Genomic DNA, 104,717 nt, shown 5'->3' with positions numbered 1-104,717 from the left:
ATGAGAAGTCTGTCTGGCAACTATGTCATGAAGAGTGGTTGAAGGACTTGGTGTTAGACCAGATAAGAGAAGACCACTGGAGAACATGGAAGCTGTCTTCATACTTCAGGTGCTATTAGGGCAAAATTGGGGTCTGATTTTGGAGTATCTAAGGCAATTTTTTTTTTTTTTTTAACAATTAGAGATGTTCATAGTAGCTGAGTCAAAAACTAGTGAGAGCCCCTCATTAAAGGTATATGCAAAGCTGAAAGATAGCCTGTTTAATGATGAAAACGGATAGTTGGGTGACAGTGCCTCCAAGTTCCCTTTCATTTCACATTTCTGTTATTTCAGGTTTGTGTTTTTTGGACCATGATATGAGGACCCCTGGGATTTGTGGTAATGTGCAAAGGCATATACCTGGGACATTTTCCTGGGTCACCAGTTTTACTGGAAGATTTTGGAAGACATTTTTATGTTAAGAGAAATACACATACATTACCAAAATTTTTTTAAATTTATGAGAGTAAGGGATTTCAATGCAGGAGATGCATGCAAGAGACATGGGTTTGATCTCTAGATCAGGAAGATCCCCTGGAGTAGGAAATGGCAAACCACTCCAGTATTCTTGCCTGGAGAATCCCACAGACAGAGGAGTCTGGCAGGCTACAGTCCATGGGGTTGCAGAGAATCAGACGTGACTGAGCTACTGACTGACTAAAGGGGCTTCGAGAAATGTCTACTTGAAGTAGCCCTGTTGTATATTTGCTTTCTCCTTGCTATTAGAAGTATGTTTGTGGAAATGTTTGAAAACCTGTATTCTAGTGACCATACTCTGAGAGCAAGAGCAAGACCCAGAATAATTCTGAAGGCTCCACACAAATTAAGTGAAAAGGAAAAAAAAGTGTGTGTGGGGGGGTGTCCATTAGAGACACTAACGTAGGTAGGCTCTCTGGCTAAAAAAGGGCATCAACAGAAAATGGTACCTAGGCCATGGGCAAGATTCATGCAGAAAACCCCATAGGGACCAGAGAAGGGGTTCATATTTGTTCCTGGCTTGATTCTATGTTTTGTTTGTTTCCCCTAGAAATTGGTCCATAATGTGCATAACCACATCACCAATGACAAGAGATTCAATGGGTCTGAAAGGTATGATCCTCTTGAGGGAAAAGATCATAAGGAACTTTGCCAAGGAGAGGGAAGCAGAGGGGGGCTGCTCCAATATAATAGCTAGGCTAGGGCTTCCACCTCACCATTCCCTTTGCGTCGTGTCTTAGGCCATGGAGGGCTTTCCCATAAAGTTGATTAGTGCTAGGAATCTCTGTCTAGCTTTTAAAATGCTGACTGTCTTATTTACTTTCTTCTCTTGTGGCAGCATCAAATCCTCTTGGAATATTTCCGTAGTGAAGTTCCTTCTGGAAAAGCTCAAGCAAGAGCTGGTAACAAGTCCCCACAATTACACTGACAAGGAGCTGAAAGGTGAGAAAGTCCGAGTTAACTTGCACCCCAGCCTTTCTTCATCCCCTGTTCCTGACCAGAGAAGAGGCCTATGGAGATTTCTGATTTAGGTGGCTTTGAAAATAGTGGACTTAAAAAATTGGTTTGGGCTATTTTTTCACCTAGGATTGTCTTTTTATTCCCCTACTCAGTCTGAAATGAAAATGGGAGAAGGAAGGGGCTAGAACACCATCATGCATGATGCTTATACAGAGCCCGAGTCTCGGGTGTTATGAAAAGGAGGTTAGAATCCAGGCCTCCCCTTTTGTCCCTACATACCACATCCTGGGTTTCCTACTTCTTGTGCTCTTCTATTATTTGTCTGTAGCATTAAGAAGGTGTCTGCTGAAAAAGTACTTGTGATCTGCTGTCAGCCGGGTAGAATGGGGTAGGTTTGACTGCGGTTGGGGGAGGGGAGTTGCAGAAGCATCAGAATTGTCTTTTTAGAGATGCAGAGGGGCAGAGAGAGCTACACCAGAGAGGAATGAATAGATGCTGATGGGTATGCCCAGAAAGCCCATCGTGTAAAAGTGGTTCTCCCCTCTTCCATCTGGTAGTGTTACGGCAAAAATAAAAGGGGCTGAGGACCCTTGCTTTCTGCTGCCTCCCTTCTCCCTCCCCACCAGGAGCCTGTGTAGCCTACTTCCTTACTAAGAGGCGTGAGTATCGCAACTCCTTAAACCCCTTTAAAGGCCTGAAGGAGAAAGAGGAGAAGAAACTTCGAAGTCGCAGATACCGGGTAGGTTTCTAGGCTTTCCTTTCAGAAAAGATGCTAAACTCTAAACCCTAATAAGCCACAGTGGGAGGGTGTGGCCTCTGAGAACAGGATTGAGTGGAGGAGAAGGAAGACAGGAGCCAATTCTAAGATCTGATTTGGGTTCTCTTGAGAACTTAGTTCTCTCAGGCACAGATTTTTCACAGCTTTCCTCCTACCCAAACCCTTTCCCCAAACCTAATGCGTGGTGTGTTGCTCTTCCTAATCTCTGTCCTGGGCTCCTACCTTAGCTTTTTGCCAACCGATCCAGCATCATGAGGCATTTTGGCCCTGAGGACCAACGTCTATGGAAGGATGTGACAGAGGAGCTGATGTCAGATGAAGAGGACAGTCTTAATGAGCCAGGTGTCTGGGTGGCCCGGCCTCCCCGTTTCCGGGCCCAGCGCCTCACGCAGCTCTGCTACCACCTGGATGCCAACTCTAAGCATGGCACCAAAGCCAACCGTGTATATGGGCCTCCCTCAGACCGTTTGCCTTCTGCTGAGGCTCAGCTTCTTCCACCGGAACTTTATAATCCTAATTTCCAAGAAGAGGAGGATGAGGGAGGTGATGAGAATGGCCCCGTCTCCCCATCTTTTGACCAAGCCCACAAAACCTGCTGTCCTGACTTGAACTCATTCATTGAAATCAAGGTGGAAAAGGATGAGTGAGATCTAAAAGCAAGAATAACTCTGGCATCTGCCACTCCCCATGTTCCTGAAAGGGGTGGCCACAGGGCTTCCCAAAATAACGAGATGCCTTCTACAGTCTGAAGAAGCAAACCCGCCTCTCTTAACACAGTTTCCGCTGGAAGTGGAAGCTAGCAGCTCTGGTGGGATAAAAGGATTTATTTTCATGGGGGAAAAAACACCCCCGACTGTGAATGGCAAGCCCGAAAATGCTTATTTACCTAAGCATAAACAGTGCCTCGGAGGAGCCTAGGATGAGAAAAGGAGGAGTATGGGTCAAAGAAACAGGCCTTCTTGACATGTGCCCTGGTCTCTGAGTTGTTTTTTTCTGCTAGTTTCACTCAAAGCTCTGGGGAAGAGGCCCTGGTGGTAGTTTCGACTTCCCCCATTGCTGGTCTGGCTCTGCAGTGCAAGCAGCGCAGCACCGGGCCAGGGTAATACTCCCACCTGGTGGACAGTTTCAGTCATGGACTCGATGCTTCTGAGCAGAGCACAAGCTCCGCACCTATTTGGAGTTGGGATCTAGAAGTAATAGCTATTGTTTATTCAATTATATAAGGAAGCATTTATTATTCCTGACTTACACATGAGGAAATTAAGGCTTAAAGAATTCCCCTGTCTCACCAGCAGCTTCTTTCCCACCATGTGACCTAGCAGTATATGCGATCATAAGTACCATAACTATATGGTAGTTATCTCTTAGTTCTGTCAGCCAAACTGTATTTTGAGGAAGGTGTATGTGTGTTTGTGTATGCATAAGCACAAATTCAGAACATACACACACACACACAGAATGTGTGCATTTTTGGATAGACTGAGAAGTAAACATAGCTTTCTCTTTGTTCAGTCAGTCGTATAACATATTGACTGCTTACTAGGTGTCAGGTACTGTGCTAGGTGCTCTGGATACTCTGTTGAACAGGCTAGATGCTGAGCAGAAGTTTTATCATCTAGTCAGGAAACCAGGCATTTAAGTAGGCAATGAAATGAACTGTGATAAGTGTGATGAGGGGGGCGTGTATGCGCCATGGCTGTGTACCACAGGGGCAGCTAACTTGCTCTGGTGGCCTGGAAAGGCTTCTCAGAGAAGTGCTTAGACGGATGCTTGGAAGAGGAGGAGGAGTTAACTAGGAAGGAAGAGGAGGCAGAGAGAGTGTTCCAACCCTAGGGAAAACAACAAGTACAGAAGTCCAGAGGCAAGAGAGAGAGCACAGACAGCGTGCAGTTCTGCTGCAGAACCATTTGGGGAGGGGATGATGCCGAGAGAAGAGGCTGGAGGGGTAAGACAGACTCTGTAAAATATATTTTTTGGCTATGCCACGGGGCTTACAGGATTTTAACCTCCCCCGACCAGGGATGGAAACTGGGCCCTCAGCAGTGAGAGCATGGAGTCTTAACCACTGTCAGTGAACTCCCTCGTTGACAAGTTTTTAACAGGGAAATAAGATGATCAGTTTTGTGTTTCTGAAGAATCACTTCACTTCAGTGTATATGATGGATGGGAAGGAGAGAAAGCCTAGGTAGGGAGACACTTGCAGTGGTCCAGGAGAGAAAAGATGGTGGTCTGAGATATAGGACATATACATATAGTAGTGATGAGGGAAGGACAGATTTGAAAGCTATTTCAGAAGCAGAATTGATAGATGGTGATAGGATTCAGTTGGATTTGAGGTTAAGGGAGAAGGACGTAAGGTTGATGTTCAGGTTTCTGGCGTAAGTAGCTAAGTGGTTAAAAAAAGATGGTATCATTCACTCAGGAAATGCTGGAGGAGCCAGTTTTGGGAGGCAGGGAAGGTGAGGTCAGTTTAGAGTGTTGTGTGCCTTTGAGACAACCAAGTAAAGATGCTAGTCGTCAGCTGAGTCCAAGAAGGTCTCGGCTAGAGTGATGGATTTGGGAATCACCAGTGTATATAGAGCTTAATTAAGGGGATGGACAATAGGGCCTGTGGAGCTCCTAGCTCCAGTTCAGACTATGGAGTGTCTACTCCAAGGTCATGAGCACTGCTGGAGCATACCCTGTCAGCACGCCACGCCCTCCCCTCATCTGGGTCTGCTTTCTGTTATCCCCTGAAAACACAGGTTGTTGATCCCAACTCTGCCCATTGCTGCACCACCAACTCCTGGATGGGGCTCCTTAAATGGCATCAAAACTTTTCATAAGACTTGCTCTCCCATTCTAACCCCAGAGGAGCGAAGTTCCCAAATATTGGAGGATGTAAGTAATTGGAAGGAAGAATCCAGGCTCTCCTTCCCCATGTGGAGACAGGAGAGGAGGGAGAACCTTATGGTTGATCCTGAAGACGTAGCTCACAGCAGGTTCTGGATGCAACCTGATAGCTCCCTTACTAATGCTTTCCTTCTCTCTGCTTCCAGTCGGAGAGTAAACTCTCCTCTGGATCAGAGAAAAGCTGTAGGCCCGACCTGGGAAACACGCTGATTCTCAGGGGAGATGAGGTCAGGGAGACAATACAGCTAGGACAAAGAAGCCTAATAGTTTGTGCCAAATTGATTTCCCCAAAGATATTAACCTCCTTTCTTTCTCCATTCCCTAAGGCTACACTAAGATTATAAAAGGTGTTCAAAATGTTGAGATGAAAATATATGCATGATTTGTTTGCATATCATTTTCATACTAATTTACTACCTAAATACAAAGGAGTCATTTCTTTCTCAGTTCCCCTCCCCCACGCCCCATGTGCTAGTCTGGGCAAAATCAGTTGGCTGATATTTAATTAGGTGTATTCAGCTTCAGCCATGGCTTCCTCTTTTCCTTATTCTCGATCCTCCAAGAACAGCTTCTTTTCCACCTTGATCACTTTCACTTGCTATCGCCTCTAAATAAATTTTTCTTTCTTCTTCCCCTTAGGTTAGTACTTACTCTTGATCACCAGTCTCCTGTGGGTCAACCAAGGGTGTTTGCTAACCTCAAACCAGGCCTTCTATCCCCAGTCACTTGCTATATTTGCTAAAAATCTCATTTCCCAACACCAGGGGGTGTCTATCTATCCTTCTATCAGTCCTACCCCGAAGGTAGAGATTAGTCTCCAGCCTTTTCTTCTCCTTTTTCACACACTAAAGCTCCCTCCCACACATTACAGAGTTCTAGGTTCAGAGAGTTGTCTTTTTATCTCAGCTTATCTGTTTTTCTCTCATTCTCCCTGGATTTGCGCGAATTTGTCACCTTCTAGGTCTATCCAGCCTTCGATCCCCACACCACTCACGACCCCCTTCGGTCGTTCTCTCCTCTCCACACCTGTCTTCCACCACCTCTCTATAAAAGCTTCCTCGCTTTCCTGGGCTCTTACGCGTCCGCGTCTCTGAACCTCTCTCTGTGTCTGCCTTTCTTCCCTCCCTCTGTCTCATGACAGTACTTCTGCATCACTCCCTGCTGATCTCTCCCACAGTGCCCACACGAGGAACAAAGTCACGGTGTTTGCGCAGAACAAGCCTCGCGTCGCCCGGTCTCGCATCGCGACATTCCACCGTGCCCCTCCGCGCATTCCAACTGCGAACAAAGAGTTCCCCTCCCCTCCCCCACTTTTTCCTGTCCTAATTCTTAAGTGATAGAGTAGCAACTGTCTAAACTGCCCCCGCCCTCCTTTCGCCTCCAGTCAGCGGATCTCCAGCTCCGGGACACTTAGCACCAGCACCCGCCCCCCACCCCTCTTCGGTGCACTGGATTCCGGCGCCGACACCCCTGTTCCTCTCGCGCTCGGCGCTCCGCCCTCCAGGAAAGTAGATCCGGCCAGGCAGACAAAAGTTTGGGAGAGAAGTTGAGTCGGTGCTGAGTGTGAGCGAGGGGGGCGGGGGCCGGGGAGAGTGGGGGCTGCCGGGCGAGTCTACGCGTGAACAGATAGACCTGCGGACGGGACAGCTGCGGCCGTAGGCCCTTCTAGCCCCGCTTAACCCCTGATGCGCGGGGGGACGAAACCCCTCTCGCTGGGGGATGCTGCGGGATTCTTGGCGCCGGGCATCCGGACCGCCCGCTAAACCCCTGTGCCTATCCTGTGCCCCTCGGGAACCGGAGTCCGGCCGCAGGGAAAGAGAAGCGGCCGCCGAGACGCTGCAGGGTGCCGGGCGGGGAGGGGGCTGGACGCCCCAGACCCGAGGGCATGGAGCGTTTAGGGGAGAAAGCCAGTCGCCTGCTGGAGAAGTTAAGACTCTCGGACTCCGGCAGCGCGAAGTTCGGCCGCAGAAAGGGTGAATCTAGCCGGTCTGGGTCTGATGGGACCCCCGGGCCGGGCAAGGGGCGCCTGAGTGGACTGGGGGGACCAAGGAAATCAGGGCCCCGTGGAGCTGCTGGGGGACCTGGGGATGAGCCGTTGGAGCCAGCCCGGGAGCAAGGCCCCTTGGACGCTGAGCGGAACCCGCGCGGCTCCTTTGAGGTGCCGCGCTACGAAGGCTCCTTCCCGGGGGGACCGCCTCCCTCCCGGGCCTTGCCTCTACCTCAGTCGTTGCCCCCCGACTTTCGGCTGGAGACCACGGCCCCAGCCCTAAGCCCCCGCTCCAGTTTCGCCAGTAGCTCAGCCAGCGACGCGAGCAAGCCGTCCAGTCCCCGGGGCAGTCTGCTGCTGGACGGGGCGGGGGCTGGTGGAGCCGGAGGTAGCCGACCCTGCAGCAACCGTACCAGCGGCATCAGCATGGGCTACGACCAGCGCCACGGCAGCCCCCTGCCTGCCGGGCCATGCCTGTTTGGCCCACCCCTGGCCGGGGTTCCGGCGGGCTATTCCTCTGGAGGGGTGCCGTCCGCCTACCCCGAGCTCCACGCTGCCCTGGACCGACTGTGCGCTCATCGGCCCGCGGGGTTCGGCTGCCAGGAAAGTCGCCACTCGTATCCCCCGGCCCTGGGCAGCCCGGGAGCTCTAGCCGGGGCCGGAGTGGGAGCGACAGGGCCCTTGGAGAGAAGAGGGGCGCAACCCGGACGACACTCGGTGACTGGCTACGGGGACTGCGCCGCGGGCGCCCGATACCAGGATGAACTAACAGCGTTGCTGCGCCTGACGGTGGGCACAGGTGGGCGAGAAGCCGGCGTCCGCGGAGAATCCGCGGGGATTGAGACGCCGGGTCTCGAGGAGCCGCCGGGTGCGTTTGTTCCAGAGGCCGCCCGGGCCCGGATACGGGAGCCAGAGTCCAGAGAGGACTACTTTGGTGAGTGAGAGAGGTGGTTTGGGTCGGGAAAGCACCGGTCGTCTCATTCGGCTGCCCGTTTCCCCGACGGCTGACGCTGGGAAGTCGGAGGCAGAGACGCGGGGCTAGGGAAGAAGCAAGAGGAATTTCCCATACCCAGTGGGTTTCAGATGGACCACGGGCATCTTATTCCTGTTAAATTCACCGCTCCCCCTCCCCACCTCCGCCCCCATGATCTCGTGAATCCCAGTTCCTCAGGCTTTAGAGCCTGGGTATTTTCGCGGTAGGAGGCCTTGTGGGGGGTGGGGGGCAAATGAGGCGGTGAGAGCATACCCCCTCGACGGCCGTGCCCCTGCAGGCTCCTGCGCGCCGCGCCCCCACCCGGGCCCAGGCTCCGCCCGCAGGAATTCGGGGAATGCGCGGGTGGGGGGGCGGGGCGGGCGGGCAGCGTGCGTGCCGACTCCTGCCCGGGCGCTCCAGGTGCCCGCGGGCGGGGCCGGCCGCGCTACGCCGGGCGGAGGTGGGGTGCAGGGGGTGGGGGAGCTGCTTCCTAACACGCGCGGAGCTCTGGCCGCTGTCGGGGAAATGGAGCCTGGGGGGGAGGAAGAAAGCGCTGGACGGAAAGCAGGGACCCTGCTGCTGGCTGGCCCCAGTCCTGCTGGCTGCGTGCGTGCGTGGGCATTTAAGTCCAGACCCAGTGGAGTCAGCTTCTATTTTTCCCATCCTCCGGAAGTCAGGGCAGAAGCCTTGGCCACCGGGACGGCATCACCCCTGGATGGCCCTGGATGGATGACGACCGTGTGTAACTGCCAGAAATAACCTGGCCATCAGTTTTGGTCAGAACCTGCTCAGAATCCATACTTTTCTGTTGCTCAAGAAACCTGGTCTCTACCTCTCTTCCGACGCAGTTAACTTCAAGAAATATTAACTATTGTACGTCTCAGCTACCGGAGGGTATTGCGGTCTTGAATGATCTTTTAGCCAAGACCCACAGACACCACTTCACTATATTAAAAAATGCTGATCTGGTTGCGATAGGAAGTACAGAAAGAAGCGGAGGGCTCACACCTAGGTCTGTGAGCCTGTTCAGTGTTCCCAGCGTCTTCTCACCTTTCTCACCATCCATGTTCCTGCGGTAGACCCCAAGCTCTAGAACTCTGGCTGGAAATGTAAATAGGGAGAGAAACTCAGCCAGGGAAGGAAGACTGGGAGGAGGTTCAGAAGCAGCAGGGGCTAAAGGCTGAAAGGGCCCTGCGTAGTTCAACTCTAATCATTCCCTATTTGCCTCCACCTGAGAAAGCCCAGAGCAGATAATCCTTTAGTCAAGGGAGCCTAGGTGACAGGATCCTTTTAGCAGTTTCCTTTTGAGGCCAGGAGACCCGCTGATGGGTGGACAGAAGTCTTCTCAGCTAAGCCATCAGAACCAAAAGGAGGAAAGTTGCTGGGAGAGAGTACTGGAGAAATGGCAGGAAGAACTTAGACGTGCATGTGCTAGGTTAGAGGTGGTGAGGCGGACGTGCCTGAGTAGTTGGCTCTCATCTTCCCATAATGTCCAAGGCTTCCCCCAAAAGTGGCTCTAACAGGGACCCCTGGCACTGGGGCAGAGAGCTCCCCTCCCTGCGGAGGGTGGTTGGGGAGGGGCCTCTCTCCCTAGGGGACAGATTGCCTCCTCTTGACAGAACCCCCAACCTAACTCTACCCTCCCACTCCTGCGCCTAGTAGGGGCCCTCTTCCTTGGCTCCAGCCTTGCCCAGCTGCCAGAGGGTGGGTGGGAGCAGGGCAGGCCTGGGCCCATCAGTCGCTGCAGCTGCTGCACGGGCTCCCAAGCCCCTGGGCGAAGACTGGGATGGGCCCCAACAGGCAAGGAGTGTGGCAGTGTGCCGAGGGGGAGAGGTGGGGCGGGGTGAGGGGTGAGGCGGGCCGGTTGGGATCTGCTCCCCAAAGACAAGCCCTGGCCCTCACTCATGGGCCTGGAATTGGGGAGTGGAAGGAGGGAAGAACACACCCAGGAAAGGCGGGTGCCAGAGCCTGGTGTTATGTATCTTAGGGGAGATGTTGGGGAAGAGCAGTTCGGCTTTGCTTCTTCTATTATAGAAGATGACAGGGAGGCATTAGGGGTTCTGCCACCCTTCCCCCCTCTTCCTCTGCAACCCTCAGTCCTTGGAACACACCCTGCATTCTCAGCAGCCACCTACCCAGAGGAGTCACACTCACGCGGTCCTGTCTGCACAGGGCCCTCTGCTGAGCCACATCCTTCTCACCATCTTTGGAGGCTTAGAGGTATGGAGCAGAGCTCTTTCTGTAACTGAACAGCAGTTCATTTTGCAGATGGGGAAACTGAGGTCCTGGAGACGCTATTTGGGCCTGGCCTCCTTTCGCTAGGACATTTTTTTCCAGGCTGCTGCTGGGCCCTTATGAACTTGCATCTCTGTCCACACAGTGCCCCAGGGATCAGACCTTGCCTGTTTAGTCTTTTCTCCCCAACAGAAACCAGCATCTGAAAGCCGGGGACCTTTGACTTTCTCCAGTTTTCCACAGTGTTGGGCACAGTGTTTTTGCTTGGTGCTGAATGGATGTTCAGATAATGTCTGTTGATTAATCAGTCAACAAGAGTAAGTCTGTCCAGCCAAGCCCTGGCTGCATCCCATTTACTCGTTCTTCCCAGAATGGAGCCCATCAAACGGAGCTTGTGGCTGGTGGTCTTCTGCCATCAGGAAAGATGGCGACTGCCTGGGTTTGAGCTGGGGGAGTGGGATGTGATGCTGACAAGCTGTTCTCTCCTCTCAGGCACGTGTATCAAGTGCAACAAAGGCATCTACGGGCAGAGCAACGCCTGTCAGGCTTTGGACAGCCTCTATCACACCCAGTGCTTTGTCTGCTGCTCCTGTGGTGAGTGCAGCCCCCAGACAGACCTTCTGGACGAGGCCCGAGGCCTCAAGCACGGACACACGCATGAGTGCCCAGGGAAAGCAGAATTGTGCCTCTCTATTTGCTGGTCTGGCCTTCGCCGTCTCTCCTGCTTCCCCTGGTCTGTGCGCTACCTGGCTCTCCCGTCGCACGCCGGGTCAGCTTTCTAGCCAGAGTCAGCCCTCCCTCTCTTTGGCCTGTTTCCTTTGCTCTGTTCCTCCTTTCTTCTGCCTTCCTGCTTGCCCAGGCTGGACTCCCTCCCAGCCCTCTGGCCTCTCCTTGGTGGGGCTTGGTCTTGGGCAGCCGAGTTGCCTGGGGCGACAGTGAAAGACTGGAATGTGGGAAGGGTGGGGTGGGCTGGGGGAGTGGGGAGCTGTGGGGGGCGGAGGGGGGGTTTTCTCTTGGCTGGTCAGAGTTCAGCCACCTCGCTGGAGTGCAGGCCACCGGGCCATGCCAAGCTGATGACATCACGCTCCAGGAATGCCCGCTGCTGTTAGCTCAGGAGGCCCGCCTGGAGGGGGGTGCTCCCAGTGGCTTCAGCTCCCCAGCCCTTCCCTCACCTCCCTCATTACCACCCCCCAACCCCCGCCCTTACCCACTCTGATTCCTTTGCTGAACCTTTTAATCTCCTATCTCTGCCTGTCTGACTCCAGCACTCAGCTTTTCTTTCCGCGCCACTCCCAGCCTCTGCCTGGCTCCCTTTAGGTTCATCTGTCTGTCTGTCCTTCTGTTTATAGAGCCTCTTCTGGGAATGTCTGTTTCCCTCCTTCTACTCCCTTGTGTCTCACAAGTTTCTAAATCAACTTTTCTGAACCACTGGGGAGAGCTGGAAGTGGAGATTTTGATGAGAGGAGGGCAGATATGGGCAACTTGCCCATTCTCCGCCCTCGTCTCATTGCTCCTGATCCTTGATAACTGAGACACCCTGGGGCAGTTCCTGGGTGTCAGTTTCGTGGGGAATCGTCCTGCTTCGTCTGCTTGCAGAAGATCCTGAGCTGCTTCTGACCCCAGAGACTCTGGGTCCCTCTAAAATTGGGGAAACAGAACAGTCTAATGTGGCAGGAAAGGGGACCAACTTTGCTCCCAAACAAATCACTTTGTCCCCAGTGGTGGTTCCAGTATGTCCTGGCCTCCATGGAGCTTATCCCGGGGAGCAGAGAGGGCTCAGAGGAGAGCAGGAGGCTCCTAGGTTGAAAGGTCCCAGAGGGCAGAGTCCATGACAGTGTGATTGCGTTTGAACACATTGTGTGGCATTTGCTCAGAGCCCCTGAACCTTGTCCCCAACCTATGGTGGGCTTCGCTCTCCCAGGTGGCTCCCCGAGCAAGCCCAGACACTGGAGAAGAAGGCACTCATGTAAAGCAGGGGCGTAGAAAACTGGTGAGGAGGCGGGAGCTGGAGAAGTAGTGAGCAAAGGAGAGGGGAATTGGCAGGAATGAGACCAAAGCAAATGGGAATTGCATCAGATGGAGTATTTGTGTGGGGAAGTGGGGCAGACAGCAGTTAGGAGGACAAGCACTAAAGTCCAGGTTTAAGTGAATCATGAAACATCAGAGAGCAGTGACCCCGCCATGGGGATGCCCAGTGCCTGGACCCCGGAGAGACTGCAGCGTCTTCTCTGCTGCTTCCAGGGCGAACTTTGCGCTGCAAGGCTTTCTACAGCGTCAATGGCTCTGTGTACTGTGAGGAAGACTATCTGGTGAGTGAGAGGTCTCCTGGGTCTGGAATTGGTTCCCATGCCTGCTGGGGTTCCACTCCTCAGGTTGTTCTCAGCCTGTAATGTCCTCCCTTGGTCTTCTCTTCCCAGTTTTCAGGGTTTCAGGAGGCAGCTGAGAAATGCTGTGTCTGTGGTCACTTGATTTTGGAGAAGGTAAGCAAAGTGTCTTCAGCTGGGCTGCTGGGCTGAGGGGCGGAATCAGGAACTAAATGGATCCTGAGAAAAAGCGGGGGGAGAAGCACATCAGCAATCACTTGCATCCCGTTCTTTGCCCAAACAACTGTTTATAGTGGCTTCTCTTTGCTTGTGGGATCAAGTCTGGACTGCTCAGCCTGCCATCTAGCCCCTCCCTAACTCTGCAGGCACAGCCCTGCCCTCCGCCTGAGCCTGGAGTGTGGGGTCCTGAGTCTTAATCCCCTTTCTGCTCCTGGCTGAGATCAGCTGAAGCTCAGTTTTCTTTTCTGAAGGAGGAGTTGGTTTGGCTTGGTGGTTCCCCGCCCTGGCAGCCTAGTAGATCACCTGGGAAGAAGAGAAGAAAATACCAGGGCTGGGTCATCACCAGAGACTGTGGTGAATCCTTCTGGGTGGGACCCAGGCACGGATGGGCTTAAAAAACCTCCCTGTGTGATCCTGATATGCAGCCAAGGCTGAGAAACACTGGTCTGGATGCTCCCTAAGACATTTTTCAGGGTTTCTGCATCCATTTTTTAAGACTGCTTGGTCCTCCTGGATTACGCAGCGGAGGGAGGAGAGCAGGGACTCGGATGAGGTTAGGGGGAGCAGCAGTCATCAGTAGCTAAAGAGCAGAGACTGATTCTCCGCCCACCCCATGAACCAGATCCTCCAGGCAATGGGAAAGTCCTACCACCCCGGCTGCTTTCGATGCATCGTTTGCAACAAATGCCTGGACGGCATCCCCTTTACCGTGGACTTCTCCAACCAGGTGTACTGTGTCACCGACTACCACAAGTGAGTCCGCCCCACGGGGTGTGGTGTGGAACCAGGCTCAGGGAGCCCCCCACCTCGGCTCATCTCTGTCCTCTCCCTTACAGAAGCTACGCTCCTAAGTGCGCAGCCTGTGGCCAGCCCATCCTCCCCTCAGAGGTCAGTGTGTCTGGGTTCTCCTGCAGGGCAGCCAGGGCTGCCGCCTCTGGGGAGGGACGGGGAACAGGCTGCCTGGCCTCCCATGGGAGGCGGTGGTGCTGAGGAATGCACTCCTCGAAGATTCCCGTGTGACTCTGCTCTCTGGGTCATCACCCTGACCCCAACATCCGGGCCTGGACTTGTCCAACAGCCTCGCTGGGCCCAGGCTTCATCTCTTTTCTCCCAGTCCAGAGAAGGAGACTTTCTCTGAAGTCAAGGTCACCAGCTCCCAGATGTAGGGGCCGGGAAAAGGTGGGAAGAATTCTCAGGGCTGCTAGGAAGGGGTCAGACATGATTTTCACTGTGTGTGCCTCGGGAAAGATGCCAAAAGCCTGTGAGGACCCAGACCCTGCAGAATCTCCTTGTCCCCAGCTTAGCTTACTTACACTGCATTCCCCTTTCCGCTCTGTAAGGCCTGAGCCCCCAGACAGAAGGGAGGCTCCAAGAGGGGACATTGCCCTTCTGGAGGTGGCGCCAAGAACAGGGTGGGGGAAAATTCCCAGAGGGTTTGCAAAAGCCATCTCAAAGCTACCAAAGGATGATGTCCATGGTGGTCCAGTGGTTAAGAATCTGAGCTTCCACTGCAAGGGGCTCAGGTGCAATAGATCCCTGGTCGGAGAAGTTCGATGTGCCCAGCAGTGCAGCCAAAAAAGAAAAAAGCTACAGCTGGAGGCAGAGAGGATCTGGAGGCCTCTGTGTGATCTTTCGTTTGGAGGGGGCCAGATGGGGAGGGTGAAGCTGGGGTTGTCAAGCTGCTTTCATGCCCACGGGGGTGTGCATTCTTTCAGGGCTGTGAGGACATCGTGAGGGTGATATCCATGGACCGAGATTATCACTTTGAATGCTACCACTGCGAGGTCAGTGTTGGGGGCCGGGGCACCCAGAGCTGGAATGGGGCTGGGGGAGTGAAGTCTGAAAACTGCTGTTGTCTGTAGGAGAGGTATAGGCCGTGGGAAACCAGGAAGGTGCTCTGACCCATCTCCAGTCTCTTTCTCACCCTTCAGCCACTCTCTCTGGGCCTGGTTCTTTAGTCCTTTGTAAATCAGGCATCACCAGAATCAAGACTCTTCAAACTAGGTACTCCTGGTAATAGCTGGAAATGGGATCCTGTCTCATTATTTCTGCTGTAGCAGCGACACCTGGTGTCCAGCTGAGGTATTGCCCCAGGTTTCTCTGGGTGCTCATCCCCTCCAACCCCACCTGCTTTCTTCCAGTCACTGGGAGTTGAGTGCTGCACAAGGCAGACTCCCCAGATGTCCAGCGTGCCCGGGCTGAGCTGAACTAGTGTCTTTCTTTCCTAGGACTGCCGGATGCAGCTGAGTGATGAGGAAGGCTGCTGCTGCTTCCCTCTAGATGGGCACTTGCTCTGCCACGGCTGTCACATGCAGAGGCTCAGTGCCCGGCAGCCCCCTGCCAATTATATCTGAGATGTTGTCACTGCTGCTGCCAACACCACCACTGACAAATTCCTCTGGCCAGTGGGCCCCTCTGAGGCCGGCCAAGGCAAGAAAGGCACTGCAGGCCTGGCAGGAGAGCCCCCTAGGGAGGGCCCCAACGGCCAGAGACCCAAAGATCAAGACATTCCAAATGGGGGAGTTCCCTAGTGGTCCAGTGGCTAAGACTCGCAGGGAGCCTGGGTTCGAGCCCTGGCCAGGGAACTAGATCCCACATGCCACAGCTGAAGATCCTGCGTGCTGCAACTAAAGGTCCCACGTGCCACAGTGATGATCAAAGATCACGTGTGCCCAGTTAAGACCTGGCACAGCCAAACATAATTCTTTTCTTAGAAAAAAAGACATTCCAAATGGATGTGGAGGAGGAGCCTCTAGTTGCCATGGTAGGGGTGACTGGCCTTCTCCCTGTGTACAGACTGCTGTAGCATGTGACAGGCACATACAGGTGGGTTCCAATACTTGCTAAAGGTCTGATTCTGGTCTGTATGTCTAGTATGCATTTGTAGGCACACACACACTCTCTCCTTAGTGACTGTTACACTTGGTTCATTAGCAGTAGCTCAGCTCTCTGGACCTGCTGCCTTTCAGAGGGAACCAGTATTATCCACTGCAGATCCCAAGCTCTGAGGTTCTGGGAGCCAGAGAGGCAAAACTCTTGGTTCTAATGTTTGGCTAGACCTCTTAAAACCAGTTCACTGAAAGTTTACTTAAAGTTCACTTCTCTTATTGACCAGGTTGCCAAAAACTGAGTTCCCTTTTGGGTATTTTTATAGCCATTTAGTTGTTCTGTTCTTGGGTATTTCTGATTTAATATCTTTTCATCTAAGAGTACTCTTGAGTTATCAGCAACAAAAATTTATCAGATTTGCAGCACTTTGTAAATGATTGGATTGCTTCTTACCTTTGTGGATAATATCTTTTTCTGTGTTAACCTACTTTTCAAACATTAAACAAATTTGTTTTTTAATTTTTTGACCACACCATGTGGCATGTGGGATTAGTTCCCCCACCAGGGATCAAACCCGTGCCCCCTGCATTGGAAGCTCAGAGTCTTAACCACTGGACCACCAGGGACATCCCAAACATTTTTTTTAAGTATAAAGTTTCCAGCAATAAATATAATTGGTACAAACATTTTGTGCATCATTTTTTGTGCTTCTTAATCCAATATTCTTTTCCAACTTAGATGCCTTGAAAAATACAACTCAATGTGATTTTGATGCCTAGGTCTGTCTGCTACATTCGTTCTATTAAAAGGCCAATCAATGTATTCTCAACAAACAAGCATGTGGCCTATTCAGTTGACTAACAAAGGTTGTACAGACAACAGCAATAGAAAGTGAAAGGGTGAAGGAAGATGCTGCTTTTCTTTGCAATTTATACTTGCCTCCTGGGCCTTCATAAGCTTAGGTGACTTTCCCCAGTACCAGCAGTTTGTAAGTTAGGGGACCAGCATTCACATTTGGTGTTTTCACCTGACTCTAGAGTCTGCGTGTCTAACTGCTGCACATGCTGTGTTATTTACTGGTCAAATAATAGTTGGTTGCTCTGGGTTATGACAAAGTAAGGGGACATATCAGATATTTCTCAACTTCATATTAAAATGGCCCCAATTGCATTTGTAAGGGAGTTCTTTAGAACAGCACGTGAAACTAATGACAATAGTGGTGGAATCAAGCACTCTCTAGAGAGGTTGATAAATAAGATGAAAAACCTGCTGATGGCTATGATTTCTGACCTACCCAGAACAAGAAGACAGAGGGCTAATAGCAACAGTACAAAGTGTTTTTCCACAGGCAAAACAAATGTTTACCAGACTAAATACAAAATCCTGTACTAACTCAGGTTTCCACATTTGGTTCCTGAGGTAACAAAACAGTCGCTGGTTGCACTTTGGCAAATTAGATGGTGTTTACTTACTTTTTTTAAAGCATAAACTTCTTGTCAGATTGATTTTTAAAACTACATGCAATCAAAATAATATAGTAAATTGTTTTGTTCCATAGTTTAAAAATTTATACCAGTTGGCATTTGTAGAGAGAAACTTTTGTCATCAGTGACTGGTATTAAATATTTTTTATTAATAAGTTTTATTCTTTAGTTTGGTCCAATATTGTTGACTGTGCAAGTTTCCTTTTTCAAATGCATTTTTTGTGGCAATATATATGATCAGCTTTCACAGTTATTCAGTGAAGGCTTGCAAAGACATATCAATTTTGTAAAAATTAAAGCTTAATAAATATACATGAAAGCTATTTTATAAGTCATAAAAAAGTGAGAGTGAATCTGCTCAATTCTTTTGAAATGCTGCAGATTTGATAAATATTTGAGGCTCTAGGCAAATTGGTTTTAGGCAAATTAATCTGATAACCTTTGATCCTTAGTCTTCATCCTGTGTCAGTTTCATATTGGAAATAACTCATATTTAGGGATGATTCTGATGACTTTGCCAGCCAACCTGGAAATTGCATAATAGAGGCCTCTGAGTGAGTGGAAGAGATTCACACCAGAGTGCCAGAAACGGAGGAAAGGCACTTTGTTTTTGGTGGGATAAATGTTCTAAAATTACTTGTTCTACAGCTGGGATTGGGCTTTCCTGGTGGCTCAGATGGTAAAGAATCTACCTGTAATGTGGGTCGAGACCTAGGTTTGGTCCCTGGGTTGGGAAGATCCCCTGGAGGAGGGCATGGCAACCCTCTCCAGTATTGCCTGGAGAATTCCATGGACAGAGGAACCTGGCAGGCTACAGTCCATGGGGTCGCAAAGAGTCAGACACGACTTAAGCGACGAAGCGCACCGCACAGCTGGGATTGCTTCTTCTTTACTATTGTCATTAAATAAGTGAATACAAAGGTTCTGTGACGGGGAAAATTTCTCATCAGGCTACTCCAGGCCTGGGAAATCCAGACAAGCATGTGTAGCCTTACCTCCATCCCTTCCGTTTTTTGTTTTTTTTTTTTAATTGGAGGATAATTGCTTTACAATATTGTGTTGGTTTCTGCCATACATAGATATGAATCACCATAGGTATAATACATACGTCCCCTCCTTGAGCCTCCCTCCCACCTCTCACCCCATCCCTCCCCTCTAGGTTGTCACAGAGCACCAGGTTTGAATTCCTCCTTCAGTTCATTTACTCTTGGGAATCTTGACCTCCATCACTGACTGGCTGATTCCTTTCCAGGTCTGCGCTTACCTGTCCTAGCCCTGTTTGCGGGAGTCCCCAAGACTCTGTCTTTGCCACAGGAACCACTTTCTCCCTCCTTTCTGAGGAAAAACAAGTGGTAAGGTCTGATGAAAACGGGCCCAGGGAAGGCAGACCATGGCATAAGAGCAGCCCCAGCAGCCCCATGGCATCACTGGCAAGCTCCAAGCATAGCCCACATGTCAAGAGCTTCCCTTCTTCCTGTTCACGGGGAGATGGCTCATCTTTAGTAGTTCTGCTTGCTATTTCCTGTTGGCACTGAAAGGTTCATGGAATGCCGCCAAGAATACAGCAACAGGTGGGCCTTGTTTGGCCAATCCACCACCTGATTTTTATCAACAGCCACTAGGCCTGAGATGCGGAGAGGAGAAAAGGAAGAATTATGAATCCATTTTGTGTTTCTTTAGATGACAGTCATGGACAGGGGTCAGGCTTTCACAGCATGCTTGAGCTATGTGCTCTGGCTGGCCAACCCTGTTTGCTACAGGCCTAAATGTGGTTTGTGAATAAGGTAGCTCTGGGGAGGTTCTCTGCCTGACTCTTTACAGACTTGACTGCTTCCCCCTTCCACCTGGAGCGCTCAAGGCCACGGAAATGGTAAGGCTCCGTTTATCTCTTGATTACGTCCTCAGTCAAGGTGGACCTAATAGCTGTTTCTGGGTACAGAAAGCTAGTTGGATGAGGTTCCTGAGACTATACCTATATGGAAGGGAACAAAAAGAGGGGAAGGAGACTTACAGGACTGAGAGAGAAGAACTGGGAAAAAGTAGTGAGCTAAAGTATTTTTATAGATGGGGAAACAGTGGAAACAGTGTCAGACTTTATTTCTTTGGGCTCCAAAATCACTGCAGATGGTGATTGCAGCCATGAAATTAAAAGACGCTTACTCCTTGGAAGGAAAGTTATGACCAACCTAGACAGCATATTAAAAAGCAGAGACATTACTTTGCCTACAAAGGTCCGTCTAGTCAAGGCTATGGTTTTTCCAGTGGTCATGTATGGATGTGAGAGTTGGACTGTGAAGAAAGCTGAGTGCCAAAAAATTGATGCTCTGGAACTGTGGTGTTGGAAAAGACTCTTGAGTGTCCCTTGGACTGCAAGGAGATCCAACCAGTCCATCCTAAAGGAGATCAGTCCTGGGTGTTCATTGGAAGGACTGATGCTGAAGCTGAAACTCCAACACTTTGGCCACCTGATGCGAAGAGCTGACTCATTTGAAAAGACCCTGATGCTGGAAAAGATTGAGGGCAGGAGGAGAAGGGGACGACAGAGGATGAGATGGTTGGATGGCATCACTGACTCGATGGACATGAGTTTGAGTAAACTCTGGGAGTTGGTGATGGACAGGGCGGTCTGGCGTGCTGCAATTCATGGGGTCGCAAAGAGTCAGACATGACTGAGCGACTGAAATGAACTGAAAGCATTTTTATTTTGTGTTTTTTTTTTTTTTAGAAGGACCCATACCCCAGAGCTGACCTGGGGCATTCAGGAACCTAAAGGCGAGACACTACAAGAAGGACAAGAGTGTAATCAATCTGAGTTCTCTCCATCTCCTTGCAGCAAAGAAAACCTAAGACTGAGCCTCTGCTGTGCCAACTGCTTGTCTAGGGCCCTTGGTGTCCACACTTGGCCCTGGTTGGGAAGGAGGTCCTAAGGTTTGACCTGGGAAATCTGAGCAGACTGTTCCTGGGATGCGTAGATTCAGTTCAGTTCAGTTCAATCACTCAGTCGTGTCCAACTCTTCATGACCCCATGGACCGCAGCACACTAGTCTTCCCTGTCCATCCCCAACTCTCAGAGCTTGCTCAAACTCATGTCCATCACGTTGGTGATGCCATCCAACTATCTCATCCTCTGTCATCCCCTCTTTCTTCCTTCAATCTTTCCCAGCATCAGGGTATTTTCTAATGAGTCAGCTCTTCATATCAGGTGTCCAAAGTACTGGAGCTTCAGCTTCAGCATCAGCATCAGTCCTGCTGATGAATATTCAGGATTGACTTCCTTTAGAATTGATTGATTTGATCTCCTTGCAGTCCAAGGGACTCTCAGGAGTCTTCTCCAACACCACAGTTCAAAAGCATCAATTCTTCAGCGCTTAGCCTTCTTTATGGTCCAACTCTCACATCCATACATGACTACTGGAAAAATCACAGCTTTGACTAGGCAGACCTTTGTCAGCAAAGTAATGTCTCTGCATTTTAATATGCTTTCTAGGTTGGTAATAGCTTTTCTTTCAAGGAGCAAGTATCTTTTAATTTCATGGCTGCAGTCAACATCAGCAGTGATTTTGGAGCCCAAGAAAATAAAGTCTCCCTGTTTTCATTGTTTCCCCATCTATTTGCCATGAAGTGGTGGGACTGGATGCCATGATCTTTGTTTTTTGAATGCTGAGTTTTAAGCCAACTATTTCACCCTCCTCTTTCACATTCATCAAAAGACTCTTTAGTTCCTCTTCGCTTTCTGCCATAAGGGTGGTGTCATCTGCGTATCTCCATATCTGATATCTCTCCCAGTAATCTTGATTCCAACTTGTGCTTCATCCAGCCCAGCATTTTGCATGATGTACTCTGCATATAAATTAAATAAGCAGGGTGACAATATACAGCCTTGATGTACTTCTTTCCCAATTTGGAACCAGTCTGTTGTTCCATGTCTAATTCTAACTGTTGCTTTTTGACCTGCCTACAGATTTTTCCGGAGGCAGGTAAGGTGGTCTGGTATTCCCATCTCTTTAAGAATTTTCCACAGTTTGTTGTGATCCACACAGATAAACGCTTTAGTGTAGTCAATGAAGCAGATGTTTTTATGCTGCTGCTGCTGCTAAGTCTCTTCAGTCGTGTCCGACTCTTAGCGACTCCATGGACTGCAGCCCACCAGCCTCCTCCGTCCATGGGATTCTCCAGGCAAGAGTACTGGAGTGGGTTGCCATAATTCTTTTTTTCTATGATCCAACAGATGTTGGCAATTTGATCTCTGGTTCCTCTTCCTTTTCAAAATCCAGCTTGAACATCTGGAAGTTCTCCGTTCAAGTACCACTGAAGCCTTGCTTGGAGGATTTTGAACGTTACTTTGCTAGCGTGTGACATAAGTGCAATTGTACCGTAGTGTGAACATTCTTTGGCATTGTCTTTGAGACTGGAATGAAACTGAACTTTTCCAGTTCTATGGGCACTGCTGAGTTTTCCAAATTTAATGGTATATTGAGGGCAGCACTTTCACAGCATTATCTTTATGATTTGAAAAAGCTCAGCTGGAAATCTATCACCTCCACTAGCTTGCTTTGTTCGTAGTGATGCTTCCTAAGGCCCACTTTACTCTGCACTCCAGGATGTCTGGCTCTAGGTGAGTGATCATACCATCGTGGTTATCTGGGTCCTTGAGATCTTTTTTTTTTTTTTAAGATCTTTTTTGTATAGTTTTTCTGTGTATTCTTGCCACCTCTTCTTAATATCTTCTGCTTCTCTTAGGTCCATATCGTTTCTGTCCTTTATTGTGCCCATCTTTGCATGAAATGTTCCCTTGGTATTTCTAATTTTCTGAAGAGATCTCTAGTCTTTCCCATTCTATTGTTTCCTCTATTTCTTTGCATTGATCACTTAGGAAGGCTTTCTTATCTCTCCTTGCTATTCTTTGGAACTCTGCATTCAGATGGATACATCCTTCCTTTTCTCCTTTGCCTTTCACGTCTCTTCTTTTTTCAGCTATTTGTAAGGCCTTCTCAGAAAACCATTTTGCCTTTTTCCATTTCTTTTTGGGGATGGTTTTGGTTACTGCTTCCTGTACAGGTCCTCTGGCTATCAGATCTCATCCCTTGACTCTATTGTCACTTCCACTGTATGGTTGTAAGGGATTTGATTTAGGTCATACCCGAACGGTCTAGGGGCTTGCCTGGTGGCTCATCTGGTAAAGAATCCACCTGCAATTGGAAGACCTGGGTTTGATCCCTGGGTTGGGAAGATCCCTTGGGAAAGGGAATGGATACCCACTCCAGTATTCTGGCCTGGAGAATTCCATGGACTGTATATCCATGGGGTCACAAAGAGTCAGACACAACTGAGCAACTTTCACTTTCACTTCACTTTTTCACCCAATGGCCTAGTGGTTCTCCCTACTTTCTTCAGTTTAAGTCTGAATTTGGTGATAAGGAACCACAGTTAGCTCCCAGTCTTGTTTTTGATGACTGTGTAGAGATTAGACCAGTCTAACTATGATGGGCAGGAAGTCATCAGAGGCAAATTCTGTCCACCATGGGTATGACTTCATCTCATCTTAGAAAGGATAGTGTTGACCCATATAAAGGGAACCAAGGTGCTACCGAAGCAGGGAGAGATGCGTTGGGAGGAACATCTACTAAAAGGTATTGGTTAGATTTGTATCCGAGAGTGTTAGAGCCAAGTGAGGTGTGAGTTCAGAGATAACCCCATCACCTCATTTTACTGAGTGAAGATATAGAAACTCTTGAGTGATGATGGAACTTACCCAAGGTCACAAAGCTGGAAAATGACTTTCTAACTTTTGAAGATTAGTAAAAGGCTTATTTCCCCTCTTCCCTCCCCCTCCTCACAGGGACTCCCAGGGCATAAGTAAACTGTAAATGAGACAAGCACTTCATTATGATAGATAATTAGGACAAGTTTTAGTGGGAAAGCCAGGGAACACAAGAGACAATATGAAAATGTTGTGTTCTTTCTAGTGCTTTTTTGTTAATTAGAATTAGCAATCACCAAAGTACCTTTAAGAGCACATTAGGAGAAGGCAAATGGAGAAGGCAGTGGCACCCCACTCCAGTACTCTTGCCTGGAAAATCCCATGGACGGAGGAGGCTGGTGGGCTGCAGGCCATGGGGTCGCTAAGAGTCGGACACGACTGAGTGACTTCCCTTTCACTTTTCACTTTCATGCATTGGAGAAGGAAATGGCAACCCACTCCAGTGTTCTTGCCTGGAGAATCCCAGGGACAGAGGAGTCTGGTGGGCTGCCGTCTATGGGGTCGCACAGAGTTGGACACGACTGAAGCGATTTAGCAGCAGCAGCAGAAGAAGAAGCAAAAGAAATATACTGCAGGAGAGTCCTTGTCCTTGAGGAGGTCACAGTCTAGCCGGGGAGATAAATACACACATAAAATGCGGTGAGAAGATTACAAACAACATGTCAACAACTGCAAAGAAATTGAGTGTTACAAATAAGAGACCTAATGCACAGGGTACTGATGACAGTGGTGAGACTGGTCTGGCCTGAAGTGTCGATCAGAAGGTAGCAACCCAGAGGCTAAGTCCTGCCCCCAAGTGCCTTGAATTTGGCGCATTGGGAGTTATTTTTTATAGTATTAATTTGAATCCTAGTTGAAGAGCGAAAAAATGCTAATAAATGTAGAAAGAATGACAGAACTGGAAAAACAGCATTTTGTGAACTCTAGAAAAATTTTTGGTCTTAGCAAAGATTATTGAAGTGAAGTGAAAGTCGCTCAGTTGTGTCCAACTCTTTGAGACCCCATGGACTATACAGTTCATGGAATTCTCCAGGCCAGAATACTGGAGTGGGTCGCCATTCCCTCATCCAGGGGATCTTCCCAACCCAGGGATTGAACCCAGGTCTCCCGCATTGCAGGTGGATTCTTTACCAGCTGAGCCACTAGGGAAGCCGGCAAAGATTATTAATTAGTGTTAAAAACTATAGGTGAAATGACTGGAGACAACTGTACATTCATACAGTGCCAAGTAACACCATCAGTTTATAGTCTTGAAGCCAAAAATGTAAGCGTATGCTGGAGGGATCAGACTGTCATCACTTGTTTCCTGGAAACCGTCCTGGTATCACTAACCCATAGACTAGTTCTGGTGTGAGACAAATACATAGCCCAACATAGCATATATTCTCCCCACCCCAAAAGAAGTATTAGATATTACCTGCAGTTTACAGGAAATACTGGGAATAGAGAATGGACACTAGGAGGAAGCAACTGGACAGATCTAGGAGGTGAGGCATTCTGCAGGGCAACTTGCCTGCTCTCTTCAGCAAGTCAGTAGATATCTACTTTTAAGCCTAAACTGCTAGATTGAAGAGACTGAAGGTTCGCAATGGGTTTCCCAGGCTCAGCGGTAAAGTATCTGCCTGCAATGCAGGAGATGCAGGAGACTCGGGTTGGATCCCTGGGTCGGGAAGATCCCCTGGAGGAGGGCATGGCGACTCACTCCAGTATTCTTGCCTGGAGAATCCCATGGACAGAAGAGCCTAATGGGCTGTAGTCTATAGGGTTGCAGAGTCAGACACAACTGAAGTGACTGAGCACACACATGGAAGGCACACAATAGCAACACAACACATGGTCCTGGATTCCCTGTTGGTTTAAACAAATCGCTACAAAAGGTATTTGTGGTCAACTGGAAATGTTTTAATATGGACAGGGGATTACACGGGGTGAAAATGTCCTGAGATGGAAAGGTCAAAATCATTAATAAAATACCAGTTCCAAAACCACATGTGCAGGGTAATCACATTTTGCTTTTAAAATGTCTACATATCTATGAATAAAAAAGATCTGAAAGGATATGCAGTAAGGTGTTAATTGTGGTACTCTCTGAGAGGTGGGGAAATGTTTTGCTGTTGTTGGTCTACATTTTTCTATTTTTCTACAATGCATGTGTACTGCTTCTGTAATAACAATAAGCTGTTACGAATAAGATAACTGGTTGCCCGCATTCACAATTCAAGAGATTTCACATAAAAATCTGGATATTATATACAAAGAGCAGGGTTTCTAAGTTTTTTTGCACAATGAGACGATCTGTCACCCCTGGGCTTCCATTCCCACATGGCAACAACTGGCTGGAAGTGAATGAGGCTGCTCCTTTATCTGATGTATTCTCTCCTTGGCTTGTCACAGTACCCAGCACTCTTTGGATGGTGCACACTTTAATTACCTGCCTGGCTCCCACGGACTTTTGAGTCAGTAACCCTTGATTTGGAAGATCAAGGGCTCCCCGTCCATAGAGCCTCCCATTATTAATCATTTGAAAATACCAATAAATTAGTTTTGAAAAGCTGCCCAAGAAAAGTATGCTTTCCAGAAATATCTGTGCCTGGGTTTTTTATAAGGCAACCCAGTCATGAGAAACCCAGATGTAACTCTTAATCTACTTAGCTACTGTGGTTGAACACTATAAATTAGTTTGGCAAAATTTCTCTTTGGTAATGGAATATAGAAAGTATACCACATTGCTAACTTTCTCAAGGTTTTGCTTTTTTTTTTTTTTTCCATAACACCTTAATCATAGGAGGCATTTCAAAATTTACAGTGTATGTTCTTCCCAAGCATGAACCTCCAAATGCCCTTTGGTAGGTCTGTTTCTCCCACTGGTTCTGACACAATTTTTAAAGGAGAAAATCTCTTTCATATGCAGCTCAGTATGAGACAGTGTCATCATCAGTTTAAAACCCAGGGAAATACTTTATCAGCCTGGCACGTGTTTGCGCATTACAGCAGCACACTCGGTCGGTTATAACAAGAACTGAACACGTTGTGCCTCATGTCTAGCTTTTCAAAATGATAGGAGTCTTTTTCTGAATCAATTTCTTTTAACTGTCTCATATTCCTTTGGTAAAAATGGTTTCAATCTGTCCCATTTTTTGAGCCAAATTTCTCAGCTTTTCTTTGAGATCCAAAATTTCCTGTTGGGCCTTGTTTACATGCTAGTTTGCAATAGTGTTTCAGAGTAAAACCAGGCTCATTCCAGTCTGCATAACAAAAGTTTCCATGAACAGTCAGGCAACCCTTGAAGCCACAAGGGCTGGGTTTCAAATCCCCTTAGAAGGGTTAAACATTTGCAAAAATGGCACATTATGAACATTTGTTCTTAAATTTTCATTTGATGTCATAGGTTGATTACATATTTTCTTTATTCACTTGTTTTCTTCCTAAATCATGTACTTACAATGGGCATGAAATTTTCTAGCTTAATCATCAATAGTTGTGGCTCTGAATACCTTCATTTTCCAGTGAACACCCTTGAAAATAATTCTGAAATCTCTTGACCGCCTGTATAATTTTTTTTCTTGAAACTAGCTTCTGAGTCCATAATACCATAATACTCTTGTTACTTGTCTTCAGATACTTTCAAAGTGCTATGGCGTTTTTTTTTTTTTTTTGGCTGTGCTATGAGGCATGTGGAATGGTTCCCTGAACAGGATTGAACTCAGACCTCTGCACTCAAAGCGCCAAGTCCTAACCACTAGGCAATCAGGAACTCCCTAAAGTGGTATGGCTTGTAAAACATTCTTTTCTAAACAATTGCTCAGTTAAGCATGGTTCCATAATTCAATGGCTATTTTTAATGTCCTAGCTGTGAAACTGGTTATTTAAGCCCAAATTTTCAGTGGGAGAAAATATTCTACTCAAACCTTTCCATTAGTTTGATAAGTAGAATACTAACTGCTCACCCGAAATCTCTATCTTTGGAGTGTGGTTTTGTTTCTTGGCTACAGTATGGGAGGCAGTGTCCCTGCAATATTCTCAGCAAATCTCTACTCTGTAAGTCTAAACAATGCAGCAAAGGGATGGCCCAAGTCTGAAAGGTTAAGTAGACTTTTTCTCAGACTCCCATTTACATTTATTATCAAGTTAAAACACATTTTTTGAAAACTTGATCAAGAGCAGTGTCTTCAAGAAGGTAGAGCTACACTGGGAGCAGGAGTGATGCCTAATTTATCTTTCTCCACCACCCCCCTGACACCTTCCCCCTTCCCCCAGAGTCTAGCTCAAGAATACTTGAGTATGTTCTTGGCTTTATCATTAAAAAACATTTAAGAAGTGAGTGGTTGTTATTTTGCATATGGTATAGCAGAAGGTGAGATGAACACCATCATGAAGAGACAAGCCTACAGAGACCAAGCATTCCATGGAACAAACAAAACTATATAAGGTATTAGCACTGTGGAGGTGGTCAAAATTCATCCCTTCAACAAATAATGTAGGAATTCCCTAGTGGTCTGGTGGTTAGGACTCTGCTTATCCATCACAGTGGGCATGGGTTCGATCCCTGGTGGGGGAACTAAGATCCTGGAAGCCAAGCAGCCCCATCAAAAAAAAAAAAAAAAAAAAAGTGCCTCTGTGTGATGCTAAGTACCTTGGGGTCATGGAGGAAGCACCTCCTTAAATACAAACTCAAACAAATTAAGGCTTTAGAGGATCTAGAGTACTTTTCAACAATAATAAGACAGGAACTGAAAAAAAATGAATCATTGAGAAGAGCAACAACATGCACGAAACTCAAAATTAACTATGCTGAGTGAAAGAAGCCAGAGAAAAAAAGAGTACATCTTTGTTTCCATTTATGTAAAATTCTAGAAAGTGCAAACTAATCTATAGTGACAGAAAGGAGATAGGTGGTTGGGAGGGGCCAGAGAGAGGAATTATAAAAGGGCACAAGTAATCACTTAGGGAATGATGCTTTTGTTCACTATGTTGATTACCGTTGATGGTTTCACAGATGTATAGTTATGTCAAAACTTAATGAGTGGTACACTTTAAATATTGTGTGCCAAAATACCTCAATAAAGCTTTCTTTTTTTTTTTTTTTTTTTAAAGTCCATAATAAAGCGATAGAAAGGGAGCGAAAGAGAATGAATTCTAGGGCCTCTCTTGCAATTCTTTCTTCAAGGACACCAGATGATGTTGTTTGTAAGATTCTTTTTCAGTATCCTGCTGCAGGGGTTTTTCGTTTCTTTGCCTCAATACATGCACACAGCACACAGCATTTGGGATCTTAGTTTTCCCACCAGGGATCAAACCCATGCCCCTTGCAGTGGAAGCGTGGATCCTTAACCATTGGATGGCCAGGGAAGTCCTTCTGCAACAGTTTTAACTGCAAGGATGGTCTACAGGCTCAACATTTTTTTTTTTTTTTAGGCTCAACTTTCTTGTCTTACTATAAAGTTTTTCGCTTCACCTGATCTGGTCTCTTGGGCCCAGAATGCAGCTTGGACTCCCTGTCTCTGCCTCCACTTGCTGGGATGTTTCCTTCATTCTAAATGATCTAAATTTCCTCTCCTTTCAGCTAAGAGAAGATTCATTTCATAGTCTTCCCTCTCCATTCCTGCAGAAAGAATTCTGTACCTCCCTCAGGTTTCTCTGGTATTTATAATCTAAACTGCTCTTTTGACACCTTTTTGCTGCCATGTATTATTTGCTTTTCATGTGTATGTTTTATCTTCTGAACTAGATTATGAACTTCAGGGAAGGGACTGAGTCCTATTTTTCTTTGTGTCTCTCCCAAGACACTTAATAAGTGCTTAATAAGTGTCAATTTAAAAACACCTCACTTTGATAGTCTTTCCAAAGCTCTTTCTCAGCCATTATCTCATTTGATCATTACATCAACACTGTGAGATTGGATGAGCTAGAAATATGTTAGTTCCTCCTTTTGACAGATAAGGAACCTGAAACCCAAGGTCACAGTTTGTTAGAGACAGAGATGGAACAGATAACTGCATACGAAGATTTGATCCAGTTCACGACTTCCCATGGCTCTCCCCTCCCACCTCCTACCTCAAGAAAGGCCTCTATATCCTTCACTCCCTCACTCCTCCAGTACTTTAGAGCTACTTAGCCAAAGCTTTGTAGTACCATTTTAGAAATTTTGGCAAATAGGATACATGAAATTTCAGTAGATTTCTGATCAATTCTGAGTCACCAAAGCATCCTTGCTATTTTGTTCCAACTGCCATTTGTTAGGGACATTATGCCTGGTATTTAATGATGCTGCACTACAGAACTGAGGAAGCAGAAATGATTTTTAAAAGCCTTAGAAAATGACAGCACTTTAACATTAAGCACGAAAGGTGGCAGTTGACAAGATGACCAGGGACATAAAATTTTTGCACTGGATCACACTATTTCTCTATGTTTTGCTGCTAGCAGAATTCTCTAGTTGGTACTAAAAAAAAAGGTTAAACCTTGTGCCACCCAGCACACCAAGCCCTGAGAGTCCTTTCCCATCTCCCCACCTGCTTCTCTGATGCAAGAAATTTCATAATGTTGGTGCAATCTACTTAGCAATAAATATTTTTAAAATAATTCACCTAATGACTAGATTCCAGTTGACTTTGAAAAAGGGTGGAGGGTGGTTAAAACAGAGATATGGGGGTGGGGGGGGGGGAGAATTAGCCAGCCTGAGGTCAAACCCAGAGAGGATGGCAGGGGAATCATCCTCCTCTTCCCATCATTTCTCTCCCTACCACCTCCTACTGGGATCCCCCATTGACTGAAACCAGTCAGGGAATACGGATACTGAGTAGTCCTTACCTTCTACATAGGGTGTTGAAGAGCTGAAAGTGGATCTGAGGGGCAAATGGAAGACATCCAGCTCACTGGGATAAGGGTGGGCAAGTGACCCAAAAATGAGACAATGAGACATTCGGGAAAGTCTTGTGGATGTTTCTGGAAAATATTTTCATCTCAGACTGTTACAGGAAGAAGGCTCTTCCCCTTCCTTCCTGCTCAGGATGCTGTTGAGAGAATGGGATGTACTTCTTGAACTTCTGAAGCCACCTTTGGACCATTAGGGGATTGCAAAGAGAACTGCAAACAATCTTGAGATCAGGGAGCTACTAAAAAGTCTTGAAAAGTGAACGTGTTAGTCACTCGGTTGTGATGGACTCTTTGTGACCCCATGGACTGACTGTAGCCTGCCAGACTCCTCTTTTAAGGGGGTTTCCTAGGCAAGTAGGAGTGGGTTGCCATTCCCTTCTCCAGGGATCAAACCCAGGTCTTCTGCATTGCAGGTAGATTCTCTGCCAACTGAGGCACCAGGGAAGCCTAAGAAGTCTTAGGACCCCCCAGCTCCAGATTTCTGGTTAAGCAAACAATAAATGTCTGTGTAGTTTAAAAAAAGAAGACAGAGGTTTTGATGAAGGATGAGAAGTCAAGAAGAGAGCAGAGGAGGAAACTGGGGGAGGAAAACTGGAGAAGCCCACTCAAGAGACAGGGCTGGCAGCGCCTGAGCAAGGAGACTTGCAGATGGGCGGCATGTCTGGGACAGTTCAGAGGTCCCCGAGCTCAGGCTTACACTGCAATCAGCGACCTTGAATAAGCCAGTTAGCCTCTTTGCGCCTCAGTTTTCCCCCTCTGTAAAATGGGTATGATAGTGACTTCCTCGTAGGACACAAGAACTAAACGGGGCAGGGCAAGGCAAGTAAAACATTTAGCGTAGTCTGACTCATTGTGGGCCCTCAGTAAAAGCTGGCAATTATTACCATCTTCTCAACATTTTCCCTCAACGTGGGGGAGGTGCCTAGGAGAAAGGGCAAAGAAGTCGGCCTACGATGACTCCCTTTCCCAGTCCGGACTCCACACACCCAGTCCTCTGGCTGTTGGAGGACGAAGGGCGCGCGCCCAGCTGGAGGCGGAGCCTGCCGTTCCCGCCTCGAGCGTGGCGCCGCCCCTCCCTCCCACGCGGCCTCCTGGGCGTTTGGGGCCGGTTCCCCTCCCCCGACCTCCCGCGCTGTCTGCCCAGGCCTAGCTTCCCGCAGCCCCAGCGCCGGGCAGGATCGAGAGGTTTCGGAGCCCGGGCGCGGGCGGCGGTCCAGGGTTGCGGCCACCGCCGGCCCACCTGCCCGCCTCAGCCCCCTCGGCACTGCCTCGGGAGCTTCAGCTGCCCCTTGCTCTGCAGGTTTGCCCCGGAGGGTCGGCGGGCGGCGCTGCGGGGAGGAGGAGCGCTGGGAGAGTCAAGCCGGCCAGTCCCCGGTCTCCGACCGCCGAGACCGCCCTCGCCCTTGGGAATCCTTGGCTACCCAGACGGAAGGAAAGTAGGCGCCGGAGAGCCCGCTCCGCATTTTGATTCATCTCGGGCCCTGTAAGGGTCACATCTTGTGAAAATACCTGTAAAATCAATTTAACGTTCAGTGCAGCGTGTAAAGACAGCTCTAAGAATTTAAAAGACGCCTGAGTCAGAACATTTAAATGCTTGGGTCCTTGTAGCAGCGCTTTAACACGTCTGAGTGCAAAGGGTGGAGAATCGAGCCTGATTGCCGCCACCGTTCACGCCCTGTAACACTTTAAAAGGGTCAAGAAAAGCACCCTAAAAACCCCAAGTGGGCAGTTCCTCTAGGGAGGGAAGAACAGCTGACTTTTTTGAAATTTGGGTTGGTCCTCATTTCCGTGAGCGAAGGTTGCGCCTGCAGAATTTATTTACAGGCTTAGATCCTTGATAAACAGAATCGCTAAAACACTGAGCTTAACTAAGTAGTGGCTTTTGTTGACAAGTTGATTGTGTTATTAATTCTTAATGTCTCATCCAAGGCAGGAGTCGTTATCTCAGTTTTGCAGGTGGGAAAAAGTTGGGCACAAAAAAGCATTTCCCTTAAATTCACACAGAAGCTACTGGGCTAAGCTGCAAATTAAGTCTAAGTATTCTGACTCCTCAGCTGCGTCCCCCTCTAGACCATGTTACAAAACAAATGAGTAGTTACTTTGATGTTCCTCATAAAACCAGGAAGTAAACCAAATGTTCTGTGAACATGAAGTGTTAAATCATAATAACCTATGTCTGTTCTTTAAGAGTTTGATACCTTACAGAGAGGAGGGTTGGAGCAAAAAAAAGAGGGGAATAATGTCAAGGGGAAAGTTTTGTCTGCAGAGTCCAAACTGTGTCCATCTTTACCTCCTCTTTGTGTTGCTGGCACTGTTTTCAGCACACTCGGTGTTCTGACAAACCACTGCGGCCTCACGTGTCCAGGCCTCAGCCACATGAACACACCTTTGCGTTCCTCTCCTGGCACTGACCTCCCTGTCAGTCTTCCTGTCATGCTCTTTGCTCCAGGTGCTCTTTCCTAATGCTGTTATGTGAAAACCAGTTGTTTTCGTTCAAGTGTGGAATGATGTGTCACTCCTGAAGGATGTTTCTAGAGTTAATGATCAAAAACTACCAACAGATCTCAGATGAAAGGACAAGTTAAAGAAGCACAAGTAACTCTTGTGGAATTTGATAGCTGAGTTATTTGGAGGAAAAAAAAACACTGATTTCTCCCCTCTCCCCTTCCCCAGTTCACTCATAACTAGAAAGCAGCGGCTCACGTTTTAACCTTAGACATAATGGTAGGGGGGCAGGGGGGCATCCTTCTGTTTAGTGAATTGGAAAGTTTTCTTTCCCAAGGTCCTTTCTCTTCAGAGAGGACCCAGGATGTGTGATATAGTCTCTCCCTGTAAGAGGTGTTCCTCCTCCCCAGCTTGTAGACAACAGAAATTTGAACCAAATGTAGTTGTCTCTCTGGGGCAGCCAAGCCAGTTTATTTATCTTTTTGCTTTCTTTTACTCAGTTGGACAGATAAGAATCACCAGAAAAGCAGATGGCATCCGGGGATTTCTGCTCACCTGGAGAAGGGATGGAAGTACTACAACAAGGTAAAGGCAGCCGTTTGCAAGAGGTTTGGAGAATTATTATCCAGAGTGGTCTTTTTTTTTTTTTTTTTTTTAAAGTAAGTAATTATTTAATTTTGGCTGTGCTGGGGCTTCATTGCTGCATGTGGTCTTTCCCTAGTTGGGGTGCAAGGACTTCTCATTGCGGTGGCTTCTCTTGTTGCAGAACACAGGCTCTAGGGCATGCAGGCTTCAGTAGTTGTGGCACATGGCTTAGCTGCCCTGCGGCATGTGGAATCTTCCCAGACCAGGGATTGAACCCATGGCCACTGCATTGGCAGGCAAATTCTTAACCATTGGACCACCAGGGAAGTCCCCAAATGGTGTTTTCTAGGGTATTGTCTTCTATAATAAAAAGGGAAGATTCCTTGGTGGTTCAGTGGTTAGGACTTGGCACTTTCACTGCTGTGGCCCGTGTTCAACCCCTGGTTGGGGAACTAAGATGTCTCAAGGTGCGGCCAAAAAATAAAAAGGATTTATAATGTTCACCAGTATGGTTTCTCTCACAGAAGCCTAAGTTTCTAGGGAAACTAGAATCCTTGAAGATTCTTAAACATTCTCTTATTGAAAGACAGATTATGCAAATGCCTGTTCAGTACCTACTAGTGCAATAGACGAAAATTTCAAGATGTTCCCATGCTGTGTTAGCAAGCATATCCTGATGACAAGGTTGGCCAGTGAACTTTTGAAAGCTGTGTCTTTATTTATTTATTTATTTATTTTTGAGTTGTGAGTTAGGTTTTATTTGGGGCAAAATGAGGACTGCAGCCTGGGAGGCAGTATCTCAGATGCTCTGAGACACTGCTCCGGAAAGCTGTGTCTTTAATTTTCTTATATCTTATCCTCTAAAATCTCAGAATCCTTCCATATTTGAATTCTTTGCCTATTTCAGATGTTTTCTCTATCTTGAGTCCTTTGAAAATGGAAATCTTCTATATTTTGATAATTTCCATATTGATTTTTTAATGCTTTGGGAGAAAAAAAAGAAACTTTTAATGTTATAAAAGGACTTTGGTATGATGGTCCAAAGAATTAACATATGTTTGGTATGTGAAAGTAAAATAGAAGACCCCAGTAGAAAGCATGTGGGAAAACATGGGAAAAAAAAGCCCCTTGAACATATGGAATCTGGCTATGATAAACTTAGACAATATATTAAAAAGTAAAGACATCACTTTGCTGACAAAGGTCCATCTAGTCAAAGCTATGGTTTGTCCAGTCATGTATAGATGTGAGAGTTGGACCATAAAGAAGGCTGAGAGCCAACGAACTGATGCTTTCACTGGTGGGGCTAGAGAAGACTCTTGAGAATCCCTTGGACTGCATGGAGATCAAACCAATCAATCCTAAAGGAAATCAACCCTGAATATTCACTGGAAGGACTGTTGCTGAAGCTCCAATACTTTGGCCACCTGATGTGAAGAGCTGACTCAAAGGAAAAGGCCCTGATGCTGGGAAAGATTGAAGGCAAAAGGATCATGAGGTGGCAGAGAATGAGATGGTTAGATAGCATCACTGATTCAATGGACATGAATTTGAGCAAACTCTGGGAGATAGTGGAGGACAGAGGAGCCTGGCGTGCTGCAGTCCATGGAGTCATAAAGAGACATGACTTAGCAACTGAACAATAACCTGTCTTGCACTTTTTCTCATGCATGTACTGTGCTGCATCCACCTGGGGTACTCAGTCTATTTACAATAAGGAGAATTTGGTTAGTTAAATTTTTTATTTACTCTTAAGAATATACCCTCTCTCAGTCTTGCTTATGCGACCAGAGATCACATCCAAAGTTGGAACTGTACATGTGTTGTTTTTTTTCCATCCCCAAAAACTCTAGTTATTATGTGTGAATGAGGCATTTTAGGTACTGTGGTGAATCCTACCAAAGAGTCTCTTATTCTTGATTCTTTTTGCCTAATATTTTCCAACTGTATTTCCATTTTCTAGGATCTTAGATTTTTTTAAGGCTCATTCTCTAATTCTTGATTAACATCCTTGTATATAATATAAAGTGCTTGTTACTTTGAGAACTGCCTTTAGTTTATTTGTGGATTTTTAAATTCTTTACTTGTGCCACAAGGCTTGAGGGATCTTAGTTCCTTGACCAGGGATTGAACCCCAGGCCGTTGGCAGTGAAACTATGAAGTTCTAACCATTGGACCACCAGTGAATTCCCTATTTTTTTAAAAATTTCATTTGATTTAGAAAACTTCCCTACCAAAAACCTAAGGGTTTTTTTGGAAGTGAGTATTAAGCTGAGAGTTATGCTCAATTATGGGGACTTCCCAGGTGGCTCAGTGGTAAAGAATCTGCCTGCCAATGCAGAAGCCTCGGGAGATGCTGCTTTGAACTCGGGTTTGGGAGAATCCCCTGGAATAGGCAATGGCAACCCATTCCAGTATTCTTGCTTGGGAAATTCCATGGACAGGAGCCTGGTGGGTTATAGTCCATGAGGTTGCAAAGAATCCTCATGACTGAGCCTGAGTATGTCCACTGAACATGGACATGACTGAGCTACTGACCCTTGCCTTCCCATATCTTATGCTCAATTATATAAATTGAATCCATACTATTATCTTTGTTTTTTGATCCCTATGGGGGACGTCTCATTAAGTGTGCAGCAAACAGCTTCCTCCTTGTAACCTGAGTGAAGAGGACCTATTACAGAACCCACACTTCAGCCAACTGCTGCTGAGTCTCTCACAACACGTGGACGAGAGTGGTTTAAGCCTCACGCTGGCGAAGGAGCAGGCCCGGGTAAGGGGCCTGGGAGGAGGGCTGACTGGGAGGAAGGAAAAAATCTTCTGAGAGAGAGGGGCTCCCACCTGGGATTTTTTCGTTTTTCTAGGCGTGGAAGGACGTTCGACTGCATAAGACAACATGGTTAAGGTCTGAGATTTTACAGAGAGTCATTCAGGAGCTACTTGTGGACTACTATGTGAAGGCACAAGATACGGATTTAACTTCTGAGGACAGAAAGGTGAGGCAGGAAACATGAAGTAAGCGCTGGTACCAGCTGTAGGAATGACGAGGACAGCTATGGCTTCCTTTGATTCTATGGTATGGGGGAAATAGGAGTTTTGAGTCATGGGTATCAAGAAAGACAGGGACTGTAGTTATGGGGAAAGAGGTGAGTGTGTTGTCAGGGTTTTGAAAAGAAAGATTGACAGGAGAAAGCACTGGCAGCTAGAAAGTTATCTAAAGGGGATGACATGTTTGGGGTCTTTGAAGATATGTGAAGAACTGCTCATGAGGATGGAGGAGGTGGAATGGGAAAAATTTTATAGTAACTTCTTTTTGCTTTTTATTCTCTCTCCCAGTTTCATGAGACCCTTGAACAGCGGTTACTCGTGACCGAGCTGACACGGCTCTTAGGTCCCAGCCAGGAGAGGGAGGTGCCTCCACTGCTAGGGCTGGAGAAGGCGGACCTTTTGGAGCTCATGCCACCCTCAGAGGTTAGGGGTGGGGGGGGTACAGATATTGGGACCAAAGAAGGGAAATGGCTTAAATTCTCCCATGTATTGAAACATCTCATGGGTAAACTTTCTGTGAGAATGACACTTGTTCGTGGTGGTAGAATTTAAGTAAATAAGAAAGAAAAACATTACAAGGAAGAAAGTAAGAGCTGAAATACTAAATCTAGAAATAAATGCAGTATTATTATATACAACTTGACATACTGGGTTGGCCAAAAAGCTCATTTGGGTTTTTCCGTGAGATGTTGTGGAAAAGCCTGAACAAACTTTATGGCTAACCCAATAAATGGTATTACACATCCTGTGCATATATAGAATGTAATCTATTTTCACTCAATATGTTTTGGACTTTTTTTCAAGTATATGATTATTTTTCAAATTACTTTTGAAATTACTTTTGAAATATATTTTGGACTTTTTTTTTCAAGTATATGATTATTTTCAAATTACTGTAAACAAGATGATACCTTCTAAGGCACTCTTCTTTTTTTGTAATTGAAGTATAGTTGATTTATAATGTTGTGTTAGTTTCAGATATGTAGAAAAGTGATTCAGTTAAGCCTTATATCAATTCTTTCTCAGTCTTTTCCCTTAAGGGTTATTATAAAATACTGGAGTTCCCTGGGCCATAAGTAGGTCCTTGTTGGTAATGTATTTTATATATAGTAGTATGTATATGATAATCCCAAGATCCTAATTTATTCCTCTCCCCTTCCTAAAGCACTCTCTGCACAGTATCCAGGCATAGAGTTAGTGCTCAGTGTCCTTATTATATATCACCAGTTTTAATCACAGATGGATTTCATTGTATAGATGTAGCATAATTTGCTTGCCCTTATTGATGGATATTAATTTAAGGTTGTCTCCACATTTTTGCTGGTAGAAACCACAATGATAGGAACATACTAGTTCATATGTGTCTTTGTATGATTATTTCCCAAGTGTTAGTGCTTAAAGTGGGATCACCAGGTCACAGGCCACACACACAGAACACACTGGTACATACTGCCGAACTGCAGAGAGGCGCTTCCTGTGTCCTAGGTCCCCACATTTTCATCAGCATGGGATCTTGACAGCCATTGTGGCCTTTGCTAACATTAATCTCCCTGGTGACTTAAAATTAAATCTCCCTGATGACTCTCGATGCATGTTTTTTTGGTTATCATTGAGATTGTTATCATCACGTATTCATTGACTGGGTCTTCTGGGTTCCAGCTGTCTGTCTGCATCTCCCTCTTCTCTTCTGTGGCTGCAGGATTTTGTGTGGATGAGAGCCCGACTCCCACTGGAAGTGGAGGAGCAGCTCAAGAAGAAATGCTTCACTGTGCTCTGCTACCACAATCCCAGTTCAGGTGCATGCCGGCTGTGTCCTGTTCATGGCTGGCCTTCAGGGTTCCTGGTCTGCTCTTTTGAGAACAATGTTGAATTTTAGATTTGGGAAAGAAGCTGGGAAGCATTGGAAATGCTTACTTTTTTGCTCCCTTCCTGGTAGAATAAGAGTGAGGAATTTTGTGTGGATTCCCTTCGTTCGGCCAGGTGCGGAGTGGCAGTGTCCTCTTGCTACAGGGAAGGATGAGTTCTTCTCAAGAGAATCGCAATGAAATAGGGAGGAAAGTTCAGGCTAATAGGTGTCCACCTTGCCTTTGTTGTTTAGTTGCTAAGTCGTGTCCAACTCTTTGCAACCCCAAGGACTGTTGCCCACCAGGCTTCTCTGTCCACTTCCCAGGCAAGGATACTGGAGTGGGTTGCCATTTCCTTCTCCAGGGGACCTTACCCACCCAGGGATGGAACCCACATCTCCTGCATTGGCAGGCAGATTCTTTACCACTGAGCCACCAGGGAAGCCTCTTGTTTTATTTCTGTGGTTTAAGAATCAAGGGCCACATCTGAAATTCAGAGTAAGAATGAAAGTGAAGTCACTCAGTTGTGTGGGGCTGTTTGTGACCGCCAGGCTCCTCTGTCCATGGAATTCTTCAGGCAAGAATACCCTTCTCCAGGGGATCTTCCTGACCCAAGGATTGCAGGCAGATGGAGAGAACAATTATGAGAACTGGGTTGTTTTTATCAGGCCATCAGAAGAAAACCTGTAAGGAAGACAGAATCTGTAGGGCTGGATGTAGGAGAGGGGTACTGAGACATGGCTTTTAAAAGACAGGAGCAGTTAGGGTTTTCCCATCCAGCATGCTGTTTCTTTGCCCAGATTTGGACAGTGAAACCCTGAAAGCAGCAAAGGTGTGGAACCTCGCCGAGGTTCTGGCAGGTGAGAAGCAGCAGTGCCAGGCTGCCAAGAGCCAGCAGAAGGAGCAGATGGTGCTGCTGGAGAAGAAGAGTGCCACCTACTCCCAGGTCTGTCAGGGCAGTGGGGTGGCCTTCCTACTCTTTTACCCTGACCCCAGGGGCCCCTCGAGGGAAGCCAGGGATTTTTTTTGGTCATGCCGAGTGGCATATGGATCTTCCTCGACCAGGCATCGAACCCGTGCCCCCTGCAGTGGGAGCACAGAGTCTTAACCACTGGACTGTTAGGGAATTCCTAAGTCAGGGATTTCTGATCTGCCTTCTTTTCTGCTGTCTTTTGTGGCTGCCCTCTTCCTCCTGCCTCCTGGGGGCTCAGGTGCTACTGCGCTGCCTGGCCTTGCTGCAGAGGCTTCTTCAGGAGCACCGGTTGAAGACTCAGTCCGAGCTGGACCGCATCAATGCCCAGTACCTGGAGATCAAGTGCAGTGCCATGATCCTTAAGCTGCGGTGAGCTGTGACCCCTGTGGCTCTGAGAGACTCCATCTCACACCCCACCCCTCCAACCCTCTCCCTCAGCAGTTTCCTCTCTGCCTGACACCCTGTGGGGGTACAGTAAATGTCACATCGCACTGTTAGCCTCTGGATTACTCTAAAGCTGCCAACATTCTTGGGTCTTTCATTTTAAAGCCTTCTGAAATAGGTGCTTTACTGTGAGCTAAATTGCTCAGGAATTTGGAATGACTTTGCCTATCTTGTCACTGCTCAACCCATACGTTGACCACGGGCAGGTCCTATGTCCCATTCCTAAGTCTGCTGCTGTCCAGGATCCTCAGCTTGACATTTCTTTCCTCCCCTGGTCAGGATGGAAGAGCTAAAGATTTTGTCTGACACTTACACCACTGAAAAAGTGGAAGTTCATCGTCTCATTAGGTGAGAACTCCCAAAAGCCTGATACAGCTCTTCCACACACCCCACACCCTCCAGACTCATTCATTTTTGTGCCGTACCATTTTTGGGTACTTTTCTGAGGAGCCAGATCCTTACGTTGTATCTCCTGTGCCTGGGTTCTTAGGGACCGTTTGGAGGGGGCCATTCGCCTACAAGAGCAGGATATGGAGAAGTCCAGACAGGTCCTGAACACCTATGAGGTCCTCGGGGAGGAGTTTGACAAGCTGGTGAAAGAGTACACCCAACTCAAGCAGGCAACTGAGAACAGGCGCTGGACCCTCCAGGAGTTCAACAAGGCCTACCGCTGAGCGTGGGTGGGGCCGGGAGGCTTGGCCTCTGCAGAGGAACCGTCTCCTTGTCTTCCTGCTGAAAGGACCACCTCCACCAGAGGCCACCTTCACTCAAGGGCGTGTGGGGACACTTGTCCAAAACACTATAGTCCTTTAGGCACTCTTCTGGTTTTTCTTGTTTACTATGACTGAGTCTCTTCTAGAAAATGTAACCGATTTGTATCACTTTATGTACAGTGATTTGTGTCAGCCCTGTATCCTATTTGATTATCTCCTAAATAAAGTGATGATGTTATACCTTAGGCCTTTAATCATTTTCGTTTGGACAAAGATGGAATAAGAACATCAAAGTCTATATGGATAAGGAGGGAGAGTTGAGTGCATGCAGAGATGGCTCCATAATGCTTACTGGAAGGGTGAGGGCTAAAAGGGCCAGCCTGGCATGTGGGGTTTTAGAGGCTTCATCCTTAGACAGCAGAAGTGGACTAAAACTGGGCTTGCTCTTGAAGAATTAGTCTCCAGACTAGTACTAGACGCTCAAATGGATAGGGAACTATTCTGTCACTGTGGCTCTAAGTGGGGCAGGTATGATAAAGCTGCTGGGCACCCAGCTAGGTTACAGGAAGGGACAAGGCATTTGTGTTCTCGCTTCCCTCTGATGTGGTTTGAGGGTCACTTCTTTCTCTGAGAGCAGAGGGTGGGAGATTACCCTGAGGAACCAAGTTCCCTGGTCTGTTTAGCTTAGAAAAAGGCAGGGTCCCGACTGGTGGGGACTACAGGGGACCTCCCTGGTGGTCCAGTGGTTAAGACTCCATGCTTCCACTCTAAGAGGGGGTGGGTTCAATCCCTGGTGGGGGAACCCACTTCAAAAAAAAATCTGAACAGGAAATAAAGATGTCAGCTTTAAAAAACATGACGAGGTTGGGGGTTACTACAAGCAGAAGCCCAAGACCACCCTCATTTAGAAGGCCCTACTCAGCTTCTCAAACCACTTTCCGGGGAGACTGTCTCAAGACAGTCTTTTGCTAAGATCATATAATGATGGTTTTGGATTGATCATAGGTAAAATTAAGGTCACTGACTCAGCTTTAAGTTTTTCTGTAAATTGTGCTTACTTCCATTTATCTATAAATGCTGGCCCACACAAAATGAACAAGCAATTAGATTGTATGGTCAGGCCATTCAAGATAGCTGTTCTCTTGCTTTCTGAACCTCCCCTGCTTGACCAGTGCCTCCTGCACCTGCATCTGACTCACATGAACCTGCTCACCCCGTAGATCAGAAGGGCTCCGCCTGCTAGCTTATTTAAGAAAAACATCTGTCTTTCTAAGGTTGTTAACCTGAGGGGCTGGGAGGGATGTGGCCCAGCTACTGGTTTCCCTGGTAACTGATGAGCCAGCCTGACTTAATTCCCCCTATAAATGGTAATCTCCTCCTCCCCCAAGTAGTGAGGACTGCTGCCATGTCCGGCCTGCCCTCTGCCATTGCAGGGGTGGCGGCTGTCTCTCTAGCACCCTTGGCTGTGGATGTATAAAATTCCCTGTCCAAGAAGTCACTGATGTCTCTGTCACTGTCTCTGGGCTCTTTCTTTGGTTTCAAGGCTGGGTTACTATGAGGTTTGCAGGCTTGTGGGGTCAGCCCAATATAGATTAATGTAAAAACTAAAACAGGGGGACTTCCCTGGTGGTTCAGTGGCTAGGACTCTGTGCTCCCAATGCAGGGGGCCCGGGTTCAAACCCTGGTCAGGGAATAAGATCCCATGTGCTGTAACTAAGACCTCATGCAGTCAAATAAATAAATAAATAAATGTATATTTAAAAAAAAAAAAAAAAAAAACTAAAACAGTCCATATTGCTTAGTTATATGTATAAATTTTAGCCTGTTTCAGGGAAATGTTTTCAAACCTACAGAAAAGTTGAAAGAATAGTATGATAAGCACCAGGATACTCTTTATTCTTCAATTTTTATTTTTAAACTTTTAAAATGTTTTTATTTTTGGGTTGCTCCACGTGGCATGTGGGATCTTAGTTTGAACCTGTGCCCCCTCCATTGGAAACGCAGGGTCTTACCTGGACCACCAAGGAAGTTTCTTTCTTCAATCTTTAAGTTATAGTTGATTTACAATGTTGTGTTAGTTTCAAGTGTGCAGCAAAAAGTGATTCAGCCTTCCTGTTCATACAGTTGGTCCTTGTTTTTTTTATCTATTTTACACATATAGTAGTGTGTATCTGTTAATCCCAAACTCCTACCTCCCCCCCTTTCCCTTTGATAACCATATGACTGTTTTCTATATCTTTGAGTCTGTCTCTGTTTTGTAAATAAATTCATTTGGATCACTGTTTTAGATTTCACAAATAAGTGATATCATGATATTTGTCTTTCTCTTTCTAATTTACTTCACTTAGCATAATAATCTCTAGGTCCATCCATGTTGCTACAAATGTCATTTTTCGTTCATTTTTTTATGGCTGAGTAATATATGTATACATATATGTGTCACATCTTTATTCATTCATCTGTTGATAGACATTTATGTTGCTTCTACATGTTGGCTATTGTGAATAGAGCTCCTATGAACATTGGGGTACATGTATCTTTTCTTTTTTTTTTAAATTTATTTGACTGCACTGAACCTTAGTTGCGGCCCTCGAATTCTTAGTTGCGGCACATGGGATCTAGTTCCCTGACCAGGGATCGAACCCAGGCCCCCTGCATTGGGACTGTGGAGTCTTAGCTACTGGACCACCAGGGAAGTCCCAAGTGTATCTTTTTTAATTAGAGTTTTCATCTTTTCCAGATATATGCATAGGAATGGGATTGATGGATCATATGGTAACTCTATTCTTAGTTTTTAAAGGAATTTCCATACTCTTCTCCACAGTGGCTGGTATCAATCTACATTCCTACCAATAGCACAAGAAGTTTCCCTTTTCTCCACATCCTCTCCAGCATTTACTGTTTGTAGATTTTTTGATGATGGCCATTCTGACCATGTGAGATTATACTTCATTGTAGTTTTGATTTGTATTTCACTAATAATTAGCAATATTGAGCATCTTTTCATGGTACCAGGATACTCTTAACCTATATTCAACAATGACTAACATTTTGCTTTTCTTTCTCTCTTTCATCTCCTCCCTCCTCTCTTTTTACAGCGGTTTAGTTGCTAAGTTGTGTCTGACTTTTTGCAACCCCATGGACTGTAGCCCACCAGGCTCCTCTGTCCATGGGATTCTCAAGGCAAGAGTACTGGAGTAGGTTGTGGTTCCTTCTCCAGGGGATCTTCCCCACCCAGGGATTGAACCGGGGTCAACTGCATTTCAGGCAGGATTCTTTATCAACTGAGCTACCAGGGAAGCCCACTCTCTCTTTATAGATAGAGTTATGTAGACTTTTTTTTTTCCTGAGTCATTTTCTAATAGTTGCAGACATTCTGACATTTCATTCTGTAAACACTTAAGCAAGCAACTCCTAAACATAAGGGCACTCCCTGTATAACTAATAAAATAGTGGTCCAGTGGTTAAAATGCTGGACTTCCACTATAGGGGGCTTGGGTTCCATCCCTAGTTTGGGAATTAAGATCTTGAGCACTGCAGCCAAAAACTAGGGAAAAATCAATAATTTCATAATAGTTATTATTCAGGTCATATTCAGATTTCTCTAGTTTTTTTTTCTTGGTCTAGGTTCTAAGAAAGATTAATACATAACATTTGAATATTCAGTTCAGTTCAGTCGCTCGGTTGTGTCCAGCTCTTTGCAACCCCATGAACTGCAGCACGCCAGGCCGCCCTGTCCATCACCAACTCCCGGAGCCTACCCAAACTCATGTCCGTTGCGTCGGTGATGCCATCCAACCATCTCATCCTCTGTCATCCCCTTCTCCTCCTGCCCTCAATCTTTCCCAGCATCAGGGTCTTTTCAAATGAGTCAGCTCTTCGCATCAGGTGGCCAAAGTGTTGGAGTTTCAGCTTCAGCATCAGTCCTTCCAATGAACACCCAGGCCTGATCTCCTTTAGGATGGACTGGTTGGTTCTCCTTGCAGTCCAAGGGACTCTGAAGAGTCTTCTCCAATACCACAGTTCGAAAGCACCAATTCTTCAGCACTCAGCTTTCTTTATAGTCCAACTCTCACATCCATACATGACTACTGGAAAAACCATAGCCTTGACTAGATGGACCTTTGTTGGCAAAGTAATGTCTCTCCTTTTTAATATGCTGTCTAGGTTGGTCACAACTTTCCTTCCAAGGATTAAGCATCTTTTAATTTCATGGCTGCAGTCACCATCTGCAGTGATTTTGGAGCCTCAAAAGATAAGGTCAGCCACTGTTTCCACTGTTTCCCAATCTATTTGCCATAAAGTGATGGGACCAGATGCCATGATCTTAGTTTTCTGAATGTTGAGCTTTAAGCCAACTTTCTCATTCTCCTCTTTCACTTTCATCAAGAAGCTCTTTAGTTCTTCTTCACTTTCTGCCGTAAGGGTGGTGTCATCTGCATATCTGAGGTTATTGATATTTCTCCCGGCAATCTTGACTCCAGCTGTGCTTCTTCCAGCCCAGCGTTTCTCATGATGTACTCTGCATATAAGTTAAATAAGCAGGTGACAATATACAGCCTTGACATACTCCTTTTCCTATTTGGAACCAGTCTGTTGTTCCATGTCCAGTTCTAACTGTTTCTTCCTGACCTGCATACAGGTTTCTCAAGAGGCAGGTCAGGTGGTCTGGTATTCCCATCTCCAGCTACCTTTTGGAATGTCCCATTGTATATTTCCTGTGTTGGTGAAGTTGTTCCTTTCCTGTCCAATATAGTAGCCACTAGCCATAAGTAGCTATTTAAATTTAATTAAAATGAAATAAAATGAAACTTTCAGTAGGTTGGTGATTACTGTATTAGTGCAGACAGATAACATTTACATCATTGCAGAAAATTCTGTTGGACATAGTGCTATAAGCCTACATTTCCTGTAAACTGGAAGTAGGTCTTCAGGCTTTATTAGATTCACTTTAAGCATTCTTGCAAAGAATACTTAAGAGATGATATTACGTACTTCACATTACATCACCCTAGAGCCATATCAGGTCAGAATATCTCACTATTACTTATGCTGAGTTTGATTCTTGGTTAAGGTGGCAACTGCTGAATCTCATAGATAAAAGCACATTTTCCTTTTGTAGCTAGCATCTGGAAATGAATATCAATAATCTCAAAACAGTTCTTCCTGATAATTTACTATGGCATTCAATATTTCCTCATTTAATTAGGTGTTCATCTTGAACCATCCTAGATTTAGGTATTTGAAATAATAAGGATAATAATGAAAAAATAAATGGACCCTGTCCTCAATATTCATAACCTATAGACAATTATAGACACACAAAAAACACCTAAGGATATCAAGTAACAGAAAGTGCAAATAAATTTGTCACTAGAAACCAAGAGAATTGAATCAGGAATCATAAGGTAGAGCCGTGGTAAGGAAAGGCAGATTTGATTCAGATTTGTACAGGCAAGTTTGGGACAGAATTCTGGAAAAACTGACAAAGATGAAGACAAGGGAAGGAGTAGTATGTGAAGGCATGGAGTTAGGAAAGAGCAAATCACGTACCAAAGAAAGCCTTCTTTGTCATCTTAAGTGAATAAAATTCCAGAAACATGTCCCATGGCTTCAATCAAAATTCTGGAAAGCTGGTGTTGGAGAAATGTTTAGAAACCCAACCGCATGAGAAAGCAAAATGGCTTCTAAGGCAGTCGTTCCCAGCCTAAGCTCCCTAAATGGCATGGGGATGGACAGTTAGGTGTTTCTTCTGTTTCTAAAAGCCTAATGAAAACTGAACATTTGCCTGCCACAGTGCTGCATAAGCTACTTAAAAAAAATCTTCATAGGCTGAAAAAGAAATTCTGTGCTTTGAAAAAAATTTTTTAAAAATTAAAAACAAAAGTACACAGGGACTTCCCTGGTGGTCCAGTGGTTCAGAATCTGCCTTGCAGCAGAGGGGCGTGGGTTTGATTCCTGGTCTGGAAATCAAGATTCCCACATGCCCCAGAGCAGGTTTAGCTAAACCTGTGCACTATAACTACTGAGGCCTCAAGGATCTCACGTGCTGCAACTAAGACCTGACACAGCCAAATAAATAAATAAAAGAAGTGCACAGTGTAAAAGACTGAACCCCACACCCTCTAACACCCCCCCCCATTACTCCTATTCACCTCCTCAGAGCAACCAATTTGGTGCATATAGCACCAGACTTTTTTCTAAAAATATGCAAACAAGCGTACAGACTCATCAGCTCATATTATTGTTACAGTATGGCTGTATCATAATTTAACTTCCCTTCATGATGGATATTTAGATTGTTCCCAATTTGCTCTATTACAAAAATGTTTCACTGGATATCATTGCATATGTATCTAGCTCAAGCGCCTTTGCGTTTTTTGGTATTATAGTAAATCAGTATATTCATTCTAGCTATTTCATGAAAAAATGAATTAATTTCTGAGCTTATGAATGTAATTTGGTAGAAAAAGTTTTTCAAAACAGTTCCACGGTTTGAGGGACACAAAGTGGGAAAGGGGCATGAAGAGTGTTCAGTGCACCTGGAGGGAGCACTATGCGGTTGGTCTTGGCCCTTTCCTTCTTCACAGTGACTGAAGGTTAGTAGGCAGAAACTTCTCTATTGTGGAGGTGAAAGGGGAGGGCAAGTGGAGGAGCTGAGTGAGAGCTGAGGGTTAGCATCTTGGACCTGCTCTGAACCTCTCCCCCTCACACTTTTTGGAAAAGATTTGCCTTTACAGTCTCTCCTTCATTCTCCCACACCTCTGTCTCTCTTGACTTGCCTTTTACCACATCTGATCAAGAACCAAGTCATGCTGGGAATTCCCTGGGGGTCCAGTGGTTGGGACTTGCCACTTTCACTGCCGGGCCCAGGTTCCAGATCCCTGCAAGCCCCGAAGCCTGGCCAAAAACAAAAGAACCAAGACTTGTTGATTCTTCCTCCATAATGAGAGGCAAAGTAAGTCACCTCCAGAACATAGGCTTGCTCTCTGGAAGGAAACTAAGAGGTTCTTGGACAAGCAAAGTCTGTCCTCTCAAGGTCCTCAAGGAAGGGTGAATATCCAGGTCTCAAGGGAGTGACCTTGTCTCCATTCTCCCTCAGCCCCACACAAAGGGGAACCTGGTGTCCCCAAGGGGGGCCCTGCACCCCATAAACTCTATGCATAATACTCATTTTAAAGGAACTGGGCTAGGTTTTGTTAAAGGAACTGGCAGGTCTCCTTATATCTTGAGAAAGTGAAACTATAGGAGTCAACTTATCATGAATGAGGTTGCCAACCTGTAGAAAGAATTTACCCTAAAAAATCTTTTCTATTCAAAGTGGCCGAGGTCCAGCCACAAAGTGGCTAAGGCCTGGTCTCAGAAAAGTACAAGTGGAATGTAGAAAGACCTAAATGTACTATGCCTGCTGAAGAAAGAATATAAAGTGATCATAAATGATTAACCCAGAGTTTAGAAGAGAGTTATCCAAAGAACAAGACCAGGGCTCTCCAGAGATTCCAGACCACCCAGCAGGAGCCAGGCCCTGAACCAGAAGATCTCCCCAGAATCCTGCCACTTTGTGAGACCTGTCAGCATGCCTGACAGGCACCCTTCCCCTGCCCCCACCCCCACCCCAACTCAGGTCCTCATTCTGTGTCCCTGCAAATTGTCCCAACTCTTCCTCCTCTCATACAACACTGCCAGGCTAATTTTTATGATTCTGATTTGCTGTTCACAGATAGTTTGTGATTTTCGCATCATGTTGTCATTTCTCTGTTGAAACTATATCAGTTCACCCTACTGTGTACCAAACATAGCACACGTGGCTGAGCTGGGGATTCAAGCCCTCACGGTAAAAAAGAAAAAGCATGGGGAAAAAAAAAAGATAAGAACCAGCAAAAAAAAAAAAAACAACAAAAAAAACCACAAAAAAAAAAAAAAAAAAGCCCTCACGGTGCAGCTCGACTTTCCAGACTTTTCCCACCACACACATTTTCTACTCACCCTAAGCCGCCTCCCCAGTGGGCTTACTCACCCTTCCATGCTTTTCTGTGCTTGCTATGGTTCTATCTACCTGGCTGGTTCTATCTTCTGCTGGAAAAATCCTATCATTTTGGAGGCCCACCTCTAGTTCTGTTTCCCCATTATCATTCCAACTAGAAAAGGTCTCTGTGTCATTTTACATTCACTTCTTTAAGGTGCCTGTCGTCCAGGCCTTGAATTTCATCACCCCATTGGGCAGCATGTTTAAATCTTATCTACAACATCAGAGGGCCGCTGGTTGTAAAGCATGTGTTCTCAGTCTGTGGACTCCTTTACTCTATGATTTTTAAGGACACCAAAAGAGATTTTATTTATGTTAAGCTTTATGTATAGATATTTCTGATATTAAAAATTAAAACTGAGACACTATCATCAGTCTTTTCCTGAAGGATATCAGGAAAAATAAATTATTCGGTTTTACTTAAACACGGAGGTTTTTTCAATATAATTCTTTGCCGAGATGGAGTTAGGCAGTATCTGAGCTCTAGTTAGTCACAACTGCTTTGATATTTAAATATGATCTTGATTAGATCTCAGTTTTATAAAAGCAGAACTCAATCCCTAGTGGCAAACATAGAACTGAAAGTGCTCTATAAAAATTTTTTTTTCTTGAAGTATATGTTGTATTAATTTCAGGGATACACCACAGTGATATACATTCTTTTTCAGAGTCTTTTTCCTTGTAGATTATTACAAAATACTAATATTTTGTAATATTACAAAATAGTTCTCTGTACTATACAGTAGGTTCTTGTTGGTTATCTGTTTTATATATGGTAGTGTATATATGTTAATCCCAAAGTCCTAATTTATCCCCTCCCCTCTTCCCCACCATAAGTTTATTTTCATGTCTGGAGGTCTATTTCTGTTTTGTAAGTAAGTTCATCTATATGTTTTTTTAGATTCCATAAAAAATGATATCATACGATATTTGTCTTTTAAAAGAGCTTTATGAACATGTCACATGTAAGGAGGCAGCAGAAGAAGGCTTAAATGGTTTTCTAACATTCCTTGAAATTTTATTTTCCTCTTCCTACTACAGATAAAATGCCACTGAATAATATTAAGTAAATGAATTAAAAGCTTGTCTTTTTTTTTTTAAAGCCTGTCTTTTTAAAAAATATATATTTATTTGGCTGCACTGGGTCTTAGTTGTGGCATGTGCGATCTAGCTCCCTGACTAGAGATCAAACCCTGGTCCGCTGCATTGAGAGTGTGAGTCTTAGCCACTGGACCACCAGGGAGGCCCAAGCCTTAAGAATGGGAACTTTAAAAAAAAAAAAAAAAAAAAAGAATGGGAACTTTTTATTCAGAAAAAGTTGAAGATAATTGCTGGAAGTTTACTTGAATATTATTTTAAAAACTGAAGAAACTAATACAACATAGAGTGGTTTCAGTTGTCCTTGTTAGAGAAAAGCAAAGAAAAAATCCAAGTAAATTACATTTGGCTTTGAAATGTGGTTTGACATTTACATGCTGAGATGATGTGTCTGACAGTCCAGACATTCACAATATTTAAGAAGCTGAATATTTTCCCGATCAAAAAAGGTTTAAAAAACCAAGAAAACATGCACCCCAATGTTCATTACAGTACTGTTTACGATAGGCAAGACATGGAAGCAACCTAAATGCCCATCAACAGAGTAATGGATAAAGAAGATGTGGTACTTTCCAGTATCCAGTAATATTAAATGGAAATATTACTCAGCCATTAAGAAGAATGAAATAAATGAAACTATTACTTAGCCATTAAAAAGAATGAAATAATGCCATTTGCAGCAACTTGGGTGGACCTAGAGAGCATCATAATGAATGAAGTAAGCCAGAGAGAGAAGAAGGCTATCCTATGACATCCCTTACATGTGGAATCTAAAAAGAAATTATACAAATGAACTTGCTTACAAAACAGAAACAGACTTCCAGAAGGAGCTTATGGTTGCAGGGGTGGGGGTGGAGAGGATAAGGGGCAGGTATAGTTAGGGAGTTTGGGATGAACATGTACACACTGCTATATTTAAAATGGATGACCAACAAGGACCTACTGTATAGCACATGGAACTCTGCTCATTGTTATGTGGCAGCCTGGATGGGACGGGAATTCAGGGGAGAGTGGATACATGTATATATGGCTGAGTCTCTTCACTGTTCACTTGAAAGTATCACAACATTGTTAATTGGCTATACCTCAGTACAAATAAAAAGTTTTTTAAAAAATTAAAAATAAGTAAATAAAAATGAAAAAATTTTTTTAAATTTATTAATTCATTTAAAAAATAAGTCCAGAGCCAATTAAAAATGAATAATGCAATAAATGAGATAAAAAACACTCTGGAGGGAACCAACAGTAGAATAATGGAGGCAGAAGATAGGATAAGTGAGGTAGAAGATAAAATGGTGGAAATAAATGAAGCAGAGAGGAAAAAAGAAAAAAGAATCAAAAGAAATGAGGACAACCTCAGGGACCTCTGGGACAATGTGAAATGCCCCAACATTCGAATCATAGGAGTCCCAGAAGAAGAAGACAAGAAGAAAGGCCATGAGAAAATACTCGAGGAGATAATAGCTGAAAACGTCCCTAAAATGGGGAAGGAAATAGTCACACAAGTCCAAGAAACCCAGAGAGTCCCAAACAGGATAAACCCAAGGCGAAACACCCCAAGACACATATTAATCAAATTAACAAAGATCAAACACAAAGAACAAATATTAAAAGCAGCAAGGGAGAAACAACAAATAACACACAAAGGGATTCCCATAAGGATAACAGTTGACCTTTCAATAGAAACTCTTCAGGCCAGAAGGGAACGGCAGGACATACTTAAAGTAATGAAAGAGAATAACCTACAACCCAGATTACTGCACCCAGCAAGGATCTCATTCAGATATGAAGGAGAACTCAAAAGCTTTACAGACAAGCAAAAGTTGAGAGAATTCAGCACCACCAAACCAGCTCTTCAACAAATGCTAAAGGATCCTCTCTAGACAGGAAACACAGAAAGGCTGTATAAACACGAACCCAAAACAACAAAGCAAATGGCAACAGGACCATACTTCTCAATAATTACCTTAAATGTTAATGGGTTGAATGCCCCAACCAAAAGACAAAGACTGGCTGAATGGACACAAAAGCAAGACCCCTATATATGCTGTCTACAAGAGACCCACCTCAAAACAAGGGACACATACAAACTGAAAGTGAAGGGCTGGAAAAAAATATTTCACGCAAATGGAGACCAAAAGAAAGCAGGAGTCGCAATACTCATATTAGATAAAATAGACTTTAAAATAAAGGCTGTGAAAAGAGACAGAGAAGGACACTACATAATGATCAAAGGATCAATCCTAGAAGAAGATATAACAATTATAAATATATATGCACCCAACATAGGAGCACCGCAATATGTAAGGCAAATGCTAACAAGTATGAAAGGGGAAATTAACAATAACACAATAATAGTGGGAGACTTTAATACCCCACTCACACCTATGGATAGATCAACTAAACAGAAAATTAACAAGGAAACACAAACTTTAAATGACACAATGGACCAGCTAGACCTAATTGATATCTATAGGACATTTCACCCCAAAACAATCAATTTCACCTTTTTCTCAAGTGCACACAGAACCTTCTCCAGAATAGATCACATTCTGGGCCATAAATATAGCCTTGGTAAATTCAAAAAAATTGAAATCATTCCAGTCATCTTTTCTGACCACTATGCAGTAAGATTAGATCTCAATTACAGGAAAAAAACTATTTAAAATTCCAACATATGGAGGCTAAATAACACGCTTCTGAATAACCAACAAATCATAGAAGAAATAAAAAAAGAAATCAAAATATGTATAGAAACGAATGAAAATGTAAACACAACAACCCAAAACCTATGGGACACTGTAAAAGCAGTGCTAAAGGGAAGGTTCATAGCAATACAGGCTTACCTCAAGAAACAAGAAAAAAGTCAAATAAATAACCTAACTCTACACCTAAAGCAACTAGAAAAGGAAGAAATGAAGAACCCCAGGGTTAGTAGAAGGAAAGAAATCGTAAAATTAGGGCAGAAATAAATGCAAAAGAAACAAAAGAGACCATAGCAAAAATCAACAAAACTAAAAGCTGGTTCTTTGAAAAGGTAAATAAAATTGACAAACCATTAGCCAGACTCATCAATAAACAAAGGGAGAAGAACCAAATCAACAAAATTAAAAATGAAAATGGAGAGATCACAACAGACAACACTGAAATACAAAGGATCATAAGAGACTACTACCAGCAGCTCTATGCCAATAAAATGGACAACTTGGAAGAAATGGACAAATTCTTAGAAAAGTATAACTTTCCAAAACTGAACCAGGAAGAAATAGAAGATCTTAACAGACCCCTCACAAGCAAGGAAATCGAAACTGTAATCAGAAATCTTCCAGCAAACAAAAGCCCAGGACCAGATGGCTTCACAGCTGAGTTCTACCAAAAATTTAGAGAAGAGCTAACACCTATCTTACTCAAACTCTTCCAGAAAATTGCAGAAGAAGGTAAACTTCCAAACTCATTCTATGAGGCCACCATCACCCTAATACCAAAACCAGACAAAGATGTCACAAAAAAAGAAAACTACAGGCCAATTTCACTGATGAACATAGATGCAAAAATCCTTAACAAAATTCTAGCAAACAGAATCCAACAACATATTAAAAAGATCATACATCATGACCAAGTGGGCTTTATCCCAGGAATGCAAGGATTCTTTAATATCCACAAATCAATCAATGTAATACACCACATTAATAAATTGAAAGATAAAAACCATATGATTATCTCAATAGATGCAGAAAAAACCTTTGACAAAATTCAACATCCATTTATGATAAAAACTCTCCAGAAAGCAGGAATAGAAGGAACATACTTCAAAATAATAAATTTTAATAATTTATTTAAAATTTGATAATATTTTATAAAAATATAAAAATAATATGACAAACCCACAGCAAACATTATCCTCAATGGTGAAAAATTGAAAGCATTTCCCCTAAAATCAGGAACAAGACAAGGGTGCCCACTCTCACCACTACTATTCAACATAGTTTTGGAAGTTTTGGCCACAGCAATCAGAGCAGAAAAAGAAATAAAAGGAATCAAGGTAGGAAAAGAAGAAGTAAAACTCTCACTGTTTGCAGATGACATGATCCTCTACATAGAAAACCCTAAAGACTCTACCAGAAGATTACTAGAGCTAATCAATGAATATAGTAAAGTTGCAGGATATAAAATTAACACACAGAAATCCCTTGCATTCCTATACACTAACAATGAGAAAACAGAAAGAGAAATTAAGGAGACAATACCATTCACCATTGCAATGAAAAGAATAAAATACTTAGGAATATAACTACTTAAAGAAACAAAAGACCTATATATATAAAACTATAAAACACTGATGAAAGAAATCAACAAGGAAAAAAAATAGAAATCAAAGAGGACACAAATAGGTGGAGAAGTATACCGTGTTCATGGATTGGAAGAATCAATATTGTGAAAATGAGTATACTACCCAAAGCAATCTATAGATTCAATGCAATCCCTATCAAGCTCCCAACGGTATTTTTCACAGAACTAGAACAAATAATTTCACAATTTGTATGGAAATACAAAAAACCTCGAATAGCTAAAGCAATCTTGAGAAAGAAGAATGGAACTGGAGGAATCAACCTGCCTGACTTCAGGCTCTATTACAAAGCCACAGTCATCAAGACAGTATGGTACTGGCACAAAGACAGAAATATAGATCAATGGAACAAAATAGAAAGCCCAGAGATAAATCCATGTATCTATGGACACCTTATCTTCGACAAAGGAGGCAAGAATATACAATGGAAAAAAGACAACCTCTTTAACAAGTGGTGCTGGGAAAACTGGTCAACCACTTGTAAAAGAATGAAACTAGAACACTTTCTAACACCATACACAAAAATAAACTCAAAATGGATTAAAGATCTAAATGTAAGACCAGAAACTATAAAACTCCTAGAGGAGAACATAGGCAAAACACTCTCCAACATAAATCACAGCAGGATCCTCTATGACCCACCTCCCAGAATATTGGAAATAAAAGCAAAAATAAACAAATGGGACCTAATGAAACTTAAAAGCTTTTGCACAACAAAGGAAACTATAAGCAAGGTGAAAAGACAGCCTTCAGAATGGGAGAAAAATAGCAAACAAAGCAACAGACAAAGGATTAATCTCAAAAATATACAAGCAGCTCCTACAGCTCAATTCCAGAAAAACAAATGACCCAATAAAAAAATGGGCCAAGGAACTACACAGACATTTCTCCAAAGAAGACATACAGATGGCTAACAAACACTTGAAAAGGTGCTCAACATCACTCATTATCAGAGAAATGCAAATCAAAACTACAATGAGGTACCATTACACACCAGTCAGAATGGCTGCTATCCAAAAGTCTATAAGCAATAAATGCTGGAGAGGGTGTGGAGAAAAGGGAACCCTCTTACACTGTTGGTGGGAATGCAAACTAGTACAGCCACTATGGAGAACAGTGTGGAGATTCCTTAAAAAACTGGAAATAGAACTGCCATATGACCCAGCAATCCCACTTCTGGGCATACACACCGAGGAAACCAGAACTTAAAGAGACACGTGTACCTCAATGTTCATTGCAGCACTGTTTATACTTGCCAGGACACGGAAGCAACCTAGATGCCCATCAGCTGATGAATGGATAAGAAAGCTGTGGTACATATACACAGTGGAGTATTACTCGGCCATTAAAAAGAATACATTTGAATCAGTTCTAATGAGGTGGATGAAACTGGAGCCCATTATACAGAGTGAAGTAAGCCAGAAAGAAAAACACCAATACAGTATACTAACGCATATATATGGGATTTAGAAAGATGGTAACAATAACCCTATATGCAAGATAGAAAAAGAGACACAAATGTATAGAACAGACTTTTGGACTCTGTGGGAGAAGGCGAGGGTGGGATGATCTGATAGAATAGCACTGAAACATGTATACTATTATGTGTGAAACAGATTGCCAGCCCAGGTTGGATGCATGAGACAAGTGCTCAGGGATGGTGCACTGGGATGACCCAGAGGGATGGGATGGGGAGAGAGGTGGGAGGGGGGTTCAGGATGGGGAACACATGTAAATCCATGGCTGATTCATGTCAATGTATGGCAAAAACCACTACAATATTGTAAAGTAATTAGCCTCCAACTAATAAAAATAAATGAAAAAAAAGAAAGTCCATCGTGTGTTAACATCAAATAATACATTTTAATTAAAAAACTGTATTTTCCAAATCAAAAAGAATGTATGAGAAAAGTGATAGTTTTATATTTTTGCAAATCTCCTTGGTATCTGACTTAATAGAAGACAGCTGGATTCTCATATCTGCATTATTTTACAATAAGTGACTCTGACTGAATAAAGTAAGTCAAATCTGATCTCACACAGACATGGAGGAGATCCTCATACACTTCCTAAAAGAGTCTAAGAGAGCCCCCAGGGTCCTTACACCACATTTGGGGAAACACTATATTGTAAAAGAAAAGGCAATGGGTTGAGAATCAGAAGAAATGGAGTCTTATTCTGGCTCTTCCTATACGGCTGAAGCATAACTTTGTTCAAAACACTTAACCTCAGTTTTCTATCTACAAAATAGGCATATTAGTAAGTTCTACCCCACAAGAGTATGTCCTGAGCATTAGGTAAGATAATATATTAATATGTAAAGTACCCTGCATGTGGTAGAGCTTAATAAACATTAGTCTGTCCAGAGAAAGACAAATACTGTATAATCTCACTTATAGGTGAAATCTAAAAAGCAAACTCATAGGAAAAGAGATCAGACTTGCGGTTACCAGAGGTGGAGAACGGGAGAAGGCTGAGTTGGAGGAAGATGATCAAGAGGTACAAAATTCTAGGGGCTTCCCTGGTGGCTCAGTGGTAAAGAATCCAGCTGTCAATGCAAGAGACAGGAATTCAGCCCCTAATCCAGGAAAATCCCACATGCCTCGGAGCAACTAAGCCTGTGTGCAACAACTATTGAGACTGGGCACCGTAGAGCCCATGGTCTGCAAGGAGAGAAGCGCCCCAGTGAGAAGCCTGCACACCACAACTAGAGAGTAGCCCCTGCTCGTCACAACTAGAAAAAAGCCTTCGCAGTCACGAAGACCCAGCACACCCAAAAATAACTAAATACGATTATATTTTTAAAAAGAGGCACTAACTTCCAGTTATAACATAAGTCATTACTGAGGATGTAATGTACCCCCTGTTGACTATAGTTAACATTGCTGTATGATGTATAGGAATGTTGTTAAGAGAGTAAATCCTATGAGCTCTCATCTGAAGGAGAAACATTTTTTCCTTTCTTGTTTCTTTTTACTGTATCTGTATAAGGTGATGCTAGCCCAACCTGCTGTGATAATCATTTCACAATGTATGTAAATCAAACTGTCATGCTGTATGCCTTAAACTTATACAGTGAGGTATGTCAATTATTTCTCAATAAAACTGGAAAAAAAATGAAAAACAAACAACAAATCCAAAAATATTAGTTTGTGGAGAAGGACTGTTAAGGTATTGCTATGAGTGAGAGTGACTGCTGAAGATCGGACAGCTAGAAGGTCCTACAGAGGAGAGAGACTTTCGACAGGTCTTCAAAAGAAAGACTAGAAAAAAGCAGAAAAAAAAAAAAAAAAGAAACAAGCAGAAAGACCAAGGAAAGGTCACAGATTTTATACATATTGAAAAAAAAAATGTTTCCCATATAGTAAAAACATGCTTACTATAGAAAACTTGGAAAATACATTTTCTCTGCACATACTGAAGTTATTCTGTATATATCATGAACATTTCTCCATATTATTAAATTTTCTCTGACAACATTGATTTTAATGGCTGCTTAAGATTTCATTGCATGGATGATTTATTTGACCATACCCCTAAAGGATATCCAACTTGTTTTACATTTTTTGTAATCACAAAAAAATGTCACACTAAGCATTTCTCTTAATGACTCTTTGTCCTAGTTTGTGAATATTGTCTAGGATAGCTTTCTAGAAGGAAAATAAGAGTTGGTATGTCTTTTGTTTTTGTTTTTTTATTTTTTTTCCATTTATTTTTATTAGTTGGAGGCTAATTACTTTACAATATAGTAGTGGTTTTTGCCATACATTGACATGAATCAGCCATGGATTTACATGTGTTCCCCATCCCGATCCCCTCTCCTGCCTCCCTGAGATGGTATATCTTAAGGTTAAGATCAAAGGCTCTGGAGTCGGTTGACCTAGGCTTGTACCCCATCTAAACCCCTTCTTAGAGGGGCAAGTCACTTAACTTCTCTAATACTTAGTTCCCTTACCCATAGATTAACATTTCCTACATCACCAGGTTCTTGTGAATGTAAAGGGCTTTTCATAGAACCTGACACAAAATAAGGGCTCAAAAAATGTTATCTGTTATTATTATCATAAACTGAATTCATATATTTATCACACATATATACACAAGCAACTGGTCTGTTTCTATGCTATTAGTTTAGCCTTTTTACTCTGTCTCTTCTTGTACCCACTGCACATTGTGGCCTTTTATTTATTTATACATTGCTTATTTCATAAAGGGTTTGAAGTAATGGACTAAAAATGTAGAGCAAATTCCCTCTCCTTCCTCCTCTTTTTAAAAATTTTTCTTTGCTTTCTTGTCTGCTTTAAAAAAAAACAAAACACAAATGAACAGTGTGTGTATGTCGCTAAGTCACTTCAGTCGTGTTTCAACTCTTTGCAACCCCATGGACTATAGCCTACCAGCCTCCTCTGTCCATGGAATTCTCCAGGCAAGAATACTGGAGTAGGTTGCTATTTCTTCCTCCAGGGGATCTTCCCAAACCAAGGATTGAACCTGCATCTCATATCTACTGCATTAGCAGGCAGGTTCTTTATCACTAGCGCCACCTGTGAAACTCACCAGTGAATGGTAGAATCATTTAATAAAGTAACAAAAGATTCCATTAGAATTGTGATTAAATGTAGAAAAAGTGAGAAACTAATTTATTAAGAATTGACATCTTTATAAGATTCATTTTTTTCTAAGAACATGGCTTGTCTTTCCATTTTTTCAGTCTTTATATCTCTCAGTAAAATTTTAGGTTTTCCATATATAGTTTCTTCATATTTTCCACTAAGGTTATAGCTAAGTAGTTTATGGTGATATTATGGTTACCTCTGTGAATGGGTAAGAAACTAATCACAATAGCTAATGTATATTGAAAGCTTCCTATGTGCAGAAAGGTTTTAAATGCTTTACAATATTAGTTAATTTAACGTTCATCGTAGCTTTATGAGATAACTATAATTCACATTTTCATTTTGTGGATGAAGAAACTGAGGCCAGAGGGGTTAGTTCACATGGTTAGTAAATGGATAAATAGGGCTTTAACCTCTTGCCACCTGGCTCTACCGTCTATGACCTTAACTACCAGGTTATTGAGACATTTTTATTAGTTATGTCTTTTAACTGGTTATTCTTAGTTTATAGGAAGGCTAAGGACATGTTTTATATTTGTCTTATATCAAGTGGTGTCTCTGAATGCTACTATTAATTCTTATCATTTTAGAATTGGTTCTCATGGATTTTCTATATACACAATCATATCATCAGCAAACAATGATAAATTTGCCTCTCTCTTTCTAAAAGTTATAACTCCTTTTTAAAAATTTCCAGGCTTATTGTATTGGATTTTTTTAGAATAATATTAAATAACACAGTGATGAGATAAGACATTCTTGTATTATTTTATATTTACATGAATTGTTGACTTCATACAGGTATATATGTGTTTACATATAAATAATATTAAGAATGTTTTAGAGGGACTTCCCTGGTGGTCTAGTGGCTGAGACTCCACATTCCCAATGCAGGAGGCCTGGGGTTCAATCCTTAGTCAGAGAACTAGATCCCGTCATGTGGCAACCAAGACCCGGCCCATCCAAATACATAAATCAATAAAAATAATTTTTTAAAAAAGAATGTTTTAGAAAGTGGAATTTACTTACCATGTTCTCTTTGATGACTATTACAAATGGTCAAATGTTTTTCTTGTTTGCTTTACTTTTGACCTATCATATAAATAAATCTCCTAATACCTAACCTGTGCTAATTCCTGGGATAAATGCTGTTTCTGATATATTATTATTATGTTAATATACTGTTGACATTTATTATTAATCTCAAATATTATAGGATTTTTACATTTATATTCCTAAGTTAGGTAAGTCTATAGGTTTGGTCTTTTGGAAGGGTCCTCCTTCTGACAGGTTTTGATATTAGGTATATTCTGGCCTCATAAACAATTGGGTAGTTTTCCATCTTTTTCTATGTTCCAGAACAGTTTCTACTTTCTATTTATTTTGACAGATAAATACTGTATAATAGAGATGACAAAGAAGAGAATGCAAATTGGCACAGATTATTTTGCCTCAGTAACTCCGCCACTTTCATAGCTGGAGGACAGCCTTGATTGTGAAGAAGCAATTTGGAGCAGTAGGAGGGTCAAATGGGCCATTATTTTGGTGTTGAAGAGTGCGGCTGGCTGGGCAGGCACAGAGGTGAGTGAAGGTGGGCCTGGGGAGGGAGACCAGTGTTGAGGGAGGAGGAGAGCTCAAGAGAAAGTGAAAGGAGAGTTTACAATTCACTGGCAGTGTTTAAACAAGGACAGAAAAACAAGAGAAGGTAGAAGGACTGGGCCTGAAGATGAGGAATGCTGGAGGGTTATCTGGAAGTGGGTACTCCTTTCCTTCCAGAAACGTTTCCAGAGCTCTGACCTGTTAGTCACTGGCTCCTGGAGAAAGCAACATTATTTCTCAACCAACAAATCCCTATCTTCATTCCAGCAAAGGCCTACATGCAATATTGTTAACAGTGACTGACATACTTCTGAGCACAAAAGTTCAGCAAGGAGAGCAGAGGAGAGGGAAGCAAAGGATAAGACAGAACTGATTAACTCTGACTTTACGCCTAGGGCTAAGCCCTTTAAAAGGTTCTCTATTTACTTTTCATTCATTCCCTTTTGCTTCTCTGTAGCTCATATAGACAGACCCATAGCCTGTGCTGTTCTTTAACACAAAGCAAAGTGTTGTAGAAGAGGTGGAGAGCAATGTGGTGTGGAATTACCTGGAACCGTTCAGCATCATGCTTGCCACACAGTAGAGGCCATCTTGAATGAAAAAACAAAGACATCTCAGATGAATGAAGTTCAGCCAATCTAAACTTACTTTACAGTCAGTCAGAAATTCTAGGCTCTTTTTAACACAAAACCTTTTGAAAATTATTTTCACTGATGACAAAACTGACATTACGATTTCATAGATTTTCCTCTCTCCCTTTCACCCATGGATGAGTTAGTTGACAATCAGCAGAGCAGCCACCAGCCAGCTTGACGTCAGGAGGAAGATGCCAGGAACACAGATGGTCCACAGCCCAGATAATTAGCTTTTTCTGAAGATGAAATATCTCATAAGTCTTCTGTGAATATAGAGTTTGGTTGAGCACAGCTGGGGCAGAGAACAACAAGCAGGCCTTCCCAACAACTCTTCTTCTTATAATGTCGGCAGAGAATCACCCACTTCCGGTCAACTCCCTACTCATAAGATCTTCAGGGAAGAATTCAAACAAATACTGTAGACACTTCACCTTAAAGGAGGGGAAGAATAACTCCCTTTCCCTTAAGTGTGGAATGCACATAGTGACTTCCTTCTGAAGAGTACAGGATGGAAGGGGTGGGGGGAGGACTGTAATTTTTCAGTGGAGAAACCTGATAAACACTAGTTCTACCGGGACATAAAGGTCAATATCAACAGTCAAAAATTATGTTGATGGTATGTACTCTTGATATGATGTGATGAAAATGGCCACTTTACCTCTGGGATCTTCCTCCCCCAAACCCATAACCCCAGTCTAATGAAAAGCCCCATCAGACAAATTCCAATGGAGAGATGTCCTTCAGTATACCTAACCAGTATTCCTCAAAACTATCAAGGTCATCAAAAATAAGGAGCACCTGAGAAACTGTCACAGCCAAGAGGAGCCTAAGCAGATATGACAACTATATGTAATATGGTATTCTGGATGGGATGGTGGAACAAAAAAGTCATTAGATAAAAACTAAGAAAATCTAAATAAACTATGGACTTTAGTTAATAATAATAATACATCAATTCTGGTCCACCAATAGTAATAAATGTATCACACTAATGTTAAGATGTTAATAATAGAGAAAGCTGTAAGAAGACACGAGAGAGCTGGCTGTACTGTACTACCTGCTCAAGATTTCTATAATTCTAAAACTTTTAAGAAATAAAGTCTAGTAATAATAAGAAGAAGATAGGATAAAAGAACCTCCAACTCTTAGGCTTCATAGGCACTTTCTTATTTCTTTAGTTTTCTAACCTTTACCTTTTGGGGGCACGCACTAAATACATTGCACCCAGGGCTCCTTATAGCTTATCCTATTCACAGCCATTCCGTATTTCTCAGAACTCTGATCCCCCACGGGCTACGGTCAACTCATCCAGTCTCAAGGCTAAAGTCACTACCTCTCTTCTGGCGATTTCCAAATCTTGTCTGGTTCAGATCACTATTCATCCAACTCTCTATTACACAGCGCCCCCTAGACGTCCAATTCAGCACTTCCAAACCCAAACCTTGATTCTCCCTCCTGTAGCACTCAAACAGGCCAAAATCTTGGGCTTCACCCGCAGACTTTGCTTATCAGGTTTCCTGTCAGTCGGTCACTAAGTTCTGTCAATGCCTCTTGCCTCGGGGCTTTCGTATTAAGTCCTCTTTCCATCCTCGCTGCCAGGCCCTCAACATCTCTGGGGCCCTTCAGGTTCTCTTTCTCCTCCCTATATCTTTCTTTGCTTCATTCTTTTCCTTCTTTTCCATCCCTCTAGCAGGTATTCACAAAGGAAAATGTAGAGATTCTCTCAGGTCTCCACTGGCTGTTCATAACTCCTCTCCACTGTAATTCCTCACCATGAGTTTGTTTGTTTTTTTCTTCCTATCTTCAGTGTGTGTGTGTGTGTGTGTGTTTAGATATTTATTTACTTTTTGTTTGTTTGAGATATAGACTCGAAAGGAATTGGTGGCTAAATTGCCACAATCTATTTAAAAATATACTAAGGCCCATAGAAAGCCCAAGTTAGTCATTACCTCAATTTTCTCAGGATTTTGATAGACCTAAGTAGAGACACAAGAACGATCTTTGAATTAGGCAATGGAAAAAGCTGACATAAAATGGCTGCAGAACGCAGTAAAATTACGAGTTCAAAATGAGGGTAAGAGGAGATCATAAGGAAATTTAGAAAGGGAAGAAAGGGAGACTTTCATAATACTGCTTACGGCAGTATTGCATGGGATGGAATAAAAATGCACCCGTCCCACCGAGCCAGCCAGGAGTCGAACCTGGAATCTTCTGATCCGTAGTCAGACGCGTTATCCATTGCGCCACTGGCCCCGAGACGGCTATGTCGGCCTCAATGATGACACTTCAAGCTTACACTTCAGGGCTTCTGGGACGTGTAGTCTCCGCACAGAGTTCTACGAGTACACGAAGCATTATGGGAGATTAAGTTCGTCAAGAACCAAACTCTGAGATTGGTGACTCTTCCGAAGCTTCGCCGTACGTCACCGTGCTGAGAAGAGCCACTCCCGCGGATTGGCGAGAAGAGCCACTCCCTATCCCTCCTCCTCCAGCTCCAGAGCCGTGGGAGACGCTCTGGTTGTTAAGGTGAAACGTCCCGCCTTCTGGGGGCTTTTTTCCGGCTTTGTGATTGGCTGCTAGCTTCAGGGAATCTCGGCGTGGACTGCGCGAGGGAAAAGATGGCGGCGATGGCGGTCGGTGGTGCCGGTGGAAGCCGCGTGTCCAGCGGGAGGGACCTGAATTGCGTCCCCGAAATAGCTGACACACTGGGGGCTGTGGCCAAGCAGGGGTGAGGGCTTGGACCTCCGCGAGCTGAATGCGGGGTCCGAACTCGGGGACCGAAAGGGGCAGACCAGTCATCCCCGAGAGGCAGGGGTGAGGGGGTCGGAGTGGATGAGACCAGGGCGGGAGAAACCATTTAGTCCTTCGGGGGGAGAAGCCTCGGGCCCTGGAGCGTGAGAGGAGGGCGGGAAACTTACTGGGGGCGTGTGGTCACTGAACCCCAAAGTCGGAGGAGTTATCAGGTAAACTCAAAAAGGGGGCGTAGAGACCTCCAGGGCCCTGGAGAGCGAGATTACCGTATGAGATTGGGAGAGAGTTAGGAGGTTAGGGAGAGGAGAGCTAAACCTTGAGGGGGGATACTTGGGCAGTACTGCTGCCGCTCTGGATGTGACAGTCTCGGAAAACGAGTGACAGCAGAGTAGAAAGTCCACGTGGTGTGGATATTCATCTGTTCTCTTAACTCATCTTTTCCATGGCTGTGTCCTGGCGAGCAATTGAGGCACAGTGCAGCGGAAGTGATATGCCCCAAGGTTGGCTGAATTCAGCAGTCTAGTCGGGTCGCTGACTGGTGGCAGCTGAAAGGGTTGTGCAGAATCAAGAGAGCCAGTCCAATTACTTGGATCTCTGGGCACTGCTGCTGTCTTTACATGACGATTCTGGGTCTGTCGCGGTTGTAGGTTTGATTTCCTCTGCATGCCTGTGTTCCACCCGCGTTTCAAGAGGGAATTCACTCAGGAACCTGCTAAGAGTCGGCCGGGCCCCCAGACACGATCAGACCTACTGCTGTCAGGAAGGGGTAGGGAGCATCCCACATGCCCCTTAATTATTAGAGGCAGTAACAACATATGCTTTATCAGTGCCTTCCTCCTCTTCCTTTCTTGACCTGGATATATTGGTTCGCCCCACGGATATAGATAACTCTTGTTCTCTCATTACCTACCTATGAAAAGCCTTAGTTCCCTATTCTGTCAGGCTCTCCTGTATCTGTGATAGAAAAAGTCTTTGTCTTTCATCTCTAACTCTATTCCCTGTTAAGAACTAGAAATTGAATGAGTAAAGTGCTGAACCTTATTTAGTCTTTGTCTTTCTTGGGTGGGGGAGTGCAGACTGGAATACACTAATTGTGGGAAAGCTTTCTCCATGGATTCGTCCAGACTCAAAAGTGGAGAAGATACGCAGGAACTCTGAGGCGGTAAGACTGATCTCTTCACTGACTCTAAATATCTGTAAACAAACTGGCGGGGGAGAGCACTTTTTCCCCACTCTGTAACTTAGTAAATTTGATATAATGCAATTAAAGCTATTTGAACTGCTAGCTGTTAACTTTATCCTTTTAATCTCTATTCCAGGCTATGTTACAGGAGCTGAATTTTGGGGCATATTTGGGTCTTCCAGCTTTCTTGCTGCCCCTAAATCAGGAAGATAACACAAACTTGGCGAGAGTTTTGACCAATCACATCCACACTGGCCACCACTCCTCCATGGTATGGCAAGGGCCTCCTTTCTTGCTGCATGTTGTGATAGGCTGTGCTGAGTATCTTCTTGTTCCTAGCCATTCAGTAAAGGGTGCATTTGGGAGAATTGAAATGTCAATACTGCCTACCCACAACTAAGAGTGGTAAGCAAAGTATTATAAAACGTATAGAATATCAGTTACTTCCCGCAACTTCCAGAGATAAAAGACAACATGTAATCACAAATTGGGGAAAGGATATAAGGGGATTAGCTTGAAATCTGGATCAAGATCTTTTTAATTGAAGGAAGCTTTCTGGACTCAATGGGTTCACAATAGAGTTCTAAATAGGGTGTTGAACCTATTTATTGTTCATGTGCAGTTCTGGATGCGGGTGCCATTGGTGGCACCAGAGGACCTGAGAGATGATATAATTGAGAACGCACCAACTTCACACACAGCGGAGTACAGTGGAGAGGAGAAGACATGGATGTGGTATGTTTCCTTTTGCTGCTGTGCTTGGGGTGGAGGGAAACAGAGTGGAACCTGTAGGAAGGTCTCCCTGAGGTGTGGTGATTGGTGGGCCATATGTCTTTGGTGGAGCTTCCCTGGTGGCTCAGACAATGCTGCCTGCAATGCTGGAGACCTGGGTTCAATCCCTAGGTCAGGAAGATCCCCTGGAGAAGGAACTGGCAACCCACTCTAGTGTTCTTGCCTGGAAAATTCCGTGGACAGAGGAGCCTGGAGGGCTACCGTCCGTGGGGTCACAAAGAGTTGGACACGACTGAGCAACTAACTTCTGTATTTTGACTCTGTGCAGGTGGCACAACTTCCGGACCTTGTGTGATTATAGCAAGAGGATTGCAGTGGGTAAGTCCACGAAGATCCTGGGATAGGTTATCCTTCTCTGAAGTCCTGTGACTTAAAATCAGGAGTCTCATGTGTGCTTGGCTGCTGGGGCATACTTTCTCCATGCTTTAGTCTGCCTTGCTCTTAAGGAGGAGACAGGTCTTGCACAAAAGAGCACGCAAAGATTCTGGCTTATGTGATTGACAGGTCTTTGTTTTCCCTTTTGTAGCTCTTGAAATTGGTGCTGACCTCCCATCTAATCATGTCATTGATCGTTGGCTTGGGGAGCCCATCAAAGCAGCCATTCTCCCCACCAGCATTTTCCTGACCAATAAGAAGGGATTTCCTGTTCTTTCTAAGATGCACCAGAGGCTGATCTTCCGACTTCTCAAGGTGTGTAGTGGAAGGATTCTAAAGGTGTTCCAGCTAATCTTCTTGTTTTAATCACATATATGTAATGGGAATTTGTGTGTGTGTGTGTGTGGGGCTGACTCTTCCTCTCTAATTTCTGGAGAGCAATTTCAGCAAAGTTGGGGGCCTTGAGAGCAAAAGGACAAATAGCAGTAGAAGCCCCAGAAACATTTCAAAAGGAATCGGGTCTCATGAGAATTTTGCAGAAAGTTTGATGTAAGAAGTTAAGGCAGTGATCCATGGGGTCCCTTGTGCCAGGGTGATGCTTATGTGGTATAGGCGGGCTCTTTGTGCTTTTGTTGGTATTGAGAGGTATTTGGTAATCTGCGCCTTATTTTATGCTGGAGCTCTTTGGCCAAAAACTTCAATAATATCCTCTTGGTTCAAGGACTGTGTCTGATGGCCTTACTTATTCTCACAGTTGGAGGTACAGTTCATCATCACAGGCACCAACCACCACTCAGAGAAGGAGTTCTGCTCCTACCTCCAATACTTGGAATACCTGAGCCAGAACCGACCTCCACCCAATGCCTACGAACTCTTTGCCAAGGGCTATGAAGATTACCTGCAGTCCCCACTCCAGGTGGGTCTGGAGTACACTAAGAGGATGGAGGTGGGGGGAGGAAATGTATCTTGAGAGCAGGTACCATAAAATCTCACCAGAGCTCAGGAGACAGTGGGAAGGTTTTGGTATTCTGCATTGTGCAGAATACCATTGTCTTTGCCAGAAAGTGGCTAACTTACTCTGTCTTTTTCCTCTCATTCTTCAGCCACTGATGGATAACCTGGAATCTCAGACATACGAAGTGTTCGAAAAGGACCCCATCAAATACTCTCAGTACCAGCAGGTACAGTGTGGGTCTCAGTGTCAGGCAAAGGGCTGGGATGACCTGGGTGAAGATGGCATTATAGCCACAAGGTCTTCCCTCCTTCCCCCCAGGCCATCTATAAATGTCTGTTAGATCGAGTGCCAGAGGAAGAGAAGGACACCAACATCCAGTGAGTGCTTTCTGCCTGATTCCCAGAGATGTGCATGCCTGCCTCTACATGTAGAGTCAGCTTGACTGCTCCCTCTGTTTCTTAGAGTGCTGATGGTGCTGGGAGCAGGCCGGGGGCCCCTGGTGAATGCGTCCCTGCGGGCCGCCAAGCAAGCTGACCGGCGGATAAAGCTGTATGCTGTGGAGAAGAACCCAAATGCTGTGGTGACGTGAGTAGCAACCTTGTTGCTGGGAAGTTTGTCCCCAGTGCCAGTTTTTCTTTCTTCTCCTGACTTGTTTCATCTGTTTTAGGCTGGAGAACTGGCAGTTTGAAGAATGGGGAAGCCAGGTGACAGTAGTCTCATCGGACATGCGGGAGTGGGTGGCTCCAGAGAAAGCAGATATCATCGTCAGTGAGCTTCTGGGGTCCTTTGCTGACAATGAACTGTCACCTGAGTGCCTGGATGGAGCCCAGCACTTCCTCAAAGGTGCATCCAGGCTGGGGTGTACTGAATAAGGGGATTGGATTATCAACAGGGAAGGCTCAGTGGGGCTGGGGAGGGGTGGGTGTGGCAGCAGCTTAGAAGAGGTTACAGAGTTTAGGGGAGGCAGGGCAGACTTGGGTCAGTGCCCTTAGCAAGTGACACAGTCTCCCTAAACCTCCGGTGTGGGTGTTCACATCTGTAAAATGAGGGGAGTGGACCAGAGCAGAAACTTTTAAAAAATATTTATTTAGTCATTTATGGCTGTGCTGGGTCTTCGTTGCTGCATGGACTTTTCTCTAGTTGGGGAGAGTGGGGGCTGCTCTCCAGTTGCAGTGCATGGGCTTCTCACTGCAGTGGCTTCTCCTGTTGCAGGGCGCAAGCTCTGGGGCGTGTGGGCGTAGTAGTTGTGGTGCATGGGCTCAGTTACTCCTCTGCAGGTGGGATCGTTCCAAACCAGGGATCAAACCCATGTCTTCTGCATTGGCAGATGGACTCTTTACCACTGAGCCACCAGGAAAGCCCCCAGAGCAGAGATTCTTAGTCTGAGATCTATGGACTCCCTGAACTGCTATGATATGTACCTTGGGCTTAGCTTTCATCACTAGCTCAAAGGAAAGAAAGTTAAGGACCATTAGGTTAGAATACTTCTGGTTCCTTCTAGTTTTACTCTTACCTGACTCTAAATTAACCTGCAAGTAGAATGCCTTCAGGCATGAGCTGGGGGCAGGTTGGCCTGGGAATGTGGCAACATGGAGCTGCCTGGCTCTCTTTTGATGTGGGAGGTCTGGGCCTTCAGTACAGATGCACCATTCCATCCCCTGGGAAGTAATGTGCCTCTTCTGTTCTGCAGATGATGGTGTGAGCATCCCTGGGGAGTACACCTCCTTTCTAGCTCCCATCTCCTCCTCCAAGCTATACAATGAGGTCCGAGCCTGTCGGGAAAAGGACCGTGATCCTGAGGTAAAGAGCTGGTCTCTTCTCTCTTTAGTGCCTTTCTTTTTCTCTGTCAGCATAACTGTTTTCTTCCACTGGAGGAGATGAAGAGGTGAAGGAGTTGGGGATGTGGGAAAGTAACTGAAGTGAAACTACATTTTATCTTTGTCTATGTCCTTAGAGCTTGAGCTGCATTCCCTGAGGAATTAGGTAGCTCTTGCCTGTCTCCTTCAGATATCATTTTCTCTCTCTTGGGACAGGCCCAGTTTGAGATGCCTTATGTGGTACGACTGCACAATTTCCACCAGCTGTCTGCGCCCCAGCCCTGTTTTACCTTCAGCCATCCTAACAAAGGTGGGTTCCTGCATGGCTGTCCTCTGACTAAATGGGGAGCTCACCTCCCTGGTTTCTTCCCTTGCTGTCCTGGCTCTATCTGGCCTCTTATCTAGGCTTCCTTTCCTGGTTCCTGCTTAGGTTTTACCAAGTTGTCTAGGGTTTCTGGTTCCTCATCACCCACACAGCTCTTCCCTGACAGATCCTATGATTGACAACAATCGCTACTGTACCTTGGAGTTTCCTGTGGAGGTGAACACAGTGCTGCATGGTTTTGCAGGCTACTTTGAGACTGTGCTTTATCAGGACATCACTCTGAGTGAGTGTCTGGGGCAGTGGATGGGGGTTTAAGAGTATGCTACCTGGGCAGCTTGTGTATTTAATACATGTTGCATTTAGAGTCACAAGGAACCGAGCAATCAGTGAATGGGGATCTTTGATGACTTGTTTCTGTGTTAACAGAAGAGACTATCCTCAACCTAGGCAAAAAACAGAGTCACGGAGACCTCCTTTTGTTGTTGTTGTTGTTAATTTTTATTGGAATATAGTTGATACAATGTTGTGTTAGTTTCAGGTGTACAGCACTCAGTTATTCTCCATTTTTATCATTTGTCCACTTAGGTATCCGTCCAGAGACTCACTCTCCTGGGATGTTTTCATGGTTTCCCATCCTCTTCCCCATTAAGGTAGGTATCACCTTAAGGCACCTTGGGTTAAAAAGTAACTTATGGCACTGATGTTCTGCCCCTTCCCTTCTCCCAGGTTAAAACTTGGCTGTGACCCTTGTTCTGCTGCTCTCACGTGCAGTTGTAGATGTTGGGATATTTGCAGTGGCCTTCCACCTGGCTTCCCACATCTACTTAGGCTATTCTTCTGTCCATTCTGTACCTGGAGCAAGAGTCATCTTTTAAAGACACAAATCTGATCCTCTCTCTCTCTCCTGCTTTTAAAACCCTTCAATATCTTTCCAGTTCCCTTAGGATAAAGTCTGTTTTGTTTTAGGCCTTGGCACATGGCATGTGGAATCTTAGTTCCCTGACCAGGGATTGAACCCACGCTCCACACAGTGGAAGTACAGAGTCTTAACCACTGGACCACCAGAGAAGTCCCAGGATAAAGTCTTAAATCTTTGTTAGACTTGGTGTGATCTAGTTTTCACCTGCCTTTTCAGCTGCTGTCCTTTGTTTACATTGCTTCAGTCCTTGGACCTCCTTTTGGTTCCTCTAATACCCCATGTTCTTTCCTGCCTCAGGGTTTCATGCCTTTGTCCTCTGCCTATAAAGTTCTTGGCTCATTTTCTGACCCAGGTGACTTTATCTTCAAGGTCTTTTTAGACATTCTTATTGTCAGATAATTTTCCCTGACCTTGTAGACTAGGTTAGCATTACTTTTCATAGGTACTGTCCCAGTTTACAGCATTCATCCCACTTTTGATTATTTGTTCAGTGTCAGATTGTTCAGTTCTGATTATTTGTTCTGATAGACTTCAAACCTCATGAGGGTTGGAATGTTATGTTTAATCATGATCTCCACACTTAGCTTAGTACCTTGCCACATAAAATTCATCAGCCCCACCCTGAACCTCCCTTTCTTTCTTCTTATAGCAGCCCATTACTGTGCGTGAAGGCCAGACCATCTGTGTGCGTTTCTGGAGATGCAGCAATTCTAAGAAGGTGTGGTATGAGTGGGCTGTGACGGCACCGGTCTGCTCTGCTATTCACAACCCCACAGGCCGCTCTTACACCATCGGCCTCTAGCCCTGCCTGCAAGTGTCTGGAGCCTTGAAAGCAGCTGCAGGTTCTGCTCCTATAGCACAGACGGTGCAGTACAGCATGGGCTCTGATTCGCCGTGCCCATCAGAGAGGAACATTTCAGTCTGCTTTCCTACCTTACGTCAAGATGGACAAAGGAGGAGAATTGTGGGGCTTATGCCACCAATCTGTGAAGACTTCAGGCCTGAGCATGAGGAATTCATGTTGGATCTGTGGCTACTCCAACAGGCACTCAGCCTCAAGGGCTTCCTGGGATAGCTCTGAGAACATGTGAATTGAACAAATTTTCAGCCCTCTTCCCTATCCATCTTTGTTCCTATTTTGATGGTTTTGTGTAAGGAGGAAATACAAATAAAATGAGGTTATGGCCTTTCCTGCTCCAACTCTGCTGCCCCCTGCCTTTGCTTCTCCAGCTATTACTTAAACATATTCAGATCTGTGCTCTTACCCAATACTTGAAGGGGCCTAGATTTATTTACTATTTAAGAAGCTTAGTGGTGACTCTTGGACTCCCAGGTACAAACCTTTCTGACCAGCTACAGAGAGGTCTTGTCCTTTAGGACCTGATTAGGTTCTTTTCCGGGGAGGAGGCATGGAGTTTGCTGTCACAGTGAGAGATGGGGTAGTGAGTGAAGCCAGCTTCCCTTCCACCTTCCTGAGCTGCTGCACTACCAGCTCCTCTGTTACCTTTGGGAGCGTTAACTGGAAGTCATCCACACTTCTCCAGCAAGAAGCCATTTATTTTGTTTGGATAAAATCACAGGATTAGAGTTTGAAGTCCTAAGAGGTAATCTAGTTCAAGTCTACATTTTTACAGAAAAGGAATTTGTATAATGATAAAAAGTTAATATTCAAATCAGTACTCAAACAGTTCCTGTGAGTTCATGACCGTCTCTTATGTTTTAACCAGCTACGTTTTTGGCAGCTATATTAGGCAGTTGAAGTCTCTGGGAGTTCTGGAAGCTCCTGGAATGTGAGGGTGGACGTAAGATAGACGGCTGAGTACAGCTGCACCCAATCATCTGAGAAACTGCCAGTTTACCCTTGCAGTGGGAGCTGTGGGGGGCACTAATTTGAACTGAAAAGTATGTGAGATGTGGAAGAAAATAAACTTGTCACAGACTTGTGAGGTCCAAGAGCTGAGGGCATGAGGCAGCGGTTGGGAAGGTTGTACAGACAGAATGGGGATGTGGAGCTCAACACACCTCCCCTAGGGAAGCAAATGCGGTTGCTCTCCAGAATGCTGTTCTGGATAAGCCCGACTCGAGCTCCGTGGCAAATCACTAAGAATGGCCAAGGACCTCAACTGCACCTCATTCATTACCTCGCGCTGTTGGCCCAGACTACCACTGTGCCGGGAGCTGGCCAGCAGGGTTCTCTCTCAGTTCTCTGATCGCTTTCCCCGCCTTCCGCAAATCGTTTAACCAATGAGAGCGATAGGCGGCTACCTAAGGACGCTTCTGCTTTCCTTGAGTCCCGGCAAGGTTAACCAATCAATGGGAACTTGACTGTTGCTAAGAGACCTTTGAGTTTGGCTCCACCCATATTTAGGATTTTAGCCAATGAAAATCTGTACTTTGGACTATTGCCGCGAAACCAGTGAGATAAATTCCAGCGGCTGAAAGTTTCGGCGCCTGCGCAGATTGGGGAAGGTTCTGGAAGACAGTGGGGCTGCCGCCATTTTGCGGGAAGAGGAGCAGCTCCGGCTCTAGTGCTGCTTTTACTGCTGAGTCTCTGGAAGATAGCGGTGCTTCGTGTCCCCCGACACACCCAAAGGAACAGGGGGAACCGGGACCCCCGCTGCGGGGACCCGGAACTGGTAAGAAACCCCGAAACCGGGTTCCCCCCGCAACGTCACCTGTGCGTGACGTTGCCGCACGGCCCCTCCCCCTGACGTCACAGGCAGAAAATGGAGTCGAGAGTCGAGTCCGGCAAACTTTTGAAATTAAAACAACAACAACAAAATGTTTTTGTTTATTTTGACCTGGAAGTGTTCGCTGCCTACCTAATCCCTGGCACGATTTTAGGAATCGGCACCCTCGTGGCTGTATCCTTCAGCGATGAAGATGTTTTCAAGGATCCGAATGACTGGTCTCTTGGTCCCCGTAGCCCTGACGTTCAGGGTGTCCCACACTGTGGAGGGAGCATCGACCTACCGCGGTCTCAGAGGACTCGTGGAATCCATTTTCAACCCCTAGTGGCGCCAGAGAGAGATGAGGGAATTGAGGTTTCTTCCTCAGTCTTCCGTATGTGTTAGACTCATGTTCACTGTGTTGGCGGCTCTGCCCACATACTCCGTGGCGGTAGAGGAGCATAGTGGGGCCACATAGGAGGTTTTAGCATCGGGACACTGGCCCTCACAGAGATGCTGCCAGTAAGTTATTTGTAGGGCCGTTTTTTGAAGCGTGGTCTTGGTTTGTTAGTTTGTTACACATGGGAATGTTTTTGTCTTTCTCATTGTTCTTAATTAAGCTGTCTTCAGTTTGGAGATGTTTGTGCCCAGCTCAATGACCAGACCCAGGAGGTGGCGCTGCCCATCACCCCTGAGACTTCAGCGTTTGGTGAATGAATTCTGCCTGATTGGGGCTGACTGTGGTTTTTCGCTTTCCTGTGGCCCGGCTGCAGTGGGGCCTACGTGCCGGCTTGGGTCTAGTCTGTGCTATGACAAGGTCCACGCGATACCATGATTGTGGGTCCCTAATTCACTTTTTGGAGCAGGGTTGGAAGAAAGCAGTATAATGTTTTATTGTATGGTATTGAATGAACTTTGACCTGTAAGTTAGGACTTAAAGAGTTCGAAAACTCCTGACCTGAAAGCGCGTAAGGGTTTGGGACTTTTCTGCTTTTTAGGACATCTAGAAAGATAGACTAAACCCAGCAAGATTACAAGTTTCAAAGTGTGCTATTGTTTTATATGTGTTTCTAAATAGATCCATTCATTTGTTTCTTAGGTCTGAAAACTTTATTTCACAGGTGGGGGTTCCTTTGTCAACTTCTGTGAAAGTTGTTGCATATCCTAAGTTATCCCTGCACTGTACACCAAAGAGCGGTTCTTGAAATTAGAAGCATTTCATTTGGAGAATTAAAGGCAGGCTATAAAAAATGAAGAGGAGTGTTATGACACTTAAAAAATTTGTATAGACTTGGCAGTCAGATGACTGAAAAGAACAGAGTTTGTAGATCAAAAACTTACTTATAGAACCATTTTTCCCCCCACAATAGGTCAGATAGCATATATTAAAATCAGCCTGGTTCCTAATATTTTGAAGCATATACTGTTTTTTTTTTGAAGCATATACTATTACGAACTGATTATAAGCCACACAATAAGGTGTGACTAATGAGACTGATTCTTTTCATATACCTATGAGAACATTAATTCTCCAGATCAGTGTATATTTAAAAATAGACATCTTGGTATGCTGTGTACTTTTCTTTTTTAAGAAATTTCCTTGGAGAAGGAAATGGCAACCCACTCCAGCATTCTTGCCTGGAGAATCCCATGGACAGAGGAACCTGGCAGGCTACAGTCCATGGGGTCGCAAGAGTCAGACATGACTTAGCGACTAAACCACCGGAGAAAGACTACTCTCAATTTGGCAGCAAATGACAACTGTCCTTAAGATTTTTTTTTTCCCCCTGATAGAAAAAGAAAACACTTGGAAAATGAAAATAATAAAATTTCTATTCAAATGTAAAAAAAAAAAATTTCCTTTAAGTTACAAACCACACGCCGCTGCTGCTGCTGCTGCTAAGTTGCTTCAGTTGTGTTCAACTCTGTGTGACCCCATAGACGGCAGCCCACCAGGCTCTGCCGTCCCTGGGATTCTCCAGGCAAGAACACTGGAGTGGGTTGCCACTTCCTTCTCCAATGCGTGAAAGTGAAGTCGCTCAGTTGTGTCCAACTCCTAGAGCCCCCATGGACTGCAGCCTTCCAGGCTCCTTTGTCCATGGGATTTTCTAGGCAAGAGTACTGGCGTGGGGTGCCATTGCCTTCTCCGACAAACCACATGAGAGAGTGGTAACCTGAACATTAGAGTCAGAAGGCTTCTGATCAAGGATCAGCTCCTCCGTTTGAGCTTTGTGACTTTGGGCTGTTCACAGAACCTCAGTTTTTTCTTCTGTGTATTAGATTCAGTATTGCCTGTAGCATATGTTACCGTTGATTACTAATAAATGTAAGATAAGAGATTGAGTTCACTAGTTTTTAGACACCTATTTGATTTTGGTTTGGTTTCCATTTTAAGCCTTAAACTTGGGTCCAACTAAGTTTTACTGTTGGCTGCTTCCAAGAATCTTATCTTTGTAACATGTTTAGCATAGTGCCCAGCAATGTCAGGTACTACAAATGATAAATATGATTACTTTTATAAGTCATCAAAATAGGCTGTGGACTCTGTCTCCAGTCAAGACAGCATGATTGGATGACGCATTAGCTACTTTAAAGAGGACAAAATTCTTGTGTATATGGAAAGTCTTAATCACACTTAGCCTCTCTGCGTAGAAATTCTTCAGATTAGTTTTTTTCAGTTTTATTAGGATATCAGTGACATAAAATAAAACTATACATGTTAAGATGTACAGTTTGGTAGGTTTTGTTATGTGCTAACACCCATGAAACCATCACCCCCCCCAAAATTCCAAAATGTTCTTTTATTATCTTTTCATCCTGGCCCTTCCCCTCCTGTTCCTGTCCCTAGGTAACCCCTGAACTGCTTTCTGTCACTACAGGTTAGTTTGCATTTTCTAAAATTTTATGTAAATGTACATCATACAGTATGTACTTTTTTTTTGGTAACCTCTTTCAATGTAATGATTGAGATTTATCTGTGTTACATATTTTTATAATTTTGGAGCAGTAATCTTTGAATAATTTATCCTGTTGATTTTGTTTGGTGTCTTCTGTTTTTATTATTTGACAGACCTGTGACGAACAGACTTGAGAAAGACCATTGCTAAATATGAAAGCTTGGGGTAGGCGAGAAGTCCTACTGTATGTGCCTAGACAGAAATGCTTCAGAGTGGGACTGGTTAAGCCATTTTAATCACAGTCTTTCTGAATTACCCCAACTCTAGTTGGTGTTGTACAAAAAATGCTTAATGATGAATCCCCTCATTTTTGTGTGTTTGAGTTAGGGATGTGAAGAAAAGCTTAGGACAAATCTGCATTATTCTGGTATTACTTTGCCTTGCTTTTAATTTTTATTCTTGTAGTCTTACCTTTTTAATGGAAATATGTGCCAATTTAAGTTTAAAGCAATTATTCAGAATTTTGAATAGTAGAATAGAGGCCAAGTGCCCAATATAAATAGTAAGTTTGAGTACCTGCATTTTAACAGGAAAAGGTCTGTATTATATTTTGTCTGTGCCTAGACATCTAATTTTCTTCTAGACCCTGACCTTTTCTAAGCCACAAAGCAGAACTAGTTCAGATCTATAAGGTGCAAAAATAAATGGAGGGTAAGCAACAGCTGATAAGATACCTTCGGAGTTCAGGTAACAGAACTGTATATTTTGATGTCTGTTTCTTCAAAGGGGGAGGGAATGTGGGGTGCCGGAAGGGGAGGAAAAATATAAATGAGGTTCTTATGTATTGATATCTTTTCCTCAGATCTGCTACAATGGCATCCGATGACTTTGATATAGTGATTGAGGCCATGCTGGAGGCTCCCTATAAAAAAGAGGAGGTAATATTCCCCATCTCACTCTTGGAAATGGGTTAGTAAGAAAAAGCAGTTGTGGCTAATCAGTTTCAGTGTTTTAGGAATTTTCTTTCCCTGTTCATTTATTATGTACAGTGGCTGTTCACGAAAGGTATAATCTTTTAGCAGTCACTGCTGGAGATTAGTACTCAAAGGCCATGCTTGCAGAAAGGGCCCTGAAAACTGGGGATGAGGGGGCAACATAAAGTTGGGATGGGAGCGCTTTGCTCACAGCTCTCAGTGACACAGAAGAAAGTTGCTATATCTCAGACGTAACTCATTTCTCACTCTCCTGGGAAATAGGTGTTAGTGGAACAAACAAATATCGGATAGCTAAAGTTTGACATTAACATCTCATTTCTTCTTTTTGGGTAGTTTCCATACTTCTTCTCTTACCCTCTTTGTTAGGAGATCTAGGTGCTCAGAAACTGTTAAGATAATTGAGAGTTTTGATTTTATGAGCTTTCTTCCTTGTCCACTTTTGTTCTTTCCTTGCCCAATGGAATCTGTGTGTCTGCCACCTGATGCCTTGTGTCATTTTCCTGGTGAACCCTTTAGGATGAGCAGCAAAGGAAGGAGGTTAAAAAGGACAGTCCCAGCAACATGACCAACAGCACCAGCAACATTGGCACCAGTGGCTGTGGTACCGATGGGAGCAGCGTCACTGACGGGACCAGTGCCACCAATGGGAATGGCACGAGTGGGGAGGCAAGCAAGTGAGTGTGGCGTGAGGAAAGTGGGTTGGCCGCTTGGGGAAGGAAGACAGCTTTGTGCCTTATAGAAACAGCTGGAACAGAGAAGTGGTTGTTCATAAGACTTCCTACTTTAGTAATAGCTCCACTGGGTCATGGGAATAATGGTGATTTGGTGTAATGATCTTCCAGTGTAGACTTGTGGATCAGTCCTAGTTTTGATGTATTTCATTTGAATAAAATAACAAGAGGATCTCTGATTTGAAAACATCAGATACTGTCCTGTTCCATGGAGGGGAAATGGCCATTTCATATACCTGACAGTGTTCAGGGCTGTGTGTAAACTGATGTCATACCACTGTCATGAATTCCTGCCATACTGTCTTCTAGGCTTTGGTCTTTTGCTGGTTTTTGTTTCATCCTAGCGTCACTGTCATTTGGTTTCCTTGGGAGAGATAATGAAACCTCTGTAATGAGAGTTGATACTCTCCCACAGGAAGAAGAGGAGCCGGAGCCATAGTAAAAGCAGGGAGAGAAAACGCAGGTCAGTCGTTCTGGGGACACTTGGGTTTTGAGAATTATAAATAGAAAGATACCAGGGAAAGCTATACATTAAAGAGGAGGTTGGTTTGTTTTTGAAGGAACTTAATAGTCATTTTTGTCCATAGTCGTAGTCGAGACCGGGATCGTCACAAGCGGAAAAATAGTCGGAGCCGAAGTCGAGATCGGCAGCGTCGCCACCGAAGCCGTAGCTGGGATCGTCGACATAGTAGTGAGTCACGAAGTCGAGACTGGCGTCGTGAGGATCGTGTACACTACAGGAGTCCACCGCTTGCCACTGGGTATCACCTTTTGCTAATAAGATCACCTTTGTATTCTGGGTAAAACCAAGTGCACGATGGTCCCTGCCCAAGGGTGCCTGTATCCTGTTGTTGGGATGGGCAGGAGACCCAGTTACTGGAGGGGTGATACTCAGAATTTGCATGTGTGATGAGGTGCTGTAATCTGGTTTTCTCATGGTGGAAGACTCAGCACTGGGCCAATGTGAATAGACGTGGTTTTCAATTTTGTTGTTCTCTGTTCTGTAGGCGTAGGTATGGACACAGTAAGAGTCCTCATTTCAGAGAGAAGAGCCCAGTCAGGTGAGTTGATAATGCACACTCTTTCAGGGACTGTGAATTATGAATAAAAAGTGGTTTGAGCCAAACCACAGAAATGTGTAGTTCTTGAGGGCAGCTAAAGAATGATGACCAAGTATTGGGAGGGAAGGTCTCAACAGTTGTACTCTTTAGGGAGCCAGTTGATAACCTGAGTCCAGAGGAGCGGGATGCCCGCACAGTGTTCTGCATGCAGTTAGCTGCCCGCATTCGGCCTCGAGACCTGGAGGACTTTTTCTCTGCTGTTGGCAAGGTAACCCTCTTCTCCTTCTTGGTTAGCTTGGGGTAGCCTGTCTTCTATCCATCCCCCTTTATGCCCAACTCAGGATTTCCCTTCTGCCCTGGATAGGTTCGAGACGTCCGTATCATCTCAGATCGAAACTCACGTCGGTCTAAAGGCATTGCCTATGTAGAATTCTGTGAGATCCAGTCTGTGCCGCTGGCCATTGGGCTGACTGGGCAGCGGCTGCTAGGAGTGCCTATCATTGTACAGGCGTCACAGGTGAGCAGCTTGAGAAACGGACTTGAGAAGATGGAGTTGAATGTGGTAGGTGTGTAGCGTAACCCATCATTTCCTCCTTTGGCAGGCTGAGAAAAACCGCCTGGCAGCCATGGCCAATAACCTGCAGAAGGGCAGTGGTGGACCAATGCGCCTTTATGTGGGCTCCCTACACTTCAATATCACCGAGGACATGCTCCGGGGCATCTTTGAGCCCTTTGGCAAAGTGAGTGGAAAGAGGGGAACATCTGAAGGGAGTTGGGAAAAGTGGGGAGGGTGAGTGTACCTCCTCATCTGTCTGATCATGGTTAACCCACTGCATGTTTCATAAGGGCTATGTGGGTCCCTCCTGGGAATGTTGGCTCCATCTCTGTATTCTTACTGCTCAGGAGATAAATTAGGCACTGTGAAATCAAATAGTGAGGTCCAGGTTAAGTAAGATGAGTTAGCAAAAGTGTTTTGGAAAGAAATGAATTTTGTCTCTCTCTTTAAAATGATTTGGAGAGATGTAATAGATTGGTTAGAAAGATAGAGGTTTTTTTTTTTGTTTTTTTTTTTTTAAATTTTTTTATTAGTTGGAGGCTAATTACTTCACAACATTTCAGTGGGTTTTGTCATACATTGATATGAATCAGCCATAGATTTACACTTATTCCCCATTGATAGAGGTATTTAGAACAATCTAAGTAGGAGACTTTCCTGGTGGCTCAGTTGTTAAGACTCTGCGCTTCCATTGCACGGGGCACAGGTCACAGATTCCATCCCTGGTGGAGGAACGAACGTCCTCCGTGCCACATGCTGTGCATAGCACAGCTGAAAAAAACAGTCTGGGTAGGAAAGATCGAAGGTGTGGCTTAGCCAGAAGATTGTTATTTCTCTTTATTTTGCAGATTGATAATATTGTCTTGATGAAGGACTCAGAAACAGGTCGCTCCAAAGGTTATGGTTTTATTACGGTGAGTCTCTAGTCTTTAACTTTTAATTTTAGTTTAGGTTTGTCTACTTGTCTGGTTTTGTAGCTCAGCTTCCTCCTCCTCCCATAGGAATGGTCTTAATGACCCATAAACTCTGTTGCCTGAAGTTTGGACTAGCCTTCTGCCCCTTGAGATGAACGCATTGCTTGAGACCTTGGCTTTGCTCCCACACTCTGTCAGTGGCACTGGTATGGGGTGTCCAGGAGTTCAACCAGCCAGGTTGAACCAGCCTGTTCAACTAGCAACCAGGTGCTACAACTTGCTCTTTGGGTAATAGTAATAATTGCAGGCTGTAGCTGAGGTTGGGGGGATGAGGGAGGTCAGGTGTGGGCTTTATTGTAGATGTGTGTTATAGATTTGGTATATTTTTATGATGGGGTGGGAATAAGAAGTTATATACTTCCCTCTGTTGTTACTCTGTTTGAAGCAGTTTCTCCACTGAGAAATACTTTCATATTTAAATACCATCATAGGGAAAATAGTGAGGCCACCTAATAGTGGGCAAGTCTCACCTTTTCCTGACACTCCAACAAAATTGTCTCCCATAACTGGTTCTTCCATGTGACTCCAGGCTGAGGACTGGTTGCCAGCCACAAAGTCTGATAGAAGCTGCTATTTTCTGGGCTCAATCCAGGCAGCCTACACCCCCACAGTTGCCTGCAGGGCAAAGGGGAGGTAGGTTAAATTCTACCCTGGGAATTGCTCATCACAGAAGTATCCAGTAAAAGCAAGCCACCTACATACACCACCTGCCTAGGAACTGTCATTACCACGTGCCAGGCCTTAGAGCAGGTAATACCGGAGTAAACAAAGCCAGCTGTGGGGTTCATGGTGGCTTTTTTAGCTCCCCATGTGACTCAGATTCAGAAAGGCTCCTCTGGCGTCTTTCTGCCCTTGTGTTACTGCCTTTTAGATCAACACCCTTGACACATAAACAGCAGACTAGGAATCCTCGTTGTCAGGCTGCTGCTGAAAGGGACTATAAAGTAGAGGCCCTGTGGCCAGTAGGCCAGAGAGGTGGGGTGGAGTGGGGGTGCAGTGTTGCTTTCAGTACCAGGCTGTGTGCCCTCCTGAGGCTGTGCCTTTCCTAGTTCTTGACTAAAGACTGAAACTTACTAGTCCTGAGGGCTGAAATGAAACTCAGGAGCCTTGGATCTCAGCCTGTATTACTTTCATCTGATACACCCATTTGTGAAACAGCCAGTCAGGCGAGGCTCCCTACAGATAACACACTGTTAGGTTCTTAGTGGAGCTGGAAGATTGAAAAGTGATTGCCCTTGAGTCAGCTGGAAAGGGTTCTTTTCAGAGAACCATTTGGGAGGATGGGATCCTAGGTGACATTCCTTGGGAAAGAAAAGTTTGAGCCACAGTGAGCATGCCATTTTCCTGGGACCGTAGGACTAGGGAGTGTTCCTGGGGCTTTGAGGGCGGGTCTGTGGCCGGGAGGTACCTGATATGGCCTGGATTTCTTGTAGTTCTCTGACTCAGAGTGTGCCCGGCGGGCCTTGGAACAGTTGAATGGCTTTGAGCTTGCTGGTCGACCTATGAGGATTGGCCACGTGACCGAGCGACCGGATGGTGGCACAGACATCACTTTTCCTGATGGAGACCAGGAGCTAGACCTGGGATCAGTGGGTGGACGTTTGCAGCTCATGGCCAAATTGGCAGAAGGTAGGTTTCTTTGTGGCGTGAAGAATGTGGGGTTGAAATTTACATTGAGGGTTAGGACTTAACCTCATCTCTTCTTTCCCTCTGAGGCTCTGGAATCCAGCTGCCAACCACCACTGCTGCTGCCGCTGCTGTGGCCCAAGCTGCTGCTGCTCAAGCTGCTGCCCTGCAATTGAATGGAGCAGTTCCCCTGGGGGCCCTGAACCCAGCGGCTCTGACTGGTAGACTTGAACTTGGGGAAGGGAGAGGAGGGTTAGGCCTGGAAGGCAGGAATACTCTGTGCTAACTCTCTGTGCCTCTCTTTGTTCCAGCTCTGAGTCCAGCCCTGAACCTCGCCTCCCAGGCAATCGCCTCCCAGTGCTTCCAGCTTTCCAGCCTCTTTACCCCCCAAACCATGTGAGTCACAAGGCCCAGCTCGCATCAGTATTCATAGTTATTTTCTTTCCTTCAGCTTCCTATTTACATCTTCTCCTTGCCACAGGTAAATTAGTGGCTTGGTCCACTGCCTCCCTGTACCTCTGGGTCCTGCCACTCCCTGCTCCACGTCTACCCTTCCACGGCCCCTTCTCTCCGTTTTGTGGACCAAGCCATCCTGAGGGCATGAACACTGATGGTGGGGGAACTGGGGCCCCCCTTAGACACCAAGAAGGGCTCCTACCCACCGCAGCCCCAGTGGGAATGGACTCTGCTGATCAAAGCTGCTGGTCGAAGAGAACAGCATCTACACTTGCGTTGAACATCTGTTTGTCTGTGTTTATCATCTCCTGGGATGACCTTCATTGTCCTTCCCAACCACCTCTTACTGATTCTTTGTTTCCTACCCCTTTGGAAAGGCCATAGGGCATTAACTGAAGGAACTAACTGCTCTCCTCCTTTACCTTTATCCTGCAGTCTGTCACAGAAAACCCGGAAACCTCTGGTCTGTGAGGACTTTAGAGTGTGAGGGGTTGAACCTTGCTGCTACAGGGCCCTGGAAGGTAGTGCGGACGTGTGCGTTGGGAAGCCTGCCTTAGACCTCAGCTTGGGGCCAAAACTGCTTCTGTGGGCTCAGGGTCTTGCTGGGAGGTGCGGGAATAGTCTGCCAGCCATTTTGGATGTCTTTGGGGCATTCAGGAGTTTAATGAAAGGTAGGGTACCTTTCTGGTACCATCCAGCTTTGTGTAGTTGTCTTTTCCTTTGGCCCAGGGTGGGAGTGTGGAGGGGAGATGACTGCTCTCCACCACTTCGCTGTGCCTCCGGAGACTGGGCTCAAGCCCAGCTGTTAGAGCCACTCTTGTCCCCTTGCTGGACACCCATGAGCCCTTCTCACTGGATTTTATACCCTGTGTCTGTGTACATAAATATAAATATATATATATATAAACTTTGTACAAAAGGCATGCCCCATTGTTGTGGTGGCTGCTGCCCATATATGTGTGGTCTCAGTCCATAGTGTGTCTGTCTGATGTTAACTTCTGAGCCAGCACCACAAATGGATCTCGGGATATAAAATATTTGTAATGCCATCGTGTTTTCTTTCCTTTAATTTTTAAAAAATATGATCTTTTAGAAGAAAATCAGGCAAGGCACACACCCTGTCCATGTCTGCTTAAACGCCCGTGGTCTTCATGCCCCTGTCTTTATCTTAGTTTTCTCTCAACATGCCTGCCCATTGGACAGACTCCAGCTCCGGCTCTCCTGGGGATAGATCTTGTCTTTCCACCAGATGGCAGTGTGACAGTAGCACATTCTGCACCTTCTGGGGGCGGAGGGTTTTGTGATCCTGAGGAGCTTAAGTACTAAAGAAGCCTCCTCAGCTCACCATTCTTAACCTGTTGATCTCTGTGGCCTGCCTTTGGACCTCTGTAGAAATCCAGTCTAGTATCCAGAGGGGTTTGGGCATTATACATCAGGGCTCCCCTAGGCCTTAGGTCTGTAATTGTTCATCCTTTCAGCCCCCTCAACTCTTGCTTCCCATATGGCTCTGCCTGGGACAACACAGGCCTGGGCTGATCCATGCATTCCAGGGAGCTGAGTATTCTAGGCATGTCCTTGCCAAAGGTGAGGCACACCTTCCTCTGCCTGCTTTGTAAGGCTTAGGACACGGGGCCAGACCAGAGCCTGGCTCACCAACTGCGGACCAACCAAGAAGGTCTGAGGTTCCAGGGACAGGGCTGAACCTCAGACCTGTCTCCCTCCTGTGGGCCTCCTCCATTCTTTACTGGTCTCTATGGCAACAATGTTAAGGCTTTATTGTCATGCTAAAAATATGGATAATTGCTGCTAGGTTTTTTAATTTGTCAGTTAAGGCTTCTAAGCAGAGTGCTGGTTTTTTGGTGGTGAGCTTCTGAGGTTGCTGTTGACACTGAAGTGTTAAGTACATGAAACCCACTTGTGGCACAGAATGCCGCTGGGACTCGGAGGGCTTTCTAGGCTGCTGCAGCCTCACCCACTGTCACCCCTACCCCTTCCTTATCCTTGTTTGCTCTCTGGACCTGAAGAAGGGAAGGAGGCTGCATTATTTTTAGGTAGGAGCAGCTGGCTGTGGCCCAGTCCCCATGTAGTTATTGATTGGGATGTTAATGCATCCTGAGCTCAGTACAGACTTATTTGTATACATCATCCTAAGGCTGTGGACCAGGCCTCCTCATGGCAGTCTTGAATGCCTTCACACTATTAAGTACCCACAGGCCTTGCCTCCTGCCTCAGGTGGGCCCCATCACTACTCATTTTCCTTATATTTCCATCCCTGGCTGCTTTGCCTTCCTGCACTGTGGGTCCTTCCACCTCAGTTCTTCCTTGCTCTCAGATCCTCACATAACTGTGCGGGAGAAAGACAAGGGTGGAAGTAAAGGGATGTCTAAGACAACTTCTGTTCTAATGTTAACCCATATAAGGTAACAGCATCTAATGGGTGACAGTGTCACTGCCTGTGACTCAAGGCCTTCTTATTACTCATAACTGTATAGGGGGTGGTTGGAGTGTAGCGAAGGGGGCAGTAGATAACCCCTTGGCTCAGCCTAATGTAAAGAAGCCTCCCTCAACCTTCTGCCTGAGCATGGTGGCTAAGGTGGGAGTAGAGATGAGACTGTTGTTCAAATCCATTCCCAGTGCAGTTACAAGTTCCCCACCAATCCTCAACTCTAAAGGGGATTTTCATCTGACTTTTGGCTTACAGCTTCCACTTTTGTCTTCTCTGAAGCAGCCCTGTTTTTTAAACTGCTGTATTCTTGACATTGGGATTCATCCTGTTTTCTCCTTAGACTCTAACCACCCCCAGATGTGAGCTACCATGGAAGCAGGGCTGTGACTTATGAACCTTTAGTCTTCGTGTTTTGCACTTAGGGAAAAGGGAAAGGAACTAAAAACTTAAAGGAAGATACTCTGTCATAGCACCTCTTTTCTCTTAAAGTTTGGTGTGAATCAGAAAGTGTTACTTGGACAGTGAGAAGAGGCTATCCTGACTCTGAAAAGTGAGTGGTGGGAGGTGGTTAACAATAATGAGAATTTATATTTATGCAGCGTTTATTGTGGGTTAGGCATTGCTCTAATCATTTTATGTGTATTGTCATTTAATCCTCACAATGACTCTCTGAAGTAGATTCTTTTTTCATCTTCACTTTGTCACTGAGGAAACTGACACCCAAAAGGTTAACTAACTTGTCCCTCAATTATGTAATTAACAAGTTTGGGATTCCAGACAGTCTAGCTTCAGATCCCTTGATCTTAACCTGCTTCTCAGCATCACTGTGAAAGCTAAAGCCTTGGAGTCATGGGGAAGTGTCACTTTTTCTGTCCTATATCCATACTTCTCAGTATATCTTGAATTTTTCCACTTCCATGTCTACTGTCTTGTTCTTTCTTGTCTTGTACTGTCTTGTTCTTTCTGCTGGTCAGAAATCCTGTTCTTTAAGACTCTGATGCTCTCCTAGTTGAAGTTTATTTTCCTTTCAGTATTCTTGGTCCTATTGGTTTTTTTTTTTTTTTTTGGTCCTATTGGTTCTTATTCCGACTTTATTTACAGTTCTTTGTAAACTCTGTTACTTGGTGGTTATATCTTGATGAAGTCAATCATAGACGTGTCATTTTCATTATTGTTGTCTTTGCACATTTTTCGTATCTGTTGAGTTAAATTAATCCCCTCTCAGTTCAAATCAGACCCAGGCTTTCCAGAAGCTATCCCCTGTAGCCTGCTTAGTTCAGCAGCCTCTTCCATTTCTTCCTCACCCTTCCAAAAGAGAAGGCAGCTTTACTCTTTTCGGGGTTACCATGGTAGCCTGTGATGCTTTCTGTCCAAAGTGCTGCTGCCACCATCAGAGACTGATGTTTCCATGGCAACCAGGTGAAGTCAGTAGGCATGAGCTGAATGCAGGAAAGGAACTCTGGTCTGAGAAGCTGTGTATCTGAAATTTCTGGCTTCAGTTATCCCCTTTTCCCTCCCAACTTTTATACTCTATATCCAGAACTAATTGCTCTCAAGATGTGTTCTTGATTGAAAGAGCTCTGTGAGGTGAAGCAGACCAGTTAACTCAGGTCAGGTGGGGAGATGGAGGCAAGAAAAGATCTGATCAAAGATCACTTTTAAAAGTTGGATGAGTTTTCTTGGCTTTCCCAGATGATCATCTCTCAAGAGCCCTTAAGGAATTGGCTGGAGTTACTGGAGACCCATTAAGCAGTTATTTGTGAGGGCAGTGGGTGGATGAGGTGTATCAAGATTGTAAAAGAGCCAGTCAGTGCTGGATTGCAAAAAGGGGGAAACAATGACCTTGGAAATCAGAGAACTTGTCAGATTTCCAGTATTCCAGAAAGGATGGGAACGTCAATCAGCTTTCAAGCATCTTGAAACCTGCTTGTTTAAAATGAGTGGTGCTGAGAATCAGCCTCCTCCTCCCACCTCCTAGGCCTGACCAAGACAGGGGACCTCCACCCTGCAGCAGAAAGATCATATTGTGGAACAACACCATGTGGTTCAGATCTCTCTTCTCCACAAACCAGCTGAGTAAGCTTGGGTGTTACTTCACTTCAACTCAGACTCCTCACCTGTAGAAAGGAAATGATTAAAAAAGTTCCTGTCTCAGGCATGTCCTGAGAATTCAATGAAATGATACACGGAGAGGGCTTGGAACTGGTTGCTTTGTCCTCATTCCCATTCCTCAGAATGCCTACACACTTGACTTTCTACCTGACCTAATTCTTCCCAGCTTCAGAGAATACTCGAGATTTACAGGGGGATGATAGGGCCCTACCGATGACAGGGCAGTGATGAAAATAAACCTGAATTGTTCCTGGGCTTAAGTACGAGGCTCACAAGGCTCTACGTCACCCACAGTCAGGCTAGCTTTTAGGAAAACTAGTCATCCCACTGGTCCAATCTCCTTTTATACTTGAAACTCTAATGGGGTTACAACCAGATGGCTTTGGAAAATCAAGGTAAGCCCCTGAGGGACCTTCAGGATACCTAGCGCCCTCTGCTTGGTCTGGCTCGGGAAAATCCCAAAGCATTCTCTGTTACCGTCCGTTGCAAACTGCCCTCCTAATCTCCCCCAAGCATTCCTATAGCACCTGTCTGTCTTGGTTTCCAGAGCCTAACTCTACCTACTCTGGCAACTTCCTTTCAGAGTCAGTATTTTAAACCGGCATTGGTCCTCTGCCTAAGGTTATAATTTGAACAGAAAAGTGGGAAACTGTAGTATAATACCATCCTTAGGCTTCAGTTGCCAATCTTCCCCCAGTACTCCCCAAGCAAGAAATCCGATAATGGGTCTCCTGAGTCCTGGGGGAGGTTTGTTGGACTCTGTGGACCACAGCTTAAATGTGTATTCCCAGAGCAGGGCTATGCTTTGAGAGATTCAAACATTACATGGTGCTTGAATAAGGGCCTGGACACAGGTTGTCAAAAAACATTACTTCCCTATAATCCAATAAAAAATTTTAAATAATGAAATTTTTTTTTAAAAAACATAACTTCCACTGCTCATTTGTATAATTACGAAGATACTTGCATTTTATCTAGTCCTCTTCACATCTTGTAGGATGTGGGATCTTAGTTCCCTGACCAGGGATTGAACACATACACCCTGCAGTGGGAGTGTGGAGTTTTAACCACTGAACCACCCTTATCCTCATTTTAAATTGGGAGAGCTGAGGTTCAGAAAGACAAAATAGGTTAATAGTGACTTTCTCCATAGACTTCTATCCTGAGTGCCAACTAAAAAGGCTTGCATAGCCCCATTGAATTTGTATTCACACCTTGAGTTTACATGGTCTCCAGGTTGTAAAGGCATGACATCAAGATTCAAATTCCTTGAGTATATCCATCTGAGAGCCCCTGGATGATAGAGGGCTAAGAAGCAGGATGCTCTTAATCTGACTTTGGGGGCCTTTTACAACTTGGACGCACCATCCCCCCAAATGGTGCTCTGTTCTATACAGTGAGGGTCTTTACCTCATCATGTGGCAGGTTGCCCACCGTTTCTTTTGTACATTTTCTCATGTGGTTTTGCCACAAGGCATTTCTTTTCCTTCTTTCCGCCTTCTATCTACAGCCTATGTATAACCTTCAAGGCCCAGTTCCTAATATGTGTCTTCCAAATGTTCTGTTTCTTTCATCCAGACTTCTTAGAGCACTTGTTTCAGCTTGCAGTTAGTGTGGTGCAGTTTGCTGCTGCTCCGGCCATGTCAGTGCTTCCTCCACCTGGTCCCTGCTCTCCAGCACGATTGTAAGCTACCTGCGGGCAGGGACAGTGGCTTGTTTTCTCCATAGGGCCCAGCAGTGACTTGCATATACAGTACTTGAGTGAAACAAGCATTTGTAGATGAAAGATTAAAAAGTTCAGGAAAATTTTACTTAGACTGATGTGGATTGGAGTAATATTAGATAAATTAAAAGATGTATGTATGGGTGGACTTTCTGGGAGTGAGGATTTAACCCAGAAGACTTGTGGAGTGTCCTTCCAGGGCCCTGGTGGCCTTTCAGTAGATGAGAGTCCTTTCTCCAGTCTCTAGAGGAAGGTTAGATGTAGCAGGACAGAACTGTAAGCACAGGCCTAGAGCAGAGTGCTCTTGACCAATGAGGAGGCCTTGTGGGCCAGGGGGGATGGGGTTCATAGAGGTTGGGCAGGGGCTGGGCTAAGGGAGCAAAGACCCCAAGATAAAATCACAGTGGCTAAGAGGCTATGAGGGCAGAGAGGAACTTACCTGACTCAGGCAGCTCAGCTTCAGGCCCCTCTGCTGGTCTCTCACGGCAGCCCAGGTCCGCAGCCTGCTCTTACTTCGCCTTGATCAGAGAGAGGATGAAGAGCTGGCCAGGCTCTCAGAGAAGACCCCATTGCTCCGAAGTCTGGCAGGAGCGGGGCTGCAGTTTCCGTCTGTTCTGAGCTCTTCCTGTAGGCGTTTGGAGGGAACACACAGATGGGTTGGGCTGATGGAACTGGCTGAGTTGGGGGGAGGGAAGCTTGTAGAGTGTGTGGCTCCCCTCATGGGGGCGGTCCTGCCATCATCATCTTTAGAATTCTGCCACATGAAAGACACTGGGCCTTCCAGTTCCTCACCCTCTTCTCCAGTGACATTTGACCATTGGTGATCCTCTTCCTCTAGGAAACCCTCCTCCCTGGGCAGTGGCCACCACTTCTTTGGCAGCTACATCCCCACTGTGCTTCATCAGCCTGTCCCCAGGACACTCTCTTTGGTCCCTCTTTTTTGGAACAACGAAACTTTGTTTTGTTTAAAATTAGTTTATTTAGCCATAGGTAAAAACACAAAAGGTAGAGAAAAGAGCTTACAATGAAAAGTAAACCTCTGAACCTGTCCTCCCACACCCAGTTCCCCTTCTCGGTAGTAATCAGTACCATCCTGGCTGGTGATTTGTTCTGTCACAGACCCCTTTGGAAATCTGATGAAATTCATGAACCTGTTCTCAGATGAATGTGTGACTGCACAAACACATCAGATTGCACCATTTCACAAGATCACAGACCCCTAAAGCCCATGTGTGGTTTGAGGCTAAGGATCCCAGCCTGTATTGTACCTTCTCTCTTGTTATCTCTGTTAGTGGGTCCTTGGTGCAAGATGAAGATGCAGGGTTCCTTCTTCAAGGAGCCTTGTTCAGGGACAGCGGAGCATTAAGCTGAGCGTAGGGCCTGTGTGATTGCCCTGCGACGCCTCCTTTCCTCTGGCTTTTCTACTGCTGTCGTTAGGGCAGTTATTCTCATATCTGTCTCTTGCCCTGACTTGTTCTGAATTTGACTCAGCTATCTGGGGAGCAGCTGAAACTCTCCATATGGATGTATTTCTGAGTATCTCAAACTCTAGGGTCTCCAAAATTGAGCCATTTACTGGCTACCTCCTCTGTCCCCTAACTGCCAGTTCCTCACCATCCTCCCATCACCTGCAACTCCTCACTTGCTTTGTACCCAGCCACTCAGTTGCCAGGTCCCACAGATCCTGCCTCTGAATTCCATGCTGCCTCTCCTTTCCCATTGCCATCTCCCTCAGGATGCTTCTTCATTACTCTCCGTGTGTATTGCTATGATTGTCCCCTAAACTCAGCTCCCCAGGCCTTGCCTCAGCTGCTCCAGTCCATGAACACCTGTCCCCGCCTCCTCTTCCCAAAGGACCAGCCCCATCATGTCACTTACAAACTCAGAGCCCTTCAGTGACTCTCACTGCCTACCAAGTTGGGCACAAACTCCTTTGCTTGGCATTTAAGGTCCTTTGCAATAGAGCTCCCAACCTTCTCTTTTCAGTGCTCATCTCTTACCCCTCCTCTTCATGTCCCTGAGGTTTCAACCCAACTGTAGAACCATCTGGTCCCTTAGTGGGCCCAGTGTGTTTTCCTGCATTTTACAATTAGAACTGCCTCTGTTCCTGGTCCCGAGTTTAGAGCTGGTTTACTCCACTATAGCCATGTAATTTCTCTGGCCCTTTTACCACAGCTACTGCCCATGGCTCTGCCCATAGTGTCCCCTGCATTTCTTCTACTGTTCCTCTCCCTCTTCCCCTCATCATCACTGGAAGTGGAACCTCAGGTGCAAAGTTAGATACAATCACCATTAAATATCAAGCAGACATGAGTGGAACCCCAGTTCTATTGCTTATTAACCTCAGGCAAGTAAAAGCGGTAGTAACACCTTATAGTCATTAAAGAATTGAGATAAAGTGAATAAAGTCCTAAGGACAGTGTTACTATTCTTATCTCACCACCAGTGCTGAGCTGGTTTCCCTTGGCTCCTCCTCAGCTGCAAGGACTCAGGAGACATCCTTCTTTCCATCTAGCTCTGGGAACCTGGGTAGGGTGGAGTGGAGGCCTGGCCCCCAGGTGCTCAGGTAGCTGTATCCTCTATCTAGGGGTGAGGGGAGTTGCTGCCTCTGCTCTTTGTTCAAACTCGTGGCTCAGGCAGCAGCAGGCGTGGGCGTCCCCAGGGGAGGCACTGACAGCTTCAGTACTCACACGGGCCTTGCAGGTGACAGCTGGGGTGGTGGGGCCCTGCCAGGGGAGGTGCAGGACAACCCCATTAAACCCCAGCTGATGGGCCTCCCTGTTGGAGGTGGGCCCCACCTTGAACCATCCCAGGTCACAGCTGAGAGTAGTTCTGGGCACAAAACGTAGCCTTCAGCCTGCTCCTTGCAGGATTAAGGGGTAAGGAGATGGGGACTTGATCACTGAGTTACCGAATTATTCTAGCAGGTCCCTACTCCTTTCCAGGCCTGTTTTTCTCACTGGCAAAGGGACAAATTGGACTCTGTTCTCTAGGGACCTTTTTCGCCTTGTCATGGACTACTCAGACTAAGTTCCGGAGCCTCCCTAGAACTGTTCCACAAGAACTCAGGCTCATGGGAGCAAGGAACCTAAATCCATCCATCCCTTTCTTGGGAACTTTGAGAACAGAGTCAAAGTGAGCAAGTGCAGTAGAAAAATTCTTTATTGAAAAGAGAAAGGTGGTCCCCTTGGTGGTGCCTCCTGGGTCCTGGCAAAAGGCAGGTTGCGACCCCTCAAATCTTCAGGCAAAAGTCTCTGCACGCCTTACCTTTAATAACCTTAAAGGGGAAGTGCCGTGGTGCCACGGTAAGTCACAGAATTTGAAGAACAGCGCTTCCAGGCCCTTGCCTTTAAGAACTTCTTAAGGGCAAAGTGGACAAGTGCATTAGATCAGAGCCAGGACGCTGTAGGAAAGTCTCAAGGAAGCGGCTCTGTGACTTTAAGAATCTCTTATGATGAGGCATGTTCGCGCTGAGTACAAAGGTGGGAAACTGTAAAGAAGTCTACAAAGGTCTCTTCCAATTCTTGCTTTTAGCATCTCTTTACAGGAGAGGTGGTCAAGCGTAAATTAATAAAAAAGAAAATCCCTTGCAGAACTACTTTTCTCCCCGCCCGCCGGAAGCTGCCCCGCCCACCGGTCGCGGCTCGCCCTCGGCGGGTCCGCTTCCTCTTTCCAGGAGCCCAGAGGCCGGGAGGTAAACGGAGAGCGCATGGAGCGGGTGGGGCGACGCCCTCCGGGGCCTGGGGGCGGGGGGCCCGCCTCCCGCGGTCACAGCAAGGTGTCCCGGGAGTTTTTGGTTTCCTAGACGGTCTTCACGGAGGAAGCCGAACGAGGGCGGGGCGGGGCTAGGGGCGGGCAGAGAGCGCGGTGACCATGGCGACCACGGCTCAGAGCACTGAGAGGTCGTGGCACGATCTGGAGCGCTGCTTAAAGAACTTGGCGTTGCGCGGCACCAGGTTGGCAAGGAAGCGCTTGGCCTTCTTGGTGAGGCTCTCGCGACGCGCGGGCGGAGCAGGGCCCTCGGGGCTGCCCCACTCGGGCCGCGGGCCCCCGGCGCCATCCCGGCCTCGCCGCAGCCGGATCTGGCGCACCGCTCCTTCGAAGAGCTCCCTCGTGTTGTGGTGCAGCGCGGCCGACGTCTCGATGTGCTTGCAGCTCAGTGTCCCTGCCAGATGGCGGCCCTCTGCAGGAAGGGACCTCTTCAGGCGCCCGCCCGCCCACTGGGCTGCGCTGGGCCCGGGATGGGGCGAGGCTGGACCTGGGGGCTCCAGGGCGTGCAGTGAAAAGGGATTGGGGCAAGTCAATCTCTTGCACAGAGGGAACAAGCAAGGATCAGTTGGATGGCGCTGGTGATGCGGAAGGGGAGGGAGAAAAGGGCCTTCAGAAGAGGTGAGGGGGAGTGAAGAGAGGGTCTCAAGCCCTAGGTGTGGGCATTGAAAGTCTGCCCTTAACCTGGGGCCAATTGCAGTTTTGTGCACCTGGAAGGGTAAAAGGGCCTTATGGAGAAGAGAGGACTAGAAAGGAGAGAATCCTCTGAGATTGCAAATATGGATGAGGTTCAGGGTACTCACCCTCCAGTGAGACCTCCCGGGAGCGGGCCAGGTCACTCTTGTTTCCAACAAGGATGACAGGCAGGTCGTGGTGGGGCCTTCCAGCCCTGAGCCGAAGTAGGGTCTCTGGAACTTTGGAGAAGCTTCGTCGGTCGGTGACTGAGAAGACGATGAGAAAGGCATCCCCCGTCTGAAGGCAGTGGTCCCGCAGCCACCCCCCTGCATCCCCCTGCAGATGGGCAGAGAGTTGTGGGATGTCAGGGCTGGGGGCACGGAAGAACCTGCCCAGCCCCTGCACCTCAGGGATGAGGCACCAGGGTGTGAGGGCAAAGCCACCTGCTTAGGACACAGCGCGTTCTGCCAAACACATCCAATACTCAGAGTGTGTTTGTGGAGGGGGGAGAAGTTTGTAATATGAGCCCCACATGGGCAAATGGGTGACATAGGATCCTGGACTAGGTAGTCCACCCTACTTTCTTATGCCTAAGCTCTTCAGAAATGAATGCTATTCAAGTGTATTCAATCTGGCCTCTCATTTCTGCATAGTAATCATTTATGTCCATATTTTCACAGGGCCTCACTTTTTTTTCCTTCCCTGACATTACAAAGCCCTGAGCTCCTGTCCTGTCAGATCAGTTTCTTCTAGGCTAAAAAATGTATTTCAGGGTTTCCGCCTGGCTTCCAGCTGCAGGATTTGTCAAATTCAGATCCTAACATTCCTCTGGGTCAGAAGATCCTGGAAACCAAACAGCAGTTCTCAATGCTATGGTGTGTACATGGGTGTCAGCCTTTGCTCTATGAGACCATATGAGACCATACATATGAAGAGTCAGGTTCCATTACTGTTAAAACGAGGGTACCAGCCTTCAGCCTTCAGCCAAGACTTTGCCCCTCCTCAGTTCTTCCAGGTTTCATTATCTGCTTGCAGCTACATCTTAGTTCTTACCTGTTCCCAGATGTCATAAACAACTAGAGTCACTTCCTCCTTATCCACCATGATGCGTCTCTTATAGGTGTCCTCTGTTGGGAAATAGAGACAAGGAAGAGAGCCTGTTAGGAGGCTCCCCAACACCTGTAAGACCTGGTAAACAGGGACTCCCTCCAGAGAGGTTGCCACAGAAAGCACTGGAACAGTTTCTAAGTTCTGGCCTCCGGGATTGCACATGCCTCGAGCTCTTGATCCCTGACTAGGGCTCCAGAGGTGCCCTCAACCCTTGCAGGGCTCCCCCAAATACCTGGGTTCTCCAGCTCGTGAGCACTGTCTCCCTGGAGACCACCAAAAGTGCCTGCTAGGGTGCTCTTGCCCACGCCGCTCTCCCCCACCAGCATGACCTTGAAGATGCCATCCTTTTGGGTGGGGGCTGCCTCCCCTGAGCCCAGGGAGTCAGAGGAGCCAGAGGATGAGGCTTGAGGTGGCCAGTCAAGTTCATCTACAGCTTGGGCCCGCCGCAGCTGGTGCTTGTAGGGGACAGGCATACTGCCTCTTCGTCTGGGAGCCCCTGGGGCAGGGGGTGGCCTGCCCCAGTCCAACCCTGCCAACAGTTTCTCTGGCTTCTTCAGCAGTGTGGCATCTGCTTCTGGCGGGGGGGGGGGGGGGGGGGGGCAAAGAGAAGGAAGCTATGAGTCGGTAGGCCAGAACACCAGAAGCCTGAGCTGGTGGGGCTCCCAGGAGCTGACCTAAAGGCTTGCCCAGCGTGGTTCCAGCCACAACCTGTTCAAAACATGCCTCATGCGGGGGAGGCACCTGTGCGCAGGCTCGTGCACCCACTCACACCTCACACTGACACAGTCACACCCCCAGACTAGGCCTCTGGCCGGGTTGGGGAGGGGGGCTGCCACTCCCTCCACTGAAGGCCCTGCCCTCTCCTGCTTCCTGCACCGGGTGATCCTTATGCTGGGGAGGTGCCCAGGGGATGGGAAACTGGAGCTACTGCCTTGGTTCTGGGGGTGGGTACTGACAGAGTCAAAAACTTTGTGGGGAGCCGCTTCCCGGCGAAGGGCCTTTTCTCTCAGATGTGTGTGTTGGGTCTCCATGGGTGTGTGGGAGGGGCTGCCTCTTTGCATGGCCCTGTAGGGACGTCCCCGCAGTGCATGGCTGTGTGCGAGTCCTGCTGCACCCCTGGCTGTCCCTGTGAGTCCCAGACAATATTCTGTTCATATTCTCTTCAGGGCTAGGTGGAGGGAGGGAGGGAGGGAGAGAGAAATAGCGAGAGAGCGGGAGCAGGGAGAGTGACAGTGCACGGGTCCGGGTAACTGGAGGAGGAAGGAGACAACAACAAAGGGGGATGCAGAGAGGCTGGAAATAGCCCAGGATCAATACTTGACTGGCAGCCAGGGCCTCCAGGAGCCAGAGGAACCCTTACAACAGGTCCCCAGGGTAGCCCCCTGCCCGTGATTCCCAGGCTTGTGGGCTGCCCCTTGTCTTTACCCTTTCCCTCCTGCCCATCCCAACCTCTCAGGAATGAGGCAGACCTAGGGGCTAAGTACCGGTTTCTCCAGCAAAGCCCTGGGTGATGGGTGAGGGGACATTTAGGCAGCCCCCCTCTACCCCTCTACCTAGCCCAGCCCTAGCGTGGGCAGGTGGCTCCCTCATTTCTCCAGTGGCTCTTCCCCTCTTGTTGGGTTCAAGCTCCTTCAACCCCTAGTTCTGACCTCCCCACCAAAGCTTCAGCTCCCACCAGCATGGTTTCAGCCAGAACCTGCCAGCTTAGCTCTCACCTGGTGTGGGTGTCTCTGGAGGAGAGGCCCGGTGGCTGCTGGAGGGGCAGAGTGCTGTGGTTTCCGTGTCGGTGTCCATGTCGGTGTCGAGGTCCGAATGCATCGTTGTGTGTGTGCAGCCCGGTAGCTTGCAGCACCCGCTCGCTCACTCAGCAGCACTGTCAGCTTTTCCCTTTAAATACCACCCAGCCATACTCTACCCCCCCCCCCCCGCCCCGACACCTGGGGAGATAGCTCCGCCCCCTGATGAGGTCACACATGCTAATGAGCCGTGATGTCAGCGGGATTCCCTCCTTTCTGCCCCCCCTTCCTTTGTGTCTCTTCCCTCTGGGAGTACACCCACAGCGGAGTCTGGTTAAGATGTGAACAGAACAAAGTCAGAGGGGCAGAAGAGACGGGTTCAGAGAAGTGGGGTGAGGGGTCATGGGTAAGGGAGCTGAAGATGGGAGGAAGCAAGGATCCAGGACCTGGGTGGTCTTTTTCCAGGAGCTAGGACTGTATGTCATTTGTCTGCGTATCCCAACCCCTTAGCCCAACGTTCAGCCCAGAGTGGGTGCCCAGTAGCTAGATGGAGGGGCTAAAGGAAGAAACCAAAAAAGACGCAGGGACAGAACAGCCACCCTGCCACCAGGTTTTCCTGTCGCCCCCTCCTTCTGCCTGTCACCCCTTCTGGGCTAAGACCCACAAAAGTACCCATTTCCCAGCCTGGCCTCTAGGCAGATGGGGGCTTTGAGGAGGGAGACATGGTGCTTTGTTTGGGCAGCTTCGTTTTTTCACTTGGTTCCGGTGGGTACAAACCACTGTGGAGACTTCCCACCTGTCCCTCCGTGCCAGGTCCACCAACCTCGTGTTAATCAGAGCAGGAAAAAGGGGAGGGGCAGCTAGCCATCTGTAAGTTCCCAGTCCCGAGGCGGGCAAGCCCCCTCAGTGCTCTCTGGAGCAGCCCCAGGCCTTCTGGGCTACACCGGGCAGACACGCAGTGACACCAACCTCTCTGGGGGAAGCCAAGATAGAGGCACTGCTCTACTGCGCCTTTTCTGCCAGGTCCCTTTCACTTTAGGCTCCCACTCTTGTCTTCCTGACATCAAGGACCCAAACACGCATTTCGATTTACTGGCCCCTTCTCACCCCATTTTTGTCAGATGCTGTGCTAAGCACCTTCCTGAATTATTTCCTTTCATCCTCATGACCCTGAGGCTCAGAGTGATAGGTGAGTGACCTGTCCTCCAAATCAATCATGCAGCTGGAAAATGGGGACACCATGATTCCCACCCAGATCCTTCCAGTGCCAGAGACTACCTTTCATCTCTATGCTATGCTGCCTTCTTTGTCTTAAATATTCCAGCTGTCTCCTATTATTGGGAACAATCTATATTGCCATCTTCAGTGGATTTTTCCAATTGAAGCAAATAGTGATCTGGGGATTGCTAGTGCAGTATGTGGATGGAGGTTAATAACAGGGCAACAGCGTAGGGTCTAGCGGGAGCAGAACTAAGCAGCTACAGTCCTTGTGTACTTCACTGGATAGACTGTACAGTCCTTGGTCACAGCCTACTTGTCCTTAACTTTATTCACAATTTTAATGTTCCACCTGTGTTCTGTACTTGAAGATTAGAAGTACATCTATAGCAGCTAGTGACCCCTACAGTAGCTAATAGCAAGAGAAACAACATTACAGAAAACTTTTAAAGCAGTCCTAACATTTAAAAAGTGCTCCAAGGTCATCTGGCATTAAGGCGAATAGCTTTTCTGACACTGTTCACAGCTTCTGAAGACATTGCTGCAGAGTTGTTTGGTTTCTGAGTGATCCTCAGCTATCTAGAGGATTTATGTTATATTGCAGATGTGAAGATGAGTGTAATGTTTTAGAATGACTTCCTTCCAAAATGAGTTTTTTAAAAGTTTTAAATTATAAAGGGGTGAACTTTATATATCTGGAAAGTTCATTTAGATGGTAGAATTCATTTCTATGATACTAGATAAGAGTGTCAGCATCTGCAGAGCCCAGCGAGGACTCTTGACCATGACTTCTGCTGGCTCTCAATCTAGCCTCAGGCCATAGATGCAGGCTGGGTTTCATCTTGAACCATCATCTCTCTCATCCCACTGGTAAGTGGCTGTGCACTTGCCCAGCTTGAGGCTCCCTCAGGAATTGGAGGTTCTGTATAATAATAGGACAGACTGAGATTTGAAATTGAGCCTATCCAGGTTTATCTCTGCCTCTCAATAGAGACTGGACCAGTCTTGTAATTCTCCTGAAGCTGCTGAGCTCGTGAATTGGGGCTGTGGTATCCATGGCACAGCTTTGTTGTGAGGGTTAGCTACACGTGATAAAGGGTCTGATATGCAGCAGGTTCCCCTGCCATTTGGTGCTCCACAGCCTCAGGCTGGGTATTCCTCTCCCCTCCCAGCACGACCTGGAGCTTGCTTTAGGCCAATTCTGCTCAAGAACCAAATTCTGGTATCTGCTCAGATTGTCTAATTCTCAGGCTGATTCCCATCTCATAACTGAGATCACCTCCCTCCCTCCCACCAAGGGCCTTTGCTTAAGTCCCATGCCCTGGTACTGGGTGTCTATCTTGACAGGATTTGAAGTCACCTAATTTCTTTTTCCTTGGGCCATGGTGAAAATAAACTTGGGTGACAGCCCCCCAGTGTCCCACCCTTACCTGGATAGGATCCTCTGTCTTCATTTCCCATTATGCCAGTACAAGGTCAACCCCCTCTCCCTGCCACTGGGGCTTCCCTAGGCTCCTACTTGCTGGGAGAGGAAATGCTGAACAATTAGTGCTGGGTGTGAGGACAATGACAGGGTGTAAGCAACAGGGCTCCTCCAGCAGACGGGTGGGGATAGGCCAGGCCAGGCAGGAAGGGGAAAATGAACCTAAGGGGGAGCCCGTTTCTCTGGGGGCTGATTCTGTTAGGGAATGCCTCAGCTTTGCTTCTGTAGGCATCACACTCACTTTCATAGGCTCTTTCTAAATCCTTTGTGCCCATTAATTTTCCTTTTAAACTCTGGGACAGCTTTATCACCTTGCTTACCACAGACTGGTAAGCAAGCATATGTCCCAGCATTTCTCACTGATCATTCCCTCCATTACCCTCTCCAGCTCTTTGGGTCTCTCCTACAGCCCTAGCCCTCACTGTCTGCTTAGTTTGCTTATCCTGTGGCCTCTCACCTTGCCTAAAATTCACAACTCTATTCCAACTACTGACAGCATTCTTTAGGATCTAGCTTGGACCCTCTTCCAGGAAGACCTCTTGGATTTGGCCAAGGTGATGCTAGCATCCTCATACCCTGAGTGATTATGATTTTTCTCTGGATGCATCTTTGTCTGCTTTGAGGCATGCTGGAAGAGAGTTCATCTGTCTTGCCTAGGACAGACTGAAAATGCTTGGTGGGGTGGAGGATGGAGGGCAGGAGTGTTCCACCAGGGGACAGTCTGCCTCTGTGATAAGTACTCTGAGAGTTCTCCATAAATGGGAAGTTTCCCAGCTGCAGAGCCCGGCTGGCTCACGACTTCTGGCCTGGCAGTAAGGAGGCTTGGTGCTCACTGCTGGTGTCAGTCACTATAGAGATGGGCCCCTGGCAGTAAGTGGAGATGGAGAGCCTTACTCTTGGGGTTCCTAGAATTTTCTTACCCTCTGAGTGGTATAAAAACCAAGGATGGGTGATTTGAAGATAAACCGGAAAAGGGCAGGGGGTGAGGCAGAGAAAGGCCTTCATAGTGAGGAGCAAGGTAAGGGGAGCATAAGCTGAGGTAGGTAGAGAGGCAGGGCCCAGGAGCACAGCTCACTTACAGTCTGAAATTTCTGATTCCTTTATTTTCAACCTTGGCTTCCTGGGCAACAACCTAGCTATGGGACAGAAGCATTTGTTGTGCTCTTTTTATGAGCTGGGCCTTGTAGGAGGGATCACTGTTGGCAAAACCTCAGGCCCTGCTCAAATCCTCCCTTGGGAGCTGAAGTCTCCAGCCAGTTGGCATTCTGGTGCTTAAGGCCACTTTTGGGTGGGTTTGGCAAGGATGGAGTGTCCAGGCCCATGACCCTTTAAGAACTTTACTTTTTCAAAACAGCCACAACCGGTGGCAGTGTGGGGAGAGGGTGGTGGTGGACTGTGGTTTCTGGCCATGTGCAGAGGGGGCTCTGTGAGGGCCCTCTCCCCGTCTGAGGGACACCTAACTTGACAGCAGCTACATGGGATCAACGGGAGGCCCATCAAGTCCCCTCAGACTGAGGAACAGGGAGGGGAGTAGTGGATGGGAAGCTGAGCTGCCCTCTATAGGATTGCTGTCTCTGTGAACAGAGTGCCCAAGGGAGCCAGGTCACCTCAGGCCAGCAGTGGCTCATCCTCCGCTTCGACCACCCAGACCCCGGGTTCAGCCAGTGGCACCAGCAGCACATCGTCCTCATCCTCTGGGGACAGGACTGTTGTGTGGGGTCCAGGTGGCGCCCGGGTTGGTCCAGGGGGCCGCAGGCTGGGCAGGAGGCGGCCTCGTAGGGCCTGTACCACTCCAGACAGCAGTGATGGCTCCAGGGGCACCGCAGTCAGCGGCCCTGGGGCTTCAGGGACAGTAGGGAAGGCTGGGGATGTGCTGGCAGGTGGCAGTGGGGCTTTGACAGGCAGCGGGGGTGCCTGTTCCCCCTCCTGCCCGCCCACCGCCCCGCCCTCATGGGCTGGACCTGTGCTGCCATCTAAGGTCTCAGGAGGAGCAGAGGATGGTGTGACCTGGGATCTGGTTTCAGGGGTCCGGACTGGGGGGTTGGTTCGGGGAAGCAAGCCCCAACGGCGAAGACGGCGCACCAGGCGGCGCATAGAGCGGCCTCGCTGGCGGCGGCGGGCACCTGAGGTGCTCCCTGGAGTCATGTCCTGGCGCAGGATGTGTAGCAGAGAACGCAGGTTGCCCAGAACAGAGTTCTGCAAGGAGAGGAGGAAGACATCAGTCGGAAGGGGTGGGGACAGCCACAGGGGGGCTGGAGAGGCAGGTGGTCTGGTTGGGGAGGGTGACTTACATCATTAGGGTTCTCTGTAGGGAAGTCCTCTACAGGGGGGATGGCGCCCTGGGCAATGAGCTGCCCGTAGGAGGGAGGCGCCTGCTGCTGCACAATCTCAGCCTCCATCCGGGAGAGGGGGGCGAAGATGCTGGAAGGCATGAGGGCTGCTCAGTCACAGGCGCCGGTGACCAGAGCTGCCTGTCCCAGCCCAGACAGGCCTCTCTACTCCACATCCAGGCCAGGACACCCAGCATTTATGCCCTGGCTCTCCAAAGTCATCTGAGGTCTCTGTCCTTCCTTGAGGTGGCTTTCGAGATCTAGATCTTTCCCTCCCTCAGCGGAGCACACCTGCCCCCAAGTGAGACAGCCCCAGGAGCCAACCCAGCAGCTGGTCACCAGAACCTGTCCCCCACATGGGCACCCTCAGGTCTCCCGTGGCCACAGGGGCCCTGTCCCGCCCCCAGCGCCCACTCCTCTATCGCCAGCTGCACTCCCACTGACCTGTACTCCTGGGTGCGAATGGCATAGAGCTTGCAGGTGCAGCCCAGGGCGATGACCAGCAGCAGGCCGCACACGAGGCTGCCGATGACGGCGGCGGTAATGACCTTGCGGGGCAGGGCGTAGGAGCAGTCCCACTCGTCACTGCCATCAGCACAGTCCGGCTGCCCGTCACACACCCACGTCTCATACACGCACTTCTCATCCCGGCACCGGAAGTTGCCCGGCTGGCAGTGCCGACAGCGTCTCTCGTCCGCTCCATCAGCACAGAAGGTCTGGTAGTTACAGCGGTCAGCGGGCAGGTAGCAGGCTGTGGCCCCAGGGGTGCCGGCGGCCCCACAGGGGTAGTGTCCAGCTGGGCAGCTGGGGCAGTTCTCCTCGTCCGTGCCGTCTGCACAGTCCCATGAGCCGTCGCAGCGCTGCGCCTCGCTGTAGCAGCGCTCGCTGAGGCCTTCGCTAGCCCCCAAGCCAGAGCCTAAACCGCACGGTCGGTCCCAAGGCAAGCAGTAGCCCCGCACGTGGTAGGTGGCATTGAAGCCCCGACCAGTGCTCCAAGGGACTGTGTGGTAGTCCACTGTGGCCTGGCCAGACAGCGTCTCCACGGTGACAGCCTTGCCATTACTGAAGTGGGTGAGGCTGCGCAGTAGCCGGAGAGTCTCGAGGGGCCCCGCGCCATCATACACACGCACTACATCCCCATAGCCTAGATCCAGGGCCGTGAAGCGCACGGCCAGGCGCCGGCCATCGCGTGGGTCCAGCAGCCAGCGGCAAGACTGGGGGTGGGAGACTGAGGCCAGGTGTGAGTATCCGAGGGAGGAGAAGACCCCATAGAAGTCTTCTAAGGTGTGATTGCAGGGTGGGGTGAGGACAGGGGCTAGGGCCAAGTCAGGGAAGGGGTCTGAGCTGCAACCTGCCTCGTCAGAGCCGTCGCCACAGGCGTCGACCCCGTCACAGCGCTGGAACAGGGGCACACAGCGGTGGTTCAGGCACTGGAACTCCTCCTGCAGGCACATCAGCCAATCTGCAGAGGCACCACAGGGAGGGGCTGTGAAGCACTCGGGCGGGCAGGATCCTCCCCTCCTCCCTGGGGCTTCCATTGCCTGTTCTAAGCGCCACAACAGCCCTGTCCAGCCCACCTTGGCTATAAGAGAGCAGGAAGCCCTGGCCCATGGGCGCTCTGGCCCCGACATAGCTGTAGGTGATGGTGACGTTGCCTCCAGGCAGCTGCAGAGGGCTGGCAGGTGCCTCGCACAGGGAGAGCTGCGGCTGGATGGGGGAGCGCAGGGTTAAGCGCTCTGAGCCACAGGCCAGATGCAGTTTTTGGAACCTACAGGGGTGAAGGAGAGCAGGACGTAAGATATTCCTGACCGCTGCTGGCTTCTTCCTCCCCTGACAGTTGTCAAGCCTCTTCTACCCCAAGCAGCACAAACACCTGCTTATCCACAATCCAAACGGTCAGATGAAAATGGAGTTAGCCAAAAAAAAAAAAAAGAAAATGGAGTTAGCCAAATTCGTTTGTAATCAAGGCAACAGCCCTAACAGAGGCCTACGGTACCTGAGACCATGATACATCTTAGAGCCTCTTGGAAAAACTGGCGTGTGTTCTGGACTGAGTTCGATTCATTGCTTTCCTGTTGTTGCAGCACTGTCACCTGAGTATGGTGCCGGCAACTACCATAAGCTTAATTAACCAGAACTCACCATCCCCTCCCAGCGCCCAGTGGTGAGACCTGAGATCACCATAGCATTCTCATCGCTCTGCTCCAACAAGCTCTCCCCGGATGGCCTCTCTTTTCACCTGTCCTTTTCTGGGTAAATTTATGGGAAGTGAACTGTGTGAAGCAAACAGCCAGGTACTGGCCCCGACCCCATGGCCCAAGGCTGGAGGAGCCGAGGGAGACCCGGATTGTTTAAAAGATCTGAGGAGGCTGAGGAAGGTTCTGGAGTGACTGTTGTCCTTCAGAGATGACAGGACCCAAGCTAGATGTCCACTCCAGCCCACCTGCAATTCATTGTGTCTGGCCCCAAACAAGCCAGGCTTTTAGGGCAATGACGCCAAATCTAACTCTCCTCTTTCCCCTGTTGACAGGATGGAAGCTCAATGGAGAAGTGATCCCCGCAGGCTTCTCCCTGGTAGAGGAGTGGGGGTGGGGGAAAGGTATAGGGTTGTGCCTGCACTCACCTGACCGTTACCGTCTGCTCTTTGCTGCCCAGGATGAGCCAGGTACAGTTGGCAGGGGAGCTGCGGCTGTCCCGGCCCACAGGCCTCTGTAAGGTGCCTTGCACTTCCAAGAGCACCGCTGGTGGGTCCTCACAGGCTAGAGAAAGAGAGGAATGTAGGGACATCAGTCGAGAGCCCCTTACCATCACACCCCTGCCCAGGCTTGAGGTCTCTGAGGGCCTGGGCTCTTCGGAAGGAGCACAGACACTCCCCCCACCCCCGCCACACACACACTACAGGCATAGTCTTCAGCCAGCCTCCTCCTCTCCTCCCTCATCATAATTCCACTTTAAGTATCAACACCACAAACAACATGAGGTCTGCTCTGTGCCAGCCACTGGGCCAGAAGGAACAGGAAATACTGTTTCTATCCTCAGGGAGAGTACATTTTGGCTAGGCAGATCAAGGATGGATATTTGGGGGAAAAGAAAAAAGTACATAACTACCAGCTGAGGGCTTACTCTGGGTCTCAGTTTCCCTATCTGTAAAAAAAGGGTGGGTGACGTCCACTCTAAAACTATGGTAGGTGCTAGAGGAAAGCAAGGAAGAGAAAGTCTTGAGTTCTCATTACCTACCAAGCCCATGGGACCCCTGGGGCATCCTCTACTCACCAGGATTCGGGAAAATGAGCCTATCTGGGTGGGCCACAGTGCCTCCTAGAGGAAGAGCGAGAAAGGGCAAGAGTCATGCTTCCGAGTTTCCTTCACCTGAGCAACTGAAGGAGGAACGAGAGCCATTTGCGGCTTCTGGGTAGTTTACGGGAAGGGGTGGTGGAGCAGAGGAAGACAGCGGTGTGTGACCTCGAAGGAAGGTCTGGCAGCACGGCCTATGGGATGGGTACAGTGATTTACGGAAGTCAGAGGAAGACTGAGGGAACGGCTGGAGATTTCCGGGGGCTGGGGCAGGCAGTGCCGGGGCGGCGGCAGCGGGTGGAGGCCACGAGCGGGCAGGTTAAGGTGAGGAGCTGCGTAGCAGGAAGGGAGCGAGAGTCCTCTGGGCCCGGTGACAGCCCTGGGAGCGGGGTGCCGGGCGATAGTCTCATTTCGATTTCTTACCCAGGAAGAGGAGAAGGATGGCCGGCAGCATCGTGAGCCGTCCGGAGGTGCAGGAAGAGTCCCGGAGCTTCCGTCGTTTACTCAGTGGGGAGGCGGCGCCGCTCCGGGCGTCCTGGCTCCCCAGAGCCGCCTCCCCCAGGGGGCTCCATGCCCCAGGCTCCCCGACCGATGCTCTAGATGCCAGGGCTGGGGACGGGTGGGGGGCGGCAGCGGCCCGGGTGCAGGGGCGGTGCCTCTAACCAACTTCTGAGTTGTTTTCCCCGGCCACCGCCGCGCTTTCTCCGAGGCCAGTCCCCGAAGCCCCGGAAATCGGCTCGAAGTCTGGCGCTGGAGCGCGCCCTCGCTTAGAGCCCGCCCGCAGGCCGCGAGCGCCCAGGTCCAGGCCTGGCCGCCACCTGCCGGGGCTTGAGGCCACTTCCTCTTCGGGCCAAACTTTACCGAGTGTCAGCCCCCAGGGCCGGGCCGGGCGCTGTTCAACTTCTCCAGCACGTCCAGCCCGCGGAACGCGGCAGAGGAGTGGGGGAGGGGTCAGGCGACTCGGTCCAGCGCCCAGTCCCTTGCCCAGACGGTACCCCCGCCGGCCCTAGGGTTGGAGAAGCCCGGGCGGAGGAGGGGGCGGGTGACGAGCCTGGCCACACCCCTGCCAATCAACGCGCGCCCCGCCCACCCGCCCGTCTTAACCCCTTTCCGGTTCTGCCGAGTCGTGGCACGCTGGCTTTTAAGGTGCTCACCCTTACTTTTAACTCTGCTTTGTTTAGTCCTTTCCGTGTAACGTTAGTTACAGGACACGTTTGTCAGAGGACTACTGCTTATTCTGTAACTGTCATGTCTTTCCTTTGGATCCTTAAGCTCTCAGTACTTCTCTCGTCCCAATGTCTGGGATCCGGTAGTACTTTTTTTTCGTGAGCCTCTATTACAACAATTACCACACCGTGTTATAACTATTTGTTTACTCTTTCCTGACCCCGCCCCCGCCCCGCCCCTTCTGTGGAAACCGAAACTTCCTGTAGGTTGGGGCCTAGACTGTTTACCTTTGTACCCACAATGCTTCTCGCCTGCTGAGACACAGTAATTCAACAAACGAATAAATGGTGCCTTCTCTACTTGCT

At 46.6% G+C, this 104,717-nt stretch overlaps 7 protein-coding genes, 1 long non-coding RNA gene and 2 other non-coding genes across 27 annotated transcripts in view; 6 read left to right on the top strand and 4 right to left on the bottom strand.

Moving 5' to 3' along the window:
- Positions 1 to 3,223, top strand: part of C12H14orf93 (chromosome 12 C14orf93 homolog) — a 19,561-nt gene extending 16,338 nt beyond the window's left edge. For all 4 annotated transcript variants that reach the window (XM_043920720.1, XM_043920722.1, XM_043920723.1 and 1 more), the window contains exons 4-7: positions 1,067 to 1,128; positions 1,355 to 1,458; positions 2,103 to 2,215; positions 2,482 to 3,223. In XM_043920720.1, coding sequence (XP_043776655.1) covers positions 1,067 to 1,128; positions 1,355 to 1,458; positions 2,103 to 2,215; positions 2,482 to 2,901 — 699 coding nt within the window. In that variant the 3' untranslated portion in view covers positions 2,902 to 3,223. The remainder of the gene's footprint in view (positions 1 to 1,066; positions 1,129 to 1,354; positions 1,459 to 2,102; positions 2,216 to 2,481) is intronic.
- A 3,444-nt stretch (positions 3,224 to 6,667) lies between these two features.
- AJUBA (ajuba LIM protein) lies at positions 6,668 to 16,397 on the top strand. 2 transcript variants are annotated; one of them, XM_043919557.1, is made up of 8 exons: positions 6,668 to 8,067; positions 10,834 to 10,935; positions 12,583 to 12,650; positions 12,759 to 12,821; positions 13,507 to 13,637; positions 13,721 to 13,772; positions 14,600 to 14,668; positions 15,113 to 16,397. In XM_043919557.1, the coding sequence occupies exons 1-8, from the start codon at positions 7,032 to 7,034 to the stop codon at positions 15,236 to 15,238; spliced, it is 1,647 nt and encodes a 548-aa protein (XP_043775492.1). In that variant the 5' UTR covers positions 6,668 to 7,031; the 3' UTR covers positions 15,239 to 16,397. The 2 variants fall into 2 exon arrangements, with proteins under 2 accessions (XP_043775492.1, XP_043775493.1); XM_043919558.1 differs by lacking the exon at positions 6,668 to 8,067 and adding an exon at positions 9,969 to 10,326.
- A 14,527-nt stretch (positions 16,398 to 30,924) lies between these two features.
- On the top strand, positions 30,925 to 40,131 carry HAUS4 (HAUS augmin like complex subunit 4). Of its 4 annotated transcripts, none has more exons than XM_043919561.1 (10): positions 30,925 to 31,317; positions 32,780 to 32,864; positions 35,495 to 35,637; positions 35,729 to 35,860; positions 36,201 to 36,335; positions 37,612 to 37,708; positions 38,557 to 38,702; positions 38,968 to 39,098; positions 39,453 to 39,521; positions 39,664 to 40,131. In XM_043919561.1, the coding sequence occupies exons 2-10, from the start codon at positions 32,810 to 32,812 to the stop codon at positions 39,845 to 39,847; spliced, it is 1,092 nt and encodes a 363-aa protein (XP_043775496.1). In that variant the 5' UTR covers positions 30,925 to 31,317; positions 32,780 to 32,809; the 3' UTR covers positions 39,848 to 40,131. The 4 variants fall into 4 exon arrangements, with proteins under 4 accessions (XP_043775496.1, XP_043775495.1, XP_043775497.1 ...); XM_043919560.1 differs by having other exon boundaries at positions 30,996 to 31,134; XM_043919562.1 differs by having other exon boundaries at positions 31,136 to 31,270.
- On the bottom strand, positions 38,291 to 62,609 carry LOC122704686. The gene is made up of 3 exons (XR_006343911.1): positions 62,410 to 62,609; positions 60,121 to 60,163; positions 38,291 to 38,440 (listed from the first exon to the last, which is right to left on the bottom strand). It is a non-coding gene; the product is annotated as an uncharacterized LOC122704686 (long non-coding RNA).
- TRNAG-CCC lies at positions 41,507 to 41,579 on the top strand. The gene has a single exon. It is a non-coding gene; the product is annotated as a tRNA-Gly (tRNA).
- Positions 62,389 to 62,461, bottom strand: TRNAR-ACG. Its single transcript has one exon. It is a non-coding gene; the product is annotated as a tRNA-Arg (tRNA).
- Positions 62,610 to 62,621: 12 nt separating the features above from the next.
- On the top strand, positions 62,622 to 70,525 carry PRMT5 (protein arginine methyltransferase 5). 3 transcript variants are annotated; one of them, XM_043919555.1, is made up of 17 exons: positions 62,622 to 62,734; positions 63,607 to 63,725; positions 64,036 to 64,121; positions 64,279 to 64,413; positions 64,765 to 64,877; positions 65,203 to 65,252; positions 65,461 to 65,624; positions 66,064 to 66,225; positions 66,413 to 66,490; positions 66,583 to 66,641; positions 66,727 to 66,849; positions 66,932 to 67,107; positions 67,955 to 68,064; positions 68,298 to 68,391; positions 68,573 to 68,689; positions 68,992 to 69,056; positions 69,975 to 70,525. In XM_043919555.1, exons 2-17 carry the CDS (start codon positions 63,623 to 63,625, stop codon positions 70,125 to 70,127), a joined length of 1,788 nt encoding a protein of 595 aa, XP_043775490.1. In that variant the 5' UTR covers positions 62,622 to 62,734; positions 63,607 to 63,622; the 3' UTR covers positions 70,128 to 70,525. The 3 variants fall into 3 exon arrangements, with proteins under 3 accessions (XP_043775490.1, XP_043775489.1, XP_043775491.1); XM_043919554.1 differs by lacking the exon at positions 62,622 to 62,734 and adding an exon at positions 62,746 to 62,936; XM_043919556.1 differs by lacking the exons at positions 62,622 to 62,734; positions 63,607 to 63,725 and adding an exon at positions 62,809 to 62,936.
- Positions 70,526 to 71,762: 1,237 nt separating this feature from the next.
- Positions 71,763 to 82,404, top strand: RBM23 (RNA binding motif protein 23). Of its 7 annotated transcripts, none has more exons than XM_043919544.1 (15): positions 71,764 to 71,961; positions 74,843 to 74,873; positions 75,754 to 75,829; positions 76,403 to 76,560; positions 77,033 to 77,080; positions 77,205 to 77,378; positions 77,625 to 77,678; positions 77,829 to 77,946; positions 78,043 to 78,195; positions 78,281 to 78,418; positions 79,083 to 79,148; positions 80,642 to 80,837; positions 80,924 to 81,055; positions 81,146 to 81,230; positions 81,316 to 82,404. In XM_043919544.1, the coding sequence occupies exons 3-15, from the start codon at positions 75,764 to 75,766 to the stop codon at positions 81,317 to 81,319; spliced, it is 1,392 nt and encodes a 463-aa protein (XP_043775479.1). In that variant the 5' UTR covers positions 71,764 to 71,961; positions 74,843 to 74,873; positions 75,754 to 75,763; the 3' UTR covers positions 81,320 to 82,404. The 7 variants fall into 7 exon arrangements, with proteins under 7 accessions (XP_043775484.1, XP_043775479.1, XP_043775482.1 ...); XM_043919547.1 differs by lacking the exon at positions 74,843 to 74,873 and adding an exon at positions 72,615 to 72,703; XM_043919546.1 differs by lacking the exon at positions 74,843 to 74,873 and adding an exon at positions 72,170 to 72,516.
- Positions 82,405 to 90,715: 8,311 nt separating this feature from the next.
- On the bottom strand, positions 90,716 to 95,608 carry REM2 (RRAD and GEM like GTPase 2). Of its 3 annotated transcripts, none has more exons than XM_043919551.1 (5): positions 94,840 to 95,608; positions 93,357 to 93,698; positions 93,068 to 93,141; positions 92,143 to 92,350; positions 90,716 to 91,754 (listed from the first exon to the last, which is right to left on the bottom strand). In XM_043919551.1, exons 1-5 carry the CDS (start codon positions 94,940 to 94,942, stop codon positions 91,459 to 91,461), a joined length of 1,023 nt encoding a protein of 340 aa, XP_043775486.1. In that variant the 5' UTR covers positions 94,943 to 95,608; the 3' UTR covers positions 90,716 to 91,458. The 3 variants fall into 3 exon arrangements, with proteins under 3 accessions (XP_043775486.1, XP_043775487.1, XP_043775488.1); XM_043919552.1 differs by having other exon boundaries at positions 93,357 to 93,695; XM_043919553.1 differs by having other exon boundaries at positions 93,357 to 93,692.
- Positions 95,609 to 98,644: 3,036 nt separating this feature from the next.
- LRP10 (LDL receptor related protein 10) lies at positions 98,645 to 104,232 on the bottom strand. The gene is made up of 7 exons (XM_043919542.1): positions 103,609 to 104,232; positions 103,165 to 103,209; positions 102,515 to 102,650; positions 101,469 to 101,659; positions 100,336 to 101,353; positions 99,853 to 99,982; positions 98,645 to 99,757 (listed from the first exon to the last, which is right to left on the bottom strand). The coding sequence occupies exons 1-7, from the start codon at positions 103,637 to 103,639 to the stop codon at positions 99,170 to 99,172; spliced, it is 2,139 nt and encodes a 712-aa protein (XP_043775477.1). The 5' UTR covers positions 103,640 to 104,232; the 3' UTR covers positions 98,645 to 99,169.
- Between the last annotated feature and the right edge of the window lie 485 nt (positions 104,233 to 104,717).

This window comes from Cervus elaphus, chromosome 12 (genome assembly GCF_910594005.1).
Source record: "Cervus elaphus chromosome 12, mCerEla1.1, whole genome shotgun sequence".
NCBI classification, from domain to species: Eukaryota; Metazoa; Chordata; class Mammalia; order Artiodactyla; family Cervidae; genus Cervus; species Cervus elaphus.
Note: the sequence above shows the minus strand (reverse complement) of the source record. Positions and strands in the feature narration are given on the sequence as shown.

Coding starts and splice junctions, on each gene's coding strand:
- AJUBA (XM_043919557.1), top strand. CDS start 7,032: ATGGAGCGTTTAGGGGAGAAAGCCAGTCGCCTGCTGGAGAAGTTAAGA. Junction 12,651..12,758: donor ACTGTGAGGAAGACTATCTG/GTGAGTGAGAGG, acceptor TTCTCTTCCCAG/TTTTCAGGGTTTCAGGAGGC. Junction 13,773..14,599: donor AGCCCATCCTCCCCTCAGAG/GTCAGTGTGTCT, acceptor GCATTCTTTCAG/GGCTGTGAGGACATCGTGAG.
- HAUS4 (XM_043919561.1), top strand. CDS start 32,810: ATGGCATCCGGGGATTTCTGCTCACCTGGAGAAGGGATGGAAGTACTA. Junction 35,861..36,200: donor TAACTTCTGAGGACAGAAAG/GTGAGGCAGGAA, acceptor TCTCTCTCCCAG/TTTCATGAGACCCTTGAACA. Junction 36,336..37,611: donor AGCTCATGCCACCCTCAGAG/GTTAGGGGTGGG, acceptor CTGTGGCTGCAG/GATTTTGTGTGGATGAGAGC.
- PRMT5 (XM_043919554.1), top strand. CDS start 62,827: ATGGCGGCGATGGCGGTCGGTGGTGCCGGTGGAAGCCGCGTGTCCAGC. Junction 66,226..66,412: donor ACCTGCAGTCCCCACTCCAG/GTGGGTCTGGAG, acceptor CTCATTCTTCAG/CCACTGATGGATAACCTGGA. Junction 69,057..69,974: donor CCATCCTCTTCCCCATTAAG/GTAGGTATCACC, acceptor TTCTTCTTATAG/CAGCCCATTACTGTGCGTGA.
- RBM23 (XM_043919543.1), top strand. CDS start 75,764: ATGGCATCCGATGACTTTGATATAGTGATTGAGGCCATGCTGGAGGCT. Junction 76,561..77,032: donor ACGAGTGGGGAGGCAAGCAA/GTGAGTGTGGCG, acceptor ACTCTCCCACAG/GAAGAAGAGGAGCCGGAGCC. Junction 77,947..78,042: donor TTTTCTCTGCTGTTGGCAAG/GTAACCCTCTTC, acceptor TGCCCTGGATAG/GTTCGAGACGTCCGTATCAT.
- REM2 (XM_043919551.1), bottom strand. CDS start 94,942: ATGCATTCGGACCTCGACACCGACATGGACACCGACACGGAAACCACA. Junction 93,699..94,839: donor TCCAGAGACACCCACACCAG/GTGAGAGCTAAG, acceptor CCCCCCCGCCAG/AAGCAGATGCCACACTGCTG. Junction 92,351..93,067: donor TTTATGACATCTGGGAACAG/GTAAGAACTAAG, acceptor GCCCATCTGCAG/GGGGATGCAGGGGGGTGGCT.
- LRP10 (XM_043919542.1), bottom strand. CDS start 103,639: ATGCTGCCGGCCATCCTTCTCCTCTTCCTGG. Junction 101,354..101,468: donor CCTGCTCTCTTATAGCCAAG/GTGGGCTGGACA, acceptor GTGCCTCTGCAG/ATTGGCTGATGTGCCTGCAG. Junction 99,983..100,335: donor ATTCGCACCCAGGAGTACAG/GTCAGTGGGAGT, acceptor CATGCCTTCCAG/CATCTTCGCCCCCCTCTCCC.